The sequence below is a fragment of the Fundulus heteroclitus genome, chromosome 16 (genome assembly GCF_011125445.2).
Source record: "Fundulus heteroclitus isolate FHET01 chromosome 16, MU-UCD_Fhet_4.1, whole genome shotgun sequence".
Lineage (NCBI taxonomy): Eukaryota > Metazoa > Chordata > Actinopteri > Cyprinodontiformes > Fundulidae > Fundulus > Fundulus heteroclitus.
Genome location: NC_046376.1, coordinates 4,204,793 through 4,348,971, shown reverse-complemented (window position 1 = coordinate 4,348,971; position 144,179 = coordinate 4,204,793). Strand labels below are relative to the sequence as shown.

General features: G+C 40.7%; 1 protein-coding gene across 4 annotated transcripts; it reads right to left on the bottom strand.

Annotated features, from left to right (window-relative positions):
* Positions 1 to 31,309: 31,309 nt before the first annotated feature.
* LOC105938867 (protein shisa-6) lies at positions 31,310 to 141,149 on the bottom strand. Of its 4 annotated transcripts, XM_036148742.1 has the most exons (10): positions 141,046 to 141,149; positions 140,370 to 140,635; positions 139,731 to 140,247; positions 127,066 to 127,223; positions 116,047 to 116,142; positions 115,569 to 115,637; positions 53,764 to 53,826; positions 52,999 to 53,019; positions 48,576 to 48,728; positions 31,310 to 33,038 (listed from the first exon to the last, which is right to left on the bottom strand). In XM_036148742.1, the coding sequence occupies exons 3-10, from the start codon at positions 140,072 to 140,074 to the stop codon at positions 32,419 to 32,421; spliced, it is 1,524 nt and encodes a 507-aa protein (XP_036004635.1). In that variant the 5' UTR covers positions 140,075 to 140,247; positions 140,370 to 140,635; positions 141,046 to 141,149; the 3' UTR covers positions 31,310 to 32,418. The 4 variants fall into 4 exon arrangements, with proteins under 4 accessions (XP_036004635.1, XP_021163373.2, XP_021163376.2 ...); XM_021307698.2 differs by having other exon boundaries at positions 139,731 to 140,635; XM_021307701.2 differs by having other exon boundaries at positions 48,600 to 48,728; positions 139,731 to 140,635.
* Between the last annotated feature and the right edge of the window lie 3,030 nt (positions 141,150 to 144,179).

Below are 144,179 nucleotides of genomic sequence, written 5' to 3'. Positions count from 1 at the left end.
TGTCGGTGCTGAGCTGGAACTGAATGGGCTGCAATAATCTGTAGTTTGGTTGCTTTCGATGGTTTGTTTTGGTTCCCTGGGCATAAACTCCACCCGGGTTCTGATGTTCGTGGTCTCATCTTCTGTTGATTTAGCCGTAGAGCTGTCCTGGGGCTTCAGACTTCTTACATTTGTCTGGTTTTTTTGGAAATCTTGAGACTGAGATATCATTGTTAAATATTGCAAAGAGAATATTAATGCTGTTTGTGATTAAATCCGTCCTCATTCCCTTCTATCTGACAAGTCATTGTGATTCTACAATCACAACACTCTCAGTGACCTTTTATCATGTATTTGTTTTGAGTTTGATTTGATTTAAATATTCAACAGCTCCCAGATGAATATGGAACAAAAAGTAGAGTTTAGGAAAACATTTGTATTTCCAGACTTTATTCCCCATTCTGTTATCACAAAGTTGAAACCGTCCATCCATCCATCCATCCATCCATCCATCCATCCATCCATCCATCCATCCATCCATCCATCCATCCATCCATCCATCCATCCATCCATCCATCCATCCATCCATCCATCCATCCATTTCTGAAATACTCTGTCTGGCCAAAGAAAGGAAAGAAAAGAAAGTCTCCACCAAAAAAAAAAAAGTCACAACTTAATATTTCATTGGACCGCCTTTAATTTTGATTACGGCACAAATTCTCTATGGCATTGTTTCAATAAGCGTCTGCAATGTCACAACATTTATTTCAGTGTTGCATTCATTTTTCACTTAGATCTTGTTGCATTGATGATGGTAGAGTCTGCTCGCTGCACTAAGCTTCTCCTGCTCATCCCAAAGATTCGCTAGGCATGATGGGTAAATCACTTCACCTGCCTCTCTTCTTACCCTGATGTTCCCATCACTCTGGAACAGGATAAATCTGGACTATATGACCTTCTTCCATTGCTCCAGAGTCCAATCTTTAGGCTCCCTAGCAAGCTAAAACTGTTTTTCCCCAGTTGGCTTCACTGGTTAGTGGTTTTCTTAAAGCTACACAGCTGTTCAGCCCCAATCCCTTGAGTCTCCGTCACATTGTGCGTGTGGAAATGCTCTTACTTTCACTTTTAAACACAGTCCAGAGTTCTACTGTTGTTTTTCTTCTCTTTGATTTCCCCAAAGGTTTAAGTGATTGCCGATCACCATCATTCAGGATTTTACTACGGCCACATTTTTCCTCAAAGACGATGGGTCCCCCACTGTCCTTCCAGTTTTTAATAATGTGTCGGGCAGTTCTTACCCCAATTTTGGTCGTTTCTGCAATCTCCTTAGATGTTTTCTCTGCTTGATGGTTGCCAATTATGCGACCCTTCTGAAACAGACGAACATCTTTTCAAACTCCAACTCGCTACGGAGGCACAACACGGAGCTGCTTTTATTCTCCGACACGTCAGTTTCTCTAAATGAGGTCACAAAAACTTTTGGACCAATAGCAATATTGATTCGAACAAAAATGAGGGGGCCGCAACACTGACAATTTTAGACTCAAAAGCAGATTTTAAAGAAATATGCTGTAAATTGTCAAAAATAATCACAGGGATATGTAAACAGCACTATAAGACAACCAGTTTATTAGCAAAAAAAAATTAGATTTGGGGGTGAGTTAACCTTCAAGAGGACATTTAGCAGGATTTGCACCAGCACCCCCTGCTGCCTTTAGGGGGAAAAGTTCAGGGCAGTGATTCTTAAACTTGTACCGAGCATTACGAGCTCAAATAGAAAGAGTCTGTTTCATTACTGCTGTGTGCACGTTTCTGCACTTATTGGCTCATTGGGAGCATCCAGAGGGAATGTTGGAGAACTGGTACAGATTTGAAAACAATTATTTAATTGATTCTAAATTATTTCCATTCCACCAAGATTTTTTTTTTTTTGTAGGAAATGAGACAAGCGTAATCTCAAACGACAGTAAAATAGTGTAAAACAACTATTAATATAATAGAATATCTGATTTTATTTGTATCACACAAAAATGGCAAATCAAAATTATTTCTAAACCTCAGAATAATGCATAGAAATAAAACGATATTTATATTACAGCTATCAAACTATTCGTATAATTGCTCACCAACTTACCAGACTCCTTCCCATCTCCTCGATGAGCCGCTCCAGCGAGGAAAGATGTGGTAAAATTAAAAGATTACCTTAAACATAAATACAGGTAAATCATTTTAGGCTTAACTGGATGTTTGACTCCTGGAGTTCATAATGTGGATGATATCTTTCATTTGGGCTTGCAAAATAGGTTGCTGCACAAAAGAAGGAGACATGATGAAAATGTTGATGCAGCATTTAAAACCCCCAGATCCCCAGCAGATTGAGCATAATGTGGGTTGTATCAGAACAAGCCTGATCAGTGGAGGTCCCACTGCACAACTTCATTGTCCAGACAACAATGCACCAACAAATCCGAGCTGATTTGGCTGCAGGACAGAATCCTGCACACGATAATCTTACCCTGTTATTACAATCAATCTGCTGTTTCTTAACCTGCAGCAGGAACCTTTTGGAAGAGGCAGATATCCCAGTATTGAGCTTGTAAACCTTTAAATTGCTCTTGAATCCCTGAAGCTCTGCATTGTACTCTCAAACTATATAAGAATCAATCTTATTTTCTGCACAAATCTGTATCAGACAGTGAAATTGACACGCTGGTGTTGAACTGTACCTGATGCCGAATCTTTTCAGCCAACTTTTGCTGAGCTACGCCAGGACCTGTTCATAAATACAAACTAATTACATGAAAACTAAAGTCCATGGTTTGGCTTTATGCTTTAGAGTGCTGGGTGAAATTATCTGATTAGATGAACCCACAATGGGGAAAATGTTAATTAGGTTAGCAGTTAGCCTGGTTTTCACCTAGGAGAGATAAAAAAAAAAAACTGGTCTTCTCATTCAGCAAATTGTGAAGCCTCGTTTAATACCCGGTCTTTAAATTTTTTATGTCTTGTGACCCTGTTTTCATGTCCCAAATTTCAGCCATAATCACCCATTTTTAGCAGCAGCGCTTGTAACTCATCCAACGTCTACAATGAGGTTTTCACCAGCAGCTATATGTGTAATTTCTTGACGAAACAAGCTTTAAATTCCCTCTAACTGAGAATTAGATGCTCTGATTCCCCCCTTTTTTTTTTAAATACCTGGCCCAGAAATGCTGCGACGCTTGGACAATGTGATTTTCTGACTTTTCAGAGGGACTCCTGCAGAGAGGCTGGCTCTGATTCAGAGGAAAAGCCGTGCGCCTGTGGCTGAGTTGATACAGATGAGAGGATTAAGACGAGACTAAAGGCTCCGTTTAGCGAGGAGGTTTAATGAGCTAACGAGTTTGTTTGCTCACCAGATCTTACACATGCAAATACGCCAGCGTTGTTCCCCTTTCAGAGTCCAACAGGCACCTTGTCTGTGCAAATAAAGATGTTTCCTGCTGCTCCCATACGTGAGCAGGTCGGACGGGTTAACGCCGCACCGCTTAAACGCAAGGTGAGGCTTTTCTGCTGGAATTAAGGAAATCAGCAGGTTTAGAAATGAAGGTCATGCAGCGTCTATTAAATCTAGGACAGCTTCCCTCATGAGACACGCTGCTCCTCTGTCTCCTAATAAAAAACGCCGCTGCTTACAGCTGGACGGAGAAGAAACAGCATCGCTGAAACTGTTTTAACGACTGAACAAAGATCCTGACATCTATGCACAGGGATCTGACCCCGAGCCCCGGCAGCACTGGGGCTTTTCGTCATGGAAATACTTTTGTGAACTCGGTCCTGTTTGCCGCCGAGCAAGTCGCAGAGAGCGTAGCGTTTACGTTGCTTTTTGTTTTCTTGCTCGGTTGCCCACAAGCAAGCTCCTCTGAGAAGCTTGGGCTGAGCTGCCCAGATTATGTATCTGCCTGTGAGCGGTCAGCTGGAGCTCGAATGCAACTTTTCAGCGTGGAGGAAAATTCTCTCCCGTCAGATAAGGCGATAAAGGAAAACACCACAGAGATGTCTGGGCATGGAGCTCATCTGGGTCGATGTTTCGATCCAATAAATCCGTGTTAAGATTCACTTTAATAAAACAAAAATAAACTGGTTTTCAGTTCATAGTTGCCAAAGATGAGAATCTGTTCATGATCGTAGTGCAAAGGTAGTGGGCTAAATCAGTTCCCAGGGCATGCTTGACTAGCATACAGTAATTAAAGCTACTACGCACTGAACATGTTAATAAACTTATCATTAAATAGAAATGCAATGAGGCAGCTCACATTCACATCAGATTTTGGTAACAAGCCAAGCAATCAACACCAATTAGTCACTAAACATTCAAAGTTATGTGCAAGAACACAGGGAAGAAGGGTTGAAGAGAGTTTAACCCTCAAATCTCCCAGTTTCTGAGGGCCTCCTGTATCTATTCAGATCTTCAGCTCTTTCTATACATTTATATCTACATCTATACATCAAACAGATGAACGTTTGCTCTCATTGGACCAGCCTGTCATGGCGAACACCAATGACACCTGCAGGGAACGACCCCGGACGACAGACGGAGGTTTAAAGGATTTCTGTTTTTCTTGAAGTGACAAACTGAGCGTCTCTTCCAGGCTTGGGATGGAGTTCCAGGACGGCCCTGAGGAGGAGAAGTAAGTGATTATCTCAGGAAACTACGTTGTGATGAGTTCTTCGAGGATGAACGGAGGCTTACTTGACGGCAGAGAGGGCGAGGACCCACGGGAGGAGGCGACTAAATCCACAGGAGTTGGGTTTGGTAGGTTGGATGAGTGTAGAACAGGGTCCTGATGTTTATCTCCTAAGTCCAGGAGCAACTGAGGACGGGGCGGTGGAGAGGTGGATCATTGGAGGGCGGAAAGGCAGGCGAGTGATCCAGGAGATCCAGGAGGGAGCGACCAGAGGGAGGGGAAAGAGCGAGAACAGTCTGGCGTCTGTCTCAGGGAATAAACTCCCCTTTACGCTCCACCTGATCGGCCTGAATGAGCATCAGCTGCATGGACACATCTGCCAGTCAAACCCTGCAATCAGAGCAGAGTTTTGCACAGTTGAGTGTAATTAATGTTGTTATAGACAAACTGTACTGCTTATTTCAGGTCTTTCTGAAGCCCTCTCAGAGGGATCTTTGGTTCATGGACAACTCTTCTGATTATTCTTTGACTCCCTTGCCCCAAGATTTGCTAGAAGCTCCTGGTCATGAGTGGTTTCTGGCAAAATGTGGCCCTTTCCACCCAAAGAAGGAGCACAGCTGCACACAATGGAAAATCCAGAAGTGTAGAAATATATTTGTGTGTTTTGCAACAATAATACACAGGGAATTAATACACTGTCCTACAACCCGTGCAATAATCCTGATGTAGTGACTTCTGCTGCTATCAACACCTGAACATAAGTCAGTACACATGTATGTATGTATGAACAAATGTATACAATGTATATGCACATATATACGCGTAGGTACGTATGTATGTAGGCGCATAGATATATGTATATATTTAAGTATATAGATATGTTTATATATATATATATAGACCACTAAGAACGTAAATAAGACATCATATGCCCATTCCTATTTCCTTTTTTGTATTTTTTGGTATTCTTTTTGATCCATTGTATATATGAATATTCACTGTATATAACTGAATGCACCTTCCCTACTCTGCACCTTCTTGTATGAGCCGATGTGACGAGTGAATTTCTCCATTGTGAGATCAATAAAGACTATCTTATCTTATCTTATCTTAATAAGGTTAAAACTGAGCTCTCTGATTTTACCCGAGATGACCAGCTTCCTGTGTGATACCTTGGCAATGAGAAACTGTTGTTCCGGCCATCAATTAGGAGTAAACTAGTTGGTTTTTAACGTGCATCAATTGGAATCAGGATTGCTTCTCTAAATACTGACAGATTTGAGCTTTTTTCTCTATTTCTACACTTCCACTGAGAAAAACATAAAACCGTCCCCACTGTATGTGTGAAGATGGCGAGGATCTAAAGGCGCCACTTCTTTGTCTCTGCTGTGTTGCAGCTTGTTGCTTTGGGTGATTAAGTCGTGGATTTTAAAGTCAGCACCTCCACTGCGAACAGTTTTACTGTTTCTGGGACCTGGTGTGGTCCTCTGCTGCTGTGGCTCATACGCTTTAACGCTGGAGGCGTTCAGAGACGGAGTTCTGTTGTGACAAGTGATTACTTCAGCTACTGTCGTAACTTTTAAACCAGCCTAAAGCTCCTTCACTCAAACCAACACCAGCGGCTGCTTGACACTTTTTGACCAGTCTGTGTGATTTGATTGAATCTGACTTTGTAGAGAGCCTTGAGATGACACGTGTTGTGAATTAGCGCTATTTAAATAACATTTAATTGAACTGAAAAATTAACAGCAGCTCATGATCAGCAGAACGGATTAACGAACTGGGCAGCGCGTTACGGCTTTCTTTCCACAGCATTAACGTCAGTTGTTACTAGTACAGCTGCAGTTCTGGTACTATGACCCAACCCAAGGCTGAATTTATTGCACAAAACAGAGAAAATCTGTATATTTGCAGATTGTAACATGCTTTACCAACTACTGACTGTGCATCATATGCACACTTATGAACAGAGCTGTGGGCTTTTCACACTATTTCAAGTGGGATATAAGCCACTGCAGACCCTGGGTGACCCATTCAGAAACAGCTGAGTGAGCAGAGTCCAAACACATTGACCTAATTATGTCAATCATGATGTAATGTGTTTGACTGAGGTTAAGACCTGGAGCTAACAGGCTAAGCTCCCACTAGCATGTTGATGTGTTTTGGGTGTTTAACACCGATGAGACATTAATGTTTGTGTTTTCCACTAACTACACCAAAATATTGCATAAAAGTCCTTTTGAATTGAACTAAGAATGTTCGCTAGCAATAGCCGCTACTCGCCTCGTAAATAACTTGCTACTAACCCTAGTAAACGTAACTACGGCTTGTTTAAACATAATGCTTGCTTATTGTTTCTCTCTGCCATCGTCTGACAGTACGAGTGTTAGTACAGCATTAATGGGAACATTAATTTCAATTTAATGGTGTTTTGTGAGAGAAACTTATCAAGCTAACGGCCACGTCACCCAGATGTGCCCTGACACATCATTTACTGTCGGTCATTCGCCTACAGCGCCCTCTAGCTACTCTAGTTACCAATTTGAGTCCAGGAGAAATAATTACATTAATGAAAATCAATTGTCCTAAAAGGTCATTGATTTTTATTTAGCAAATCCTTCTTTAGGCGTCCAGGAGGCATCCTGACCAGAATCCACCTCACCTGGCTCCTCTCGAATGTGAAGGAGCAGCGGCTCTACTCCGAGTCCTCCCCGGATGACTGAGCTCCTCACCCTATCTCTAAGAGAGAGCCCAGACACACTACGGAGAAAACTCATTTCGGCCGCTTGTATCCGGGATCTCGTTCTTTCGGTCACGACCCAAAGCTCGTGACCATAGATGAGGGTAGGAACGTAGATCGACCGGTAAATCGAGAGCTTGGCCTTTTGGATCAGCTCTCTCTTCACCACAACGGATCGGTACAGCGCCCGCTTCACAGCAGACGCTACACCAATCCGCCTGTCCATCTCCCGCTCCATCTTCCCCTCATTCGTGAACAAGACCCCAAGATACTTGAACTCCTCCACTAGGGGCAGCACATCCTCCCCAACCCGGAGGAGGCACTCTACCCTTTTCCGGTTCAAGACCATGGTCTCAGATTTGGAGGCACTGATTTTCATCCTGGCCGCTTCGCACTCGGCTGCGAACCGCTCCAGTGAGAGCTGTAGATCACGCCCTGATGAAGCCAATAGGACCACGTCATCCGCGAATAGCAGAGAGGAGATTCTCGTTATTTCATCAAATAATGTTTTGTTTAACTCAGGATTTGCATTGTGAATGGGTTGAAACACACAATTTTTTTTTCTAAATTAGTAAAGCTAATTTAACTCCATTCCATGTTTTAAGTTGAACTGTGGTTCTTTAACTGAGATCTGCAGTGAACCAGGATTCACTGAATGTTTCTGATGATGGTGATCAACCATTTTATTTTGTCTTTTGTTTCTTTTGGGTGTACATAATTCCTTAGTTTCTTTTTATCTTTATTTTGCTTTGTAGTTTTAGTTAAGTTTCACTAGCCTAGTAGAGAGGATTTGTTGATTGAAATATAGTGTTATTTCAGATAAACAGCATTACATAGTGATGTTCTCAGGATGTTCATTTAATTTCTGTTAATAAATCATTTATTCTGTGGTGCAGAGTTTGCTGTTAAAAGATCGCCAGAGCTCGAATGATTCCTTTCAACTATTGTCCTGATATCAGCTGTTTGGGCTGATATTCACCGGACAATACCTAACAGACAGAGAGTTATTTATTAAACATTAAATAACTTAAAACATGGGTAATGGCACAACAATATACACAGAGTATTCACTTTGATTGTGCAAACTTTTATAGCTTTACTTTAGTAAATCCAGAGCGAAACATTAGACTAGAAATAAAATTTCTGTGAACTGCCTGTGAAGACTTAAGTTGTTTGCTGCTCTTAAACCAAAAGGTCTCTTAAATGTCGAGCTTGTGTTTTGGCAGCAAATAAACCGTGAACAGTTTTTTAAACCCCTGAGTGCTATCATTTGCTCACAGGCTGTGAAAGGTGTTCTCTCCTTATTGTTTGGTATATTTCTCTGCTGCCATTCCATCAAATGGACCCAGGCGTCGTTCTCGGTCTCTGGAGATGACCTGGCCTCTGATGAGCTGCGCTCTGATCTGCTCTGTGACCCGAACTGTCTGAAGTGTGGAGTATCTGCTCTGCTTCCTGACGTGGACCGCAGCCTGGGAGACAGAAATGAAGACGAAAAAAACCCCTCAAAGTGACTTTGCCTGTAAGACGCGGGGAGAAAGCATCAGTATGGAAGGAAGGCGGCGACAGAAGAGTGAGGATCCAGAGCGAGTGAATTTAGCAAACCTCTGGCATTGTTATCTTTGTAGCAGATGGAGAAGGAAGTGTACGTGCAGGCTTGTGATTAATGGAGGTTGGTGTTGGTAAGACAATGCAGGTGGGATATTAATTCATCAGTCTGGCAGGAAGCTCTGTCTGTAATTGGAGAAGGAGCAAAAAGCACGCAGCTGAAAGTTTGTTCAATGTCAGAAACAGCAAAGGAAAATACATTTAACACAGAATGATCTGCAGCTCGCCCTCAAACCCTTTCACATGACATACTTCTGGACTCTAAACCAGGGGTGTCAAACATACGGCCCGTGGGCTGGATCCGGCCCACCGAACAATTTAGTCCGGCCCTGTGGCTAAATGCATTATCATTATTAAAAAAAAAAATACATTTTTTTTCCCCCCAGTGTCCTGTGTGGCAATGTGGCAATAAGAATTGTTGTCTTAATGCCAAAAAGAGCTCATTAGATTTGACTTTCACAAGTGGAGTAGTACAGCTTTTGCCATAGTGCTCCGCTTGATTTATGAATGTGAATAGTTTTATTATGATTCATGCGGGGAATATCTCAAATGATATGGACAATACAATGGGGAAGTAGGAGAGGAAAGGAAGAACAAGAAGAAAAAAACAAAAGGTGAAGGAAAGAGGAGATAAAAGGAAGAGAATGATAAAACAATTATTGAAAAAAAACATGAACTTCGTTTAAATGAAAATATGCAGTTCCTATATTGCCCACGAGGGGCGCTGTGTTTTAATTAGCAGATTAAGCTTCAGGTGTGGAAAAAATTTAATCATTTCTTAATTTTTATCTGTTTGATGTATTTTGTCATGTAGGACAGTGTTTAAGTTCCAAAAAATGTGAATAAATGTTTTTCAACATTGTACAATCACTGTGATCAGTTCTTATGCATAATGCACAAGTAAATGTTTAACTGAGTAAAAGTATTGTTGAAATTGCAAAAACTTTTCTTAAAAACGCTGAGGTTATTCATAGTATATTGTGTAGAAGTAAAATTAATTTAATATAAAAATAATCAACAAGAAGTCCACATTTATTAGTTCTATTTAATCTTGCAATGAGTTTAAGTCGTGTGGCCCTCTTGAGATCAGATTAAGCTGAATGCGGCCCCTAAACCAAAATGAGTTTGACACCCCTGCTCTAAACCAAGGTTAGCCGCTCACTCTTATTATAGTGGTGGATCTAAAGATTTGGGTGTTTAATATCATTCTTTAGTTGAACTTTGTACATATTTTCATATCCATCTAGAGATTGAAAGTCCCAAACATAACCCAGAGATAGTGATTAGAGTGAGACTAGAGTTGCTAAAGTAAAGACTTCAGACTCGACTTGCGCCCAGAAGACTTTAGACTCTGAGATTCGAGTCTTAGAACCAGTTTTTATCTCGTGTGATGAAGCGAGCGGTCTGTGAGCGTCGGACTGCAGCTGCTGCTCATGTTTTACTGTGAAAAGGAAGGCATTGAAAACACAAACTGTCCCATTGAGGTTTCAGTTTTATTGTCAGCACTCTCAAAGAGCTCAGTCAGAAAGATACGGGATGAATTTTGGGACCTGCCGGATCTTTATGACCTTCATTGAAATGTGCTGATTACTACATTTGTGTCACAGAAACTTCACTGTCAGAATAAACAGAAGTGTCCAGATTTAACGTCATGTGTGGTGGCCATAAAAATAAATTAATTTAACAAAAAAAGAAAAGAAAACAGATTTGGAGAATCCAAAGAAATCTGGAAGTAAGTCAGGTGGGACACAGACTGACCTTTTCAAAGAATAAATTATAACATCAGGAACATTTGATCAATAAAATAACACAACATACAATCATGAAGTTAGTGCAGTAAAGAAAAAGGCTGTTTCTTGTAACAGCACACTTCTCTGATATTTGAGCAAGATTTCAGCAAAGCTTCCATAATTGTTGTGATCGCTGCTACGATGGATAATTATCATCATCACTTTCCAGACAGAGACCCCATTCCTGATGCTCAGCGGGCCCATTGCTTCTCTCTGTGTGTGAAACGGCCGAGGTGATGAGGTCTGAGTTCATTCATGATGCACGGCTGATCATCAGTGGTCCAGCAGTACTTTGCTAAGCTTCATTAGGAAATTGCTCTAATCACGCTGAAGTTTCAGGCTATTGCCTACAGGTAGCCACTCCATAATCATGCGCTGGCTGCAGATCAGAAGGACAGACAGAGCTAATTTTGAGGAACCTTGGAGAAGTTTGCAATTACAATTAAACTTTAAACAAGTTTAGAGCGATTTCAATGTCTACAAACCATTTTAGTATTTTTCACATGTTGCTACTGTTGTGGACGGATCTTGACAAATATTCTAACTGGTTAAACTATGAAAAAGAAAAATGAATAAATATTAAAAACAGCCCTTGTATTTGAAGAGCTTTTTATATGCAGCTGTATCACAAAAAATCAGAATCTCTGAAAAGTTACGTCATTTCAGTTTCATACAGCGATCATTTCTAGATTGATTAAATGTATAATTGTGGCTTAGCGCTTATATAAACCCAGGGTTAATGTCGTCAGAAAATTTTAATATTATAGAAGACCAGGAGAAGTATTTTCAGTACAGAGGTACTTTATGTTACATTATTTCTTATGGGAAAGACTTCTGACTTGACGGTTGGTTAAACCTCACAAAGTCATTTTTCTTACAGTCACAAATTTAAAATTGTATTATTTAAATTTGATCCAATGTTGTTGTTTTAGCTACAGCTGCAATTGTAGTATCATGAGCGCCTTGTTTTCCAATCAATACATGTTCATATAGAGTTACAACTTTCTTTATATTTTAAGATGACATTTGATACTATAAAATTAAATTAACTCTACTAATACATTTAAACCATCAACCATCTAATTGCTCTAAAACTAACTTAGAAAATCAAGCTTCTATTCTTTGCAATTAACTTGGTTAGGAGGAGGGATTGCTGCAAAATCACAGGCCCAATGCAACAGATTGTGCTACCTTAGATCAGTGATGTCCAAACTTTTTACCATGTGGAGTAAAAAATGTAATGATGAACATAAGACCAATAAAGTTAAAAACTTTTTATGTTCAAAACTCATTTTCTTTTCGCAAATTCTTCCTTTTTACCTCCAAAAATTATGAACAAAGTACAATATTCAAATAAAATAAATAAGTCTGATTTCTGTAGAAAAGGGAGCTGTAAATCTCTGTAGGTCTGAAACATAACATCTCCCAGGTTTGCCTTGTTTAAAAGAAAAAACAAACAGAAAATACCTTTCAAATAATGTTTTAAAAGCTCTTAAGCCTCAGCCAAACGTAGTTGTTTTTTCTACTAATAGTTATTTCAGGAAAAAAAATACAAACTATTTAAACAATCATTATGTTCCCCTCCGCCCCAAAATTTTACTTTTCTGTGGATTCCACACGTCTGTTTAAATGTAGTTTGTTGTTGCTGAAAAAAAAACCCTAATTACATTTAAACGTGTTATTTATTTTAAACACAAATTCAGGAAAACACATTGGAGACGAATTAAAAATCTTTTTTTCCTGTCGTCTTGGTCTGGATTTTTTATGTTTATATTTCGTTTGTCGCTCTTTCTTCAGAAATTCTGGCGAGCTGGGTTTACTAAATTATTGCACCAATCTCTGCCCTTGTGTAAAAGTCACTGGAGGTTTGTGCTCCTATTTACTATGAAATCGAATTAAAGGTGAGTTCTTTGTGTTTTTTCTTGCACTTTAGAAGACTTTAAATTGCCGTTGTCATCTTTCAAAGGCATCGCATCAGTGAAACCTTCCCTGCAACATTTATCTTTCAACTACCTCAACCTTCAACCTTTAGCTGGAAAACTATATTTAAGTAATTCTTGTATAAAAAAAAATCACTTTGAGTCGTCAAATGCTGCACTTTGGACACCGTGCATTAGATCGATAACCATTTACCAGTTGGCATCATAAACTTAAATACTCATAGCTAACACTTTTACTAGACTGTAATTATCAACTTATAGTATCAACCTGAAACTGATTTAGAATCAGTTTCAGGCTGATACTATAGAATTGTCAGGTAGGGCTGGACGATATAGAACAAAAACCGTATAGATAAAATAGAAATCATATTGATCGATATCGACAATTATCAACAAATTCAAAACATATTTTTTTAAGTGTAGCTCTGACCATTTTATGCTGTCGTTTAGCGACTTATTTTTATATATAGAACACACAAACACTTGAATTCAAACTCAACCCTTTATTCAACCAACATTTTACCAAAACTGCAAGTTTTTAAAAAAGAAAAAAAGAACATATGGTCTCTGAGCTCTTTGAAGGGGGCGGAGCTTAGTTCCTGGGTCTGCGTTGTGATTGGTTGGGAGGATGTAATGACTGTAATATTAATCTAAATGCCTAGAATGCAAAAAGAACGAAACCCTGTTATTCTATTGAACTTTTTACTGACTATTTTTTTCTACCTTCGATATACGTCTATCGATCATTATATATTGTTACTGAATTATCGTCCAACCCTATTTTGAGGTTAATGAACTGTTTGATTTCTGAATTTTACCCCGTTTGCCTTTTAAAGTGCCTTTAGGTAGCATTTGAAGTAAATCTGTGCAAATGATTGAACTGAATTCCATTTAACAATCATAAAAATCATCAAAAATGTGTAAAATGCTGAATTTTTTGTGTCTCCATTGTATCAACGTCTGAAGCAATAATTAGTATTCACGCCTCACACTGGTGCGTTATTCCTCCAGTGAAAGAAGACGCTGTGTGGAGCTTTCAGGTTGTCTCCATGTGGGCTTTTCTCCAGGTGCTCCTGTAATCTAAAGATGTGCCTTCAGATTAATTGGTGATGTTAAACCGGCCTCACAGCTGCCGTCAGCGTGCACGGTTGGCTCTCTTGCTGCGTGATCCCAGGAGGGTGACGGATCCAGGGTCTATCTCACCTGATGACAGCTGAGATAGGAGCGGCCTTAAGCAGGAGGAGACGTGATAAGAAAGCCGGAGGAATCGTGTGTCTCTCGTATACTTTAGGGAAAATATCAAGGTTTCTGTTTCCTCTCGCTGTTGTGTTTATTATCTTGTATTTTTGGTTCTCTTTCTGGCTGTTGAAAGTTTACTTGGGGCGATTTTGTCTCACTGTATGTGATCATTCCTTCTAATGAGATAACAAGATCATCATTTACTTACAGAGATAACCGATAATCTTTTGCAGAATGTGCCCAATTTTTTTTCTTTAATCTAAAAAAGGTTAAATAGAGAGTTCAAAGATTTCACTTGAACATTTGTCTGTTCCCAGTCATCAAGAGAGGAAGTAATTCTGTTTATGCAGTAAAAATGTTAAAGGCTTTAACTGTTTTCTGTTGGACGGCTCGCACACTTTGCCTGCGGGCTTCTTGCATTTTCGTGTGCGGAGGAAGGTTTATGCTCAGGAAACGTTCACGTTTGGAAAAAAAATCCCATTCAGATGTGTTTGGACTTAGAGGTCCATGTTTTACTACACAAAGATACCAGGGAGATAGAATCTGCTCCGAACTACCAGTTTTATCAACAAGGCCAAGAGCCGCCTGTGACACTTGACACTGCCTCTCTCCCTCCCCCGTTCAGGACCTACAAGCTACACCAACGTAGCATCTCCAGATCTTCTGTGTTACATTAATGCACAGTCTACCGTGTACATAGCTATATATATATATATATATATATATATATATATATATATATATATATATATATATATATATATATATATATATATATTTATATATGTCTGCACCATCAGCACCAAGTCAAATTCCTTGTAAGTGCAAACCTACTTGACAATAAACTTGATTCTGATAGAGATGCATGGATCAGATTGTTCTGGTTTTCTTTGAGGGCATTTATTTGATGACTTAAACACATAAAACTAAAAAAAGATATGCTGCGGGTCCTTTAATGACATAATTACAAAACGTCTGCACTTTTGCTTCAAAGCCCTGAACCTAATCTGATATTTGTTTGAATAAGATACAGAAGTGCATCATGGCAGGATTCTTAGTTTTGACGTGTTTGTTAAATCAGGTTTTTCAGTCAATGACCTGCTGATCACTGGTCTAAGTCAGGCAGGGCTATTGGCCTCGTCTGATCTTTTTCCTGATTGATTGTTAAATGTTTCTCCTTCAGACCTCTTCACAGAAGGGAATAGAAATATCATTTATTACTATTCAGTGGGAAATTCACGCATACCAGCAGAGAAGTGACAGACAAATGGAAGCATAAATCTAGCAAAAAAAGAGACTATTTTTATTGATTTTATTGGTATTTTCTATGTATTGTTATTCTTACTTATTCATTCATTTGTTTGTTTTTTAATATTGACTTATTTTTGTCTTTAATAAAAGGGATGTTATATACTAAGGGCAAATATTTTGCAAGAATTTGCAACTCAGTATGATTATCTAAAAAAGTCACTATATAAATTCTGAATTATTCCTTTAAAATAAAAAAAAAACAAACAAACGTTGCTGAAACCCATATAAACCCAGAATAAAAAAAAAAACAAATCACACATTTAAAATCTATAAGGAGATTTGTTTTTCTCTAAAATATGCACCAGTGTAGAAAATTTCCCACTTTAATATATCTTTTTTTCCCCTCCTGATTCAACAAATATCCATTCCACTGCTGAACGACTGGGCTGTTTTAACTGCAGCTCTGCCATTGACCGTCCTCATTTAAGCAAAGTTAAGGCAGTCTGTCTGAGCGATCAATAGCAGCCTCCTAAGAACCCCCCGTGTGTCTGTCTCTCTCTGTCTGTGTGTGTGCGGTGCAACGAGAGCAGCCTTCACCTATTAGCTGCAGCCATCATGCTGCTCCCATGGTGCTTCGGTCACCGGTGAATGCCACGGTGTTTACACAGCCTCCTTAAGCACCCTGCTCTATTAAGTCTCTGCATTTACTTGATGCTCACATCCATTCATTTCTCCCTGGAGGTGGGAGCTCTAGCAGTGAACCATATATTGCCCGAATTGTCCAATTTCTTCTCAGTTTGGATGCTGCTGGTGTAATTGCGGCTCAGATAATGGCTCCTGTTTACACCGGTGTGAATGGTCAGCAGTGGAAAGGAGCGGAGTACATAAATCATTTAAGCAATTCCTTTTTTTATTGCACCACAGCTAATTTCAGAGGTAACTACTGGCTATTTAACATTTGTCCTCCAACTGTTGGAACTTGTGCACATTCTGAATATGAACGTTGTGCTCAGAATAATAACATGATGGGCTGAATTTGGAGGGTGCAGGATAGAAGCCTGCAGCCTGCAGGAAATGCTCAATGAAAGTTTGACCAAACTGCATGAATTTAGAGACTGAACAAGAATGACAAGTCTGAAAAAGTTATGTAAGCTTTTAGAGATCAAATGCTTGAAATTGGAGAACAACAAGCAGGGAATGTTGAGCAAAGGTTTAATCACATTTATACACTGTAAACCAAACGCATGTCTGAGCACATGATATATTGAAGGAAAGGTACCGTATTTTCCGGACTATAAGTCGCTCCGGCCATAAAATGCATAATAAAGAAGGAAAAAACATATATAAGTCGCACTGGAGTATAAGTCGCATTTTTGGGGGAAATTTATTTGATAATATACAACATCAAGAACAGACATGTCATCATGAAAGGCAATTTTAAATAAAAATAGAACGGAGGCAACAACAGGCTGAATAATTGTACGGTTAGCTTACGCTACATGACACAACTGAGAACGTGCCTGGTATGTTAACATGACATATTAAAAGCTATTCCGATAACTATAGCAATAACAGTAAATAGTAAATAACATGCGAAGAAGTTAACCAAAGCGCCCGTGTCACTCCAAATAACTAAAATCCAGTGAAAGGTGTCACTTTCAAATAACTCTGTTAACTCCGGAGGTAGAAGATGTGGCACTTCCGCTTCTGCGTCGCTTACGTCTGATTCAACACAGGCCTAGAGCGCCCCCTTGCAGTTTGGTGTGCAAATAACAGGTGTAATGATATACCGGTAAAAATGTGTAATAATTTCACACATAAGTCTCTCCAGAGTATAAGTCGCACCCCCGGCCAAACTATGAAAAAAACTGCGACTTATAGTCCGGAAAATACGGTAATTGAAATGTTATTATAACTCCTAAAATATGATTATTTACCCAGTCAAATAATCAGTCAGCAAACCTGCAGATACTCTTCCTCTTTTTGCAGATCCTTCTTTGTCCTGGATCACCCTACAAGCTAGATGGAATCAGATTTTTTTTTTGGACAAAATAAAAATTCGGCCATATGAGCACTGCCGTTTCCCCATGCTGTGAATACCTCAATGTATGACTGATAGAAGCAGGCAGGGAAACGGGGGAGGGAGAGGGGAAATAAAAAAAAAAAGCGTCCGCCTTCACCGAGATGCAAGAGGAAAAATACCTTAAATAGACACCATGGCTTTGTGGTGTCCATTTGCAACTCAAATGTTGCAGCAGTGACCCAGTGACAACATTATCTGCCACTACTTTGTTCAGAAGCTTTACTCATCTCTGGACGGTGGATGGTTGAAACTAAAAGTTGAACATTTCCCATCAGTTGGGCCCCGTCCACACGGAAACAAGATTAGGTGTATCCACAAAGGTATTTTGTCGTTTAGTCTTTGTGTCCACACGGATCCGGAGTTTTGGGAAATCGTAAACAAGGATTTTTGAAAACGGGTCTTAGAGTGGATGCATTCCAGAATGCTGGTGTCGTGTTGCTGTGTGTACATGTAAGGCCACGTCTTTTCTGAAATGATAATGTGTTGTAGCTTTGCCTCTCTCCGTAACCCATAAGCACCTCACTCTCACAAATAACAACAAAGATGGCGCCACCCGGCGTTGCTTTCATACTAAGGCAAATATTGGCTTTGTTAAGGACGTTAGCAGCGCCCTCAAACCTTCCTAACGAGCTCGCTCTACACGCCGCGTCCCCTGCTAGCCAACGTTGCTGTATTTACTTCATGTGTTGCCTGAGCATGCTCTGTGTTTTATGCATGTTTCTGTGGCAGTGTCACAGCGCCACCAATGGGCCTGGCAGACCTACTACAGAGTTTTCAGTGGTGAAGTGTCCATTCATGTAGATGCACATTTTTTCTTAATCGTTTATATATATATATATAAAAAAAATTACCGTGTTTGTCTATGTGTGGATGGATCCTTAGTGTCAAGGAGCCTTAAGGCCCCTTGACACTAACCACACTTTTTGCATAATACCTTGACAGGAATAAAATAAATCAATCATTGGGAGTCAAGGGGGATTTTATATAAAGTAAATATGTTTGATAAAATTACAGCAGCCAGAGCACTATTCAGCTTGGAATAAAGATGAACATGAGAAAAAGAATATAAGTTCAGTTAATAGTTCTCTGTGCGTTCAGGGAAACTCAAGAAAAACAAATATAAAATAATAAAAAGGCGATGACACGGAAAAGTAAGGACACTGTGATTTCCACCACATTTGCTTCAGTATGCAGACACACACACACACACACACACACACACACACACACACACACACACACACACACACACACACACACACACACACACACACACACACACACACACACACATACACACTTCAGAATGGGAGAGCAGAAAAAGAAACACAAAGATTTGGAAAATGTGATAAGATGTGCTGCTCTACAAAATCTCTTTTTCCACCTCATGTTTGGATCAAAACAACAATAACAAGGTAGGAAACTCTGACAGCAGCATTAATAAAGCAAGTTCTAAACTCGGTTTAAATTGGTACATTTAAAGCCAAGAGGAAGGCAGTACAGACAAGTTAAAAACAAAAGGAGAGGCATTTACCATCAATATAAAGTCCCTGCATACACATACACATATATCTCTGTATAAAAGAGCCAGAACCGTGGTGTGTGAGCAAAAGCAGCCGTTTCTGCATTAAGTCACTATAATTTGCCTCAAAACGCCCTTAGGTTAAATATTTTATGAACTCCCAAACAGACGATTGTTTAATTACACCAAACTTAAATCAGCTTCATTATGCACAAATGGTATGATTAAATTCAAAGTTCTCTAAAAGCCTAACCACAACCATTCATTAAGAGGCATCTAATGAGTGTAATTTTATGTGACGCTCAGGTTATGGATGCAAGTTCATATTAATGGACTGTCAGACCCATTTGGAAAAAACAACAACAGTGAAACAGCCTTATTCTGCACAACATAGTTTTCAGTCTTTTAATGCTTTTTTTGCAGCTATTTTGTACTTTTATTCTGTTCTTTAATGCAAGTCTTACTTCAGATATGGTAGACAGTTTTAGCCATTTAAACTACAAAATTATAAACGATCAGTTACACCAAACAATCTTTGCCCTTTTTTAATCTGTTTTAAAAGAGTGTAAAAATAAGCACACTCTTTCCTCCATTCCAGAGACAACCCCCTCCATCATTCTTTGCAGGATCATGCACTGAAAATCTATTTTCTTCCATTTTCAGGTCATTCAATCCCATTGAATCCTGACCCGTGTAATTCCGACCATGTTAGTCTGTGCTTCTCCCTGATTTGCCTCTCTAGGCTCTTTGTTTGCAGCATCAGTCAGCTGAGTGAGCTGGCACCCTTTTGGTGCCCGCTTTTCTAATTGAGTCATGCTACTTGTAAGGTCAGCTGTAGTCTTTTGAAAGGCTGAACTCGGCCAGTCAACCCTGCTGGCAGAATTTAGGAAAATAAAGCCAAATAAGGTGTGTAAAAGCTTTGGCTTCATCCCGCAGGCCTGAAAGTTGTTTTCTCGCTCAGGTCAAAATGAAAAGGTCATTCTATCACAGACCTCAGGGCGTCTGATAAACACTGGCTGGAAAATTTTGTGACAAATATGGCTATTTCACAACTTTAGGGTGGTGTTTGGGCCGAATAAAAGATAAACGCCTTATCCCGTTTTCACTATTTCCACAATTGGCATGTTACAATCTCAAACCTGAATGCATTTACTTGGGAGTAAGCACAAAGTAGTCAATAACAATGAAGTGAAAGGCAAATAATTGTTTTTTTAAATGCTTTTCAAATAAAATCTGAAAAATGTGGCAAGCATGGAGGAGTGCACCGCGGCAGGTAGAAAACTGTCCACTGTTAGTTTGGTGGTGTATCTGTAAGTTATTAAAAAAACTTACACCTTGACTTCCTTACTGTCTTACAGTATTTGAGACAACAATGAGGATGATCTGATTATGGAACACCCATTTGCACATTTAGGGGGACTATAGTTACATTTTCACTGGGCATCCACAGTCTCTTCCATATATTTTATCCCCTTTCAATACTCTTAATTTTTGATTTGTTAACTTCTATAGAGCAGTTAGCTCTATAGATCCAATCCTCTGGGCATGGGCGTGTGTGTGACGGTCTGTGGGCTGTTTACCATGCTACTTTGTTGGGTCTCTGATGTAATCGATGCATTAGTGAGAGAACACGGCTAACTTCAATATTTATATCTTTCTTACCACAGAAGACATTACGCCTCTAAATTAAAGATGTTTTTCCTCTTCTGTACAACACTGGTGTCATTTCATTGCAGACAGAGACGACAGACTTCTGCAAAAATCCTGAATCTTATGCCTTGCTCCCTCAAGAAACCTTTTATTGATAAAGATTACTTAATAAATGAAAGACCTATATCTAATCGTAGCTAATCAAGTGTGTGGACATTTACAAAGTTATAACTTTTTTTAAAAAAAAGTTTTTAATTCAGGCTTCAGAGCTCATAGCACTGAAACAGCTCTGGTTAAGGTCACTAATGATATTCTCATGGCCTCAGACGATGGACTTGTGTCTGTACTTGTCCTGTTAGATCTCAGTGCTGCATTTGATACAGTTGATCCCAATATTCTCCTAGAAAAACTTGAGCATACTGTAGGGATTAAGGGAAAAGCATTAGGCTGGTTTAGATCTTATCTGTCTAACAGAGTCCATTTGTTCATGTCAATAATAATTCTTTTAGCTCCAGGATTATTTCAGGAGTACCACAGGGTTCAGTGCTTGGGCTATTTATCTTTTCTATATGCTTCCAATGGGTAAAATTATCAGACAGCATGGGATTAATTTCCACTGTTATGCTGATGACACTCAGCTATATTCATCCATAAATCCTGCTGAATTCTACCAGTTACATAGACTATATGTCAGGGTTCTGGTGGCGTCTGTGTAGCCTTTTATCCTCATCTCATGCTACATCGTTGATCTGCTGGAGCTTAAACAAAGCTGGTTTCTGGTCGTTCCATGCCCGAGTTTCAACATAAGCGGTACCTCTAGCCCTCTGCGAATCTTACCCTATGCTCACACTGTTTCCTCTGAATTCTCTTAAAGTTACCTCCTGAGAAGCTGCCACCCAGTGACACCCTCGGACACTGCTGGTCATACCTCTTCATGCTACAACTCTCTGGAAACAGCACTTTGAATCGTCTTAGTTCTGAGAAGTGCTTCATAAATAAACTTGCTTTGGAAACACAACCCCATCACCAGCACCATCACCGCTCCCTTCTCCATCGCATTGCTCAAAAGACCTGTTCACTCTCCAACACGCCATCTCAAGATTTCATATTGAAATGCAGCCTGCTGTTTAACCCTCTCCCCCAGCTCACTTTCCTCAGCTCATTCTTCATCATACCACAAGCAAGATCTAAGCAATAATCATATATCAGCACTCCCCTCACCCGCTGCACGGCATTTCCCAGAGTCGCTCCTTTCAACTCCTCCAAGATTAAATAAATCCTTTAAAGCTTTTATTGTCTCCTAAGAGTTCTTCTGCATGTGGCTCAAGAAGCTTTCACTAGCCATGACACTGCAGGCAATTATTGATGACATAAAAACCAGGATGAATTAAAAATGTCCACTTTTAAATTCAGACAAGACAGAAGTTATCATGTTTGGACCAATGTCTTTGAAAAAACCCTGCTTAGTCAATTACTAAATCTGAATGGGATAAAACTCCCCTTAGGTAGTAGGAAGTGTTACAGGTTAGATGTTGCCTAATGATGTTACTTCTTGCTGTGGCCGAAGGGCAATAAACAACCGGAACAAAGTTAATTATTACAATCTTTATTGTTACACAAATAAGAGGGTTCCAATTAACTTCATCCATTCATTGCTAATCCGAGAATATTCAATCCCAATTAAGACACCACTTCAGGTGGACAAACCCGCATAAACCACTACAAAATTCACTGCAAACTTAAGATGCTCTTGATTCACTGCAAGACAACCACATGCAATTCACACCCAACATCACACCAAACAGGATTGGGTTGCAAATATTTAAGATTAGCAGGAATGTAAGTATGCACGAAGTGACCCAGGGACAAACAAAAGATAAACAAACAAAACGAATAGAAGATTGTTAGTCCGCTCTCACAAGTCCTAAGAAGAGACAAACAATGTAAAATGGACAAAAGGCTAAAGAGGACAGCATACACCCCCCCACACACACATACAAAATCACCCTAACAGGACAACACTGCAAAAAGGGAACTCAAGGTAAGTAAAAAGTTCTTGAAATTTGTGCATTTATGCTTGATTTCAGCAGGTAAATTAGACTATTTGCCAATAAAATAAGATTTTTGCACTTAAAATAAGGACAACTCATCTCCATCATCTTATTTCAAGTGCAGGATATCTAATTATCTTATTTTATGGGTAAAAATACTCATTCCATTGGCAAATGGTCTCATTTAGCTGCTCAAATCAAGGAAAAATATTCTAATTTTAAGAAGATTCTATTTACCTTTAGTTCCCTTTTTGCAGTGAACAGTAAGTAGTGACAACCCTGTCAAAACAAAAATACAAAATTACTAAATACTTATTAAAACACTTTAATCAAGTTAGTCTTTACCAATTAAAACACTGCTTACCTGCGTCACATAAAACAGCAAATATAAAAGCCTACCTGCGGCGTTGAACAACCACACGCCCAGGTAACGCTACCACCACGGCCCACTGTCAGCAAACAGCCTGGATCCACCACACACCTGGTCCCAGACACAGGAAGTGAACACTTGGCTACCACCCTTCCAGCCTCTGTTTTATATGGGCTCAGGTTGTAGAGAGTGCAACACCTAATGGTGCCACCTGTTACTGAAGTAAAAAAAACCTTGGTGTTATTTTTGACCAGGACATGTCATCTAAATCCTAAATTAAACAGGTTTCTAGAATATTCTGCATTCACCTAGAGAATATTGCAAAATTAGAAATGGCCGGTCCAGGAGTGACGCTGAAAAACTAGCCCTCCATGTATTTGTTCCTTCAAGGCTGGACTATTGTAACTCATTACTATCAGGACGTGCATTTCTGTTTACTTGAGGATGTGGTAGATTATAAAAGACTGCCTGTTAAGATCCATGTGAGCTGCTGCAGAGAACTCTTTTGACCATTTTAACAGATTATTTTTTTGCCTGATTGTGTACCTGTTAGATGCAACACCCGTTGGTCTGCACCTTATCTCTGCCTCGAGCCTCCTCCTTAATCCAGCTGATAAGGGCCATTCTAACAGAGACCAAAACCAAAGATCTGTGTATAGATTTTAGGAAAAAGTCCAGTCCACCACTTTTAATCTTCATTAAAGGGCAACCACTGGAGCGTGGTCAGCGTTCTAACTACCTAGGGGGTTGTCATTGACAAGACGCTGACATTCAGTGAAGATTCTGATAAGGTCAGGAAAAAAAAAAACAACACATTAAAGATTGGATTCTTTCATAAATTAGAGGGGACATATCACATTTGAATCATTCAGCTGTGGACTGTATAAAGTGGAGCTGCAATGCTCTGATCTGAATTCCTCATTGATTTAGCTGGTTTGTTCTGAGGTGCATCTGAGAGCAACTCGTTTTGGTGCGGTTACTTTAAATGCAAATGAGGCACACGCCCCGTCGCCCTCCAGGTAACAGAGCATTCCACTCCACCCTGTTCAGCCATTTGGCAGTATGCTGGGGGATGGTATAATGAATTATGTGGGCTGATACACCCAACGTGCGAACATTTCCACGTATCGTCTTATAACTTTGGCATCCTTGGACTAACATCGCAGTGAAAAATAAAGATGGCGGATTTGTGAAAAGATGGAAGTCCATGACCGTGTTTAGCAGCAACACAGCAAATACTGTGATGTAATTGACAAAAAAACATAATAGAGAATAGAGAAAACTGAAAAGCTTGAAAAATTAGCCCCAAACTGAATATAAAGATATATACGCAGCTCCAGGAGTGACTATATTCAACTTTTCTGCACTCCTAGAGCCTCCAAGTGCACAGCAAAGATGTATTTAAGAGCTAGAAAAGTGGATTTTGCATGATTTGTCCTCTTTAACTCAATTTAGTGTGTGTAAAACCCTGATGACAGTTTTCGACCATACTATTGTAGAACCTTCCCTTAAATTTACTTTCATCACCTGGTTTGGCAGCCTATCAGTAGGAGACAAAAAACGGACATAAACAAATAGTAAAAGTGTCCAGAAAAACATTGTCACAACATGATGCTGCCACCACCGTGGTTCAAGGGGATGAGGATGTAAAGTGATGCATGCGTTTTCTTTCATGCATAGTTTTTAGCGTGTATGGCAAAAAGAAACAATGTGCAGCCGCTACTAGGGTCTCTTTTCCCATCATGTTTGTTGTGTCTTCCATGTTTATGGTTTATTGTGGATCCACATTAGCTACAGATTAATGCTGCTGCTATTCTTCCTGAGGTCCAAACCAAGGGAAGAATGGTAGCAACACAGGGAGATTTCCGTTGCGTTTAAAGAGATGAGAACAAACAAAGGCGTGTAGATGAAGCACAGACAAAATGTTTCAGATCAGTGTTTTAAAAATGTAAAAGTTAAAAGAACTTTGACTTTCTAGCCAATAAATCTCATGGGTAATTTCTCACGATAATTGATAATCATATAAATAATGTAATTCAGTGGTGGAATTAAAGGTATATAGCCACGGTATATGCTTAGAAAAATACCAAAAACCGTTTGATAATGATAAAATAAGGTTATTTACACCAAGTCTCCATCCTGAAAATGTTTTGATGGTCATTTTTGTGAATAAAAATGGCACCCGCACCGGGCGAGATTATTAGATATAAACAGACGTGGCGTCAGGTTTAGTGTCTGCTTCAGTGAACATCAACATTCAGACTGTATTCCCAGCGACAGTCCAGGCTTTTCCCTCTTGAAATAATTTTTTTTGCGAGTTTTTGTGTACTGGATCTTGGACTATTCTGCATTGTTTTGTTGGGAGATGCTAATAGCCGTTAGCCGCTTACTTAATGTAACCCCTGCTGCGCATGGCCAGTGACGTACTTCCATTAAAATCGTAAATAAACACGAAAGCCTTTATTTACTAACAAATTGAGCAAAAACAAAGCTTAAAAGACCAAAATAACAACTAATACTTCAGCCGGACGTGATATTCTTTTATAAAAACTTTGTATGCAACCACAGTGAGCTACTGAAATTTATAAATTTATAAATTTTTAAATAAATTTAAAAAGTCAAATAATGTGGTTATGCACCTTCTAACTATCTACTTAAATGTATTTGACCACATGTATCTTTTATTTAATAATTCACATATTGTTAAAAGCAAAACGACTAAACCAGGTCATGGGCGGTCATGCTAATCTAAATCATCTTTCTTTGGTGTTTTATTTTATTTATTTTTATGACTTGGTAGATAATCAGTAACCATGTCCTACACATGTGATCCTTACTGCAAGTTCTATCTTTTACTGCTTTAACATAATGCGTTCATGTAGTTGAGTTACTTCTACACCGTCCCATCAGCCTCTGCAGAAGCTTCTTAATGAGATTAATGACACGGCCCCCAGGTGTCACGTTGGAAACCACTGCCATACACCACTGCTCTTTACCTCTGCTCCAGTGTTGCGACCCATTTGGGGGATATTACGGCAAACAGAGCTCTCCTCTACGGTAATCAGACCCCTTCTTGGACAGAGAGATGCTTATTTTTTCTGCTCAGCGTCAAACACACAGTCATTTCAGAAGGTCACGGGTATCGACCTGCATTCATAACCATAATAACCGCCGAAGGAGATATGTGAGGGGAACAAAAGAACCAAACCGGGAATAAAAATAAAATTTGAGTTTTTCTCAAATCCAGGAGAATAAAGGTCACCGTTACCTTTCATTAAACAAAATGTAGAGCTCTTGTGTAAATAAACAGAGAAGATTTTCTTTTTCATAATGTTGATCACGTATAAATTAGACATGAATTGTCAGAAGTTTGCATTCATTCTGTAAAAACAAAAAAAGCATTTTCTCCCAAATTAAGATAAATAATGATCTTTGTCATAACCCTAGTGTAAATAATTTTAATGACCCTAACTTATCAAAAACAAAGAAAGTGTAGTCAGAAGAAATGAAGATTTTCATACAAGTCAACACTAAACACGAGAATACACAGTTTTTCCACGATAAATGAAACACACAAGTGAATAAGTGTGAATAACACATAAAATGATCTTTAATTATTCGGAAACAAAAAAAATCCACAAGAACAGTCATATGTTGCAGTTTTTAGTTAGTTGTAAATAACATTTATACTTTTTCCATTCATACCAAAACTATACTTTTTTTTATTATTAAAAATGACGATGAAACACAGAACAGTCCTTATTTTAATTCTACAGGACAAGAAAGCTTCCATGGCAGCAAAATAATCTCACAATCCTTAATAAGGAATTAATGGCTGCAGAATTATTCAGCATGAAAACAAAATATTGCACATATAGAAAAGGCTTTTGAGATGACATCATTAATAAAGAAGAAGCAGAAGTATCTGAGATTAGCTGCGCAAATTCAGTGAATATTTGCCTATGAGCGTACACCTTCCATCAATCACAGAGATCCAACGTTCTTTATTTTTCTTTCAAGCACGCCAAAGAAAGAAAGAAAGAAAGAAAGAAAGAAAGAAAGAAAGAAGCAATCGTGTGTACAAAGATTGTGATTTCAGAGAAAATGACTTATAGCTGACATCATCGAATGCAAACCTGACATAAAAGTAATGTGGCACATCAAGTTTAAGAAATACAATTGTTAAACTCAAGGTACATTTGGCCAACATTCAGAACCCCTATAAATGGTAAATCTCTTCATTGGTTTTTAAAAATTAAGCCGATAAAAAAACGGTTCTATAAACTATGAGCAACCCTTTAAATAATATGACCAGATGGATTGCTTTTCTGCCACTAAAATTACAAAGCTCAAACCACAAATAACATTGTATTCAAGTATATACAGAAAAAAAAGAAAAAGAATAGTATTTGTTTTTGATTTAGTGTCATCTGAAAGTTTCCTGCTGTTTTGGGAGTAGACACCGCAAAGGTTTGGAAATTTTGAGGTTTCATCAATTAAGGCGTTTTTGAGTCCCTAATTTTTGGATAAGCCAGCATCACAGCAATATACATTTGTTTAGGTAATAATGATACTGGACAAATTTGTGCATTCAGGATTAATTACTTTTACACAAACCGTCAAATCATGTAGGAGCAAAACATTTAACACACACACATTTACCTTAAAGCCAGACTCCAAGCCGAAGAGTTGGAATTTGACTTGATTGCGGAGCTTCCCTCACAAACATACGTATTTTAGCGATGTCCCAATCCAATCTGAATATCTGCTAAGGCTCTTTAAGGGTTCCAATCACAGTATATTCAGGTACCAGAGTCGCTTACAAAGCTCAGCTCCAGAAACCGGCTGTTGGTGCGTTCTTTGTGATTATGGCTCCAGCATCCCCACAATCCCATTTTGGGCGCACCGTTTGGCTGCTCTTGGGGTCCTGCTGAGACTTTGAGCCCCTTTCACACTTTATAATTACCTATATGCATCATGTGAACATTTACAGAGTAAATCCAACAGTGCCAGATTTCTAAAGAAGTCCTTTATTGTGTTTACACACAACTGGAACCGCATTGAAATGTTACAAGACAAATGATCAATGAGTCATTTCAAAACAGGGAGCAAACATGCTAATTCCAGCCTAGCACTAAACTGCACAACATAAAAAAACCCGCAGCAGCAGGACGGGGTTTTATTAAAAGGTCAAGGCTGTATGTGTTGAGTGATATTTATACTTGGAAAGGAAATACAGGGGTAGGCCTAAATGAGCTTTAGATAAAGTCTTTTCAGAACGCTATAGCACTTGTTTTAACTGCTTACCAGTGTTAGCTTGGTTAGACATCACTCATTTTTTTTGGATTTTTCATCAGTTTTCTTAGTTTCTTGTCTCTTCTGCAGAGGATGCCACTTTGGGAAAATCCAATTTGACTGATTTCATTCCCTCTTTACCTCTATCCCTTTCTTTGTTGAAACTAAGGTTAGAGGCATCCCAATTCTTCTGTTAATGTAAATTTTATGTTTATTTTCATTGTTGTCATTAAAGCTGGAGTCACACTATCAGGGCAAGTATGATGGCACCCCTAATAAGGTGTTACATGGGTCCAAATGTGAAGAAATGAAGGCTGAGAGTCATAAGAAGCAAAGCAAGTTTATGAGAAGAAGAGGAAGGCCTCAGTAGAAAGAAATTAGACCGGAGTGGATTTGGGAGATTTATTTCACGTGATCACCCCCCCTGAGGAGTGGAAGAGCAGGTAAGATGGTCTTGCTCAGTTATTCAAAAAGGGACTTGAGGAAACTTAAGAAAAAATTGTAGAGTCAACCTTTAAATCGGGCAGATAATTAGAAAGTAGGTCAAGCTGCCAGTTTCACTTTCAAGCATCCGGGATGCTGAGGTGAGTGATTCTCCAGCTGCGCGTACAGCGTAACAGTGTAACATTAGGTGCTGGGATTTTTTTTATTATTGCTTTAATATTTGAGTCATAATTATGTCTGCTCTGTAGGAGCGCCATACATGCGTAGTATACATGGCATATGAAACTTGAATTACAATTGAAAGAATCAACGGCAGCCTGGGTTGTCTGGAGAAAACTAATGATGCTTAAATGAAAGTAACGAGGCCTGCCTACACCACTTAAATTAAAGAAAGGTACACAATATTGTGATGGGAGAACAGGAATCAACTATGCATTGGCTGGTCTGAGAATTGCATGGTATGACAAACTTAAGCACAATTTTACAGTTTTTTGGCAATGACTTTGAAACATATTCACACATCTCTATAATTTTAAGTGGGTAGTGCTACTTTATATTTCAAAATAAGACCATCTGTGATTTTTGTGACTGTAAATATTCACAAACAGCTGAATATGCTTGCACTTAAACAATGAGACATGTTCTTTCAGACAGTTTACTGACAGTAGGTAGGGAGGGGCGGTTTTTCGGCGCTATCCAGCTGCAGAAAACTGGTTATTTCAACACTTTCTCTGAGTGAAAGGACCTTAGTAGTATGAATGGTATGAGAGAAGCTTTTGGTTTTGTAACCAGAACATTTAAAATCAGGACACACCTTCATATTGGGAACTGGTCCACGCTTATCAGCAACAGGTTATAACTTGTCAACTTTATGAAGAAGTAGTAGCTCCTTTGACTTTAACAGAAAGGCCACAGGAGTGCTCAGAATGATAGAGATGATGTAGCTAAGGAGACAGGACCTTTGACAATTACACTTGGGACTCTATAATTTAGACCACGTCTTGATAAGTTCTTTAGGCTTTGGAGCTGTGATAGAAAACAAAAGAATGTATGAAAATCTTTGCCCTCTACACTCCTGTTCATCAGCAGTTAGAAAATACTGTTTCGTAAATGTGTGAAGATAGTTATTAGATAATGGAAGAGTTAATGAGAAAACCGGACTTGTTTGGATTTTGTCGTATGTATGTTCAGCCCAGTCATCCAGTAGATAGTAGATAGTAACAGCCAACTCAGTCATGGGAGCGTCACGTCAGAGGATATGACAGCAGGAGCATTGTTTTGGCCTGCTGTTAAAGATTAATTTAGATTATGTCCTGTAAATGATGCAGGATGAAAGCGTGAATGCTAGTGTCAAAACTTTCCATAAGTTAGCTCACTTCAGCCCGTCAACTGGTGCAAGGAGGAAAATAGATGGTTAGGAGGGAACAACTCCTACCACCTACAGATTTTACTGTCTTTGTTGTCCTATTAAGAAGAACTAGTTGCTTGTTGATCAGTTCCACCTGCTCATGTGTCCAGTAATTTTGTTATAAAGACAGTAATAGGTATTCTTTTTATCCACCAATTGAAGACTGAGAGCTTAAGGAGCCATTGCATCTTTCATGTCTTTAGGTAAATTCTAAAAGATCTTTAACATAGTTAATAAATATTGTATATATGTTTCTGACAGTTAAGACTGAACATCCATAAAGAGTCTTGAATTTTTTCTTAAGCATGTACTGGACATGTTTTTAGACTAGTGTCTGGATGAGATGAGACCAGCAGCTCTAAACCAGAGGTCATGGAAACCAGGAAAAGTCAACTCCTCCCTCCAGGAGCAGACTTTTGTCTCTTTGATGGTTATGGTTTGGTAGATGGGGGAGATGGATAGAAAGGTTAGGGCCTTGTCTGCAGTTATGAGGGCACTACGGAGCCGGGTGGAGAAGCAAAGTTCTTGACTTACAGGCTGACGATCCACATAAGTATGTTCACCGGTGGTTAATGACCAAAAGAACAAAATCTGGAATACAAGGAGCTGAAAGAGGCTTCCTTCTCTGAGCAGCTGGGCTCAGCCTTAGAAAGCCAAATAGCTTTGGGGAGACGTCTGAGTAGAACTGCTCCACATCAAAAGGAGTCATCTGAGGTGATTCTAATAGGAGGTTCCCTGGAGGGTGACCCAGAACCTGCTGGAGTAGTTATATGTCCCTTCTGGCCCTGGAACAGCTGGGGATGTCTCAGAATTAGACCGAGAGTGCTGCTGGGGAGACGGATGGGGAGGTTTCCTCCTAGACCCTTTGATTCTGTGGCCTGATCTTGGATAAGTAGAGCACAAAAGATGAATGGATAGATGGACGTATTAATGAAATTAAGTATCTGTTGCTAAGGTATCATATTTATGAAGACAAAAGAGGAAAAAAGGTGCACATGAAACAGTAAAGCATTACCCCAAAACTGTGACATGAAACAACCCACGGACCGTTTTAACGTCCCTCTAACATCTGCTTCTAAAAAAGCTATGGTCCAGGTAACGAGTACAGTTGTACAAATTTACAAAACAGTAATAGAAACTACTCAACTAATGATTGTTTTTGCTTTCAAACCTCTTGGACTCAATTCACTTCACCCAATAAGAAACTTCCCTTGGCTTCTGGTTCTGCTGGTAAACCACATCAATAATACTGCACAAAGAAACCGAGACAACAAATCAAGACAAAGCACAATTGTTCATTTAAGAGCTTATGGCATTCTATACAATAAGGCATTGCTTTAATGAAAAAAACAAAAAACAAAAAAAACACTGGACAAACATTTCACAGTTTAATTAATTTTTGATTGGCAAGTGACATCTCGTCAATCAAGCATGACGTCGTTTTCGTACTGATTGTTTTCGTCAAACTCAACACTAGACGATAGTTCGGCCAATATAATCCACAACGCTGAGGGGCTGACCTGTAGAGATGAAGTGGCCAATTAACGACAGAGCAAAGAATCAGAATCAAGCAAATTCAAGCAGCCATTTCATACTGAGTCATTCTATGCCACAAGCACGGTTTGGAAAACATACAAACAAAAATCGTACTCCCAACGCACATATTAGATCCACATAATTTGCAGACATCGGTGGAAATAATACTAATCTGGGAATTTCTCCTTATCTAAAATAGAAATTATGAAACGAAAACGCCCAATAAATTCCACTCGGGGAAAAAAGTCCAGAGGGCCAAGTTTTATTGTATTATGCAGCTAAAATAGCCTATTTACAATCATCTATAGTATGCAACAAAAATAGCCTGTTTTCACTTATAATCTAAGCTGATATGTTCCGGCCATTTGTCAAAGAAGAAGAGAAAACTTAATCCAAAAAAAAAGGGAATTCATTAATTGTGCTTTTTAACCCACAAATCCCCTTCATTGTTGAAATGGGACAATTTTCAAGAGGCACCAACTGAAGTGCTTACATCAGATAATGAGTACCTCTAAAGCTATAACAAAGACTGAAAATACAAATAGTAAATATAGTTTATAAGTTTAGAAAGGTGATACGATTCCCTTCGAGTCCTGTATTCGGTTTAAAAAATATTTTCTTCACTCTGTCAGGCGTCCGACAAGAAGGATCTTTGTGTCAACGCGCAAAGCCCTTATGATGGTCTCAGAGAAAAAAAAAAAAAGTCCTACCAGGGTTTTCCCTAGTCGTCCAAATTCTGGATCATACACAAAGCTTGTGCTAAAAACAACAAGGAGAGTTTTAATGACGGATGCCGATGTCGTCCGTTCACGTTTGTGATGCATTTCAAGAGTGGTCCGACGCTGTGGTTAAACAGTTACCTCGTTCTTACTGGCAGTGCGGTACGTGTGGTGGTGGCCGGGAATGTACTGTAGGTGGTCCACCGTGTGTGTTCGTCGGGACGCAAACGCCTGCCTCTTAGACGTGGACGTGCCGGCGTGATGGTTGACCATCAGCGTGTTGTACGAGTCAGTGGAGGCACTGGGCTGGGAGTGCATCTTGGTCATCTTGTGGCGGTCCATGACCGGCGTGGTAGGCATTAGCATGTCGGCGTGAGACATCGCCCGTGCCATGGCCTTCTCCCGGAACTTATCGCGCCTCATCGCCGGAGACAACAACGGGTCCTGGGAGTGCAGGCGGTCCGCAGACAGCAGCTGCTCGTTTGAGAGATTGCGGCTGCTTCCGTACGCGGCGGCCGCCATGGCACTGTACGAGGACAAGCCGTAGTCTCCCCGCCGCGGCGTCCTGGGAGGAGACAGGACGTGGTCCTGTGACATGGCCCTCTGCACCCGTCGGGGGCGTTGCCGCTGCTGGTGCTGCTGGTGCTGGTGGGGTTCAGCATTCAGCTTCACCATGTGGGTTGGTCCCCGGCCCCCGAAGTCAGGGTGAAGGTGTTGTCTTGGGTAGTAATCATCCATGTCTTTGTCACCTGTGTGGAAACAGGAAAGGTTGTCAGAGAGACGCAGGAAGACTTGCTTTCGCTGCAGTTAATGAAAGTATATCTTTATCGTCACGGTGGTAGAAGATGTTGGAAATAACATTTTAGCTCCAAAAACTGGACTTTTATATTTAATGGAACAGAACCAAACACCTACAGTCTTGAACAAAATGTCTCTGTTTTTTATAATACTGCACATTAGAAAACTCAAAACAAGAAGCTCCTTTTAACCTGACGAGTTGATGTTAGGGGTGGGCGATACGGACTTAAAATCTTTTCGCGTTATATTGTGGTACTACTGTGATAAAGGTAAAATCAATGATAAAAGATTATTTATAGCTTCTTGCAGCTTTTTAGGTAAATGTGTGGCTGTGACTGCATATCTATTAGCCCAATAAATATAAATAATGTGCTTAAAAAGCATCTAACAGTGTAACATAATAATATAAAAACAAAATTTGAAATGTGTGTCATCAGGACACTAGTTATACAAACCAAACTGCTCAAAGTAACTGCATTTAATTATATTTTTTTAATTTATTGATATTTATGATGATCTCAGTGAAGAAAATAGCAAAAATGACAATAGTGGCTGCATAGTAAGGTTACAGTGAAGTCAAAGAGAAGAGCGTTTTTGGGGCTATGAAGACAGACAAGCCCCAGAAAAGCCAAACAGGCAGCCAACCACACTAATACAGAGGCTTGTTAACAGCATAAATGTCCTCTGAAGGTTGCCATGGGCAGTAATTGCTGGTGTTTCGTACGGAGGTGTTGGAAAAATAAGAGTCCCACTAAGCCATGCAGCGACCCAAAAGCCAAGCTCCGAGTCCAGTCTCGTCCCGCCTGCATGCGGTGCCGGTAACAAACCCAGAAAGCTTGGTTACATTAACTAACATGCAACCTTCCCCAAGACCCCTGCATGCGTATATAATGGAAGAAGACGTCACAAAGCAGCAGACACCGGAGTCTCTGTTTTGTAGAGCAATGGGAGCGGACAATATTAAGACGCCGTCATAACAACAACAAAAGGTAAGAAGAAAACAGCACAGCTATTAACAATGTTGTTTTGTGGAACCGTGGCTGCTACTGCTGTAGAGAAGTCTGTGTGGATGTGTGGTGAGAGCCAGGACAGTGACGTAATGTCATGGTTTGGATGTGTCTGGCTATGGTTTTGATTTAGATTAGTTTTTTTTCTTGTCATTTATGTTCTACAGGTATTGCCATATTCAGTTATTAGTTTTGCAGGTGGAGTTTTGCCACAAGGTTCACTTCTTCGTGTTTAGGATTTGTTAGATGCTTTTCCTTATTACTGTATTTCTTTACTTTTTGCCTTCTACTTAATTCTTGCATTCATTTGTACTTGGAGTGTTGTTTGTGTCCTTGTATGTCTGTTCAGCTCCATTCATGTTTATTTCAGTCTTTAACCATCTACCATAGCCCCAGCCAATTGAATCCACCTGCGCTGAGCTCATTATCCAGCATCTGTGACACCTGTTATCCTGCCTATTTTTACCTGCCCCCCCACAGCCAGTCCCCGGCAGATTTTCCAAAAGGCTTGTGTGAGCAGCCATGCAGCATTAGTGTTTGCATCGCCTGTTTTTTACTGGTTTGTCTGTTTTTTTTGCCTTGCGCTCGCTGAATACCTCACCGGTCTTCTGACTTCTGAACACGACCTTGGACTGCAATCCCACCACGATTCCTGCCCAGCCCTTTTTGTTCTTGTCTGCCTTCTCTTGCCTGTCATCTCATGATGCGAGCAGCCTGCTCCACTTTGGACATTTTCCTGACCTCATCTGATTTTCTCTAGTAGCTTTATTTTTTTTTTAATAATAAACTTTTAAAGCACAACTCCATGTCTGGCTTCAATATCGGGCTTTCTGATCTGCTGTTCTGGGACTTTTTTGATCACTGCTCTCTGGCCCTAATTCCTGCCTACAAGCCGCTCAACGGGAGGACAAAACCAACCACCGAAACAGTAAATATCTGGAATGAAGAAGCAACAGACATTAGCTACGTTTACATGGACAAAAATAATCGGAATAAAGGGCCGATCGGAATAAAAATGCATCACGTAAACAAGCCAATCAGAATGAAATTGTAATCCGAATGAGAGGGGTGGTTTATGCCGATTGATAATCTGATCAACGTGCAAATAAACGCTTGTCAGATCAAGTTATTCCAAATGTGGTAAACTGACCCAAGTGCGCATGTGAGCCTGATGTAAACGTCAGGAAGTAAAACTGTCGAGGCTCCTGATACAACCTTTCTGTTCGAAAAATAAATAAAAGAGCTCAAAATTGTCGCTTATTTTGTAACATTTCAACCGTAATTAACCGTAAATCCAGCCTGGGCGCTCAGAATACAAACTAACTCGGATAATACTGTTTTGTTTGCTATTTTTGTGGTTTAGCAAAGACAAAAGTACTTCTTCTTCTATGTTTTTTTTAGGGGAATTTGATAACCGCACACGTCAGAGTGGTTCTATTCTGAATAAAGCCAGGTGCTTATAGACGCACATTATGATCAAATTAATTGATTGTGAGCCCATATAAATGGTGCAATCTGATTATTTAATCTGAATACATTTTAATCCGATCGTAATATTTTGTGCATGTAAACACATAGCTATTGAGGTTTGTCTCAATTCTTCCAAAACAAATCTTTATGATCCTCAAGACTTTTGGGAAAATCTTCTGTGGACTGACAAGAAGAAAGTTGAACTTTTTGGAAGGTGTGGGCCCCATTACATCTTGCATAAAAATAACACCAGATTTCGGAAAAAGAACCTCATACCATCAGTAAAATCTGGTGGTGTTAGTGTGATGGTTTGGGGCTGTTTTGCTGCTGCAGGACCTTGAAGACTTGCTGTGATAAATGGACTCATGAATTCTGCTGTCTACTAAAAAAAACCCTGAAGGACAACATCTGCCCATCTTTTCGTGGCCGGATGTTCAAGCTGAAACAAACTTAGGTTCTGCAGCAGGATAATGATCCAAAACACACAAGTCCACATTTGAATGAAAAATGAAAACTTTAGAGTGGCCTAGTCAAAGTCCTGACTTGAATCCTATTGAGATGCTGTGGACCTTAAAAAGGCTGTTCGTGCTCAAAAACTCTCCAATGTGGCTGAATTTATAGAATTTGCAAAGATAAGTGAAATAACCTGACCCACAGCACTGGAAAAAACACTTATTGCAAGTTATCGCAAGGTTCTAAATGCAATTGTTGCTCCTAAGGGCGGCCCATCCTCTTATTAAGTTTAGGGGGCAATCACTTTTCCACACAGCACCATATAGGTTTGGATGTTTTCCCATAATTTAAAAACTGCATTTTGGGTTTACTTGTTTTGTCTTTGACAAATGTTTAAATTTGTTTGGTGTTTAGAAACACTTAAGTATGCCACACATGCACAAAAATAAGATATCAAGAAGGGGGCAAACACCTTTTCACACCACGGTATGAAAAGATAAGAGAGAAACTAATGGTTTCAACTTTGTTTAAGGTTTTTTTTTAATTGTTTGAATCGTCTCTCTAACAGATGGCAGGCTTTGGTGATATAGGTCACCTCCTCTGTGCCTCCTGTGCATTTCTAATGAAGGCAACCCAACTCTGACCTGTGGCGATGTGCACTGGCACCGTTCCCTGCAGAGCTGGTTCACATGTGATATTTTGGCTCAAAATGCCAACCAAACTCAACCAGAGGCACAAATTATACAGAGAACCACCAAAGCTTTGGCCAACGGCTCCAGCGATAGGTCAGAGGGAAGTTTTTGTTCCCAAAGCAGATTTAACATTCTGGCACTTACACAGGGAAGCAAAATATACACCATAAATTGTCTATTTTATAATAATCCACATTAATGAGGGCAAAGCAAAAACTATTCATACACGTGTCAGATTTAGATGATTGTGGTCGAGTAATTTTAATTTTCCTAATATGTTTCATCTGGCTGGAAATATTTTGACCATTTTTCCATTTTTTTTTTGGGCGCCGCCCAAATCCTGACTGGATTCAATAAGGGAATCTGTGGAGGGAGCTAAAGATTAGGGTGATGGTAAAGAGGTAGCCTGGCCAGTCAGACTGAATTACGCCTAGCGTCAATCAATCTCCATTCCTTCCAGACCGGACCAATCACAGAGCGGGAGGCGGGACTTCACTTTCAGCAGTAGAATTACCCATAATGCAGCAGCGCTTTTCTGCTGCCATAACAGTCAAGATACATATGGAGGTTTTTGTTGCTTTATGCCTTTGAAGAGTAAGAAATTCTCAGATTTTTTTAAAAAGTGTCAAAAAAATGTTCACTGGAGAGTTTGCTCAATGGCATGACGTGTTTCACGGCCTACAAATTGAAAAAAACAGAGCGCGTCACATCTGTAGTTATCCGACTGGTTCTAACCTGGTGACACTGACCCTGTTAGTCCCACCTTTTAAATCGGGCTCTACCGGCTCCCTACCAGACTGATCTTACGCTGTATACACGGCGGATCAGTCTGACTGGCCAGGCTAGCAAAGACTTGGCACTCATTAGGTAAAAATATTGGTCAAAATGCCTCTGGAATGATGTTGGTGAAGATTCTCAGTCATCCAAGTCATGATTAATCCAAGAAAAATTTAAAAAATAAAGCTGGACAGTTTCTCTATGGAAGTCCAGTTGTTTACTGGAAACATGCCCAAAGCTGGCCAGTGACTGTGAGAAGCTTTTATTTGCTGTAATTCCAAAAAAAAGAGGCTTTTTATCATTGACTATTGAATGGGGGATGACATATTTTCGGCATGCTGGTTTTTATTAAAATGTAAAAAAAAAAAAAAAGTTATTAGAAGAAGTTAGTAAAGAAGTTATTTTACATGGATGTCTTGTTATCTTCTAAAGGGATGTGTCTGTCATTTCCCATTAGAAAAAAGTCTTCTTGGTTGGACACAAATAACTTTAAACCTAAATCTGGCAGGGGGTTATTAATCATTTAGATTTGTGCATTATTTAGGACAGATAGTCTATGAATGCGCGCTACATTGAATTCACTTTCACTGTTTTCTGACTGTCTCTGAGGGCGAGTGGTGGCCGAGTGGTTGGAGCAGTGCGTTTCCAATCTGAGAACGCTGGTTCAAATCCCCACAGACTGCCACTATGGTTCCCTGAGCAGGACCCTTAACCCTGGGCCTTGTAAAGCTGCCCTCTGCTCCCTGAGGGACGGGTTACAATGCAGGAGACAAATTCTGTTGGTATGTTCGACTGCAATGACAAAAACTGGTTTGTTTCTAAAGAGGTGACCGCTGAGCTAGTTCAGGAAGATGACCTGAGCTGTGCTGCAGCTCCTCACATGATCGTTCTCACACTCTGGAGACTCCGTCATGACCTGGATTGTCTATTGAAGCTACAAGAAACTCTGCATTTCACGCGCTGCTCCTCGCCTGGCTGCTCCTGCAGCTCCTGCTGCTGCTGCCAGGTTTGCTTGGGTCTCTTCAGCCCCCTCCACCATCCGTTCATTTCCCCCCCAGGTCACAGATCCTCTCCTGACTTCCTGACATACCGAATACATATTTAGAGGGTAATGATGCACTCGTCCCACCATTTTACTAAACTATCTAATAAATATGCGTTTAAACGTTTTTATGCGAGTTGTCTTCCTGAACTGTCGTTTGATTAGGTCCTAATTGTAATAAGATAATTAAAGAAAATGTCTATGCTCATATCTAATCTGAGCCGCCATGAGAAAAGAAAATACTGCACTCAGAAAGGCGCCCAAACTCGAATCAGAGCAGCAAACACTAAATTGACACAAACAGCTAATTAAACTCCAGCACTTTACTAAATACACAGTATATTTATGTGTCGTCTGCTGATCTCAGAACACTGTAATCACGTAATGCACCAGCACTGATGAAGCCGGTTTGTTATAAAGGGACCTTTAGAGGTCTGGAGCAGGAGATTTGTAATTTAAATGTGTGCTTTTGAGTTTGAGGGGTGCAGCCGTACAATTTAAGTTCCTTTTTCTGTTTGGGAGGATTAAAAATACCTCCTGTATCCTGGTTGGTGTTTTAATCCCTTTCAGGGTGATTAAGGTGACATCACAGCTTTAAGGCAGCGTTTTGCAGTGAGCTCCATCTCTGCCTTGTTAGCCGCGAAGGATGAGAACAGAAAAGTTTCTCCCCCCCCCCCCTCCTCTCTTTCATACGCATGGTAATTTAAATCTGCTCATTTACACATTGCAAATAAGCCATACTAATTAAATCTAGTGTTCATTATCTTTCCAGATGGTTTTATTAAATAAGCAACTAATCATAATTATTTTGGGCACGTTTCAATGCCTGAAGTTGAAACACCTCTTTAAGTTGCATGACTTTAGTTATCCACACCTAATAAAACAGAATGGCGTCCAGATGACTTAAATCTAACCTTGTGGTGTGTGCAAACATTTGACCTTTCACCTCATCCAAGGCCTTTCAAAATGTCCTTTCTGGACGTCCTGGATTTGGCCATAATAACTTCCAATACCATTACGCTAACTTCATTAATCTTCAAAATAAGAATATTTTTATCATTGACCCCAGGATTGTTTAGAAGAAGCTGTTCGAACGCCTCGGCACTTTCAGGGTCTCTCATGTGGATAGTTTTATTTTTTTAAAACTCCAGAGGGACCAATAGGTGTGTGATAAAAGTTAAACTACAGTCAGCTAAACCACTATTTTAAATGTTGAACTCTTTTAGTCTTTCATTAGTGGTTATAGGGTAGAATTACATGAGCATTTGTGTTTTTAATCTATTCCTTGTTTCTTTTTACTTAAACTAAGGCCTGTTTCCTAATGACTTTATTAACTACCATTGATGCTTTAACTTTTCCTAATCAACATGTTATTTTAATTTGCTAAATCGCTCATAATCTGGAAAATATATGTGCTATCTCATTGTGTCTTTTAATTAGTGAGGATATCTCTTACAGGAAGGTAAAGAATCCATCCTTCAGACAGACTCAAAGACTTTTGACTGATTATGGTTCAGATTTATTTATTTACATTCATTTAGATTAATGTACCTTGCCAACACTACACTAAACTTTGGAAAACACACACCAGATTTGACACTTTTCAGAAAATGGAAGTGTTGTGACTGAAAAATGAAGTACACCCTTGTGACTTCCACAGGGTTTCAGAGGGAAAGTAGCTGCCAGGTCTAGCTAATTAAATGCACTGATAAACTATTCATCATCAGTGTGACCGCTTCAATCTGGGCAGAGTGATACAGCCATTTCTGAACTATTCAAAGCCCTTATTCAGCAGAAATTCAGATTATTCAAAAGTGGGAAACATTTAAGAGAGCTCTAACTCTTTCTGCAGGTGGATATCCAAGGGAATTTGCCTCCAGGTCACACTGACGACGCTCGGAGAAATTGCAAACAAACCCCAGGAGCTCCCTGTCAGACTCCAAAAGCAAAACTGTCCTTTACTCAGAGTAGAGATGGTTGGCCAGAAGGCACAGCGTCGTGTTTGGATGAAACTGAAACACATGATAGAGGCCTGGTGATTTGGGCTGAGCTGATTATGAACTCCTCTGTATAAAAAAAATGTCCTGAAGTCAAATTATGGGCCCATCTGTCTGGCTGCTAAAAGTTTGAATTGATTAATTAATTTTTTTTTCTCTTTTTATTTCGTAAAAACGGACAAAACACAGAGACAGAAGTAGTCATATTTAGCAATAGTTTCCAACAAGACTTAAACTCGGGTCTTGAAGGTGAAACCAGAAGGTTCTACGTGTTTGTTTCTTGCTTTGTAGTTTTAGTAATTTAAATAATATTATAATATTATTATATAAATAATAATATTAAATAATAAAAACAGTCTCACTTTGTCTTTGGTGGAAAAAAAATCTGATGTAATTTTTATTGGATTGAAACTAATGACTGCAGTGTGAAAGAGTGAAACAAAATTATTTCCATCATTCTCTATACCCTGGTGTTAACAACATTCAAGAAAAAAATTAAAACAGAATATATAATTGTATATGTTCTTTGTATGAATATTTATAGCTATAAATATTAGAGATTTTAGAGGTTTTTCTTGGGTTACAACTCAGATATTACAGGTTCGTGTTATTTTTTTCTTTGAATAATGTTCCCTTTGTCTTTTTTTTTACATCTTTGGTCAGGATTTTGTTAATTGCTTTCTTTATTAATAATTGTTTTAGGCTGAAATGATCTGGATGAAGATTACTGCTTCTTTCATGGTAGAGGCTCCTAGGTCACTCCCTTGCATTGTCTTTACAGATCTGACAGGCCTGCTCTGTTAACTTTGAAGCAAAGTTTGAATTAAATTAAACAATTTCAGAAAAGAAGCAACCTTTGCAAAGGAGATTTGCCCAGAAATCCTCCAAAATGATGTGAGAAATCAGACAGAAAACAGGTGCTTTAAGGTATTGCTGCTAAATGTGCCTGGAAGAGCTATTGCTTGCTTTTTCCACTCAGCGTTTCCATTCTGGCTCCTCCTTTGTTTAACAAATGATGACAACGTAGAGTCTTCTGTGTGTTTTTGTCGGCTTAATAATTTTACAACCTGGGAAGAATTTGACAATTTTTAATATGTTATGATATGAAAAACCTTTTTTTATGCCATAGCTGCAACCCCTTTGTAGTTTAGGCCAGTTCACATGTTACTTTCTGAACACACCTCAAACCAGATAAGAGCGAAGCCCTGAGTTAATAAGAGACAGAAAAGGCAAAAGCCCTGAAAGCAGATTTGGCTGCAGCCTGTTTTTCATTCAGACAAGCTGGAAGTGAAAGAAATGAATAAACAAAGACGTATTTAAATGACTTTCTGTCTCTCTGCATTCAGACCTTGAGTAGTGGTGCTTTGAAAACCTGTTCTACCTCAGATTCACGCTTGTGAAAGAATGCTTTTATAACAAAGAACAACAGATGCACCCTGATAAAGGAGCTCGGTAATGTTTCTGCTGAGAAGTGGTGTTGAACATTAAACGACTTCTTGGACTGAGGAGGGTTTTTATAAAAGATTTACAGTCAACAAATCTGTTTAATGTGTTAACAGCGCGAGCAAAAAAATGTGTTTCTACTGCGGTGCTTGCATAACTTCATGGATAAATTAGCAACTATATGGCAAACAGCAGCTCCCCTTCTCTGTTTTTAGAGTCTGATAAATTATGTGCATCTGAAAGCAGAGTGTTTAAGATAAAAGCTGAAGGCAGAGCAAAATGTGTGGCTGATTAAAGCCGCCGTCCTCTCAAGGAGAGTTAAAAGGTGAAGAAGACACAAAAAAATACTTTGAAACTTCCTTTCATTTGCTGTTGGTGTGCTTTTAACCAAAATCAATATTGCCCCCCCCCCCCAACCCCACCCCTTTCTGGTGTGGTAATCACCATAAGCTGCTGGCTTGCATGTGTGTGGAAGCTGATGCACTCCAAGACCAATAAAGCTACTTCATTGGACCCTAGTGCGTCAGTCAATAAATGCAAAAAAAAAAAAAAAACACGGGGAAAATGAATTCATGTTAGGAGGAAATGAAATGAGTTATCTTGCCTTTAAAGGGGACATCATGCATCCCTGGAGTTTTCACCATTGCTGCGACTATGTTGTAATTATCCCAACAACAGCACCTCCTGCTGCACTAAAATCCTTATTTTTGCAGACGAGTTACATAAGTTCTAATTGGTTTTGGTTCTCTTATAAGGCTTAAGTGCTGTACATGACAGAAGATCAACGAGCTACATGTGTAAACAGAGCTGGCTAAACAGTCCAGAACAAAAATCATAATATGGTACCTCTTTACATTGTTCTATAGTTTTATGCAGTGCATAGAAAATTATTTTGCCTTTACCTTCCCATTCAAGGATTTTAATGATTTGACTTTCTAAATTTTTTTTAAAGTATGTGTGTAAAAAGGAATAAAAATAAGTGAATTATAGTATCATTTATCTTTGAAAAGTGGAAAAAAGGCTGAAGCTACGAGCTTTAAAATATTTACATCAAGATAATCTGTTTTTGCACATTTGTATTAATTTTTTGGGCTTAGTGTATGAGCTCCAGGTTTTAAACCCATTTTTCTGCCATCTGCATGAATAATGTGGACATCCTGGGGAGTCCCAATGACTAAAGTCCACCGGGTAAATTACAGCATTTCTTCTTGGCAGGATGTTCTACGGGGCGCCTTTTAAAGAAACGACTCAGATTTTGTTTGTTCTGGTGAGAGATTATAAACAGTCAGTATCTGACCAGGAGGAAACATATTTCAAATAAACTCAGTTTGGATAAAAAATCTTGAAAAGGCCAATAGAGGTAGTAACAGGGTGAGAGATCTTAGTTCCTGTTTTATTTTGAAAGGTTTCCATGAACTCTGTGTATTTAGTTCATATTTCCTGTTGCTCCTGTTTCTGAATTTCATTGTCATCTTCTGGTTTGAATCTTGATTAATTCGTTTAGGTTGTGTCCTGTTTCGGCATTACACTCTTTTCTGGTTTCTGGGCCTTTGCCTCCCCGGCTCCCAACCTTTGAACCAATTTTTGTTCTCCCTATTCCCTGAGTTTTACCTTGGTTACCTTTGCATGTTCCCCTCACCGTTGATATTTATTCTGCCACATAGACTCATCTGTGTTCACTCCAGTAATCACCTTCTCTAGTCTTTAAGAGTCTCCGTTTCTGTCATTCTTTGCTGGATTCAACCGCTGCCCTCGTCCTGATTCCTGTTTGTGTTCCTAATGTCCTATAGGGCTTTTTCCCCCCATTAAAACCTTCACTCACATCCCTTTTCTCTTGTGGTAATTACGGTCATCAACAAAAATGACATGATCACAGACTATGTTGTGCTCAAGTCCTGTAAGATGCTCGAAGTCAGCCGCAACAGTAATGAGCAATGGTCCAGGCCAGATTTCAGTGTAATTAACTAAAAAAACTTCTAAGCATATGTGATCTGATTAAAAAAAAGTGAACTGCCATTTTAGCGTTTCTTTTTTTTTGTTACAATGATGAAAACTTACGTAGTCTTTGGTGAGGTTGTGATCAGCTTTTTGTGGGGCTGGACGATAATTCAATAACAATATATATCATCCATAGACGTTTATCGATGATAAAAGAAAAGGTCAGTAAAAGGTTCAATAGGACAGTTAACCTTCTTGCATTCTAGCCTATCATGTAGATTAATACTAGTCTCTACATCCTCCCAACCAATCACAACGCAGACCCAGGAACGCTCCGCCCCTTCAGAGATCAAAAAGCACGTTCTTTTTAAAAAACTTGCAGTCTTGGTAAAAACTTGGTTGAATATTGGGTCGAGTTTGAATTCACAGTTTGTGTGTTCTGTATCATAAAATTGCCAGAGCTGCACTTAAAATATACGTTTTGAATTTGTTGATAATTATCAATACCATTTCACATCATTTTTATTTTATCAGTATGCTTTTTTTCTATATAGACAAGCCCTAGCCATTAGGTTGACTGTCGTGTCCAAACATTTTTCTGTTTATGTGCGTGTAGATTGTAAGAATGATCCACTGCGGGAAAAATGACCTCCCCATTGCTTTGTAATAGAAAACATCAAATCTATCTATTTAAGTCTGCATTTATGCTGATGAGAACATGATAGTCATCAAAACAGTGACCTCACCAACAAGATCCCTATTTTAGGCTGGCATTAAAAATGGCAAAAAGGACAGTTTATCAGTGTAACTCGAGATTCTGTCAGACCAGTATTACAATTTGCATTGTTTTGTTTTGCCTGCTGCTAAATTGAGCAACAAATCTTTCTTCTGTTCTTAAATCTAAAGTCATTTAATCCAGTTTTGCTTTCGCTTCTCAAATGTGTTAACTTAGATTTGGTCTAGCTCAAAATACAGTTTACAGCAGTGCTGCTGACCAAACAGTCACGAAAGGGAAGCGTGCTAACTATTCAGACACAAAATGACTAAAACACACCGTATTACTGGGATCTATTGTAAAAAAGTGATTGGAAATAGAATAATTTGCAGCATAATGTCTGTGTCATGGTGCAGTTTTTGGCCAGCCTGTCTCCCCATGAACTTTCAAGCACTTTCCATTTCCCTTGCAGCCCAGTTCTCACTCCACCTTCTCATTAGTTCCACCTGCTGTACCTGATTAAGCCTGGACTCAGTACACCTGCCAACACCTCTACTTAAACCTGCCTCAGTCTGCTCTTCCCCGCCGGTCCGTCGTCAACCTTGCCACGCCTGTCCGCCAGTGATTTTTCCACGTCTGTCTGCCAGAGCTTCAACTCTCCCTCGTCTGCCAGTCAGAGATTTTTTCCACGTCTGCCTGACAGAATTTCCTACGTCTGCCGGCCAGAAGATTTTCCTACGTCTGCCTGCCAGAGGTTACTACGTCTGCACCTCCAAGATCTCTTTCTCCTGCACTGCTGGTCCTACTGCAGTCCCTGTGTCGTAAGAACTCTCTCTGCCATTCTCCTTCCTCAGTTACTACCCCAGCGCTCTAAGAACTCTCTCACCTGCTCAAGGGCTCCCTGTCTCTGCAGCACAGCAACCGCAGACCTCCAGCTCTCTCCAGTCCTCCAGCTCCTGCACTCATTATCCACCAGCTCCATTCTGGTAAAGACTCTGGTTCTCTTCTTCCACTAACCACCGTAACCTTCAATAACCTCTCTAAAACAAAGCTCCATGTGTGGTGTGTGTTCGGGTTCATCGTGACAAATCATCACAGTCTGCCCTTGTATTTGTATTTAAACACATAATTTAGCATTTGGTTTAGAGTATGTTAAATAATGCCTTTTGTAATGCCTCATTAGGCTATATGAGAGCTCTGTTAATTAACGAGGCGCCATTGCTGCTACTCTGTGCAACCATGTCTGCTCAGCTACATAAGTGATGCCCCTCAGAAGACTTGCAGCTTCAATAAAATTAAATCAACAGAAGAAAGACATGAAGCATTCACCGGTCAACCCACATCATAATAAAACTGCTAATCTCATGTCGAGGATAATGAACTGTGGTATTGCTATGACATTAAGGCGCCATTGCTTCGGCATATTAAGCAGGTTCTACTGAAAAAAAGGCTCTTAATATGTCATTAACAGACATTAGCAACATGTCATCGACTGCAGATGGGACTAAATTACAAGGCAATGATATGTAAGGCGGTGGATGAGTCGATGGGAACAAGCATGGAGGCTTCAAGCGTTTTGTCGTGCATTTCAAGAACTTCAACCCCATCCAAAGATGTGAAAAGGCGGGAGGACTACGCTCGTGATCAGACGTGCAAATACAGGTTCATCTCAGTAAATTAGAATATCATTTAAAAGCTAACTTGCTTCTGAAATTTAACTCAAAAAGTGAAACTCATGGGGCGTAGATTTATGTCAAACAATGATTTATTGCAATTGTTTGTATCTTTTAATATTGATGGTTATAGCTTAGAGGTTAGAGCTTAGAGTTATATGAAAGACCAATAAAAGGATTTTAATGGATTGGGTCAGGCCAGGTTGCTGGCCAGGGCAGTTCGGGTGACGCGGAGGTCAAAAACGCAGGTATTCTTATGTTTGGCAGTGTGGACCGTCCGGGCTGGAAAATGAAAGTAGCGTCTCCATGAAGCAGGCCAGCAGAGCGAATCATAAATGGCTCTAAAACCTCCGGGTAGACAATAAGACCTGGTGGACCAACAGCAGCAGGGTGGAAACCTCAAACAGATTAGATTCTTTTCCTCTGTGCTCTTCCACCAGAGGCTGAAATCTTGACTTGCAATTAAAACAAACTCTCTCCTTCCACTCAACTTTCCACCAATATCTCTGGATGCAGCACCTGATAAACAGCTGGGATATTTAGCAGTTATCGGACTATAAGGAGCACTTAGAATCCTTAGATCTTCTCAAAATGTTATGGTGCTCCTTATCTATGATCATCGTTGTGCTTACTGACTGATTTTATGTGGTACAATGTGCTCAGAAATCTGTTTAAATGTGTAAGTATGACTTTGGTTAGCAACAAAGCCGCTCCGCTCAATGGATATTAGGAGCATTACGGTACACTGTGTCACTAACTGATAGGACCCCTGAGCTGTCTACCAGACTGCCTGACTGTAATGTCTAAACTAGAAGTGCATTCATGTAAGGCAGCCTGGAGTACGTGCTAGCAACAATAAACCTAGTAAGTTAATTAAATATAAAAGTTACATTTATTTTTTAATGTTAGAAACAGGGCAGTGAAGGCCAGCTACTCTGTCCTCCACACAGAGACGGATAGAGAGATGTGGACGTGGAGGAGTGATATTACACATTTGGGAAGAATATTTAGTGCTCCTTATGATCTGACATATACGGTACTCTTTTTTGGCTGGCCCTTTTTGTGGAGGTCGTCAATGAATTTCTGCTGGACAGGTTTCAAGTCAGAGCTTAGAAGGCCACGACATGTAGGATAGTGTCAGCTTCAAACCTCCCTTTTTATTAGTGTATGTAATATTTAAATTATAAGAGAGACTAAATTTAAGTTTTAATTAATGGTAAGCTCTTTGTCGCAGGCTCCAGTGTCAGCTGGTTGTTGTTTGGAGATAAGACAGATTTTCAAATCCAACCCAGAAGTTTGTTTGGGGGAAAATGGATCTACCTGCGTTACCCACTGCATCCACTTCGCCTCCTAGCCTGTAGTTATTAGAACCTGAAACCATTTCATTTTAAAAAGTCAGCAAAACAAACGAGCGTGACTCAGTGCAATTATTCAAAATAAAACAAATTCTCCTTAAATGTCACAGAAGAATCCAGAACAATATTTAAAGCTACCGAAAACGGCAAAAAATAAATAAAACTACTATATGATCCTCAAAATCTTTTGGGAAATACATGGAGTGAACATTTACGTCTCTTATAAAACTAACAGCATCTCAGAGAAAGAACCTTATTACTGACAGAACAACATAGTGGTGGCACTTTGACGGTCTGGGGCTGCGTTGCTGCTTTAGGACCTGATGACTTGCCCTGATTAATGGAACGAATAATTCAACCCGTTACCAGAAAATCCTGAAGGAGAGTGAGTGGCTAATCGCCTGGAGACCTGAAGCACACTTGGGTTATTCTGCAGGACATTTATCCAAAAAACACCATCAAGTCCGACTCTGAATAGCTTTAAAGCTCTACAAAGCAGAAATCGGATTAATGGCAGCTGGTGGCACAACCAGCTTTTAGGTTTGAAGTCTGTTGTGTTTCTGCATAATTCTGGTTAGATCTGGTTGGTTTGGAGGTTTTATTTCCGCTTTTTAATAAATGAAATAATAGCTGTGAAGTGTTTTTGTTTTGCATCTACTCAGGTTATCTTTGTGCCAAAATTTGTTTAATGATCTGAAGAGAACTTTTTCACAGCATGGTATAAATGCAACTTTTTTATCGTATTCTATCTTGCAGAGATGCACCTGCACTTATCCTAAGGCAGGTCTCTGTGATGGACATGGAGGTGTTTGATCGGGCTGCATGCAGTGAACATGGACACCCTTTAATGCGCAGGGCGTGAGGGTGACGTCACCGGGCGTCACCGGGTTCAGACGGCGGCGGAGGACGAATGGAGGAGCACCTACTTAGTCTGTGAGGAGAGTATTTACTTAAGTCAGGCTTGAGGGGCAGCTCGTACGAAGGCTGCTGGTGGCTCAGGTTCTGGAAGGATCTGGAGAGGGACAGGTCGTAGGGCTCTGTGGCTGAGGTCAGGATGTTGTTCATCCGCTGGGGCCTATCTGCAGGGAACAAGGGAAGAAGTGGTGCACTGCGGTCAGTCACAAAAGGATGAGTTATACACCGAGTGTTTAGTGGAGGAGAGGAGGATCGGGAAGGAGGGCGATGCTGCAGGAAATGTTCCGGACCGGAGCTTATTCAGATGACTTTTTGGACCCTTAGCTGGAAAACAGCTCCTTTTATATTTGCTTAAACAGAAACCATGACTTTGAGTGTGCAAGGAACTGCTTTAAAACACAAAACTGTCCCTTTTTCAGACAGATTAGTCCCTTAAAAACAGCTGGCTTCTTTTCAGCGTGCTGTTCTAATGAACAATCATTTCATTTTGCCTTGCTAAATTAAGAAATAAAATAAAACTAAAACACAATCCATGGCATGTGTTAAATGGAATCAAGCTGCTGAACATTTGACTTTTTCTTTTATTAGTAGTGCCCAGCTCTTTAGTAACCAAAGCAGGAGACATTTATCTGCATTCCTCTGCTTTAATTTGCACATTTACATTTTTGTGCGGCTTGTTTGGGGGGGGGGGGGGTGCATTTGCTTACCAATAACAATAATCTGCCTAGAGAGCTCCAGCGAAATACGTACAACTGGCTGTAATTGGGCTCTAACCAGTTAAAGTCCCGGGGCCAGAGGCGTCACCAGCTGCTGCTGACAGGTGAAAATGGCCGCTCGGTTTTCTTGGATCTGAACAACAGCCAGGAGGCATTCGTGCAAAATTCAAACTCACGTCGCCAAGCGAGACGGCGGGCTTTCTGACTGCGGGGCAACAGGAAGTCACCAGGAATTACACGGCACCATCCTGACATCCTGTTGTAAAAATCTGCATTTCTGAAGTTCATATATATAATCCAACAAGCCTTTAACCTTTTTTTTAAGTTTCCGTCTTCTTGATGTCTAGCCTTCCTTTAATTCATGCCTATTTGCCTCCTTCAGCCATAACTTGTAAAGATGTTACAAACGATAAATTATTTAATTGTACAGAACCATTGGGGGAGGGGGGGGTTGAAGGACCTCCTGCGACTTCCTCAACCAAGAGCATCGCCAAATGAAGACCACGTCCACGGTTAGTCATGGATCTGCCAGTGTCCTGCTCTGTGGTCACCTTTTCTCAAAAGGAGCTTCCATTTTTTTATTTCTTGGTGGGCTAAATTTTTAGTTTTGTGTGAGAAAGCAGGAGATGGCGAGGGATTTCATTTTGCCTCAGGGCCGTGAGTTCAAGCACTCATAGAAATTAACAGAATAGAGAGAGCAGAAGAGGCGGACCTAAAAAGTTTTAGAATGGTTCAGAATGAGACCCGAACTAAATCTGACGTAAAGCCTGAGGGGCTTCATGAAGAAGACGATAAGAGATGTGCTCAGACAAAGAGCTGCCGAAACGCACACTTAGTTTAAGGGTGTGAAGACTTATACAATCAGATTCTTTTTGTTTTACATAATTTTCCCAGCTGGCAGACAGGTTTGTTTTTTAGTTGAATCGTGCAGGATGAATGTCTCATTATATGTGGAAAAAGAATGGAAATTAGAGCATAAACACTGTGGTTTGTTTGGCTATTACATCCATTTTGGTTTGGAGAGAAACTCCAAAATGTACATTTTCTCCTACATGAATATATTTTTTCCTGTAATAGCGTTCTAAACAAGCTACCAAATAGTTTCTCCTGAACAGAAACCTAGATTTGGGCATTTTCTATCTCCATTACAGCAATGTGGATCCAGTCAATCATGGATTTAGGATACATTCTTAACAGATCTTTTCTGTGGATCAAATCTGCCCTGGCTCATGAAGCAGCCAGCTTCCCTGTACGGTATCACATAAACTGTTCTCTTTGAAGTTTCCAGCTATTATCTAGTATCCATTATTATTTTACCTTCAGGAGGCCTTGATGCTCTCTGTATCCTCCAGAGTTTCCCTCACTTCGTCTTGCACATTATATATATATATATATATCTTAAATTCGTGCCTTTTTTCCCCTATTTTCTTTTCCTGATTTTTATGTGAAGAGAATAAATAAGTAGAAATAAACACGCAGCAGTTTGGAAACAAGTTGCTGTTTGAAGTGAACGTGTTCAGCCTTTAAGACTTCAAAGCAGAGCTGTTGCTTCTGAGTGATGAAGGAATCCAGTGGATTTAGCTCAGAAACGGGACTTTTAAGCCTCCCTGATCTCTCAGCTGGATTTTTTTTGGTGATGATCTTTTTAACGATAAAACGATTTATTGTATTTATTGTCTTTACCAGCTGATGCTGATGCAATACACTGCCACTGCAAAAAGGGACCTAAAAGTAAGTCAAATCTTCTTGAAATGAGTGCATTCTTCCTTGATTTGAGCAGCTAAATAAGATTATCTACCAATGGAATATTTTTGCACTTAAATTTGGAACAATTCATCTCCATCATAATTTTTAAGTGCATGCTATCTAATTAACTAATTCTAGGAGTAAAACCACTTATTCCATTGGCAAATAGTCTTATTTACCTGCTCAAATCAATGGAAAACTAATTTCAAGAAAATGTGACTTCCTTTTAGTTCCCCTTTTTGCAGTGAAAAACTGAGCTCTCACAGAACGTTCAGTTGTGGGCCTTAGTCCAGAAATTCATTAAGGTCCGAAGACATTTTGTTTGGTGTCTTTGCTACAAAAAACACCTTTGAACGTAGCCTGTGATAAATCTGGCCAATGCCTACGTTTAATTGTCTATTAAACTGTTTCCGTCTTTAATGTGACGGGTGTCCTGTTTAAATACCTGAACAACAAACCAGAAACTCAGTCAGGGAGAAAAAGAAAACAAACTAAACTTGTTCCATAAACGTGTTCATCCTTTAAACCTGTCATTTATTTGCGTCTTTTAGAGTTTGCCCCTACCACCAGTTATAGAGAATCTGACAAACTGTAACAAAGTCCGGCTGTCCTGGTAGGATTTTATGACATTAGCATCCTCTAGCTGAAGCAAAGTTTGTGTATTTTGGACCAATTAAGCCAAACTGGAACTTTTGGGAAACAACAGGGAAGTTTAAGGTCTGGGGTATACATCTAAGATAAAATTAAAAGAGCGCAGTGGACAACGTGATAAATATGAAGGACATCCAGTTAAATCCAGTTAAAAGATGCTCCAGTAACATTTCAGTTTAATGGTGCACAAACTTAAACAGTCACTTTTTGCACCATTTTAATATTTTATTTCCCCCCTCATCAGGCTTATCTGTTTCTCTGGTAAATTGTCTAGAAGGAATTTCACATTAAAGGTGGAAATATCTCTGAAATGATTTGGTCTGCCGTCCTCTTCCCTCCTGTCAGAACCGGCTGTCTAATAGTCCAATAACTCTGATCAATGCTTTGCTTTTCTGAAGTTGACCATGTGACTTTGACTGAAACTGGTTGTTAGATGTTGTAGCATCGCCACATCTGATGGATTCTTCCCTCACTGTAGTTTTGCCTGTGCAGATTCTCAGTTATCCGGGTCATCGCAACAGCAAGCAGGCTTAAATCGGAGGCAACCGGACTTTCCATCGGACCTAGAATGCGTCTCCATGTCCTCAAAAACAGCAGCGCTCCAACTGCAGGTTGCTGAAGTGTGAGCCACCAGAACCGACAGACTCCTGGAGAGGTGTGGAAACGTTTTCAGAAAGAACCGAACCGAAGTCCGGCTGCCTCCGATTCAAGCCTGTTTGCTGTCACTGTAGTTTTGATCCACTTTGAAGCCGCAGTAAAAAAAACCGCTCCAAAGCAGCCGGAGCAACAGTTTAGCTCTGAGCAGTTCAGTTCAGGAAATCATTTCTTGACACCATTAAAGCCCCCTGCACTAAGCGGAGCTCCTGCAGCTTCCGTATTTGGGACACGCAGTCACGGGTCAGGAGGGCCGCGGTGGGTGGGAAGGACAGGGATCCGATTTTAAAAACTAGGGCTGGGCCACTGCTGCAGCAGAGATGCACTGCGTTAAAGGACACATGGTGCAGAGGGGAGACGCTCAGAGGAGGAACGTGTGCGGTGGTGGAGGCTGTGGGGAAGAGAGAGCCGGCAGGGAGGAGTGAAACAGGCAAAAGAAAGAACAGATTTTGTGATTTGAGACTAAAGGTCATGTATTGAAATGCAGCAGCTTGACATTTTGAGACTGCAAAGAATACACAAGCACTCAAAGAAAAAAAAAACTGAAATGAGAACAAAAATGATCCCCAGTGTGCAGGAAAGTAATTTGAATTTCTACTGCTCATGACACACGCTGAACGAAAAGTGATTAAAATAAATACACATAAACACTATGTGTATCACTTACCGTATCCCATTTGTCTGTGGGCTAACAAATCCAAGTGAGAAAGAGAGGGCCATTAACAATAAATGCGTCAACAAAAGCTTCCAAACAAGAGGCTGCCCTTGGAAAATGGCAAGACTGTTGCTAAGGGTTAAACACAGGGTCCAAAAGAGCAAGATCTGAATTATGCATGGAGGCCATGAGCCTCGTCAGAAGCTAAACAGACTTCAAAAGTGCTGTTTGAAGAGTTTCATTTGGTTCTGCAAGCACTTTCCAAACCCATTTTCCCGGAGAAAAGCCGCCGTGTTTAAGTGGCAGACAAGCACATGCAGGACGTGCTCTGCAGCGCTCCGTTTGTGCAAATTCCCAACAACAATCTCTGGGCTCTAGCTTTCAAATCACCAGCAGCATCGCAAAACGTCCAGAAAGGGACGGTGGAAAATGCATCAGAATTTGCTCGTTAATCAATTTAATGGCGTTCCACTTCACCGTCGCCGAGATGCGGGACTAGTCAATATAGTTCCACGTTAAAAGATCCACTTTCACACAAAATCACATTCAGAGAGAGAGATTGGAAGCAGTAATTGGGTTTTAAGCGACGTGAGCAAAATGATTCATTGGTTATCACGCAGTTGTGAGAAAGACACTGCTGTCTATGAGATTAGAGGAAGTCTGATAAGGATATCATTTTGCTTTTTGTAAAAAACAGTCACACGTAGTAAAGCAGATTTCTGCACTGGCGTGGATTCAGGATCACCTGTGCGGGATCATTTTGCTGCGTCTACTCACCCAGTTTGGGCGTGAGCGCCGTCAGATCCAGGTGGCTGTGCTGGTAGTCATGGTGGTGGTTTCCTATTATTAGGAGAAAAGACGAGACAAATAAAGAGAAAAAACTCATCAAACATGGCAGACGGGAAGAAAATCTGGCGTTGTTGTTCCCTCTTCCCCAGTGTTTATTTATTCACAATGATAAAAACTGTCACTCAGAGCAGGAAAACTGCGTCTGTGCTCTCATCTTTCAGCTATAATTCATTTAGAGATTTACTCCCTGATGTTTTACTAAAAAAAAACACTGATATCTATGAGTTATGAACGAATCCCCAGAGAATCAGTATTACATATGATGCAGGTGAACCAAACATCCCTCAGATCCATATCAGCACCTTGGACAGGGACAGGGTCTTAAAATGCACCGGTTCCAACCATATGAGACACAAGTCAGCTTTAATGGCTGATAAGCCACCCATAATAAGGTGGAGGAATTGAAAATAAAGGGACAGGAAGTGTTTGAAGTCCCTTTTGAAGAGCTGTTTCACACATATTTATACTTCTGTGCTTTGATTCTGAAGTACATACCTGTTGAGACATTGCCGTGCTTTCTATAAAGGAGTGGAAAGAAACAATTTCAGCACATCCACGGCCCTAAAGGCCTAAACTGCAGATTCTGTTTACAATAATTACACCGCAGCTGGCAAGACACCCAACATTTTAATGGGTTCCTGCATGAATTTTCCCGACTGCACAGACAAATTCAGGCCTAAAGACAAACGGACGACGTTGCAAACTGGATAAATTTGATCTGTTGCCTCAGGTCAGGCGACCGTCGTTCTGGTGTTAATGTTCATCGTACAAGTTGAAATCACTTATAAAAGTAAACGCACCCGTTGATACTGATTACAAAGAGTCTCGTTAGCGGCGAGGTGAAGGGTGTGAATGACTGGACTGGACAATGTTGAGGGAGAACTCTCTTACATGACTGTTTAAGCCATAGCATGTTACCTTTCTTGTGTTAAAGTCCTTTCCTATCTATTGTCTATGCCTGCTTATCCAGGCATGGTAACAGGGGTGGGTGCTGGTGCCTATGTCCAGCAGCCATTGGGTGAGACGCTGGATACACCCTGAGCAGGTCACCTGTCCATCACAGGGCAACATAGAGATACAGGACGAGCAACCAGGCGCACACTCACACCTAAGGGCAATTTGGAAAGACCAGTAAAACTAAAAATGATGTTTTTAGACTGTAGGAAGAAGCCAGAGTATCCAGAGAGGACCCACGTATGCACACGGAGAACGTGCAGACTTCTTGCTGCAAGGCACCGGTGCCGTGCCGCCCTCGGTCTTATGTAAGACTCTAACTTTCTGAGAGAAGTCATTTTGGGCTTTCATTAGCTGTGAGCCATTATCATCAATATGAGCAGCAATAAACACTTAAACATGACTCAAGGGTGTCCGCCTGCATAGTATACGAGTTTCACTTTCTAAATTATATCGCTGAAATACATTAACTTTTTGATGATATTCTACCTTATTAAGATGCAACAGAAAAATCTGAAGCAAGACATCAGTCCCCCAGACGCTCGGCCCTGCGTGTGCAGCACATCAGCGGGAGTCAGGGTGAACGTGGTCCGTCATGGCGACAACTCATTTCAGAGGATCCGTCAGATTTTCCTTTACATACTGCAGGTTCTGTTGCTTCTTTAAACCCGAGCTTTGTTTTTTGTTTCAGGGACTGAAGTGACCAATGAGCCACGGCTGCTTTAAAAACGAAGCGTTTCCTCCTCTGGTCTCCACCGCTTTGGGGAAACGATTGATCATTGCCTGTTTAACCGGAACAGGGACGCAGCTTCGGCTCGCTGGGATTGTTGCTCCGAGTCATTTGCTTCTGCTGGAAAATCGGTATATTTGGTGCGACTGGCTAAAGACCAAGGTGTCGGAGCTGCATGGGGATTTCCATATTCTCTGGTGTGAAAACAACAGCTGGTCTTTCTGAACAACATACAGAGCATGTGATAGTTGTTTGCATTCATCTGTGTTCGATTCTCACCCGGTAAGAGCAGAAACGCAGCAGAAAGCGTGCTCTAGATGCCCCGGAGAGCTTTGCAGGAGCTCTTTAAAAAGCTTTGAAAGGGCGACAAGGGGGCCGAGGTCTGCTTTAGTTAAAGATCAGTGTTTGCATGTCACCGGGCTTATTTTCCTCTGGGTGCGTGTGACATTTCTGACAAATGTTGCTCAGATCCAGATGTAAATATGTTGCTAAAATGTGAACGCTTCTGAGATTAACGGGTTTTAAAGAGCCACACAGGATGAACAAACAAGGTTTTTGGTTTGTTCTCCCTGCAGATGAACGCCGTTCTCTAATTACAAATATTGGATCTTGGAGCCAATTACTGTTTTTGCAACAGCAAACAAGCTGGGAAAGCAAAACAGCTTTAGCTCCTTAAAATGAACCACAAAAGCAAAGCCAACATGTAAAAGGTTGTAAGGATTTCGGTTGTTTCGGGAAATCTCTGCTTTGATGGATCAGCTGTTCCGCTGTATGTTGCTTCTTTGTGATACCTGGCCAGTCAATAATGAGAAATAATCTAATCCTTGAGTTCAGCAGAAGGAAATTCAGATACTGGAGAGTGAACTCCATCAGATGGAGCAAACTTACACCAAACCTTCATTTGTGACTGAGAGTTTTTCTCAGCTCTGTTATGGTCAGTGGACGACAATGATATCTGAGAAAGGCTGCAGCAATATCCTTGAATGTGGGACAATGTCACCTTAAGTAGGCGGGAATGGCAGAATCCCAGGTCAGGAGTACTTACAGGAGATGAAAAATGAAATGAAACCAATTTGATGGCCATTTACAACCCCCGAGGAGCAAGTGAGGGAAAGGTGTCACATGCTGGTAAATGTTGGGCTGACACGCTGGCATGTGTTCAAATGGGGAAATCTCCCTGTAAGGTCCCGACAAAACAGCAATTATACTTTCATTGAGATGCATAAGAAAATATGTTTCTTTACTGCTTGGGATCTCTTTAAATGCTCCATACTTTATAAAGTTTGTTATTTGGAACATGTAGACCAGAAATGTTAGCTTTCACCAAGACACACATAAGACACAAGCAGAAGCCCCCCACCCCCCTCCCCTGAAACATTTGACATTTGCTCAAGTTATAACCTCAAAATCTGATGCATTTTACTGGGAGTTTATATAATAGACCAAAAATAAGTAGCAGATATTTGTAAGAGAAAAGGAAATTGATTTTGCGTGAGTAAAAATCTGGAGACTTTGGTGCACATTTGTATTCAGTGTCCTTTACTCTGACCCTCCTGCATAAAATCCAGTGCAAACAACAGTCTACTGGCTAATAAAGGGATTGCTATAAATGCAGCGGTTCTGCTTCTGCTGTCAGAGGATTATTGGAGGACATTGGAGAACAAACAGCTTCATGAAGACCACGGAAAACAGCAAACAGATCAGGGAGAAGGTTCTGGTCCAGTTTAAAGCAAGATCAGGTTCTACAACAATAACCCGATCTCTGAAAACCTCACAGAGCTCTGATCAATCCATGATCTGAACATGGAGAGAGGATGGACCACCTGCAGACCTTCCAGGACATGGACGTCCTCCTGTACTGACGGGCTGGAGCAGGAGAGCATTAATCAGAGTGTATGCATGTATCCTTTATTTAACCATTAAATAAACTCACTGAGATGAAACCCTCTTTTTCCAAGAGTGACCAGGTCAGGTCAGCCGCATTAAAACATACAACTCGTCCGAACTACAAAAACCGACACATAACGAAGAGGCATCTCTTAATCAAACATGAAGGCAGTTATAGAAGCCAAATGATCTGGCGTCTCTGTCCTTTAAAAAGATTTGAATTGTCCCAAAGGTAATAAGAGCTGACAGCTTTAAGAAGCACCCAAAAGGCCCCTTCCCCCCCAGCAGTGGAAGAAGGTGCTCTGGTCAAATGATACCAAACCTGGACTTTCTGGCCTACATGCAAACCACTGTGTGTGAACTAACACCACTAAATCTGTTTCCATGCAAGGCTCATGCAAATTTTGAGCGAACTTTTAAAATATCGCTAAAAAGAAAATGCACATCTGCTGGTTTATAACGAATTAACCGGGCCACGCACAGCATGATGTCGTCATACGTTGATGTTGACGGTAACATGCAGGAAGTAGCAGCTGCTAACCGGCACCGACCACAGATCAGTAGTGGAGCTTTAGTGAATTTTCAAATTTTTCTTTTCCACAGATGAGAAATGCTCGCGTCTCTTCGTTGGGCCAAACGAACTGGTTGTTGCCTCCAGACCTGTTTTCTAGCGTTGTTGGAATATCTGGGCACCAGAAACCGCTGATCAGTCATGTGTGGTAAGCGTTCGCTACGTCAGAACTGATTCAACAAACGTGTTACCATCTGCTCTTTAGTGCATTTACATTTTTCTAAAAAGTTAAAAACCACCTCAGTGTGGAACTTTTATAGAGGATCCCAGTATACCGATGACCCCGCCACACCCACTGAGCGCCTGTAACCCAAGCAAAAGCAATAAATTAAGTTAATATGTCATATTAGGTGCAGGAAAAGATCCCCGCTCCAACCACACCTTTAATCCCCCTGCAGTCTGCTTACACCTACCCCACTCCCCCATCACATGTTGCCACATCCCTCTAAATCCCACCGTCCCGCCCCATCTGACGAGTATCTAGTCACTCTGCAGGGAAAGTCCATTTCCTGAGACTGCATCATAAAGCTGAGCCTGTTCCTCCAGGCAAGTCCCCACCAGATGATCGATGTTCAGACCTAAACCAATCCTTCCTGCTGACCTCTTCCTCTATCGGCCTTCTTCCATCGGTACCATGTCAGCCTGGGAGGCACAGCTCTACCTGAATATCAGGGTTTTTCATCTTTAATTGTTTAAAATTGACTGAAAATGTGAGGTAGAGAACACTGGCTGTCCCTGATTGGGTACTGGGTTTCGTCGCTCGGCCGACTACCTAACAGGAATCAGAGCCGCCGTTTGTGAAAGCTCACAGCAGAAACAGAGTTTATGCCACTGGAAGAAAAAGTTTTGACGCCGCTCCATGGCGTCCCGCCCTCTGCTGCACTTCTCCAGAGCGTTTTGTCATGTGGCCCGCAGCTTTCTCTGGCTCTGTTTGAAAACTCTGAGTCTGACAAAGAAACCCGAAGACGGAGCGCCATGATCAATCCAACGATCAATCCAACGATCAATCAAATCAAGGAACTGGACTTTGGTTACGGCGCGGCGCTCACAGCATGCAGACAAAAGATATAAAGAACATGTTTTAAAAGGGTGATTGTGAGCTGAGAAAGTGAAATATACTTATTTTTTAGGGGTGAACACAAAACCAGGTGAATGGTGACGACCTTGTCCGCTATTTGGATCCGTCTCTCCTTACGAGCTGCACTTGTAGATGATTTGCTCATCCTGACAAACCTGACTGCTGGTGAATCGTTTCCCTAATTCTGCCAGTTGTGGCAGAGCAGATATGCACCAGCAGTAACCCAGTGAGTGTTAATGCATAATGCAGCCCCCCCCCCCCCCCTGCTGATAGTAAAGTGTGTCAGCAGCAATGTCACAAATGAAGTGCATGCTTCCAGGTTCCAGTCGGTGGACAGAGGGGGATCCCCACTGTGTCCCAGATCCATTTTAAACGCCTGGCCGCGGGGAAGCTGACGGACAGATGCTGTCATTCTGCTGCCGCAGTCTAAGGTATGACGGTGGGACCCATCACTTCATTTCGGAAAATCTCCCTTTGGAGCTTCTCTATTGATGACCAGTAGTGAGAAAGGCGGCAGAGTCAGAGTTGAACATTTTCAGTTAGGAGCTGACATTTTGACGCTTTGGAAAATTTAACTTTTCTGATTCAGGCTTCATTTTTTATTATTATTTTTTTTACCTCCTACAGATGTCTCAGAGCCGAACACAAACCTCCATGGTGACGGGGAGGGAAATGTTTACGGTGGAGAGAAGAAAGCAGAGAGATCAGGAGCTCACCGCCACGTACAGCGAGGCAACGAGGCCCTAATCATGTCTGGGACTTCATCATCATCACATGACCAAGAGTTCAGCGTGAGATCACACAGGAAGCAGTGAAACACCATCCAGGCCATAACTTTGTCAACTTTGCTGAAAATGTTTCACAGTTGTACAAAGAAACAGTGTTCTGGGCCGGCAGAACGCAGAAAAAGGCCAGATAAATGCCAGGTGCAACTAAAAGCACAAAACTAAAGCAGCATTTTAATTCAAAACCAGGTCCCATTAATGTCAAAGTGGTAAATCTGTCCGTCCTCTGTATTCTGTATTCCGCACGGTCCGGGCGTGAAGGCCAGACATTCCAGCTCATCAGATGTTAACCCAAAATGTTTCCAGAAGGTTTTAAAAAGTATTTCAGATATAATCTGTAAGCAGACAAGTGTGGTCAGCTTTTGCACCAGCAAGGAACGACATTTACATCATAATGAAAGACTCAGAGTTGTTTTTGTTTAAGGTCATCTCAATGAGATTTAGGACTAGACTTTCTTTAGGATGCTAATTTTTTTATCGTTTCTTCCAGACGTTGTTCTGGTTTTTTCTAAGACCTCATGGAGGAATAATTCATGCAAACTGGAAACTTGGTTTAGGTTAACCACTCCTGGAAATATTCACCACTGCTGCATGTTTTCTATGTTTGTGGATTATTTCTCTCACTGTGGTTTGCTTGTATCTCAATATAAGGCTTTACACTGCAAAAACAGACTAAACTTAACTAAAAATAAGTTAAAACTTTCTTGAAATGAGTGTATTTGTACTTTATTTGAGTAGGTAAATAAGACCATCTGCCAATGGCATAAGATTTTTTCACTTAAAATAGGAACAACTCATCTCCATCAATTTATTAGACATAGATTAGATATACTCCATTAAGTGCTGGATGTCTAATTATCTTATTTTAGGGGTAAAATGACTCTTTCCCTTGGCAGATAATCTTATATTTACCTGCTCAAATCAAGGACAAATTCACTCATTTCAAGAAATCTTTTACATAAAAGATGTCAGTGACATTTTGTCTTACTCAGTTCAAATTTAAAAAATACTTTATTAATCCCAAAGGGAATTTAATATGTGTTCTTTAATTGCAATAGGTCGGTACATGTCTAACACGTTCCATCTTGTTTACATCTTGACCAGGACCTGAATAATGCTGGTCAATCACGCTGGTAATGTTGGTAGAATCCAGTTAAAAACCTTGACATTTGCGGTGCACAAAGGTTCAATAACTCCATAGGTATATATTGTGTATCAGATCACGCTGACATTAAAGAAAATAATCCTGTTGTGGCGTTGCTGGATCAACTTAAAAAGCACATATGAAATGCATGCTTGCAGATTTACATTTCTGTACATCTTTGAAACATGATCCTGCACAAATAAACCGACGTAACATGTGCCGTCTCCTTTTATGAACAGAAACCTCGCACGTTTTATTAAAAACAGAGAAGACCAAAGCTTTAATGAATCCTTTTGCTAATTCTATTGGCTTCTCTCCCTGCTATCACTGCTTCAGTGGAATAACCAAAGCTTCTTAATGCCAAATTTCTGGGTATTTAAAAAAAAAAACTAATTTCTCAGTTGCATTTTCCCCTTTGTGCACTGAGCTTGATTATGACGCTCCTCTCTGCATATTAAATCGCTCCTCTTCTGTCTAACAGTAAACAACTTCTAAGTGAGAAACACAAACAGAACTGTTAGTCTCTGACTTTTTGTGCGGTTGTTGCTGCTGACAAATTAGTTCATTTTCCACCTCACAAACTCCAGATGTGGAGGAGACTCCGCCGTGTTCGTTTCAATGCTGGAAGAGCAACAGTTTGACATTAGCACATTTCCAGAGACGTGTCACAGAAACCGAGGATCTGCACATTCCCTCCGAGCCTTACCGGTGAGCCGACACGGTCTCCTCCTCCGACGTCGCCGCAGGAAGCTTCAGGGAGTCAGCGATTTACTAACAAGGATAAGCACAGATTTATCTGATGTCTTCTTCGATATGTCAGAAGTAACATCACACAAAGCTGCCGTTATCCTTGCCGTGGAATATTGGACCCTGTGGATGGGCAGGCCGGGAGACAGAAAGGGAAGCTGAAGAGTTAGCAGCTGAGGGTAGGGAGGATGTGGAGGTCCCCAGCAGAAAGAAACCTGCTCGATTAATGCGGTGGACCCCGATCAGAATGGGACATTTATACATTTTATATTCTAATAAGTGAGATGTGCTCATTTTTACACCTAATTTATGTATGCATAATGACAGGCGAACATCAGTAAAATAAAATATCACAAAAAGTACATTTATTTGTGTAACAAATTCATAATTTATCACTAATGAGATCATTTTATTTTGATCATTTTGGCTTCCAGCTAATGAAAAGTTTGCTTTCTCAAGTTTGAATTGTAAATAAGAACAATGAAAAATGTTATGCTTTGGCTTACACAGGACCGCTGACTTGAGAGTTTTCCAATAGACACTTGGCAGAACAAATAATAATAATAATAATAATAATAATAATAATAATAATAATAATAATACATTGTATTTAAAAGGCGCCTTTCTGGACACTAAAGGTCACCGTACAAAAAGATAAAAACCCAATGTCAAAGAACAGTCAGAAAAAAAAAGGTTTGGTAGATAAGGGTGCAGAATAACCTGGATAATAGCCGCCCTGAGAGGATTCTGAGGCAAAGTCCATGCAAGAGTTTCCATGGACTGCAAGTGTACCCAGACCAAGCCACTCATGAACCAGAGACAATCTAAGAAGCGTTTTACCTGGACTGAGGAGAACTAGGACAGTCAGTCATGAGTTGTGGAGATGTGTTCTGCTGATTTTGGTTGACCGGGTTTTATCAAGTCCAAAGTCAGAGCGGCCAACTACAAAGAAACGTTTCAGCACCAACCTCACACGGTCAAGCTTTATGCAGATGCTGGTTCCTTTCCGGCCAACCTCGGCACCTTCCCTCACTTCCAAGGTATCAAGGTACCCAGTTGGTAATTAGAACGCATTACATTTCTTTAATTCAGTTATTTTGAAATGTCTACAATCTGTTAAAGTTGACATCATCAATGATTAATGGTTGTTAGTTAATGAAGCGTCACTATAGAATCCTAAACACCCCCAATGGGCTTAAGAGTTTAACTTGAAAATGATTCATGGCTGCGTGTGAAAGAGAAACATCAGATTGATCTATATTCACTGTGAGAAAGAAAGATAGAATGAAAGAAAGAAAGAAAGAAAGAAAGCCATTTTATCTTATTTTAGATTTACATTTCATGTTGGTAGGCTGTTGAGAACCTTTTTCCACTTGCTACGTCGGCATGGTTGGGAAATAGATCTTTATGTGTTTGTAGGTTATTGTGGGGAACCTGTACTCTAAGTTTTTACTTTGCCTGGGTGCAGTTAGGTGCTAATAACGTGTAAAATGCTGAAACACATTTTTTATTATGACTCAGTTACCCAATCGGATATTTGCCAAATTTGCTTCAGATGGTAATAATTACCCTCGGCCGACATGTTTTCATTTTGTGTTTCCATCAAAAAATAACAAAAATAAAAATTGCTCTGGAGAAATGTCTTTGATTATTGTTCCCCAGACAATGAAACAGAATTTCTTACTTTGATGACCACGGTACCACTGTGCTTGATTGGGCAATAAACTGGTCAGACCAGAACCTGGTAGAGAATCTATGGAGTATCATCAGGAGGAAGATGAGAGACACCAGAACCAACGATGCAGACGACATGAAGGCTGCTATCGAAACAACCTGGACTTCCTGAGCACCTCAGCAGAACCACAGGCTGATCTCCTCCATGCCACGCTGCATTGATGCAGTAGTTTATACAAAAAGAGCTTCCACCAAGCACTGAGTGCACATACTGTCCTGTACATGGACACACTTTTCAGTAGAACCACATTTCTTTCTTAAAAATGTCTTTCTGAGAAGCTGAACTTTGGGTTTTCATTAGCTGTAAACCAAAATCATCTAAATATCAGGGGAAAAATGCTAGAAATACATACCTGTACTTAATGCATCTGTTTCTCCATTTGGGCAGAATCATATAAATAATTTTAAAATTAATGTATTTCACTTTTAGCTCCAGCTGTATTGAGACAGCATTACGGTTTTCAGGGCTCTGTAGCTCACTTAATATATCAAACGATTACATTTTGCCCAGATTTTCCTGGTTTGATTCTTTTTTTCAGTGCCCCGAAGAAAAAAACCATTTGCCCCCCCCTAGTAACTATGTTCTAGAAATGCTACTGGACTAGCTTGAGTGGATTTTTTAGTTTATATTTGCACAAAAATACACTTTAATGTCATGATAAATGTTTACAAATGCATTATTTAGCTATAATGAATGAACGCAGCTATAATATACAACACAGCTAACATTTCCACGTAAACGTCATCTAATCTGAACCCACACATCCTGCGTCAGCTTACAAAATTAATAACTTTTAAATGCATTTGTGAAACCTTCAAAGACAAGTAGACTATTAAGTGGCCTTTTCGTTCCCCCTTTGCATACCATAATATTACCCGCTTGAACAGGTAGTAGGAGATTATCCCTCCGTTGGTGCTCTTGCTGAAATCCAGCTTTAATCAAACTTGAGGTCAAACCTTTTATCCAATAAGGCTCAGAGCAGAAGCCGAAACCGTGCCGATCAGGAGCAATTAAATAAAGGCACACTAATTGTTCTTGGGGCATCTTCTTTTGTTTGGTGTGAAGAAAACGCAGCCGAGTATTCTAAAACGAATTACCCCGTAAGTTATTTTCTATAATTACGCTCCATGTTTTCCCATAATTACGCTGGCTGCTTGGCATATAGCAACAGTAGATAAGCGGGGCGATGGAGCGATTAAATGGAGGAGAAAAGGCGGGCTTTGTCAAGACACCACAAACTGGAAAATTGCAACTGAGATCTTTTAATGACTTTGTAATTATGAGTCAAGCTCTGCTGCTTGGTGGCATTTAACGGAGGGCGCTCAGAATGCTAATACTTATTATTTACGTCCAATAGTGGCAATTTTACTTTAGGTGCAGCTCAGCACAGGTCATACGACTTAAAGATTTGTTTTGTCTGTTGATTATTGATTATGAACAGGACGTCCACCCTGAACTAATCACCGTAGAGCAGTTTGTTTTTAAAGTCAGTAATGTGCAAAATTACCCGGAATAATAGGAGTTGTCCTTCTTTGTAGAGGGTCAACAGTGCCACAACTAATGAATAAATAAAACAACAGCTTATTACTAAAATGAGGCCGCCATTGTTCAGAAACAAAGAGAAGTAGACGAGTCATTTACTACACGTTTAATAAATTTTTCATCTTTAAAATATTCAGTTAATGAATACAAGTTCAGTTTCACTGAGTATTTTAGGGCTCTGTTGCAACCTTCACAGTAAGTGGGCGGGGCTAACAGGAGCTCCGGTCGAGCTGATTGGAGGAAAAGCAACTCACCACAGAGAGGTTTGACTTGAGCTCATGTGATATATTTAAGACAGATTTAAAAATAAACAGTTTTACATGTGATGGCTTCAAATTTGACATGTTCTTTCAATTAGCTTCCTGCTAATTAGAAGGAGAATCTTGTAGTCGATACAATATTTTCATGAGGTTGTTTAAAGACAGGAGTTCTGTGTTCTGTGGAGAAGGTTCTAGTGATGATCCGATGACCATTTAATGATTCATCTATTTGCAGGATTATAAAACCTTTTGCCCTCCGTATTATTTCTGTTACTTTTCTTTCAGTGGTGTTTTGTTAACTCTCTAAAAGACCAGATTGTGTGTCCAGATAACTCTCCATCCTCCTCCGGATAAAAAAACATGTTGACTGTCCTGGCATTGCACATCATTTTCCCAGTAGTGTCCCCCAAGGCAGCGGATCTTAGTTTCTGCTGTATTGATTAGGGATTGTATGTCACAGCTCCTGGATGCCTGACATGTTTCTGGGGCTTTTTTTTGTTTTTTTACAGTCAAGAGAAATCAGTCTGTTGTTTTCCTCTCTTAGGGTGACCTTGTGACATCCAACTGGAATAAAAACACCAGGCAGGAGAACAAAGGGGGATTTATAAATGAGTGTAAAGGTAGCAGGAAACAAGAACACCCAAAAAATACTTTGTCAGTACAATGTGTTTTCTTTTTAGTTTTTTAGACATTTAAATTTAAAAAATTACCTGAATTGTTACTGATACGAAAAGTACCAAAAAAAATAAACAAACTACTTTTTTCCTTTTAAAATACTCAAAATGAGTCACTGTTGGAAAGCTTCAGATCAGTTTTTTTTAACCCAATATTAATGAAATTAAGCTTGGATAATAGTCTATTTTGACAAAGCTCTTTTTATATAAAAAAAATCTGTTTTGAAGCTGGTGAAAGTGTTGCTCATATTTTCTGTAAAGTACATGAGGCTGGTTTTTACTGATTACCTTTAACTATGATCTAGAACCGGCTGTTACAGACGTTTATCTACAGTATTGAAACAACTTACCGTATTTTTCGGACTATATGGCACACTTAAAATCCCTAAATTTCCTCAAAAATGAATGGTGCGCCTTATCTGTGATCACCGTTGTTCTTATTGACTGATTTATGTGGTACAATGCGCTTAAAAAGTGTAAATATGACTTTGGTTAGCAACAAAGCCGCTCCGCTCAGTGGATATTAGGAGCATTACGGTACCTGAGGACCCCTGAGCTGTCTACCAGACTGCCTGACTGTAATGTCTAAACTAGAAGTGCATTCATGTAAGGCAGCCTGAGGTACGCGCTAGCAACAATAAACCTAGTAAGTTAATTAAATATAAAAATTACGTTTATTTTGGCCTTATGTTAGAAACAGGGCTGTGTAGTCCAGCTACTCTGTCCTCCCCACAGAGACGGATAAAGAGCCTGGATGTGGAGGAGTGATATTACACACCTGGGAAGAATATTTAGTGCTCCTTATAATCTGGGGTGCTTTATGGTCCGAACAATACGCTAATTATTAAAAATTTAATTTTATGGTTTGAAATCCTTCATAGACTGAAATCTTCTTGAGTCAGACCTGCAGGAACGTTTCTACAATCAAAACGGCTGTTAAAGATTCAATATAGATGTTTACTGCTGAATCCACAATTTCTAGCTTTACTTTATGATGATTGTACATATATTACCAAATATAAAAAATGTAATAAAAAAGTGTTCATGAGAGGCGACTTAATACATTAGTTCATTATAATTCTTTATGTAAGTTTTGTCAGTTCACTGCTCGGGAACATCCGGATGTGTGCTAACGTGATGCCAAAATGAAGAGATTTAGAAAAACAACCGTTGCTGCTCATCAACCTGGGAAGGTTTATAAAACCGTTTCCCAACTGTTTGAGCAGCATCATTCAGTGAGCGGTGACAAAGATTATTAATGAGTAGAAAATATTTAACAGTAAGATTAGGCTGTGCAGTACGCAGAGAAACAACAGCAACAACAAAAACCCAGGAGCCGACAAGTATTGCTCCTTGGCCGGCAATATGGCAGCATGACTGACGTTTGCATATTTAGCTCTGAAACAATGTCATCTAGACTAAAAAGACCAACGTAGAGATTGTTGGTAACGGTGTGTTGCATCCTTTAAGAACCACACTAAAGTTTAAGGGAAGCTGAGAGAAGTGATTATTGCTGCTTGTCATTTTGGGAAGGGCTTTACGGGGCATTTTCAAACAAACAATTTGAACTCTTTATTCTACGGCTAGCAAGATTATTTACAAATGGGAAACAAGAAAAAACAAAAAAAACAACAACAATCATGGCTTGTTTCCACATATCTCCATCATATTCTCATTAGACTGGGAGCTGCACCAGTTCTTTTGCTGAAATTCTGTCTTTTCTCTGGACGCTTTGGGTTGCAAATGGCGGTTCTTGTTCAGCGGCTCCCTTCTTGTTTCATTCACACAACTTGCACTTCACAGAATCAAAGCAACAAGAGCCTCTTTCTCCGCGGGCCGCGTGAGCGACGTGTGATGATTACAACAGATAATTACATCTATTCACATATAAATGTGATTGATACCCGTCCTACAGAGCTAAGCTTCCCCGCGCGGCTGCCGGAGTCGCTCGCCTCTGATCTTGTTATGATCCATCCATAATATTTGGATGCTCGTTCTGAAGTTACCTAATTAAATGATCATTTGCAACAAGTAAACAATTGTGGATGATGATGGTAATTAACAGCGGCTGAACGCCGTGAGGCACTACGTGTTGAGAGACACTACAACTGCATCTAACAGTATTTATCAGAAGTTCTTGTGATTAATTCGACTTCATAGGGAGTTAGATCTGTTCTTCCCTCCCCCCGGTGGCAGACTCAGAACGACTGCCGCACCACATGCTAAGAGGCCGCAGGCTTAATTGATTAGGTGCTGTCATCCAGAATATCGACCGGCCTCATAAGAATCTCAAATGAACACTTGAGTGATAATGTCAGCACTCGTTAAAATTTTAGCGCTGTGGGACTTTTCGAAATGTCAAGACAAGCCCGAGGGGTTTTAAAGCAAGGGGACCTTTCTTAAATAGATGCCACGAAACCCATTTTCATAACAACTGGGAAAAGGTCTTGATTGTGCATTCATAATTCAAACATATAATCAAACTTTTGTCCCTTTCCCCACTGTGCTCTCTAATATCTACGGGCCCTGCCTGCAGCCCCTGGGTGGAGGTGCTGATAAAATGTGTTTATCCTTTGCAGCCTTGTGGCAAACATGCCCTGTAGTCAGGTCCTCGTACACAGTCAGACTTTTTATTAAAACCATGACTTAAAGCCCACAGAGCTCCAGGATGGAAGACGAGTCCTATTCACACCCTTGAAATGTTTCATTATTTTTGTCCCGTCGGCACCGCAAACATCAATTTGTTGAGATTTATTTGTGAAATACCAACACACCCTGCTGCATAATTTGTACAGATGAAGGTTTTTTTCTTCAAATGAAAAATCCTTTCCTCACTCATTTAATCAGCTCCCTTTACTCTGACACCCTAAAACTAAATCTAGTGCAACCAATCTCCATCAGAAGTCGCCTATTTAGCGGATAGTCCACCGGGGAGTCATTTCGTCTCAGTATGAATGCACCAGCTCTGTTTCTGGCCTCGGGGATTGCTGGAGAACATTAGAGAACAACCAGCATCATGAAGACCAAGGAAGCCATCAGACGGGTCAGGGAGGAAGTTTAAAGCACACAACATGGCCGTCCACCTGAACCAAGAGGCCGAATAAATCTCTGGGGATCCAAAACTCCAGCAGGAGAATCTGTTGACAGGACAACTATAAGAGGTGGCTTCTAAATATTTGGCCTTTATTAAAGAGTGGCAAGAAATTAGCCACAATAGGCCCGTTTACACTACACTTTTTTAACCGAGCCGAGACCAGTCTGAGCTTGGATCAGTTAACCAAGCCGAGACGACCGTTTACACACCACACTATCCCGGTTCCTTGGTTCCCTCGCCTCCTAGTGACGATCTGCGGTACTGCTGCTCTCTGGGATTGAAGGCGGGACCGAGCAAATCAAAATGGCGGCGCCCGTAACATTCAGGAAGTTATGGTTGGACAGAGTCGGCTTTTGGGACGTGGATAAGACAAACGAACCTCTAATAAGGATTTACAGACGCAGGAAACAACGACAGACACTAAGGTTCATCACACTGCTAAGCAGAATCATCTCTGGAAACCGTGTGGCACGGTAAGGAAGCTAGTATTATTATGAATGTCTGAAATTTCTCTGAATGGAGTGTGAATCGGGACGTGCAGCCAGACTACCGGAAAAACCGCGGACATTCAGCTGACTGTAAGGAGATGACGCGGTCTGCTCATGCGCTCTTTATCAGAAAACCGGGCCAGAAGAAAAAAAACAGGCCGAGACCTGCTCAGGAACTGGTCTGCAGTTAGCGCGGTCCGGTTCTGCTGACCATTTACACACGAGAGTTATCTCGGTTACCAAGCTCGGACTGGTCTCGGCTCGGTTAAAAAAGTGTAGTGTAAACGGGCCTAATAATTCCTGCTTGCAGTTTGCCCCCACAAGGATGCATGGTGGTGGCAGCATAATGCTGCGGGGAAATATGAGTGACATCCAGTGCCAATCTTTACCATTTAAATAACTTTACTGTATGGAAATTTGTTAATTGTGACCTTTGAAGAAGTGCTAAATATTCATGGTCATTACATGTAGTAGTCGGTGAACCCTAACCATGAGGATGCATAATTGATTTTAAGTGATCTTCTGGCCTTTAATTGGCTGAATCACATTTCACCAGTTTTACTTTTGATCCATGGCTACGTTATGGAGATAAGTAATGGGAATAAAGGGCAGATCAGAATAAAAATGCGTCATGTAAACAAGCCAATCGGAATATTGTGATTGGATTAAGCTCAATCTGAATAAAACTGTATTCTGAATGAGAGGGGTGGTTTATGCCGATTGATAATCTGATCAACGTGCAAATAAACGCTTGTCAGGATCAAGTTATTCTGAATGTGGCAAACTGACCTGACTGCGCATGTGAGCCTGACGTTAACGTGACGTATTTCTACGTTGCTGAGTGGCGGAAATACGTAGGGAAGCAAAACTGTCTATGCTCCCAATACAACCTTTCTGTTTGAAACATTAAAAGAGCTAAAATTTTTTATTTATTTAGTAACCTTTCAACTGTAGCTAGAAGCTGCCGCAAGTCCAGCCTGGGCACTCGGAAGAGATATTCATGTAATACTGCTTTGTTTAGTATTTTTTTTGTTTAGCATAGACGGAAGTTCTTCTTCTGTGTTTTTTTAAGGGAAATGTGATAACTAATGTCAGAGTGGTTCTATTCTGAATAAAGCCAGGTGCATAAACACGCACATTATGATCAGATTAGTTTATTGTGTGCCCATATAAATGGTAAAATCCGATTATTTTTTGTTTTTCAGTCCGAATACATTTCAATCCGATCGTGAAATATTGTGCTAAACAGCAACTGAGGGGCAGAGTATCTCGCCCGTGATATAAGAGAACTAAACACAAATGACTTAGAAGCCCATTTTAGAGGCTCAGAAGCTACTAATTCAGCAGGTCTTCTGATTCCAGCATCAGTGTGAAATCTCCATATTACCTCATTGTACTCCCCCGGTCTTTAATGCAAAGTTGTCAAAGTTGCAGGATATTTATTCCACTCTGCATGTGCATTAAGCATGCTTTAAAAGTTTAGCTTGTTAAGATAAGTAAACTGTGATTTTTATGCTAAAAATAAAATACACCCTCTTCTAATCCTTGGTTTTTATGTGTCAGGACATTAAATACAACTTTTCCAGGGTCTATAATTATTTAAATCTAACTTCAAGTGAACAAAAACACACATTGTTTAGTAAGTGAAGGTAAAGCTGAAATTAAAAAAGCTCTGCGTGGAAGAACAAAGCACACCCTCGCTGCTGCTCTGGGATTTAAGAGGTAAGCTGCTGTAAATCGTAGCCTTGGATCGTTGATCACTGTGAACAGTTTGCTGCTCTGGCACAATCAGGTGTGCGTTAACTCAATGCCAAGGTGGAAAGACATCAAATAGGGCCTTAGCGAAGCAACTTTTGCAATCCATCAATCATGGAGGGGTTAGGAGATGACTTCCATTTGAAGTCCATTATTAAGCAGTTAATAAGATTATTCACAAGTGGAAACATTTTAGACAGTTACTAAACCTCCAGTTGACATCTTCAACACCTTTGCCCTAAATTCAGACAAAATCCTCCAAAAAACACAAAAGGTTCAGGTGAGAATACATCAGTGGTGTGCAAAGCGTGGTCCAGGGGCTAGATAATTAATGATAAATCTGTTTTTAGTTGGTGTGTTAAACTTAGCAAAATACAAGTGTTCTCAAAAAGTAACCCAGCCCCTTTTTTATTCCTTAAAAAAGACTAAATTAGTCCAAAAGAATTTGAAAACTGTTTTTCTTTTCAAAAGGCAAACAACAATGATTTGTTTTTTCCTTTTCTTATTTATAAAATATTGCATGATAAGTTTATTGTTGAATTCATTTAATTTTTGGTGCGTTTTCTGGCTCACGAGTACTTTTGACTCGACTTTTGGCACATTCAATCCAAATAACAGAGCGTGCAACAATAGTGTTGCGTCTTCTTTCAATGCTTGCTTAACAGGAAAGGTGACTGCACACTCTGAATATTAACCTAGCAGACTTTTCAGCTAATGAAAGCAGTGCAAGGCTTTTACTACAGTACAAGTCCTTCCATAAAACCCATGTGAGTCGGATCATGAAGGTAAACATAAGGAAATAAACAAATGTCAGCCTACAGTGACGGTCATTTACGAGGCAGCTTAATTGACTCACTTCTCAGGGAGGTCTTTTTATTCTCTCTGCGTGTGCTCAGTGGTTGGTTGTCAGCCCCTTTTTGCTGAAAACATCCCCCACAGTTCAGCCTGCAGGACTGACTGCTAATTCTGCCTGAGCAGAGGAAGCCCTCTCATCCGCCGCCTTGTAATGTTTGACCTGAGACAGGTGGGCGTTGAAGACCGCTCAGACCCACCGCTCCGGCGAAGAACCAAGGTGAGAGGAAGGTGAAATTTGAGAGCTGGAAAGATTCATTCTGAGGCTGCAAGTGTCAACATGCCTTGGGAACATCGCCGAATACTAAAGAAAAGAGTCCAGTGACAAAATCTGAAGGGATGAGATAAGATGAGTTTGAAAGAAAACAATAAGGAGCGGCTGAGGGCCCGGGGAAGAAAGGGAGGACTGACAGAATGAATGCGGACGAGACGTTGAAGTGATTGTCAGGCTTTGTATCAGATCTTTTGAAGGGCCGTCTGGAGCGTTGAAATAGACGGGTCAGAGACGAGCCAAGGCAAGAATAGGTTGTCTGCCATAACACACACAACACACACACACATGAATGAATCCCGCAATACTAAACAAAGAGAAGGGAAAAACACTTCCCTCCCGTTGCTGCGTGACATTTTCTGAGTGTTGGTCCATCAAAGAGGTCAAGATGACGAGAGGAAAACAAAAATCAGACCGTCTCTCCGAGGATTTAATCGCAGCTTATCCAAGACCAAGACTAAAACAAAAGATCACCTCAACAATTGTTTCAACGTCTGCATTAATTCAGCTTAGAAGACTGAAGATTGAAAGTGAATCAAAAGCTGCAACAACAAATTATTAGTTTGAGCATTTGCACATTTTTAGAGCCAGGTTATTGCAGCTTTTATTTTATTTTTTAGATTATTTCCTCTGGTAATCATACATTAGTTACATTCTGTAGGGAAAAACCTGCCATTTCAACTTTTAAGAGATGCTGTTGGTTCCTACCTTGATTTTTTTCTCTCCTCGCAAAAAAGAAAATGGTCAAAAGAAAGCCTGAAGCATTCAGACGGCGAGGTGAAGGTCGTTAGAAATGGGTAGTAAGTTGTAAATACATGTTGGAAGGTTGAAAAAAAAGAGTTGAAAGGTGAAAAAAGATTAATTTTGTACATTTCTTCGAAGTGTCTGTAAATCCCTACTTTACACGTGTTAAAGCACCAACTTACAGCCACGTTTCCTGTGTCACTGAACCCAAAGAAGCAAAGAATCTGGCCACAAAGGACCCAAACCGGGGAAATCTAATTGAAAGGTTCTTTTGCAAACAGAGTGTGGCATTCAGGATCTTCATGAGATTTGGTTCAATGCTACCATGTGAGAGGAAGGCCGGTAAAATAGTAATTAATGTCTAAGTAAATCACCGGCTGAGCAAAACGTTTTAGCAAAAATGGACTAAAGGTGTGGATTCATTTCTCACAGAATGTGAAGACCAGAAACAGGAAGAATAATAAGAAACAACCTTGATTTAAACAAGAAATAAAGCTAAAATAGTGCAGAACGAGTAAATCAATTACAATATAGACCTAAATAACTGTAACCCCGGAAACAAACCAGGAGAATTTTTTAACCGCCTTTATAGAAGGAATCTCTGTCATTTTAATATTACATCGTAATAACCGTGTAAAGGAACATTTTAGATGGGCATAAATGTTAGAAAATAAAGCATAAAAATCAAGACCTGTGATGTCTATGAACTATGTGGTCGGCTATTATGATGTAGCCCTGCTTTGTTTATTTCGTGTGTAGTGAAATGAAGATTGTAAACTTTTTGCTTATCCTAATTTTTTACTTAGCCATACCTTATTATAGCTTAATGTTCTCCCAAATGGTTAGATAGTTTATAGATAAACTAATAAGGTTGAGCGGCACTGCCGTTGGAGTTACCTCAAGCATTCAGCATTCTGAGGTGAGTGGAACTTCATCAGGACAGACAGAGCTTCTGCATAGCATAACTTGATATTAAGCAACATTATTTTGGGATCATTGCTTAACTATAATATACATTTAGCAGGGCCACCCATGTGTAGTATATCTGCTGTCTTTGAGTTGTGTATCTGACAATACTTTTCAGCAATCTCTGAGATTTTGGCTTATCTAGAAATCACATTATGAATGCTACACTATTAGAAGTGTAGAAGGGAGATGCATTATTTACTTATCCTGAAAGGAAAGGCAGACATGCAATGACATGATGGAGGCATTGAAGTACCTTGCGTGATGTTATTGGCTGCTGCTCCGTTTTATAATCACAGAGAATAAATTATTTTTTGACAAATCACACAAAAACCTTTCGATAACTTTGTTCTTCATTTACTGTCTGCTTTAATAGCGGGTTCTAAAGTGGATGAGGTGACATCTCTCTGGAACTTTTGTTTATGGAATATGAGACAAATACTGAGCTATTTGAGAAAAAAAGGTGGTTTGGAGGAGTCAAGGTGGGTTTTCCAAACCTAAGAATGCTGTAACAGTGAAGCACGGTGGTGGCTGCATCATGCTATGGGTCCAGAGCTAATAATTGTACAAACTGGATGTGAGCAGTAAAGGTTTTTCAGTTTCACCTCAAATCAGCAGGTGGAGACATCTTGGTGTCCAACGGGACAAGAACATTGAGCAGGACAATTTATAAATGGACACAGAAAGCCAACATTGGGCTTCTAAAAAGGCTTTTCCAAAGCCACAGTCTCTTGTCTTGTAGAATATTTGTAGACAATACCTAGAATACCTAGAAAGCAGTGGGCCAGCTTCAACAGATGTTTTATTTTTACATTATTTCATTTAATACTGTTTTTCTAAATCCCAGTTTTCTGTCTAGAAAAGAAGTTATGCTACAATCTGAAGAAATCTTCAAATATTTCTATCCACAACAAATCAGCCATTTTTGAGCACAGGAAGCTTTTCACTCGAGGACATCAGAGAACCTGCTGTTTAAAGAAACCAAAAATCTGTTTCACAGACAGCCGGTATATTTCTTTTATCTGGTTTAAAACCTTGAACAACAGTAAAACACATAGGCTTTAAAAAAAAAAAAAAAAGAACAACCTAAAACGGACTAAACTTGTTTTAGTGCAAATCAGACACTTGTGGGCTTCACACCGTCACAGAATCCCAAACAGGACATAAACTACAGTCTTCAGAGCGTTCCTCTACAGCCAGAGGAAACAGAGCATCTCTCCTTTAAGGAGAGGTAAATGACGTTCCTGTTAACTCGAATCCTCGCCGTGAAGCTTTCTTCCGTCTGTGCTCCTGGAGGACGTCTTGATCTTTCTGCTCTCTTTTCTCTCCAACTAAAACAATCTCCTTTCTAATTAGACCCGAGACATATAGACGCAGGACCTCTCACGTGAAGGATTTTTCACTCCAGCGTAAGACATAATGATTTTTAATCTTAACAGAGGGCTCCACCACAGCATGAGATGAGAGCGTTCTGTGTTTAAAGCAAGCGCAGGCCCATGGTTAATACACTGTGACCATCACACAGACAGCATTTTATAAATTACTAAAACAGAAACAAGGGAAATGGCGCTTTGAGGACCTGACGGATGAAAAACTAAATTAAAAGTGAGCCAAAGGCAGCGGAGAGAGAGGGAAAAGCTGGGGAATATGAGGTTATGGGGGAGTTAAAAAACACACAGCGTCCTCGCTCTTCCCACAAGACGGAGTGATGCTTTAACAAGCCCTCAGAGTGGCTCCTTCTTCCCCCCCACCTCCCTCTGTTTCTGTTCATTCGGGGTGCCAGACACATCTGTCTGCGCGTTCGCAAAGGTTATGACTGGGTGGAGATGAAATCCTGGTGGGCATTGCATGACTGGAATTCATTTGATTCAGGTGTCTGTCTCTGTTGCTCCCGACACTGGAACATAATAACAAAACAAGCACTTTGTGAAGATTGCCACGACAGGCTGAAGGCAGCGGCAAATGTGTTCTTTTGTCTTTTAACCAGACAACGGATGCATCAAACTTATATCAGCGGCGTCTGATTGTAATGAAGCCCTGACTTAACGTTTGCAGCTGCTGATGGCGTGGGGGCATTTTAAATCTTTGTTTTTGTCAGCTTTTTGCAGGATTTCTGAATAATTTCCTGTGCACATTCGTTGCAGGGCGTGCATCCTGATAAATTGGGATCAGGTTCACGTTACTGTAAATCAGAATTTGACATTTGCATGTGCTTTGATACTGGAGAGGTCCTTACACATACAGGGTACTTAAAGCATCAACTTTTTTTGTAACGCCGTTTATAAATTAGTTACTAACTTTCTGCCTTCTGGGAAGCAAAAATATATGACGTAAAATAGAAACATCATAATCTACACCATTTGTATGGTGAAAGTATGGTTGCATACTTTCACCATACAAATATGGTCAAAGTATGCAAAGAGCATACATTTCTACATTTCACTTTAATATCTGGAGATTATCACTTGTCTTTTCATAATTTGGGCTCCTGAGCCAAAGATTAGGAAACAATACTACAAGAAATCTGAAATGTGTGTCAGGCCATTAAAATGGCTCTGACTGCTGCTGAAATCCAAAAAGCACAGTTGACTTAGTTAACCTCAAAAAACAAATAACTAATTAAATAAAATTGTTCCAGCCTGATTAAAGTTTTTCTCATTTTGTCATGTTACAGCTACAGATTTCAACAAACATTTAGTGGGATTATATTTGACAGACCTAACAAGTCGTACATAATTTTGAAGAATATATGGTTTTAGACATTTTTTTTTTAATAAATGAAGTGTGCCGTGCATTTGTATTTCCAGCAATACTTCAGGACATCTGAACTGTGGGTCAAGCCATGAATATTTGGAAGAACCGATTTTTTTGTGAGCCAAGAAGAAATGTAAATGGCTGGCAACTTGTGGAGCTTCTTTAGGTAAAATGCTCTGATGCTGCATCACAGACCTACAGAAGATCTGCAGCGTCTTGTTGCAAGCCCTGAAGGACTTAAGCTTCCCCAGGAAGTCCGGTCTGCTCTGCTCCTTCATGCAGACAGCTTCACAGTTGCATCTCCACTCCAGGTAAACACTGAACTATTTATACTCCTCCACCATCTCCACCTCTTCTCCCCAGGATGGTAATAGTGTTGGACCTATTCCCGTTTCTCCTGAACTCTACAACCATCTCCTTTGTTTTATTGTATTTAATGTTTGTGGCTGGAACGTGACAAAATGTTGAAAAGTTCTAACAGTATTAAAGCTGCCCTGTATTCTTTCTGCACATTTTTCCTGATGGGATCAGTCTTTTGGCTACAAACGTACCAGGATTGCTTGCTGGTTCACAGACATCCCAGAAATATTGGTTTTCATGCATAAACGTGGCAAATAGGTAAACTGAATCCCCATTTTGGATGATTCTGATTGGATGAGAGTGAACTGGAAATGTTTTCTCTCCAGCTGATTGCCTTTAAGGTTCAGTCCAGTTTCTTTAATGCTGTTGCTCTGCAGCCCAACAGCACCTTTAATCTGATCCCAGAAACAAAGCAGCGAGCGTGTTTCTTCTCACAGTTGAAGGTGCTGATTTCAATTTAATCACAATCAGAAACGTTGATTAGGAGTTCGGGAACATAATGGGCCTCCATTATGTTCTAGCTGGTACCTCTTTCTCTTGACGGGGATCAAAAGCCATTATCCCACCCACCTCCCCCCTCTCAGCAGATTAAAACAATCCAGCATAAACATTGCACGTTCCAATCTAATTTCCAGTGAGAGTCTGATGAATGAAGCTCGACTGGAGATCATCATCTGACAGAAGCCGGTGCGAGGAGAGGAGCAGAGGTTGTTACACGGCCGTGCCGACGGAAACACAAATAACAGAACGCAGGGGGAAAGACGATCTCAAATGATACGCTGCTAATTAAATTTATCCAAAAGCCATTAAAACGACTGCGCTGCTGTTTGAGCGAGGCCACATTGTGATTGCATCCGTTTAAATCACCTCGGATGATAAAAGCGGCGCAGAGCGGAAACAGACAGAGCCACTGCTGGGTCACATCATTATATCAGCATATCACTCATTTCCTGCAGAACCAACTCATGCTCTCTTTCACAGTACAAGCCTTAAAAGCCAAATCTTCACTTCTTCACTCGTTTTTTTCTTTTTTTTTTAAATGCATGTTTAGCAGTGATCCAGATAGTCGAGCCGTAGACGAGGACGGATTTATAATTTATGGAGCTGCTCCTGATGATACTCCAGTTTCTTATGCAGAATCTGATGCATTCATTGGGTGTTGGAGCAGAATGTGGGGCACCATGCTGGCCCAAACATCCACGGCGTGCTTCACTTTTCCTTATTCTTTAATGCTTTGTTGTTTTTTTCCCCCTTTGGTTCAGTCCTAAAACAAAATGGATCTCTTTCAAAGATTTATTGTCATCCAAACCAATAAAAAAAAAAAAAGATTGTGCCGTCGTCACAAATGATGCGTTGTGAACTAAGAGTCATGTTTTGATGAATTATTTGCACAGTGATAATGACGAGGCTCTCATTCAGCTGCGCTGATGCAGAAGGTTCAAACAAAGACTCTCCGGTTTAACAGATTTAGCATACGGAGGTATTACAGAGTTTATTTATGAATAACAAGCACTCTTCCTTCATGCACCCATTTTCCATCCAAAAAAAAACAAAGTTTTAGCATCTGTCCAATCTACAAAGTCCTCACAAATTGTGCTGCAATGCAAAAGTGCAGCGACTTCACGTGTCCACATTTAATTGCAACACTGCGTGCCAAATTAGGGAGGGAAAAAAAAATCCACTCATAATCAAATAATTATAGCAAAGTTACAAAAACCTTTTGAAAAAGATGACAGGAATTTGAAAGAAGGTGTGACTCATGTTTTTCTTTTTGCAGTTTTTATTAGGGCCTCTATTCTTCATCTGTCATGACCATAGACTGTGGTATTTAGGAAGCGGGTTTTAAGTGCAACATTGCAGATAATAACAAACCTTAGTGGATTAAGAACATTTAAGTCAATATTTTTTAGATCCATCTACCTTCTATTTCCATTTATCCATGCAGGGTGGCGGCTCATTAGAAAAGACCTGTCCAGGTACACCCTGGACAGCTCGCCAGTCAACAGAGAGACTCACATTTATACATATTGGGTTCCCGGAGAGAACCCACACATGGAGAACATGCAGAAAGACCCAGACCAGGATTCAAACCCAGAACCTTTTTACTGCAAGGCAACAGTGCTATCAGTTGTGCCACTGTTCAACTCTTTATTTTAAAAAGTCTTACAAAAATATTCCAAATAGCATTTACATTTCAGTATTGATTATGTGGAGAATTTAGAGAGTCTCGGAATCAGAATTGGTGTAATTTGGCCGTCATTCTAATCAAGAAATATGACTTTAAATGTGATCGAGGAACAGTAGAGTCCACCAAGGAGACAGATAGGTGATAAATAGAAAAATCTCCATTTATCTAACTGCGATCTGTTCTATTTAATTGCCAACCAAGATGTAAGGAAAGCCGGGAGAAACTGAACAATGTTTACGTCTGATGCAGCGACACCTAGTGGCTCAATTAGGAAAATGCAGCAACTGATCACTATAAACCAATCAGGATGCAAATCAGGATACCGGCACATTTTTCAAATGTAAACGGCTCAATCTATTTCACGTTGAAACCAGTTATTTGATTGGTGGAAATGTCACACAGCAGAACTTAAACATGGCTAATTTGATCTTAACCCACAAACAACTCAACAGAAAAAATACGTATTTACAAAAATAGAGCAGGAAACTATATTTTGCATAACCTTTCGAATAATATGGACATAGATGTGATTAGGTAATGTTATGCGAACCATCTTCTCCTTATTAAACCCAGGCGATTGTCTTCCTTCAGAAGATGAATGACCTACTTGTAGAGTCTTTAATTAAAGAACAACAACAAGTTTGACCGCAACATGTTGGACTAAATTCACCTTCACAATGGTGCAGCTAGCTCTCGATTTTCTTCCTGAGGCCTGACACTTGAGCTCTGAGAAGAAAACAGCTGAACTTGAGAAGGAGATAAGGGCAAATGAACCCGTGTGGGAAGTCTTAAAATACCCCTTTAACTAGGCCAGCGCTCAGGGCTCAGGGTGTTGCACGCCACACGGAGAACCTGTCCACACAAGCGGGGACACAAGTTACATAAAGCAACACGAGGCACTGCAGGGTCCTGGAAACTGGAGCCTCTGATAAAGAAAACTCCTGCTGAGAGGCTCTGAGTGATCAGGTGTGGATTCGTCATCTCTCACCTGCTCCAAGACGACCCAGATGACTAGGTGGTACAGCACAAAGCGCGGGGATTAACTCCTGAGCTCCGACTCTGAATTTCAGCTCCGCCAGCAGAAGCGACTTGGCCAACCGGGTTGTTAAAACAACGGAACGGAGCGGGGTGGTTAAAGATTCATGGGCTATATATTCAGAGCCCTCCGTTTCACCGATGAGGGCTACGGTGAGGGATTAGGGGAGCCTTGCATATTGTTAAAAGTAAATTGGTGTCTTTCAAATCTTGCGGCAGCCTATCCTGCACATATAATGAAATCCAGTAATGAACTGGCCTTATACAGGGAGGGGGGGGGGGGGCACACTGTTGGCAGTAAAGTGTACTATGCAGACCACATTTGTCACCATTACAGTCAATATTTGGTGGCTGCCACAAGATAAATGTTACCCCAGGGAGCAGTGAAAGAAGCTTGTTCTAATCTAACGTGAGTCATGGTAGTCTCCGTGGCTCCTGTTGGCCCAGGTAATGGTCTGCTTTATACAATGCAGCACAAGCGTCCCCGTTACCTCCCCTTGATGCCTCTCTGCGTATATAACGCCATAAAGAAGAAAAAAAAACACGAGCATTATGGTCTAACAAAAGAGCTGTAGCGTTCAAGCGATGCGTTGCATTAAGACGGGCCCAATAAGGTTGACCCAAATAGCTCCCTTCGCATTTGTACGGCTTGTCTCTGGTGACCCAGCTTAACGGGAAATCGATTTATCTATCCGGAGACGTTGAATGCAGTAGCTTTGTTCTGTAACTGGACCGCTCCAGAACTGCATTAAAACAAATGACGGTGTTGTTTCTGGTCACCGAGGTCTCAGAATCTTAAATCGCTTTCATTTCTTGTGTGTTTGACATTCGGTAGATTTGTGCAGAGCCCTCAAACACGAATAACGTTGTATTTCAATGGTATTCTATGTGGCAGGCCAACACAAAGCGCTGCATAGTTGGCAGACGGAAGGAAATTACGCTGAATTTTGAAGACGTGGTCAGATTTTTCACTCATACCCAAAAATAAAATCTATTTGACTTTGCAGTTTGCCTAAAACATAATCAGTCACTCTGTCTGTCTAGTTTAATTTGAGCATGATGTTCCTGGCCTCAGAGGTCCTTTAAAGAACATGGTAAACAACATGAAGACCAAGGAACCCAGCACACGGGACAGGGAGAAAGTTCTGGTTAAATGTTGAGCTTTGACCATCTCCAGGAGCTCTGATCAACCCATCATCTGAACATAGAGAGAGGATGGACCAACTGCAGACCTACCAGGACATGGAGGTCCACCTAGACTGACAGGCTGGACCAGGAGAGCGTTAATGAGAGAGGCAGCCAAGGAGACAATGGCAACACTGGAGGAGCTGTGATCCATTGCTCAGGTGGAGCAACAGGACAGCGATCACTCTACAAAAAGACAGCAACTCCTCAACATACAGCCACATCTACAGTGGACTGGGGTAGATCAAACCATACACATCAGTTGGAACGGCCTAGTCAAAGTTCAGACAAATAACGTTAAAGATCGGTGGCAAAATAGATGTTCGCACACAGTAGCTCTACATGTAAATCACGCTGAACTTAGTGGTTGTATCTTGACAAAACCTTCTCCAGTCGTGGCTTGGAACACCTTTTGCAAACCATCACAATGATACATCAGGAAGGATGGATACACTTCATGTAAAGTGCACCAAAACACTGTTTATGAAGTGAAAAACAAAAGGTAAATGGGACACACATAGTGGTCTCTTCCTGTTCCACATATTCCATTTTGACTTTTTAATATGAAATCTGAAATCTTTCGCTCATAAAGATGAACCGGAGGTTCTTCGGTGTAATCTGGCCTCAGCTTTGCCTCGTAGCTGCAGGCCAGCCGTTAGAGATGTGGGACCGATCCACATAGTTTTCAGATATCCACAGACTAATTGATGCAGATGTGTTGAACTTGATATTAAATCCTTTCAAAGCATGAAAGGCTATGAAACATTAATCAACAAATGAGAGTTTTTGGGGGGTTGGATTGATTAATTGATTAATTAAACCTCTGATCTCTCAGTAAAGATCATTGCCATCACCGTAAGACCACTTTGTGTCCTACAATAATTAACACATCAGACTCCCCCCAACAAATCACAGAAGTAGTCTAAAAAGGAGAGTTTTCTCAACATTTTATTATTTTTTTTTAACAACTCCTGGAGGAATCAAGCATTTTTTGGGCATCAAAGCAATCCGGTGAAAATCCTCTTTACATCCAGGGTAGTGCAGCTCTGAGGAACCACTAACCGCTACTTTTGCATGGCAATTTTCAGCTGTCCCAGTTTGGCAGTATGGAAACCAATAGAGGCAAAAAATAAAAACAAAAAACGGGGCCAGCAACAAACTCTGCTCCAGCACAGACTGTAGTTTTCTGCATGGCCTCAGAAAGCTCCAGCGTGTTTTTATCTGTAGTTTAGGCTCTTATTATCTCCGGGTTAAAACAGATCTGGCATCTTTATAGAGATAAACTCTCCAGATATTGATTCGTTTTAGGACTTCAATTTAAACTGATATTCATTTTATATAGCTTCATGAATACAGAGTAATGCATATTTCAAGCATTTATTTATTTTAATGTTGATTATTATGGCCTACAGCTAAAGAAAAGCCAAAATTAATTAATTCATCCATCCACCTAACGTCTGAACCCGGTTGTCCGTACAGCCGCTGGTGCCTCTTGCTACCGGTCATCGGTCGGCAGTTCATCACAGGTCAGTCCCTAACGTCCGTTTAGACAGACCAATTAATTTAACATTTATGTTTTTTCACTGCCGTAGTGAAAAAGAAACCGGAGTGGCCAAAGAGAAACAACGAATGCACGGAGAGAAGCTACAAACACCAGGAAGACAGATCCCAGGTCAGGATGGGAAACCGGGACCTTCTAGCTGGAAGGTAACAATGTTCACAGTACTGTGAAAATTCAATTTCCTAAAAATTTTGAATATCAGACGAATAAATACAAGACGAGCAGGACCTGGTACTGGCCGGTCCACTGACCTGAACCTCACAGATTAGGCAGGGATCCATGGAAAAGAGGCGGTACTGTCCATTACACACACACACACTTTCATTAAAACCACCTTTCTGTATATAACAGACGTTGTCATCTGTTTTATGTAACATGCTAATGTTCTGGGTTTGCTTTGAGGCAGAATTGTCAGAGGACATAAATACTTTGTATGTAATACATCTCCGTATGCGAATCTCTGAATGCATTTAGTGAAATGAGTTAAACGTTTTCATGAAGTTCTCATTTACAGAGATGCTCTCGTTTGCCTGGAACCAGACTTACAGCTTCGTTGGGGTAAGCATATCTGCCAAGAGGTAATTATTTTTTTTTTTTTATCCAAATAAATACAGGAATTTCAAGCAGACTCCCCTCTGAGGTTGTTTCCTTACTTTTTTTCCTCCTCTCCAGTAAATCCAGCCACAAACCACCTAAAACCATCTGACCAGAACATGTTTACTTTCTCCAGCAGCATGAAAGGAGCTGTTCCCACCTCCCCACCTTTGTTCAGAGGCTTTTTTGATTTATTTTTCAGCTTCAGACACATCTGAAACATGGACTGCTTTCAGCTGAAACCTGACACAGAGAATGCCTCGGGGCGCGCTCAGCATCTCTCGGACATTAGGATTCATGCACAGCGTGATGCCCACGTCCGTATTGCCCCCCTCCCCCCCCCCCTGCGTGTGCATCACGCTTAACCTCCTCCTCCAGCTCTGCAACAAATGCCGCGCTGCCATGCTTATCAGCCAGACCAGCTTGTCAGTGTTTCCCATGAATTGCAAAAAGCATCAAAAAGTTTTAAATGTACTTTTCTCAACCATGTTGCAAAGTTTTTTTTTTATTTTAGTTTTTTCCCCCACAAAGTTTAAGGATTAGTTGGACGGATGTTCATGCAAGTGTGACAATGAGATGTGATAAACTGAACGTTTTAATTTCTTCAAAAGTCAAGTTTTTAAATGATTATCTTCTTAAATATTCTGATCTAAAGTCAAAGTACCAAAAGGAGTGAGCTCACCTAATTTTATCAGTTTTTCACAAGGCAAAATAAGCGTTAAATATTAGCAAATGTGTCTGGGTTTTTATTTTTTATCAGATGGATCTGCAGTCTGATTCGGATTGGTTTATTTACATCTGGTTCTTTGTTTCTCTCTGTGGACTCATACCTCGAACTTTTAAAATAGAAACGTTCAAAGAATGTTTATCTCATTCGCATATTTTTTTAATTTTTGTTGTCAGGTGAGTGAAAAAAGCTGAATTGCTTCAAATCATCCCAGAGTCTAAACAGAGTCATTGATGAAGTGATTAAGAATACCTGCCTGATTGCAATTTAAAATAAATCAGGAATTAGCCAATCACGTTGCAGCAAATCGAGGCTTTTAGGCATCTAGACATGATGATCTCTGAGGTTTACAGAGAGTTGTTCTTAAAAAAAAAAAAGACAAAAACAAGTGAGCAACAGTGGTGCCAATAAAAGCACCACGATGATGTCAGAAGAGAAAGAACTGCGTCAAGATGAGTGACAGGCAACAATAGACAAAAATAGTTGGGTTAGAATTTGGTAAACAACATTAAAGCGTGGATTCATCCTTCCTGTATAGTTTAGACTATTTTCTTGACTCGCTTTAGGCCCTTTAATAACAATTATAGAATATTTTAAAACCACCACCTACCTAGTTTTTTAAATTTGTACTAAACCTTTATTTTACCAGGTACCCTGCCTTTCAAGAGAGTCCGGCAGCAGGTGATAAATAATTTTGATGGGGGCGCTGTAGAGGTCAGAGATTACTCCACAACAATAAACTCTGCTTAAAAATAAATCCGCCCACAGTCACCAGACTGCTGCTGGTCGGTCTTGTCTAAATCCACTTATCTGCTTTTCTCCCTCCAGCAATATTCTTGTGAAATTGTTATTTTGTCGCCGTTCTGTCCTTTCTGGTCGCTGTTGTCACACGACTCTTCGTTTACATCATGTCTGAGCGACATTCGCACGTCTAAGCTCCACAGCCTGTGAGTTTGATGGACATATATGATGAGTCGATCTGATTGGATGAAGAATGACACAGGAAGAGCTGATTGGCTAGAGGCAAAGAGAGCTGCGGCCCGAGGGGAATCTGAAGTGATCCATTAGAGACCGGCGTGACGTAACATGGAAGTCAAAAGTTTAAAAACCATACATACACATTCATCTGGCCGGCATCCCTTCTATATAAAAACATTCATTCAGACTTTAAATAAAGCCAAAATGCAGTGCAAATAAAAAAAAGCAAAACACATTTTAAGAGTGAAAAGATGTGGTAATTGATTTTTTTTTTGTAATTTAACTTTACTGTGTCTATAGTTATTTCCTGATATTTTGATCAGAGGGCCGCACCCTAGCGCCCCCTACTGACAAGCCGCCTCTGAGCGGCAGCACAGTTAATTTACATAGCTGAGCGCAAATACCCCGATAAGCATCAATGGAGTATAAATTACATTTATAGAATAAAACAACAACAAAAAAAACATGCACATACACTGAAACTAAGCCTCTAGCTCCCCAGTATCAGTTTAAAAGCTCTGAAAGAGTTTTAATTTCTAGTTATTCCGGAACATGTACCCTGCAAAAGGCACCAAAACAACTACATCCTTTTAAAGGATCATGTTTGTCTGTAAGAGCACAGCTTGTTAATTTTGTGATGGCTACGTCCAACAGGATTATGCAATAATTCACAACACCCAAAAAATAACTAGTTCACCGTACCCTAGTCACTAGTCACAGATCCCGACAAATCACCTCTGGGATGCAGTGGACCAGGAGGTTCTTATCGACGACGTTCAGGGGATAAATCTACAGCATCTGCGTGAAATTATCATCCCGACAAGGATGAAAATCTCTGAGGAATGCGTGATAACTTGTTGAATTTATGTTACAAAGAGTCCAACCCAGTGAAATAAATAAATGTGTTTTAATGTAATGTATAAAATTCAATTCAAAGTGATATTTTATTGATATACTGAATACATGTGAAATTTACAAGGTTATATATATTTATTCACACATATTTTAGATGTACAAGTTTGTTGCTATTCAATTAAATCCTAATTTACCAAGAGATCTGGCCAGAAAATGATGTTAAAGTGAACCGCATTCAGCGAATATGTTGCTAAAATGACAGCCACAACAAATTAGGTGGATTGAGTCACCTTTATGAAGCTCCAGTTCTATTTCCCCTCAGATAAATTATTTAGAGGGATTTAAAGTTCATGTTTCAGTCACACAATTATTTTATATCCAAGTCTTCGTTCTTTCTGGTTTAAGGGGAAAAAATGCTTTTTAACTGGAGGAAAAGTAGGTAGGAAGATAGTCTGGAGACATCCTTACATAAAGGAGCTACTATCTGAGCTAGAATAATATAGTTTATTTTCTGAGAGAAAATTCTGGCCTTTTAATGTTTAGTTTTAATGATGCAATAAGTTCTGCTTCCGTCCTTAAATGCTCAGCCGCTCCAACGAGATCTCGGCACAACATCCTGTAACCCTAAGTTCCTGCTTTACCTCTTAATGTTGGATTTTTCCAAACAGATTGGTATTTCAGCTCTTGATCTTAATTGATTTTCCTGAAAGCTTTCGGGTTAGATTACAGAATCCGACAGAAAGCGCTCGAAAAACCGACGAGCGAAAGGTCGGAGGAGGGTTTGGGCGAAGCAGTGGGAAAAAAATACACCGGTTATTAATTCTGTCTGAACTTGACAGTGTTGGTATCAAAGCAGAAAGTAGGCCAGCCAAAGATCACGTAATCTCCTGAAATTAACAGCGTCAGTGCAAAGGGCAGCAAAGCAGAAACACACCTCCCTGCTTCTCCTCCGTAATGGGGTCAAGTGTTAAATATGCCACCTCTCACAGCGCATTTCTGATGGCTCGCCGGTCCGTCCTGTGCTGCCTCTCTCTCCTTGTTATTCCTCCTAATTGCCAGGACAATAACTGCAAACGCGTCACAGTTTGAAAGTGTCCACCACACCGGGACATGAAAGGCATCAGCAAACAATGATAACTAACACTGCCGTAGCAAAAAGCTTCAATCTGACTATAAAAGGGAAGAAAAGACTCCAACATCCTAAATGTTGGTTTGTAAAACCCCAAAAAGTTTCATTTGTTCTTCAGTTTTACTTTAATTTAGTTTTGGGACATGGAGGTGATTGTTCACCAGTTCTATGCTCATATCTTCCTCTCAAGGCAAATCCTTTGAAATCCAATAAAAAAAATAAAAAAAATCACATGTTTTATTAATAACCTCCTCTGACAGCTTAATTTATCGCATTATTTTTTTTTAAAGAAGTGTTTTATGTTTTTGACCAAAAAGAGAAGTGTGCAAAAAATATTTATTGGAGGGTTTGATTAAAAAATGATGCGTTTAAGATGCACATCCAGAGGCAGGAAGGGAATCTAGTTTGAATCTTTTAAGAGGCTGATGTGCGCCAGCGAGGCAGAGCGGGGATGTAAAACAACTGATCTCTGTGCAAATGAGGCGTGATGTATTCACTTTAATTAGATGTTCCTGAGCACTTCATCAAGATGAAGAAGGAAAATGTGTCAAGAGTGAATCCAGATGCTAGATGACGGCCGTGCTTCTTTGTCTCAGGGTGGTTTTCTATGGAAGATGCTGGTTGAATTTATGAATTTCATTTTGTTTTAATACACTCAGGTGTTTCTTGGAGCTATAGTTGGTAATCCTGTTCAAAATCACTTTATTGTGTTATACTGGGTAAAATCGTCCTTCCATCCTGAAAGTAGTAAATACATTATGTATTCACAAAAAGGAGGTTAGATAATCATTCTCTGGGAGCTGCAGGCCTGTAAAAACTCTAACCAATCCTCACCGTTCACACCAAAGGGCAGTGATTGGTTAAAGTTTTTTTCCTGTTCTCACCCCCTATGTCCCTGAAGTTTCAGGAGTATCACCTCATCTATTGGTTGTTCCACACGCCAATTATTCTGATGCGCTCACGTAATGCCAGTCTGTGCTCGTTCCTTCTAAATTTCCGCTTGCTTGCTGCACATGCGCACTTCTAGTGTTTATGTATCTGGTTAGCTTAGCGGTTAGCAATTCATAGTAGCTCCGGTTCTCTCACCGTAGACTTTGAGCAAGGCTGAGAGTCACAAGAGGCAAATCCTGTTCATGTTTAAGAGAAGAAGAGGACGGCCTCAGTAGAAATAAATAAGATCAGAGTGGATTTGGGAGATTTTTAAGACGTCATCCCTGTTATCATGGTCACCTTTAATCCAGTCTGGGAGTTCTGGTGGGTGGCCCTCTCTTGGCAGGTTTGTTGGGGTACCAGGTGCTTTCTGTTTAAAGATTATGGATTGGCTGGTGGAACATCAAAAATCTGTTTTTCTTTTATAACCCCACCCTGACTTGTACTTCTCAACCTTAAGGACAAAGGACACTCCTTTGAGGACCAAAATGTTCACATTTTGGACAAAGAAGACAGATGGTTTGAAAGGGGTGTGAAGGAAACCATCTACGTTAAAAGAGAAAAACCAACCTTAAACAGAGGAGAAGGGCTTAGGTTCCAAATCTCAAAAACGTACAATACAGCAATAGGATTAATTCCAGCCAATCATCACCTCAATTCTCACCCTCATATGGGTGATCAATACATTGTTCCTTTAAGCCAAGCCAATAACAACCCTAACGGCTCCTCGTTACAGAGGGGTGGATCAGTTTCGGTTCAATCTGCTGGCTTAATGGCTTTAACGACCACCCATTACTAAGGGGTGGACCTGTTTCGGTTGAATTTGCATGTTATCTTTATACTACTTTGCCTTTGTTTGGCAGTAGTATAAAGCTTGGTACTGCACATTACTCCAGACTTTTTGAATTGAGAAAGCTTCCTGGAGAGGAAGCGAAACGTCTTCAATCTACAGAAAACAAGTCCAGTTGCTTTGTTTTTTAATTTTTTTGGTACTTCTCAACAACTTTGTCCCTGACTTGTCTGGAGAGCTCCTTGGTCTTCATGGTGAGATTCCTCTTGTTTAGTGGTGCCGCCAGCCTCTGGGGCCTTTCAGAAAAGTTGTGTCTATGCTGACAGATCATGTGAGACTTCGATTACACACAAGTGGACTTAATTTAGCAAATTATGGGACTTTTAAAGATAATTGCTTGCAACAGAACTTTTTAGGGGCTTCATAGCAAAGGAGGTGGAATACTGTACTGTGCAACAGCAAATGCAGTTAATGGTGAGTAATAACGGCGTAAAATTACAAAATAATTACCACAGGAGTAACTGAACTTTGTCAATACCAGTTTTTGTTTTTAACAGTCGTATCAACATTGAGTGTAGGGACAGTCTCTACATTACGCCTATTGATTCTTTTTGTGTTTTTGACCCAGGAATTTTACTCAGTTAAAGCTTTATGTACAATCTTCTTTTTGACAATTCTAAGAAAAACTAATGTTTATCAGCAGTGAAAGAATATTTTAAGCACTTCAGTCTGGATTTAGATCATACCAACAAGGAGAAGTATAGATATTAATGGAGTAGTGTCTATACTTTAGAAATCCACCCTGAATCAATCAAAATCAATCACAATGTTATTTTAGACTCGAAGCTGAGCTACTTTAAATTATATCTATGGACAGAATATTCTTAGTTAATGTTGTGGTCTTCCTCATGCCTCCATTGATAATTATGGAGTCCCTCAGGGTTCGTGATTGGACCCAAAACCTTTCACTTTAGTAAAGCCTCAACAGATCATACTACACTATATTTATCGTATACATTTGATGGGCAAACAAATGTGATAATAAGCATGTCCAAAAGTGTCACATGGATGTTTGTGGATTGCTTTGTAATGAATCCACATTTTTGTCCTGCTTAGATTTTGTCTTTTTACTAAATGGCTCTTTGTATTCTCTATGACGTAGTTCTACATAAATAAACTTAATAAAACCAACTAGATAAGCATGTTCACCAGTAGTGACATAAATCTAGAGGTAATTTAGATGGTTTGCATGCAACATAAGCCATCAGTGAACTTTAACTCCAGGAGATCCAGTGCTTAGTGTTTGCCTTTGTTGAATTTTGCTTTAGAAATACCAAAGTGTTCAGAGCAAAGTTCCCACTGGCAAGTACAAGTTAGACATTAGATCTTTGTTTTCTTTAGAAAACAGTCACTAATAACGAGAATCTCTCCTCGTCAAGCCTGAAGAGAATTCAAAATCCGAGGTTAATGAGAAGCCACGGTCTTCATCTGCATTCACAAAGTTGAGCCGCGGCAGAAACAGCAGGTGGAGCTTGTATTATCAAGCATCGCACAAACAAAAGCGTCTCTCAAGCCAACAAGGAAGGTGTCAGAGAGGAAACACCATCTGTGCGCAGCAGTCGGGCTGACGGGACAACTGCACCGCTCAGAAAGATCAAGATTACATTTAAATTCTGTAACCACAGCAACAACAGAGAAACAGCAGAGGAAGATCTCAAACAAACACTTTTTTGTCTATCTTTTCCCAGGAAGATGTGGTCGTCTTTTCTTTTCTGCTGCCGAAAAACTGAGAAGCACACTTTAAATTCTAGGATTTTAAGTATTAGGACATAATAAAACTCATCTAGGTTCTAAAAAGGATTTACATCTCATCTCAAGTGTACAAAAACACATGTTCAACAATTATTATGCTTTATTAAAGCGTATTAAAGGCAAAATGGAAAAGCATGTGAAATTGTTTTCTTTTCTTTTCTTTACAGCTTCTGCAGAATCTAGGGAGATAGAAGTAGCCAGAAGCTGCTAATCAAATGAATTTGACGACATGATCGTCAGGACCTCCTTGATAAAAACTTGTTTTGCCGCTCTGGGACTTAAATGAGTGCGTCAACACAATACAAAGATAAAAAGGCAAAAGTTGTTGCTGTGCAACCCTCTGGGAAAAGGTTACGAAACCTTTTCAAATGTTTTGAAGTCCATCATTCTACCCTGAAAAATATATATAGAAAAAAAGAAAACACTGCCAATTTTCCCCCAAAGCTGAAAACGCAATACTCAGACACACTCAGAGAAACTTAAGCTTGCAAAGATGCATTTCAATGGAAAACAAGACTTTTGGAAAAATGTCCTAATTTTTTTAAACATGGTGGTGGTAGGCTAATGATTTAAATCTTTTTTAGGTTTGGGGCACCTTGAATTAATTTAGTAAATCATCAAATCCTCTGTATATCAAAGTATTCTAGAGATTTTTAATCCCCCAGTGGGTCACAACAGATGGCTGCAAATACTGGTTCTGGTGCCGCTCGAAGAGTTCTTCTTGCTTAAGGGAAGTGGTTTGTCTCCACTGTCGCCCCATGCTTGCTCAGGAGGGATTGCTGCAATGTCATTGGCTCAGAGCACCTGGCTTTGCCCCTTAGGTACAAAACCTTTAACCAACTGGCATTACATGATTCGCTGCCCTGGCATCTTCTGCACTTAATCAGGACTGAATCTGACAGAATAACTGGAGCGTATTGGCATGAATCAGACCTGTAACCGGACACAACCTGGATTATTTGTCTCCTAACCCGCCTTCAGGTGACATTTGTGTTCTGGAGTTCAATAAAAAGACTGAATTGAACTAAACAGAATTACTCAAAATGTGTTTTAAACATGTCGAATTTTAAACAAAGGTTTTTTCACAAAAGGTTTTCAATTTCATTTGTGCAGAAAATATGCATAATTTAATGAAAAAAGGCTTTGAAGATTGTTTTAAGATAAGGCTCTTATGTTTGAGTCAAAGGTCTCGTTTAATATCCAGTGATGACCAGAATTGCTTTTTGCAGAAATGTAAAAACTCCCTGCAGAGATTTTCATACTTATGTTTGATATTCATTCTGTTCACAATTACACAATAAATGAGCCAGTCTATTTACCACAATTATCATTACAAACCGAAAATTCCTCACAAGGTGTCAAATAGCTCATAGATTTCCTGACCTTTTGTGCCAAACTCTAAACGAACAAGCAGTCTGAGTCGTGCCTCCTCCAAAGATTAATTCAAACCCACCATCCAATTTTCTCCAAAAAAAAGAACAACAACAAGTAGATTTTCCTTCAACAGATCATGCACTTTTGCTCTGAAATCACTACATCTACAGAAACACCATGAATATAAAGTGTAGATTAAACAACCACACACACCTGAGGTCTGTTTTTTTTCTGGAAAAAGGTCACATTTCTTTCTCCGTGTGGCCCGTGTTGTCTAAAGGTTGTGGGTGACAGGTTTCCCATGTAGGACAACAGGAGGGCTTGGAATAAGAGTGTTTTTGTGTATCCTGCTGCCAGTGATGGGCTGATAGCTGAGCTGGTGTTGCTTGAAAGTTCACGCCTGGAACGACTCCGACCGCTTTCAATCTTACACGGCGTCTGGTTCCTCCATCACAGCCACTCAGCCTCTAAACATTTGCTGTTTTTCCACTGCAGACCGACTGAAGGATAAACTACAAACGATAACAAAATGCACTCCTCCCAACATAAAGCTGATGCCTGTGGTAACGAGGTCGTTATTATGCACATCACAGATATCGGGAAGGAATGAGCTTAAAAGCTTACACATTTAATTGATTAAGGCGAGCGGGCCGACATGGATCTTTGCAACAAAGACGGCTCCTTATTTTATTTGAAGGTCGTGATATTTGAACGACGTGTCCGACTTGTTCTAATTAAACAGAACAATACTCGGGCATGCTTAGGTTCCTAAATGCGAAGCAGCCTCCTCAGAGGTAGTTTGTCACAGCGATTATAAAAGGTTTTCCTGTAATTCAGGGTTTGATGCAGGAGTTTTATTTTTGAGTGTTTCTGTGCTGATCCTATTACAAGCTTGTCAACTACCAAATGCCCTCACATCGTGCATACTGTACCATCTTGGGGATGGTACAGTATAGTTTTTAACTGTCAAGCTATCTGCAATAAAAAAAATGACCGGGGGTCTCCTCACATGACTCCATGTAGACGTTATTTGTTTTATGACATGTGAATCCTTGTGTGTGTCTTAAGTGAAATCAAATTATTTTTAGGTGGCCGTTCATATTACAAACATCTTTAATGACTCCATGGCAGCTGATTATTGTCTGAAAATTAGAAAAATAAAATACAAATCGGTCAACTTTAAAGAGATAAAATCCAAACAATTGTATTTTTCTCACATTATCAGTTATAAACCTTTATAAAAAACTCAATAATGCAATAATGATAATTAATGATGGCTTGAAACAGAAGACAGAGTCTAACCGATGGCTTTGAGTATAGCAGAGATAGAAAATGAGTTTGGAGGCTTAAGAAACAAATTAGATTAGGAGTTGTGCTGCACTTCAACTGGACGCTTTGACCAACGGGTTCCTTGTGCCGCCTTGTCTCCACCTGAGCAGCAGCAGCTGAGTGTGGGAAGCCGTGTGGTGCAATGTGACCTGGATGAAACTTGGAGGATTCTTCTGATGTGGAGCAGCACAGATTGCATTGTATCCACAGGGCTGAGTATCTCTGTGCTGCAAAACTTCAGGGACCCAAAGAGCTTAAAGAGCCGGCCTATTCTGTCACATCCTGAGAGCCTCGGGCCCGTTTGACTCGGTCTCCAGCCAGAAATAAAAGGGAAAGTTAGAGAAACAGACCTCATGTTCTCTTTGCATCAATTAAATCAAAACTCAGGAGCACTCCTACATAAGAGCCTGAACCAAGATGCTGTTTGACCTGCATATTCATGCTTTAAATGACTCACAACAAGCTAACCTCCTGCTGTTTAATTACCAAGATTTGTTAATCTTGATCGTTTAAAAAAACATCACTATAAATTAGTAATTTTTCCTCCTTGACTGCAGTTGCAAACCAGGTTAAATGAGATTAATTACCTGCGTCCGTTCTTGTCCTTTTTAGTGCACGCACCAGCCTAAGGCTAATGGCTAGAGCTGCCGGGAGAGCAGTAATAAAACCTATAAAATAACGCTGCAGTTGTCATTACATTACACGAGTGAGCGGTAAAAAAAGGGGTTTTGTTGATTAATTTGGGCAGAGATTTGAATCTAAAGATCTTAATTTTTGGTGCAGCCATATATTTGTGTGCACCCTGTAAAGGAAAACGAAGCCAAGCTGCCAAAAGTCCAGCTTTTATAGAGGTGTTCACACTTGCTAATGATGAATGAGTCAAATGCATTTGATTATCTGGCTGCTGCTAACGTGTTCTAATCCGAGGAAAACAGAAAGGCTTGTTTTTCCTTCACAGGACAACACCCATCCATTTTCTTTGTGGGTGGCTGGGATGCTGGTTGTTATCGGCGGAGGTCATCGGGCGAGAAGTGCGGTCCGTCCCGGACAGGTCTGGTCCTGGGTAACAAAGCGACAACCGGGATAAATAAAGCGTGCAATTAAGGGCACCTTCAAGTGGCCAATTAACCTATCTTGATTGTTTACGGGCTGTAGGAGGAAATCAGAGAGCACAACTTCTGTGCAGAAAAGACGATGGGATTCAGGGCGGGTAAAAGTGCCGACAACTGCACCGTTTTGCACCCCGCTGTTTACCTAAACCTGCAAGAAAACACAGACTGCACTATAGGAGCAATCTCAAGGACATAAGGACACATTGTGGACATAATCATCCAAATGGACAGAATGGTGATCTTAATTTAAGGTGAACATCGCATTGAGTCACTCACACTAGCCGGCCACTATATTAGGAATGGCTACTCCATTTATTCTTTACGGCACAGATGCAATGAGCTGTCGGGATAAATGATCAGGGGTTAAACTCCATATTGACACAATAAACAAATAAATACATAAATAAATAAAAAGAACAATCTTCTTGAGCTAAAACAAAATATCCAGTTTTCTTCTATTCTGCTTCTGGTCCAGAAATTCCTCTATTTCTTTTTGTTTCTTTGTATTTCAGACAGTGGATTATGGATTGAATGAGTGTTTCGTGTTGAAATGCAAACCGCTGAAGAGTGAGTCAGTCTAAACGCATCTTGTTTAAAAAAATTCCAACTTTGGACCATCTGTTTCTGGTCCAAACATCCCTGAATCGTAATCAACTCCCAGATAAACTGTAAGTAGGTGGGAGATGAATCATCCATAAAACTGCAGTGCAGCTTTAATGATTGTTTGCTTTTGTTTTGCTTGTAAAGAAGTTTGGCCGACTTGGAGCTCTGTCTCCAACCTGCCTCATTGCGTCGTGGTTGCATCTGCTCATTAATGAACACCAGCAACTGGAGCGCGACCGAGAAGCACCATTATTTATGTAAACTGGCCCGGGATGTTGGCAAACTCCAGCTCAGTCTCTGGCCGGAAAATCTGTCCTCAACACGCCCTGATTATCATCAGCTTGACATCTCGGATCTGTGAACCGATCCAATTGCTCTCCAGAATAATGCCTCTAACAAGAGCCAACAGCGTGACAGCACGTCTCACGCAATCAGCCGCAATGTCACACGAGTCAAGTGAAGCTCAGCCGCGTCCGGAGACATCTTGTCGAGGAAACTGACCGCAGATCCGGTCGGCGCCTTCGGGCTCCGTTGTTCCTTTGTCACGGCCAAATGTAGGCACGCATGCACACTCGCCTCCTCGGGCCGGATGCTGCTTCCTACCCTCCGGATCACAAGTTCAATTAATTTCACAGTTGGCAGCACCCGCAGTCATTTCACCGGGGCCTGTTGTCTGGAAGTGGAGAGAAATGGGAAGAATACGACGCACCCGGAGCTGCGACCGCTCGGCTGCTCCTCCTCTCCATTCCCTCCTCTCACGAAGGCTTCAGTAGCTCGGAGCCACATCCGATCTGATAGGGCCGCGGCTATGCAGCATATTAAAACTCACATCATGGCGATACGGCGAGATCAGACTGATGCATGCATCTTTAGTGCGGTGCGAAGACGCCTCTCCTCCACCTCCTTCAGCTGAAATGTTGGAGTTTAGCAGGAAGTGGGGGCCATTAAGGAGCTAATTCCCCCTCTGCAGATCTGTTACAGAAATGAGATGTAATCTCAGACGGACGTGATTCGAACACCAGCCAAAGTTAAGTTCAGGTCAACATTCTGGTGGAAACATTTTCATCAGACAGAATTTCAAACGGCTCGTCGTTCAGTATCAGCGGATTTTACGGTCTGATGTGTTTTTGTGAAAGCAGCTTCTTCAGGCGCCTGATTTCTATCATCCCTGCATTCTGCAGTCTCCGGCTCGGTATAAAGAAATTATGAGACAACGTGGGGCTACGTCTAATTTTATATGCAAATGTGCAGGACTTTAAAATAGAAGGGAGGATTTTTGGTGTGTCAGTACACATGTATTTATGTATGTACAAATGTATGCACGAATGTATATGCACATATATACGTGTAGGTACGTAAGTATGTAGGCGTATAGATATATGTATGTATATAAGTATATATATATATATGTTTATATATAGACCACTATGAATGTAAATAAGACATCATATGCCCATTCCTATTTCTTTTTGTATTTTTTGGTATTCTTTTTGATCCATTGTATATATGAAGATTCACTGTATATAACTGAATGCACCTTCCCTACTCTGCACCTTCTTGTATGAGCCGATGTGACGAGTGAATTTCTCCATTGGGAGATCAATAAAGACTATCTTATCTTATCTGGTTCACTGAAGAAGACAAAAATCTGTCGCTAGTACTAAATGCTAATCTCTTAGAATAAACAGCTACTTTTTTTAAATTCCAGGATGTTATATATCTGGACATTGCAAAAATGATTCTAATGATCTAAATCTAACCTGAAGTCAGGGTCTAAATATTAACCCTGAAGTTTTTTTTAATATGGTTACTTGGAAAGTTGCATCCACTAAATCTCATTCTCTACTGTATTGGTGAATCTTTCCCTAAAATCATAGACAAAAATCATTGTTTGTACACTAATATGATGCACAGTGGTGCAGATGGTAGCACTGCTGCCTTACAGCAAGAGAGTCCTGGGTTCAAATCCTGGTCTGGGGACTTTCTGCATGTGCATGTTCTCCCTGTGCATCTGTGGGTTCTCCCACAGTCAAAACATGACTGTTAGGTAAATTGATCTCTCTAAATTGTCCGTAGGTGTGTCTGTGCATAGTTGTTGGTCCTGCATGTCTCTATGTTGTCCAGGCTGGACCCGGCTTCCCAGATAAGTGGGTTTGTGTGATGGATGGTCTGTATAAGAAACTAATCATAAACAAAATTAACAATATAGTTCAGTTCAGCAGTCCAGTTCTGCTCACCCTCCGTTTGCACTTGGCGATGTGTTATAATTCATAAGTTCTAATGTCAAAAAGACATTTTGTCGAGAGGGATGCATTAATATGAACAATCAAGAGTCTTGAAATATGATACCTTAATGACATTTTGGTGAGAACTTTCACACATAACACACAGACACAACATCACATATTGATTCCAACAGAAATCAGGACTTATTTCTTGAAAAGTCAGAGTTTACCTTGACTTTATGCAAAAGAAACACAATTTTCATGCTTAGTTACAGATATTGTCATTTTTAGATCTATATAAATACACCTGTGAATAAACAGGAAGAGTAATGGAGTAAATGAGGTTCTAGATGCAGCTCACTGGTGGATTGTGGGTATTTAGAACAGGCTTGGGGACGCCACATGTGTTCCTTTAAGGCTACTGGTGCCTGCGGGCCCCATGGTGGTGACCACTGGTTTAAACAATGTTGCCACAATAGGGACAAAGTGTCAAAAACAGTTTCCAAAGTCAGATAAAAAAACCCACATATGCTCAAACTGCTGGCCTTCCTCTTGAGATCGGCTTTTTTTTTTTTCAAGGGTGACCTGGTTTCACTTCTGCGTGGCGTACGCTCACAGCCGGTTAGAGACAAAATGCAGATACGAGCTCCCGACTCCTGCTGTCTATCCAGCCGTCCATTTTCCATACCGCTTATCCCATTCAGTGTTACTGGAGCCTGACGGTGAAGGCGCAGGAGAACGCCCTGGACACCCCCGCGGTGTAAGAACTTTCCGGCTCACTGGCACAAATCTGAGCACAAGTATGTCACAGAAATCCTCAAAGAAACGCAGGAAAGGCTCCGTTTTCTTCGGCGTGAGGCAGCAGAGCTCCAGTCTTCTAAATTTACCCAAACCATCTGACGCCCATCGCGCCCTGCCAACTTTACGCACAACCAGAGCAACGCTTGCTGGTGCTGCGCGGAGCCATGCTGCATTGCCGCCGCCCAGCTGGCCTCGCCTCTAATGAGCGCTCAGAAATGTGCTCGCACAGGTTGCTGCAACGTCCCCGATGGACGGCCGGCGGCAGAAAATCCCGGTCTCTCGACTTCACCGCTACCCGTTCCTTAATGTCTGCTCAGTTGAGCAGGCCAGCGCGCTTTTCCAGGACAACACACACGGGACGGATCTAGTCACAGAGCCCCTCCTTCGGCCTTCATCCCTTACTTACTCACACTAGCTCTGCAGAAAGCCTGCAGCCACAGATCATTATGTCACAGCTTACTGCCCTCCAGAAGCTGACTTTATCATCGGGGATTCTTTTCCCTTTATAAAGCTCCAGTGAATGACGTTCGGCGAGTGTAGGATGCGAGTGATTGCTAGTCCGCCCATGGGGTCACAGGAAATCTGTGGGCGGCTCAGCTTCTCCCATTCACGGTAAACACTCCGAGGCGCTGACTAATGAAGCATTTAGAGGAGACCCCACCTGTGTCGTCAAGTCGCGGTTGTAATTTCTGAAGCCATTCTGCATACAATTATCTTCCATTTGTGCCTGCAGCGAAGGCTCTCGCCGCTGCTCGCAATTTGACACTCGAGCCGCAGCCGTGCTGGGTGGAGAGGCCGGCGGGCGAGCGGGGGGGGGGCTTCATGCAGGGGGAAGAGACCAAATCAGGTCCATATATAAGATGATGCGGATTTGTTTACGCATAAGAAATTCTGATGAGGCTTATTGTTCTTTTACCAGGACCTTTATTTTACTGGAATCAGCTGTTATTGTGGATTTTGAGCTCAGAGAAAGATGCTGCAGCCCACAGAAGTGATAATTTGTGATTGTCAAGTGAAAACAAGCATTTTAAACTCAACTATAAGACTTTCTCTTTATCAGAAAGCCCAGCTGATTGTGTTCTCTTACATTAAAAAAAGTCTCAATTAGTAATTAAGATTAATTTAAGATGAAGGTTTATTCTTCAAATAAAATGTCCAAATTTATTTGTTTAAATTTTTACTTTTAACCTAGTTGTTCCTTGAGCTTATAAGATTGTATGATTGTTCACGTATACTGTCTTATACTTTGGGACATTTTGCATACAATTTCCACATTTAATTTAAAATCACTTTTGTTCTTCAAAGTCATTGAAAAGAAAACAAAAAAGAAGTTTTTAGCCTTCTTAATTTTTCACACATTTTGTTTCGTTGTAAACATACAGTTTATTTTTACTGGGACAGTAAATAATAATGAATCAGAAGGAAAATGTATTATGGTTTTCAACATTTTTTATGGAAAACACTGTTGGGCATGAGCCATTATTAACTGTGGTTATAAAAAAGTGATGGTTTTGTTGCTGAAAACAAAAATCTATCCACAGATAAACAACCCGAAAATCTAGAAGATTTTTTATTTTATTTTAATTTTTTTTATGGGCAAACCTGCAAGAAACTTTCTATGCTTCTGTTTGTACCTTTTAATCGCGGATATTTTTTCCACCGGACTAAGACAAATGTTTTTGTTTAATTCAAATATTTGGTTTTTAGTGTATTGTTTAGCAGGTAAAAATAAAGTTAATAAAACAGATTGTGGTATCCTAATTATTTTGTCCCCTTGATTACTTTAAACTTGACATTTTTGCCCCCAAGGCAGTGAAATAATGGATTTTATAAATGAAACAGCCTAGAAAACGTACCAACTCATCCGATCCAAATAAGGGAATGGTAGACTTGTGTTTGTGGTCAAAACAGGGTGTGATCTTTTTATTTAGACTGGATTTCTGCATGTTTACAAGTTAATGTCTGTTTAAAGGCTGTTCAGAGACAAATGCTGAAAGCTTCCTAAAATCCATGAAGCTGATGCAAATGGACTGATTTCATATCATGTGTATAGAAAGCTGAGATGTGAGTCATCTCCCTGCCTGTGTGGACGGCCGGATTGATTAAAATATCATCCCCATCACATTATGAGAGACAGACTTTCGGTCTGCTTGTAGTCAGTTTTGTATCAAATGTACGTCTTCAGACAAGAGGTCCAGATTTGAGAAAATATCTTTAAATAGCGGGGAGGAGCTGTCATGTTATGAACGAGCAACAGTTTGGGATATCAAAGACGGTTTGGTTGTTTGGTTCCAGCTGGTGACCCAATGGGTCGGTCCAGCTCCTCGTTAACGAGGTTTAAACTAATGACTTCAGGTTCATATTTCATCACCTAAACCTTCTTAACCAAGTTCACACCAACAACATGAGCGAGTTCTATTTCATTTATTATACTTTCCTTTAAATAAAGTTTAAAACACATCTGTAGGTCATGAAGGCATTCAATAATCAGCATATTGATTGTGTCATCGCTTAGAAAAATGGAAGAAAGTTGTTAATTGTTTTAATGTATAATTATTTTTTATTAAATGGATGGATCATGCAAGACGTGCTTTTAAATTTAAATTGTTTTTTAACACTAAAGTGTCTTTGTAAGGACCAGACTATGTTCATACCGTCCATCAGCAGTGTCCTATAGGGAATAAAAGGAGACTTCTCCGCTCCTCGCTGGGGTCAGAGGATTTGCAAGATTTGAGGAAACTACATCCAGAATTTTTAGCAGAATAGGAAAGAGTTTTATTTTGGAAAAGCTGTTGGTAAGGTAAAGCAAAGACATTTATTTGTTCTCAAAATGGCTGGAAGTCATTGAGCACAGAGGCATCTGGATGGGTCACATTATGAGGCTACAACCAATAGAGGAGAGATCAGAAGTTAGCACGCAGCTTCAGCTAGGGAACCACTGACCAGGCCTGAAACCCGGGTGTAGTGATGGACTCAGACCTGAACCTCCATCTAAAGACAATTACAAAGTGGACCTTCTATCACCTGAAGAACATTTCCAGGATTAAAGGACTAATGTCTCATCAACCTTAATCATCTTCATTTCTCAACCAGGATGTCAGTAACATTCCCTATAAACAATCTCTCCTCTCCAACAATGTCTTAGTCACGTTTTTTTCTCCTTTAAAACCTAGAGGTACGGTCCAGAACTACTTCAGTTCAGAGTGTAGACTCGTGTTTACTTCCTGGTTCCTGAGCCAATCATATCAGAGTTCCCAGGGTTCCCAACACAGAGCGAAGCATTTGGTATTTTATCTTGGTAAAAGAGCAGCAGCCTGCAGACATGGAAGCCGGTAAGAGAAGCGGACCAGAACCAGAACAGAATACAACAGCTTATACCTGTCCTGTGTGAGTAAAACTTCTGTGGAGTTTCACAGCAGAAGGACCAGTGAAGAAACATTTGTTGACAGTGACAGGCTGTTGTTCCGCTTTGAAACACTAGGTGTCTTTATCACTTATTGTTCCTTTAAAACAATGCAGTCCTTCATGGGAGAACATGTGCAACCCAGTCAGGTCGGCTTCCTGAATGTTTCTTTTTTTTCAGCTGTCTCCACTTTTACATCCTCCATGATCGCTGCGTTCCGTTCACGTCTGACCGACGGAGCAGCTCCGTTTTTATGTTAATTAATGAGAACTGTTCCACATTCGCTGTGACTACTCTGAATTAGTGTTGCGCCGATGCCATTTTTTGGCCCTGATACCGATACCTGGCTGTGCAGTATTGGCCGATACCGATACCATCTGTTTGAAATTGATGTGTGTGTATATATGTGAAGAACTGCATACTACTTAGGGTAGTAGAACTTTTTATTGCCTACCTGGAATGGGTGAAAATAGTTGAATAAACTTTTGGCTCTCCAAGGCCAAAATAATGCAACATTTGTGAAATTATAACATGTATAATAGTAGTGCAACAGTAAGACAGTAAAATTACATTATTAATTGAATAATCTCTTTTAAACCCTGAGTTTTGGCTCTCAAAGGCCAAAATAGTGCAACTTTCATGAACTTATATAACATGTATAATACTATTAGGGAGAGAGAAGGCTGCGTTCAAGTGACATACAAACATCAAAATGGTATCGGTGCCTATTTGTTGGTACTCACCGATACCGATACCACCATTTTAGTGCTGGATTGGGGCCCTGTCCGATACTGGTACCGGTATCGGTGCAACACTACTCTGAACGTCACACATGCTCTCCTTGGGCTCCCAGACGGAGTAACAGCGGATGTAGTAGCTTTGCTTTTCACGGACTCACGGAGGCGGTCTGGAAGATTGGACACGTACAGGAGCAGAGGATGTGGAAATTCAGGGTTCCGGGTTGTTCATGAGACTAAAGTCCTTGACCTCAAGTCAAAGTCAGATCTAGAATTTACTTGCCAACCTTTTGCCCTGTTCAGCATCGTTAGTGAGAATTAGTTCTCAATCGTCTGATCTGGTAAAAACAAAAAGGGTAAAAATAAAATCCTTCAGAGTACAAATCCATATCAAGTCTCACATCTAGTCCAGGTCCTAGACTCCAGTTACCGTCTCTGTTGCCAGACGGAGTTGTTCTGGTTTGAATCAGATCCCTCTACTTCATCAAAGAAGACTAGTTTTCAAACAAATAAATACAAATATGCTGCAGGGCCTCAGGCTTGCCTGAATCCAGCATCATGGCTTCTTCTCCTCATACCAATACAAGCTGTCCTCTTTAGGGCTGTGCAGACCGAGGCGTTTCCATGTCCAGCTCTGCCTATTCCTTTGCCTCCACTGACTGGAGGCATCGACATATTGAGATATGAGAGGTATTGACAGGTGGAGCGCAGATAAAGCCAATCTGCTCCCTGAAAGGATTTAACACTTCATATTGTGCTTTCTCATGGCTCTCCCATTCAATTCTCCACTTTGTTATGCCGCTAACAGCATTTCATGGTGCTGCAGCCCGCGGCCTTCACAGAGGAGGACCTGAAAGTGGAGCTTGACTCATCCGTGACTTCGCTTTCTGAGCCGCAGCTGGGCAGGTAAACTAATGAGTCTGAAACTTGGCATACGGTTCATTAGTGCATACAATGAAAATACATTTATGGTTCAAGTTCTACAATATTCTTTCAATAAAGATGCTGGTTTAACCTTTAACAGCCACTTGAGCTCTATGATGCCTTTTTTTTGGGACGGTTGGATTCTTTTATTGTCCAGAATTTCTTGAACAACATCCTAATTTGTGTCATCAGTACATTAAAACTGAAAAGTGTGGTGTGCATTTATATTCTGCCCTAATGACTGAAGTCTTTTATCTTTAATTACAGCGCCAAGACTTTCAGGGTAGGTCTCAGTCAGCTACATCTAGAGACGAAAGCTTTTCGCTCGCTTAATAAATTGGTAAAATAAAAACCTAACTACAAAAAAACAAAAACAAACAAATGTTAAACTGGAATTAAAATCTACGTTCCCACTGCAGGTCGTAATGCTCAATTCCAGTTTTTTTGTTGTTGAGTAATCCCATTACTTTTAAAATTCTGACTCCAGTGTGAACTCTTTGCGGCTCCGAACTGACCCGTGTTATACCATTGCAATGTGACGAACTACAACTCCCAGCATGCAATACAGTTTGGACAACAACTTCCTGCATCTCCGCAGCTCGGATTGCGCCTGAGGTTGTGCCGGCCCCCAGCTACTTCCTAAGGCTATAACCCAGTCACTTTTTCCCTCTGCATTGTTAATAGGGAGGTCTGGACCCTAAAACTCGACCCTAGTGCAGAAAACTGGGAAATTGCATTTCTTCAAGGGGATCGATAAAGCAGGGGGTGTTTTTGCTTCCGCCAAAAAAAAAAAAAAAACGCCTGGACAAACCGGTTTCAGCTACGGACACTTGCACGTGTCGACTGCAGCTACAGCCAACCATCGGGAAGAAACTAAAAGTAAAGAGAGCTCTCTTTCGTTTTTACACTTAAAACTTAAAAACGGTGGCTAGTGAGTTAGTTTATTGTCTCGGCTAAAGCCATCTTGTGCAGGTCAGGGAGTGGCCTGGGGTAGCCATCGTTAGCCGGCCGCTATTGCCAGAACTGTTTTAAGCTAGCTGTTGTACGAGCTAACTGTTGCTAGTGGTGAGCTCATTTGCCTGAAGCGTCCGCCATTTCTGCTCAGGCCCAGTGTGGGCCTCCATTACACTACCTTAAAGTTATTAGCCAAAACCCATTTCAGCGCTGTTACATCACAAATGCTGCTTTTTGATGTTGATTGTTCAATGTTTAGTTAAGCAGGACTCAATCAAGTGGGAAGTCAATTACAGACTGCTACCTCTACAATGAATCAATTTTACTGATCTTTATTTTCTATTTCTTGTGTTTCTATTTAGTAGTTAGTGTGTTCAAGTGGTGTTATTAAACAGAATAATTGCTGTAACAGGGAATTATTGGTTTAATTCATTTTAACTAGCTAACCGTGGTCGTCTGTGATTATTTTTAATTTAGTGATCGAATGGTCTCTAAGAGCATTGAATCATCTCTCTTTGGAGTTAACAACTGAATACACTTAGACATTTTGATTTGCTTGTGGTTAATGACTAATGACTACTGATTAATAATTAATAACTCCAATTGCAGTTGTAATTTAAGGTTATTAACGTTCACTGGGGCAAGCGTAACTCAGTTCTACAACTGTTTAGACACCCATCTCCCAGGTTAAATAAGGTTGATATTTTTTAATTAATAAACCAATTGCTACTGATAATCATTAAAGGCTGATAGCCTTTGATCACAACCATTTAAAACAGTTTTCCTTGTAGCTACCCTTTCATATTAATTATAATATCCAATTATAATTGTTAATTACAATCATTAAATAAGGTAAAATTTTACAGCACCAACATGAGCAAAATAACTATATTAATAACTTCACGCTTTGGTGCAGCAAACATGGAAAAAACTGGTTTTATGGATTAAAGTGTCCAACAGAAGCCATTAATCGTGTCAGCGGTTGCTGAGGGGGAAATAAAAAGAAAGTGACACTCCGTTGGCTAAGCAGAGGTCCGTTTGGCTGCGGAGATGCAGCCAGGACTTCACAGAGGCCGAGGTCATTCAGGACTTTATGAAGGCGAGGGCAACTTTTAGTAATATCAGCGCCTCTCATCTCGACTCCAAAGGCAGGACACTCGTCACAATCATTTTTATCGCTTTGCAGTGCGAGCAGATTACGGAGCGCTGCCCCCCTGACCCAATGGATTGTGATGAGTCAAAACCTCTCCGGCATTGCAAAGTCCTCAGTGTGCAGGACACTACACAAATCCGCACGCTCATGCGTTACATCCATCATTTAAAAGGCTATACGAGCTGTCTTGAGATGTTTTCCGCTGAGCAGCGCTGTGGCAGGCAGCAGCTGGAGCTGAAAGCTAACCGCTATCAGCTCCAGCTGCTGCTGGCGCACAGTTGTGACACGTGTCGATTCAAAGTGACGTCAAAAACGCCTTAAATCCACTTTGGTGGTTCTCACTGGAGTCACAATAAAACAGATCAGGTATGAATCGGATTTAGGACTCCATATGGAAGTGGATCGATTGTGACTTGAAAATACCAGATTTGGGTCAGATCTGAGCGTCCCCACTGGTTCTGAAACGCCCCAACTGGTTCTTGGGCCACGGTTGCCTGCAGTGGAAACGAGGTCTAATAATTTAAGGTTTGAAACTGAAGTAGGAAGGAATAAAATGACATTACATTGGGTAAGAAATACTGTAACACACTGGTGAAGGACTAAATTATGCTCAGAACCTTTAAGCGCTGCAGTTGGTAGGAATGTTGCCTTGAAACAAGAAGGTCCAGGGTTTGAACCCTGGAGTGTGCATGTTCTCCCCGTTCATATGTGGGTTCTCTCTGGGTACTCTGGCTTCCTTCTACAGCCCAAAAACATGTTCAGTTATTCTGTCTTTATTTATGGTGTGTCCTGAAGGACACTGAGTAGTTTAATAAGCTTTCATGATAAAAAATGTTGGATTCCCTGGACCAGTGTAAAAAAAAAAAAACACGATTTAAAAAAAAAGGTTATTTTGTTATATGTTCTTCAAAAAAGATCCCTGCTTTCAGATTCATCCATGGTGACAAACCCTGAGTCCCCAATGAAAAATAGCCATTTTTACCCAGCATCATTATCTTTGGCGAAGCAGAGAAGAGGTGAAGCACAGCGGCTGGTTGGTGAAAGTTTTAATGATCTACAGTTTCAGGGAGCTCCAGTAAAACTGTAGCAGATGCAAACTTGTCTTACTAAATGTAGAGGGTAAACCGGTAAAGATGCAAGAGTCCAACGATTCGCTGATGTTTCAGTAATAATGGGCCTTAGTTTGCATCCACATACATCATTTGCATACTCAAAGCAAAACTAGTTTTCCATACTGATAAGTTAAAGTTATGTGTGATGCTGCAAAGGGAATTTCAAGGTAAAAGACTAAAGAGCATGAGCTGCTAATTTATCATTCTGAGGAAAGTTTATCTTCCATCAAACCTGTTCAGACTGTCTTTCACCTCATCTTATTTTACACCAACACAGAACGGTGCATGTCTGTAGAGTGGAAGGAAAATTAAACATGATTTAAATAATTTTTTTTCACAAATACATAACTGGGAACTGTGGTGTGTATTTCTAAGTCCAACTGAGTAAATTCCTTGTAGAACCACCTGCAGCTGCAGACACAGATGTCAGTATTTTAGGGCGGTGCATATGTTGAAACTGAAGATTTTCCCCAATTTTTTTGTTGTTGTTGCAAATTAGTCTGAAGTCTTTCTGCTGTCTGCAACAACTTTTCTTCTATGGTTTCGCTCAATGCAGCTCCATCCATCTTCCCATCAACTCCACCCGGCTTTGTCCAAAAGTTCAGCTTTGTCTGACTGGACCAGATCTCTCATCATGGTTTGTGCTGAATTACAAACTAGATTTTTTTTTAACCTTTTTTTTCCCCCAACTATGCCGTTCTTCTTGCCCCTCCAGATTAGTAGTGTGCTCGTCTATAAACTGCCCGGTCCACAGATGCTCCCACCTGGGCTGTAGATCTCTGCAGCTCCCCCAGAGTTACCCCGGTCCTCTTGGCTGAGTATTGTTCTTCTCGCCAGTTTAGGTGGACGTCCAAGTCTTGGTGGGTCTTGGTTGTGATATACGGTTTTTATTTTTAGATGACCTGTCTGTCTGCTGTGGTCCTCCGCCTACATCATGCTGTTTGTTCTCTAATGTTCTCTAATTAACCCTGAAAGGCTAGAAACAGAACAGCTAGATTCACATATAGATGAAATTACACTCAGTGTACTAGGTGCTCTAGATTTTATTCAGGCGTATGAGAGTAAAGGGGTTCTGAACACACGTGGATGTCAAAACTTTCACATTTTAATCTGAAAAAGAAAATGATATTGAAGTTTGTGGTTGTAACATGACAGAAACGTTAACTAGGGTAAGATGAAGGTTTTTGCAAAGCCCTGCAGGCTCTGGAACGCTTCGTATCTTGCCGAATGATAGCTCCTCTCACAGCATCGAACGGAGAACTGAAGGATTTTACTGTCAGCTAACTTTTTTTTTTTTTTTTTTTGAGAAGTAAGTGACGATAACAGTCATCTACGGCTCCATGGAAAGCAATTTTAGCACTTGCACATCTGAAGATTGCGTAATTCTTCACACTCATATTTACCCTCAGCGTTTGTTCTGTCAAGCACGTTGGAAACAGTTTTGGTCGGTAAACAAATTTGCCTCGCTCTAACCCCCTTTTTTTGTTCACTTTTCTTTCAACTTTTCACATTGATTAAGCTGTATGTTTTAAGGATTAAATTCTGATTGGATGCAGCTTAACGCAACAAAAGAGCCGCTTTGAACCCCCCCCAAAAAAAGAGCAAACGTTGAAAGGGAAACCGAGTAAACTGTGGCTAGGATGCAAAACTGGTGAATAAATGTTGATGTATAAAGGTTTAAGTATCAGAGTTTAAGATTTCTCATATTATGGAGCTTCTAATACTGGTTGTGTGAGTTTGAAAGTACAAAAGTATTTGCTGAAAGCGACATGAATGAATGGCTGAATATAAATGGACTGTATGCGTTTCCAGTTTGAGATAAGAGTGTTTAATATGGGGAGATAACACGAGCTGACCTTCGCTACAGTGAACTCTTCAGAGGAGATTTCTGTAAACAAACATGCCCTACATAATGCATGAGGAGACGCCGGATGAGACGGAGTGTTAAGAGGCTATCTCTGTGTGCGTGTCAGGATGCAATGAGTGAATTTCAATTATCAGACTTGCCTGTGTGATTGGAAGACTTGTGGGATTCTCAGGGTGTGAGCTTCGTGTAACCGGCCTAATCAGGTTCATTAGCCCGCTATTTAACGGACAGAGGAGATGAGGAGACGAATCAGTTCACATTGTGCATTTGGCGGTTCCGTCTCCCCGCTGGTATGAATCAAGCTCATTGAGAAAGAGGCGGAAATTGCCACTTTGGCAAATACCGCGCTGACTTAAAATGACCTGATAAAGGCCAATCACGGCGTTAATGGGGCCTGAAAACTGCGGTTTACATAGACTCACAGATCAGGAAGGTCACATGCGAGGTTAAATCTCATCGTTGGAGTTTGGAAATCTGAAAGTTTTAGGTTAATTTAATCAAACAGCGAAAAACATTGTAGAACTTTGAACGTGCATTCTGCTACGTTGTGGAATGTTGTGCATGTTTAACTGGACAAGCCTAGATTTAATCATTTCCAGTTTTATTGGACCATTGCAATGTCTCTGAGTCTTCTGTTTTTTAGCCATTCTGTTAGAAATTTGCTGCCATGTTTGTAGATAAATCAGCCGTTAACGAAACCTTTTTTTTTTTTTTCCATGTCGTGCAACCTGCGTTTGCTCCTCTGGTTTTCTCGGATGGCAAGTCCTGTGCTGCTGATTCAGAATAGCCACAGGGTGTCAACAGCTCTGTGTTTGAAATCGGTTTTTGAATTTTCTGAGTGGAATAGAATTTCTTTTCATCATTTTGGCTCCTTTTGAACACATTTTGACTCATGTGTCCTCTTTATTTCCTTTTGGGCAGAGTGTATTTTATTAAGAGTGCTTTCTAAGTCTTTCTTGCTCACATCTGGTCATTTTGCATCTCTGTGCGGTGCCTTTGAGGCTCTCTTTTAACATTTCATGCAAGAAAAATGAGAGAATCAGATTAAAATTGGAAAAATTATCCTAGATCATGAGTCTGAAACAAAAGGATGTTAAATAATTTGATGAAAATGAATCAATACACAGAGTGTTTTATCCGAAGTCACAGAGAAAGTGAAAAACTGATGCGGTAGGCCGGCTGAATTTACTGAAATGTCAATTTTAGATGGTACTCAGGACGGTTTTGGGCTTGTATGGCCCCCACAGGATGGTATGCATGCCTGACGACGTCGGGGCTCCTTCTCAGATGACGGATGGTGTCCTGAGGAACCACTTCCAGATCCTGACCAGCACTGAGCTCCTGAACAGCCTGAGGTGCAACCTGGTGACGTCTGACAGACCTAAACATGATGATGTCCCGCAGAGGTTCTGTTGGATTTAGGTCAGGGCAGTGTGGACGTCACATTATCATATCGTTACATCAGCAAAGGCTCCAACATTGGGTCTGAGGATTTCACCCCAGTACCCAGTGGCAGTCAGGGTGCCATTGTTTATCAGGCTGAACGATGTTACAGGCAGGATAACGTTCACCACAGCTTCTCCAGAACCGATCATGTCTGTCCCATGAGCTCAGAGAGAACCTGCTTTCGTCTGTGGAAAGAACAGGGTGCTGGTGCAGAACCGGCCTTTCCCCATGTTCTCTGGCAAATGCCAGTTGGGCTCCATGGTGTCAGGAAGTGACCCCAGGCCCTACTAGAGGACACCGGGCACTTGGGCCAACATGAAGTCTGTTTCTGATGGTTTGGGTCGGAGACATTAACACCAGTGGGCCGCTGGAAGTCACTTTGTAAGGCTCTGGTGGCGCTCATCCTGGTCCTCCTTCCACAGTGGAGCAGATCCTGGTTCTGCTGATGGGTTAAGGACCTCAGACGGCCTGGTCCAGCTCTCCTAGAGTCGCTGCCTGTCACCTGGAATCTCCTCCATGCCGTTGAGATCGTGCTGGGAGACGCAGCAAGCCGTTTGGCAATGTGGCGTATTGACGTATTGTTATCCTGGTGGAGTTGGACTGCCTGTGCAAACTCTGCAGGCTCCAGGTATCGCCTCATGGTACCAGTAGAGACTGTGACTGGTCAAATGCTAAACTAATGAAAAGCAGTCAAAAAAAGCTCAAGGAGGGAAAAATGTCCGTGCCCTCCACCTGCAGAACCATTCCTGTTTCTGGGGTCATCTCATTGTTGCCGACACTGATTAACAACGCCCTCTACCACTAAACTGACCAGATCAATAATCTACAGACTTGACTGACTTGATACTCTGATTAAACATTGTTAACTTAATTTTTTTTTGATCAGTGCATTTTAGATTTTTTTGGTTTTGTGTGTCTGTGACTCCAGGCCTGTGTCCAGTCATGCAGCTAAATTAACAAGTTTTTTCCCCATCACATGTTGCAGAAACAACAAAAACTTGGGGGATTTTAACACTCACCTAGAAGTGTGACCATTGACTGGAATCAATCAGTGAACCACAGAAAAAAAATATATATTTGTGCTTAATCATGGCTAAGTAAAGATGATTTGCTAACACTATCCTGTGCACACACTCTGTCTGCACCGATGAACATTAACTCACCTCAGTATGCTGTATGCCTGAAGTTGCTAACACTGCAACTTCTGGCATACAGCATCCTATTTCTGCACACGGGTGCTCTTTGCACAGAGCATCAGGCTTTTATCTGTTGATTATTGAGTTGATCATAACACATCCTGACCTGATGCATTAGAACACTGAATTCTTCCACCTTTATCGTAAAATTCACAAAGTATACACAAATGGGGGCGCATCAAAGGGGCACTTGAAGTAAAACAAAAGGTGTCTCATTTCTTGATATTTAAAGCAACGTAAAATCTGGTTTTAGATATGACGACAAACAGGATGACAGCAGCGTACTGATGTTCAGATTCTCAAAGCTTTTTCTCTATTTCTGGACTGATTTGGTATTTCAGTGATTCGGCTTTGCACAGAGCTACAAACAGGGGGACATTGCTCTGAGTTTTGTTTCAGTAAACTGTGATTTTCTTTCTGCAAATATGGTTTCATATAGTAAAAATAAAATGTCCTGTCAGATATTTGTTGCATGGTGGAACAGTTGTTGGCACTGTTGCCTTGCGGCGTGAAGGTCTTGGGTTGGAATCTGGGCCTGGGGTTTATCTGCGGCGAGTTTTCACGCTCTCCCAGTGACAGACTTTCAGAGAGTCCAGGGCGTACCCCTGCCTCCTGCTCCACGACCACCCGGCGACGGCTCCGTGACCCCGCCACCCTGCCCGCATAAGCGGGGACAGACAATAAATGGATGAGCAGATGGTTGGAATTAACACAAAAGTTGTGGAAAATACTGATGCACAAACTGCAAAAAGCGCATGAAAAAGAGAATTTTAATGTCCAAATTCGACGAATTGAGAGAAATGTGGTCCTTTTTTTTCTTTTTCACATAAAGTCAGAATGTATCAGTGAGTTTTAAGGCAGCTGCAGTTTCTAGATCAAAACAAAGGGCGTAACTCACCTCTGTTAGACTGCACCGATGTGAAGGTGGAGCCGATGACTTCACATGGCATGATTCAATCGATCCGTGATCTTCAGAGTTTAAAGTTACAGTCTCCTCGAGTTCACGTGGCAAACAGAAGCCGGAGAACCAAAAACATTCAGTATTGGAGGTAAACAGGGGCAAGCGATACCTTCTTGGCACACTTTCACACCCCTCCATTTGCACTCATGTTCTGCTGCACACGGACAGACACCGCGGCCTGGAGGGATTACAGCGCGGGGCGGTGTGGGAGCGCGGCAGCACGGCTCCCCGGTACGACGACAAGGTCACCTTAAGTGGATTGGGGGACTGTGTGAGCGTAAGGGGCGGCTGAGTGGCCATTTCCCCCAGAGGAAAACAGGGAACAAGTCATGAAAAAGTAATTAAGCAGGATGCACATCGCTGGATGCCACAAGCGGTGGGAAAGATGAAAAAGCCCCGAGGCCGAGCAAACTATTTGTTCACAGGACTCCGGAGAGACGTTCTCCAAACAGCGGGATTGCTGAACCTCAAATGTTTTTGTTTTAGCCAAAATCTCAGCATTATAACTGCTAAAGGTGACGTTTTGGACATTTCTACAGAGAATCTTAGGTTTTTAGGCTCTCTGAAGAAACTTTTAGTAAATTAGCAAAACTTAAATGGAGTTGATTTGCCTTGAGGTGCAGCGGCTGACTCAAATGGACTAAAATGATGGATTCTTCTGGGACGCTCATAAATGGACACTTTTTCCGATTAAGGTGGACTTGATTTAGAAACAGCAATCAAACAAAAATGTCACCTTTGGCCATTAAAACTATTTCCCCCATTTATCTTTTATTTTTTATAGGCAACTTATACCCTATAATTAAATAGTAAAAAGGAAAACCTTTCAAATGATAAAAAATTATCCTTTTTAAAAAAATACTCCTCCCCTTTAGGGTTCATGTTCAGTTTTGATGAATAGTTCTTCTCTGGCATTTGTTGTAAAAACTCCCTGCTGGAAGCTAAAATGCTCTGAAGAGTTAAGAAAGACGCTGCTGTCTTTCTTAATTTGGATATTATGTGACAGAGCAACACAAAGTAGCCTGTAACTGTGAGGTAGAAGAAAAAAGAAAGGGAAATGTTTGCTCTTTGCTCTCGTTCTGGGCGAAATACCTCGAGGTCGGTCAGATGAATAAAGGACATCTGTGATCATCAATTTTCAGAAATTAGGCTCATGCACAAAACACTTTAAGGCGGGACGAAGACGCCTTGTTTTTGCCAGTGAAAGAACCGATGCAGTGAGGAGGAGAAGTCGCCACCGCCTCCTTTACCTCTGACTTAGCCCGGCAACAAGTGACTTTTAAATGGCGGGGAGCCTGCTCTGAGGGTCCCCAGCCCGCAGCAGGATTTAAAAGTTATTATTTCTGACGAGGAGAGTAAGAAAACAAAGTATTTCATTTGAATCTGAGCCATTTGCTCTGGTAACAAAATCAATGCAGGAACAGTATGAGGACAGATTTCATGCATATTACTGAAGTCAATGCCGCTCTGCGCCTCCTGTCATCAGACATCGCCGGCATCGTTTTTAAAAGCTCCCAGCTGTGCATCACCGGCTCCTTCTGTGATCTATGAACGACCAGAGGCAGCTCAGAGGTGGCAGGAACCTTTTTCTGAAAGAAGCTTTTGTCTTTGAACCTCAATCAAAGTTAAGTTTGGGTTTGAACTCATGAATATGCTTTGATCTAAAGCCATCCATAGCAGTTCTGCTTGTAAGTGTAGCTTCTAGCAGCATTTCCTCTAGGATTGTCCTGTTTGTAGCTTTATCTCTGTCACTGCTATAGAAATGCATCCCCCCAGCATGATGCTGCCACCACCATGTCTACCAAAATAGATGGTATCATGTGCAGAGTTGAAGGAGTGTGCATGTGGCCTGTCCTATAAGCTCCTTCCTTAAACGGTTCGCTGTGTTCCCAACATGGCAAACTGTAAAATGTACTTCCTGTGAATTTTCAGCTGCCTTAATGAATACAACAATTCTTCCAATGCATTGCAGATTGGGATTGGAACCTGAGAAGATTTGGAAGAGTTTAAAGGGGGATACTGTACACATATTACTTAATTAGCACTTGTTCTTAATATGCATTTTCACATCATTAATTGATCTTTAAGCATCGGGAAAGAATTAACCAAACGTGAGTAGTAACCAGTTACATTTACTTCAGTAATGTTGTGACAGAAAGTACTCATAGGAGTAGATTTACTGTATTGAGAAACGTGTAACAAAATAAAAAAGACCAGACACAGACCAACACAGTTTATGTAAAAGCGAGGCTCCTTCTTTTTGCACCAGCTTCATTGTTCCAATGCTGAGCACCTGCCCCGTAAGATCAAGTGGAAAAGAAATACTTTACTCCATTTATATGTATGCTACTTATTTGTCCCTGCTGCATTCCCACAGCATGATGCTGCCGCCACCATGTTCCACCATGTTCCACCATGACATGCAGGGCGTTCCCCTCTGAGCGGGGCAACTTGCTCTATCCCCTACATGTGATGTGCCAAACAACTTATTATGACCTCCCATTCACCTTTTTCTTCTTGCCACTCGCAATAGAGTGTTAGACAAGTGGAGAGTGCTAATCTAATCTTTTATTTGTACTTGTTTTGGATCTTAACTCGTTTTAATTTATCACAAAAAAAAATCAAAACGAAAAACATGGAGGCCTTTTTTAATAGTTAAAGCGGTATGACCGGATTTATGAACCCTAACGACCGACGGGGCGCCACAGCCTCTGAATGCCTGTAGAGCAGATGTGGCGAGCGGGACGCCGTCCTCTGTGACGCCGCGCACATCTGTCAGTCTGCTTCCTCCTGCCAGGAGGTGTTTGAGCGAGGTCAGGCAGGCTGCCAGCGGCTCCATGTTAAACCGAGACATGAGCGACAGAAGATGGTGACAAGACCTCCGCTTTGAAGAGACGGCTTCTGTAATCAGGGTGCTAGTATGTGTCAGCTGAGAGGGACAGGAAGTGGGGAGACAGCTACAGCCAGAACGGGCCGATTGCCTCATAAAGTGTCTGGATTATACTAAATTATTTGTTTTTAAAAAAAAAAAAGAAAACTTTAACATACCAGCTGTGCACCGTTTGCTCCCGGTTTTCTTAAAATGAGTTTGCATACTTTTTTTGCACACAGCTAAACACAACTGCCCGCCCTCGCAGGATTAAAGCAGTGCCGTTAATGGTGGACATCCTCCCCTGTCCTCATTAATCCTTCCAAACAGACTCGTGCATTCATTCAGACCCGCAGCCAAGCCAACGGCAGTGGAAACATTTTGGGCCGCTGACCGTGGCACCAGACTGATGCGCCTGTGTGTGTGAACCGCGGATGAGTCCTGTCATCAGGTGCCAGGAGTAAGCAGGTTTGAAATGTTTGGGCGACATACCGTAGGAGATGGGGATGTCCAGGTCGCCCTGCCAGGACATCTGCCCCGATTCGTCTATGGACTGTTGAGCTGTTGAAACGCAAAACAGGCATTAGTCCCGACCTAACACAACTTCTGAGAGATTCATATTAAAGAGGACCATAACAGGGAAATCTACAACTGTGCCTTGCTGCCTTTCACACTGTCTGCCCACGAAGTGTGGACGTGTTACTTTGTCTTTAGAAGTATGTGTAAGAACTTTGCAAGATGTCACTTCAAGCCACGATGGACTCTAACGTCCAAGTTTCACTTATCGAAAACAAAAGTCACATTCTTTCTATTTTTTTTTTCCCTTTTGTTCCTGACGCCACAGTGCTGTGAAATGTCATTTGGCAGAAAAGAGGATGACAGCATGCCACCGTGGCCGTGCGACTGCAGTCATCATTTTTCTGAACTTGGAGCTGAGAAGTAAAAACACACACAGAAGAGGATGGGCTACCTTTCAAGTGGCCACGTCCGAGTGTGACAAACCCAGAGGAGATGAAGTTGTGCATGTCTTGTCCACCGCTGCGCATGTTTTCCTTCCCGTAATGTCCTGGTGAGATACACAGGGCACTAAATTAACATTTATTCTGTTTAAATCTCAAGCCAATATGAGTATTTTTAAATAGTATTTCCTGATCATTCACATATCACACATGTATATATCCTATATGTATATTTGATATTTATTCACATTTATTTTACCTGAAGGCAGTAAGATTAACAACACTGATTTACAGTGTTGAGAAATTACATTCACTGTTATGAGTTTTTTTTCCTCGACATTTAATTTTACAACATACGGAAGTATCAAAAGGATAAATGATACAAACATAGCTGGAAAAACACAAAGCAACTGACTCCTAGCAAAAAGCAAAGGATGATATACTGATATATGTTTTCTGTGCAGATAAACCGAAGTCTAAGGTGTGATCTGCAGACCTCACACAGTGTTGTAACCACATACTGTATGTTGCTTCATAAAAATGACATTTATTTTTGTCAAAACATTAAGAAATGAAGCAAAGTAGTAAAACATGTCCTGCCACACTTGTGAATTATGTTTATTGTTTATTATGCATCCTAACTTTGTGTAGCGTGTTTATTGGAAATGATGTTAATAAATGAATATTGTTCTAGTGCATTTGGTCAAGCTGTGTGATTATTGTTATTTTAAAAACTTTATTTGTACAGGTGGACTCATTGAGACACGAGTTCTAAAAATACAAGAGAGACCTGTTACTACTGCCCTGATGACGTCTCATTTTTTTTTAACGCTTGACTGCCTGACCATCTCAGGCTGAAAGTTCAGTTCTCTATGCATTGAATGAGTGTCAACAACTAGTCAGCTAGGTAGCAACTGAATCAATCAGAAAATAGGGCCAGCTCCACTAACATGTCAGCCACCTCAAGTATTCAAAATCCTGAAGTGAGTGAAATCTTCATCAGTGCAGAGAGAGAGTCTGCATGAAGTAGCATGACATAATGTTATATGGTGCAATATTATCAAAATACCTCACCGGTCCATCACAGGGCAACACAGGACAAACAACTATTCAGTACACACTCACACCTAAGGGTAATTTGGGGAGACCAATTAACCTAACAGTACTTTTGGACTGCGGGAGGAAGCCGGAGTACCCGGAAAGAGCCCACACATTCCCAGGGAGAACATGCAAACTCTGTGCCAAAAGATTTGAATCCCAGGACCTTCTTACTGCAAGATAATGTGCAGATAAGTGATGTGGTAAAAGTGTTTCCTGACATTATAATCATGCACAAACCAGATGTGCAGTAGTACGATGAGTTTATAACATTGTGTCATAATTAAAAGGTGGACAAACTGTGTCAGCAGAGCCTGGCAACCTAATTGGATGCACAATGTTTTCTTGCAAGGGCTTTAGAAAAGAAACAGAGGCACAATTTCTGGTTTGCTCCAGTTGTGCTTGTGACAAAAGTGTGTAGTCCTTGTGTAATAGTCCTGAAAAAAAAATTACTTTTCTTACCTTAATTGCATACAAATAGTGAAAAGCTAAATGGAGGTTCGAATTAGCAAACGGGTTAAATGACTCAAAGCCTCTGGTTCACTTATAGATACAGCATCAAATGGGTGACAGTGCCTTGGTAAAGCTGAAGAGTGAACTGAAGACTTAGATAATCATGTTATGATTGTGGTTATAGACGATGGATGGGTGGATAATGTTATGTTAAGCTTTGGTATGTTGGGGTGAGATGATTCTCAGGTTTTATCACATCAGGTGAATCCATCTTTTTAAGATATAGATTTTCTTACATTTCCAAAAGCTGGTGTCTTAAATTAAACAAAATCTTCCTCAATGGATACTTAGAAATAATCCTTTCCATTTTAAGAAAAAGCCAGAGATTATAAGAATGCTAAACAGGGCTAAAGTGGCATAACAGATGAAATTCACTCCTAGATGGGAATATTGGATCGTCAATATTTATTACCCAAGGATGGCAGAAATGCAATCAGCATATTTCAGAGCTGTCATATTCCCTTTTCTCACAGCTTTTTGCTCACACAGGGTGACATTTTGTAATCGTTCATTGATTTCTTATTTTTTTGTAAGAATACTAGTTGGTAAAAGCGGTATACACATTGCTACACCTCTTTTTCGACTTTCCTTGTGTGTGAATGTCTGAATTGCAATTTTCACTATTGCACCATACTTCTGAAAAAGGGGCTGTAACTGAAAGGCCAGCGTGAACACAAAGACAAGACAAGGCGCCGGCTTGTACAATAGCTGCGCTCAATTGAGCTGTCGATCACAAAGCTAGACTTGTAAGGAAATTAAAGAATGCAGCATCCAGCAGACTAAAAGAGGACAAAAAATAAATAAAATGTGAGGGGAAGGTCCATCAAATCACCTTTCCTCTTTCCAGGTTGTTCTCCGTTCCACCTGCTTTGTATTAACTAGTCAACAGTTAAATGCCTCCATCTCCATGGAAGCGCTGCAGAGTCAATAACATCACTCAGACCTCTGGGCCCGGGGAAGCTAAGATCGAACAGCAATCCAAATTATCATAATGAGAAGAAACACCTGGGGACCATTAAGCCTGGATTTCATCACACCACAGTTTTACACCACAGCCGTGCGGCGCCTCTGTTTATTTTCTTTTTTAATAAAACCCAGAGCATGATTAAAAAATTATTACTGTCGTGACCATAACTTTTAATTTAGAAATAATCATAGAAAAACCATTAAAAGCATAATTTTGATCATTTACAGCTTAAAGAACTCATGTTTCATAACGGATGTATCCCCAGTGGATTAGACCATGGAGATAAAACCCTGTTGCCAGAGATACTGACTGCTGTATAGATTGTTCCCAGGCGGAAACATGAACGTATAGCTGGAAGGGGATCATCATAACGATCTTATCCACACTGCATAAAGAAAAGAAGCAGATCACTGCAAGCATGGGGCTTTTTCACACTTATGGTCAATTTACTTTGGTCCAGATCTGTTGTTGAGTTTGTTGGCATGTAACTTTTTCTGGTGGTTCGGTTATTATTATTTTTTTCATAAAGAGAAATGCTCCAAGCGAAGTCCCTACAAACCATGAGAGAACATTCGGTCTGTTTATTGGTCAGATGCGTTTAGGGTGGGAACAAATGTAAATGCAGGAAGCAGATTCTGTGTTCCCATGCTTGCTGAAAACATGAAGAATGTAATCATCTTGTTAGTACACTGCCTGGCCAAAAAAAGGTCACACACGCTAATATTTCATTGGACCGCCTTTACTTTTGATTACGGCACGCATTCACTGTGGGATTGTTTTGATGAGCTTCTGCTATGTCACAACATTTATTTCCACTCAGTGTTGCATTTATTTTTCACTAAGATCTTGTTGCATTGATGATGGTAGAGTCTGCCCGCTGCACTAAGCTTCTCCTGCTCATCCCAAAGATTCTCAGTGGGGTTTAGGTCTGGACTCTGTGGCTGATCCATGTGTGAAAATGATGTCTCGTGCTTCCTGAAACACTCTTTCACAATTCAAGCCTGGTGAATCCTGACATTGTCATCTTAGAATATGCCCGTTCCATCAGGGAAGATGGAATAACCTGATCATTCAGTATATTCAGTAGTCAGCTGACCTCATTCTTTAAGCTCATACTGTTGCTGAACCAGACCTGACCAGCTGCATCAACCCCAGATCATAGCACTGCCCCCACAGGCTGGTAGAACAGGCGCTAGGCATGATGGGTAAATCACTTCACCTGCCTCTCTTCTTACCCTGGTGTTCCCGTCACTCTGGAACAGGATAAATCTGGACTATATGACCTTCTTCCATTGCTCCAGAGTCCAATCTTTAGGCTCCCCAGCAAACTGAAACCTTTTTTTCCCAGTTAGCTTCACTGGTTAGTGGTTTTCTTAAAGCTACACAGCTGTTCAGCACCAATCCCTTGAGTTTCCGTCACATTGTGCGTGTGGAAATGCTCTTACTTTCACTATTAAACTTCGCTTTGATTTCACCAAACGTTTAAGTACGACGGAGTATTAGGGCCACACATGAAGAGAAAAAATATTTTTGCCATGACGAGATTAAACTCGACATGTCGACTTTAAAGTCGCCATGTCGACATTAAACTCAACATTTCGAGAATAAAGTTGAAATGTCATGGCGACTTTAATCTCGACGTGTCGACTTTAAAGTCGCCCTGTCGACATTAAACTCGCCATTTCGAGAATAAAGTTGATATATCGTGGCGACTTTAATCTCGACATTCCAAAGTTTGGAGAAAAGAGCAACCGCGCAGCTGCAGTCTTTGTGTTTTAATTAAGTGTGAAGGTAGTCTTTGCCGTGCTGCAACTGTATAATCATCACTGGAAGCGGTGGCCTACCAATAACGTAACGTCTTTCCCTAGTGGTGCTTACCCGGGTTCGCAATTCTGAATTTGAGATTCTCGAAATGTTGAGTTTAATGTCGACATGTCGAGGTTAATCTCGTCATGGCAAAAAAAAAAAATTCCCTTCATGTGTGGCCCTAATACTCCGTCGTATTTAAGTGATCACCATCATTCAAGATTTTTTTCCAGCCATGTTTTTCCTCAAAGACGGTGGATCCCCCACTATCCTTCCAGTTTTTAATAATGCGTCGGACAGTTCTTAACCCAATTTTGGTCGTTTCTGGAATCTCCTTAGATGTTTTCTCTGCTTGATGGATGCCGATGATGTGACCCTTCTGAAACAGACGGACATCTTCTCCATGACTGCGGGATATGTCGTTCAACATGGTTGTTTAAGAAATGAGAAGCAACTCATTGCACCAGTTGGGCTTAAATAACTTATTGCCAGCTGAAACGTAATCACCCACACAGTGATTATCCAATGGAAAGCTCGTACCTATTTGATTAAAATCTGATTGGAATTAATTTAATAAAATAGGCTAAATACAGTTTAATATCTTTTCTTAAAATTATCATATTGTGTTGGGCAGGATTAGTATTTTTGGTTATGTTATTTATTTTTATTTATTTTTTTGGCCCAGAGTGCTTTCGCTTTAACAATTTTGCCAAAATAGCCAAAACGTTTGGCCATCACTGGTATAAAAGATGAAAAAAGATGTCAGAAAGTGGAAGAAAAATATGCAGAAAAGACCTAAAAATTCAGCTTTGGCTGTTTTCCATCCAACCAAAGTGGAGATTATTACTTCTGAACATGGATATGTAGAGACGATGTTTTGAATTTTATATAGTAAAGATCCCAGGGAAAGACTGGATTGTGTTCCATAACAGTAACTAAAAACCACTAATATTCATCTGGCTGCAATAATAGAAGCTCTCAGAAAGAGACAGACACAAAATGTCTCCAATTCCATTCTAACAGGCGAAATGAGTCACTTTGGTCTTACAGTTTGAACACTTGATCCCAGTGTTGCTCCACAGAAACCAATAAGAGCTCAGCTGCTGCGAGAGTCCTGCAGGGAGGATTACATTCACTGTCTGCAATGTGTGGAAGACATTTGTCACCTTATTTCACAGCAACATCGAAATTGCAGGAGACAAAATGAGAGAACAGACTAGGACTCGGGGAAATTGAAGTGATAATGTTCACTCTGGGAACGTTAAGGGGAAGCGCCCTGCTATCCACAGCACAAGACCAATTTCATCAGCATCAGGCAGGACACAGAAGTTGATTCACATTATGTGCGACATGAGGGCTACATGTCAGCAGGTGAGGGTCTCAAGCTGTTATTGTTTGACTTTTGCTTTAAAGTGCCTCAAAATGAACCTTTTCGTGTTAAAATACTGTTAGTTAAAGGTCATTTATTGTGTCAGGAGAAGAACAACAACACTGAAGAAGGGAAATAGCTCAATGTAGTTTCTGGGGGTGTATTTAGTATATTGATTTGTTTAAAAGGACAAAAACTAAGACATAAGACTAAAATTATCAGACATGCAAAACTGACTGTTTAAAGAAGAATGGGTATAAGTAAAAACTTGTTATTCCTTACCCCTTTTTGATTAAATCACTTACCTTAAATAATTTAAATCCTAAATAAAACAAACAATGCCAGTTTCAATAATAAACAGCAAAAAATTGTAATAATAATAATAATAATAACCAACGTTTCAATCCCACCAGACAGAAATGTACAGGATGGGAACCTCACTGCAACCTGTCCCCTGCTGTGCATTTCCCCAAAACATCCTTTTATTTTAAATTGCTTTTTTAAAAATTCATATTCTGTCTTTGATTCAAGCTTTGATCACTCGAACTAGTCCATAGATTCACCCTGCAAACTAAAATCCACAAGCTATTTTTAGTCTTATGAACACACTTTTTCATAATTACTCTTTAACCCCCAACTCTTTTAGTAAATGTTTTTTGAATGTTGTCTTGAAGAGAATCTTTTCTTATCCTGAACATAATTATCGATGCTTTAGGTTTGATCCATCTGAATGCAGCAAATGTCTGGATTTCTCCAAAACTGCAACATTTGATATTTTCCTTTTCACGTGTCTTACTTTAGGGTTTTGTCAGATTTTGTGGTCTGCAGTGATATAAACGTCTTTCCATATACTTGTTCTACTTTGATGTTATCAATAGAAATCTGTATTTCTGTCCCCCCTTGTGAGTCTAAATTTCCGAATGTCATAAATATGCTTTTATTCAAATTTAAATACCTTGTCGGTTTAATTTACCACCAATTTAATTAAATTTTTTGATTATGTTTCTTAAAAAAAATTCCATTTACAGCATCTGAGACCCACAAGATCCTAAACCAGAGCGTTTGTGTTTGAATAGGCTGAAATAAAGTGAAATATTTGTTTATAAGATTGTTGTGAAAATGAGTGATTGTGAGTCACGTCTTGCCGTTAACACCCCAGATTCAAAGACGCTCGTCACTTCAGTGTGACGTCCTGCTGTTGGTTAAACAATAGCAGGATAATGGCATGCTAATTTTAACATCTTAGTAACTTTTTCCATGACTCTTTCAATACTAATTTTTTTTTACGGTCATATTTATGTGTTTCGGGCTGTATTAGGTGTTCTTTAATGAGTGCTGTTGTCAAACGTACTCTGGTATATCCTAATGTACCCTACCCAGGCTGTAGTTGGTGGACTAGGTGACCAGTAGGATGAGGATTAATTCACTAAAGAAAACAAAGACGACACCGTGCTGCAGCAATAAGAACTCATCATGCATTTTCTGATGATCCCAACCGTCTTTTTTTACCAATATTGCCCAACCCCAGCAGGGTTGGGCTCAGTCTTTTCTGTGATGTTCCCCTTATCGGGGAGCTAGGTGCTTATATCATTCTACTAATAAAGATCTGTGCTGCAATAAAAGGTTAATCGGTTGTAGGTTGGGTCATGCCCCACCTCTTGTAAAATTCAGCAATTAATTGTCGTTTATCGCTTGATGTTCTCTGTTGATCTAGTTTGACTTCAAATTAGTGTTAAGTACATGTTTTCGGCTATGAATCTTTTCTACTAAATCAATTTCAGTGATAAATTGCTGCTAGTGTTTTTTTCCCCCCATAATTCCCTTCAGCTCTGACTCTAGCAGACAGCTCATGGAGATCATTAACTAATGGAAATGTTCAAGTCCCATGTTACAAACATCCATTTTTTTTTTTTTTTAGTTTATTTTGTTTATCCATATAAAGCCTTATACACTGGATTCTGGAGTCTGCCGCTCCAAGCTAAGACATGCAAATGAGTTTTATTTTCCTCCTGAACTTTCAAGTAGCATGTCTGCAGTTTTCTTGACGTTTACCTTTTGGAATAAAAGGGAAACATTTCTGTGTTATATTTTAAACGTACTGGACACAAGCTGGACTATAAACTCTAAATGAAATGCCCTGATAGGTGCTTTTATTTTTCTAAGCTTTGTTTCACACAAGGAAATTGTGAGAAAATGCAATTGTGTGTGTAAATACAGTATATTGTGAAGCAAAAGTAGTGAAATATATTTGGAATATTGTTATAGTTTTAATTTTGCTCTTCCAACTAATGAAGCGTTGCCTGTAAGCTGCAGTCAGGGGTTAGAAATGCTGGTCAGAGAAAACCGTCCACAAACACCCTGAAAATAATTTATTCCAGGGCGTTCACAGGCCAGACGGGACAGGTAGTCCCTCCACTGGGTTCTGGTCTGGGGTCTCTTTCAGACCATGATCCAGACTTCATGATCAAAGGTGGGGGTCAGAACATAGACAGACAGGTATTTCAAGAGCTTTGTTTTTGGGCTCAGCTCTTTCTTCACCACAACAAACTGGAGCAGCGCCTTCATTACAGCCAAAGAAGCCCCGGTCCATCTTTCCATCTCGCTCCATCCTACCATCACTGGTGAACAGACCAACATACTGAAGCTCCTCCGGCTGAGGCAGAGACTGACAAACTAACCTAGAGGGGAAATCCACCCTTAACTTAATGATCTCTGCTCTATGATCCTCCACAGGAATCAAGATTTGAGGAGAATTAACACAGAGAATTGCAGCGTAGTCATGATAAATTACTTACACCCCAATCATTCCTCCTCTCTCTTGGTGAACCCCAAGGCTCCGTGTTTGAACCCTGTTTATTGGCTGTTTATTTATCTGTGTGGATAACACTCACCTACAGCTGGCTACTACCCCCCTCCCCTCCCCTTTCCTCCTATGTCCCACTACGACTCCCTTCAGGAAATCACATCCTGGTTCTCCCAAAATCTTCTCCAACTCAACAAACTTGAAAAATCCTGCTGATCCTGCCTCTCAAAGACGCACATCTCCTGTACTTCTGTCAACACCCTCTCAGTCCGTGACTCTGCACTCTTTTGTTTAACGAACAAATGCGTCCACAGATTGCAACTGGATAAAATTATTTCTACAACCTTCTCTTCCAGGTGTATTATTCCTGCTAAGTATCCCATCACTTACATTCACTAATAACCCAGCCAATCCTATTAGGTTCCTTCACACAAGCATACCCACTCCTCCTCCTTGACTCACCCACCCATTTATTTTGCCCCATACAGGATTAACCCTCCACCTCTTGAGCTCTTTGCCTCAGGACATGAAGTAATGTGATTTTCTCAGCTCCTTCAAGTCACCTTTTCACACCAACTTCCAATGTCTTCTGCTTGTCTGACATTGGGCTGCAGAGATAACAAGTCCAGAGGGAAAACTCAGAAACCCAAAAAAAAAGGCTTTATAGTCCCTCCGCTGTGTTCAGCCTGTGGCCCTGGGTCCACAGGGAGGGGCCCTGGAGGCATCCTAATCAGAAGACCGATCCACCTCAGCTGATCCTTTGAACGCTCCTCTGAGCTCTTCCCGATGACAGAGCACCTCACACAAGGAGTGGATTTAGGCCTCTAGTAACCAGGGTCTCGTTCTTTCGTGTCCAAATGTCATGACGTCGGTAAGAGTGAGAATGCAGAGAGAACTGTAACTCAGTAACTCAGTAACTCAGCTTTTCCTTCACCCAAACAGACTGGAGCAGCAGCAGCATCCCAAAACATGAGGTCCCAGTCTGCCTCTCCATCCCCCCCTCCATCCTACCTTCACTTGAGAACAAGACCCCGAGATACCTTCTCCTGAGGCAGAGAATGACCCCCAACCTACGGGGAACAATCTACAGTTTTTCCACTTCAGAACTGGTGTTAGGGCTTAGAGCCGCTTCACTCCTGGCTCTGTGCAGCTCCGTGGCATTCTGAATATTATTGCCTGAAGACACGAGGAATATCACATTAGACAGGCTTATTCCTTTAAATGCTGGGACTGGAACGACCTCATTACTCCACTCTGTCACTGGGTTGTTGATATGGGGATTCTTCTGTTTTACGCTGTATTGGTTTATTTTATTGTGGGGACATTAAGTGTTCTGAAAGACGCCTATAAATGAAATGCATGTCATTATAATAGTTTCTATAAACATGTATTGTTTGAAGATGAGAGGTAGGTCTAGCGGTTAGGGAGCCAGGCGTTGCCATCTTGGAGACTTCAAAGGTTGCCAGTTTGAAACTCGTTCTGTCTCTCAGGGCCCCTGATTAAGACCCGTGACCACAGATTGGTCCCCGTGGTCCACCCAGGGTCGGCAGCACACCGCTCCCTAAGGGATGGGTTTACCGCAGAGACAAGTTTCCCGTCTGTGGCACTAGAAAGGGAACCTCTATTTCTTAAATGCTATATTTTTGAGGTTAGAATATAAAAGTACAGTGCATCTTATTATTCATCAGCTGTCACTGTTTATGAGGTGTGTCAGTAATTCCCTAGTGAGACAGTGTCGCTACACAAAGGGCAGAGAACGAGGCTTTCAGAGAAATCTTGAAATATCGATATCAGGTCAGAGAGTGAGACCTCTGTTTCTAAGATGGACGTGTGTGAGCGCAGTGTAGCGACTGTAACCCAAACTGTTTTATTCTCAGCAAGTAAGACAGTGATGCTAGTGAGCTATCCTCTGTTTTTGCTCCAGTTTACCCAGTTTAGTTCAGTGTAACCAGTAAAATAATTTATTTTTCAGCAGAAACACAGAGAAATCATGGCCGGTCTGGCTATGATTTCATCAAATCAATGCTGGAAGGAGATGCTGGTGAGGACAATAATGAGAAGGAGTCTGGGACACAACACTAGCAAGTGAGCTGATCCCTGGAGCGGGGATCTGGAATCCCATCGGGGAAAAAGTAGGAGAAAAGGCTAAAACAACTCTGGATTAAAAGCTTACGTTGGCCATTGGAGATAAAAGCCGGTATATCAATTTTAAACCAATGCTGAGTGGTCTCATGGGACTGAAATGGAGAACTCAGAATGGGACTGAGGGAAATGCATCTATGTAAGTGGGAAGAGATGCTGCAAATCAAAGCATGTAAAGATCTTGCAGCAAAAGATCAACATAAAATAAGATTTTATATCTATCTTATTTGAAAGCTTGACATTAGCCAGTTACCTGGCCTTCCAAAACCAGATGTTCTTGTATTTTGAATCATTAATTTGTGTAGATCTCTCTGCAGGGCAGAGTTACCTACCGTGGTTCGATGTCTTTGCGTGAACTGGTGTGTAGTGATTCTTTGAGGTCCTGACAGGGGTCTCGTCTTTGGGAGAACCATCAATCGCAGCAATGTTCTCATGTTCAAACTGTGATGCTGAAACCGGTCCTTGTTGCCTCAGAATGTCCGCCAGAGCCCTGGAAGGAAGTCCCAAAAGTTTCAATCAGAAATGAAATGTCACTGTTAAACAGACCCCCCCCTAGTTTGCATTCCAGCTTGACTCTGAGGTCTGAAGGCATAGCATAAAGGAAATACTAAAGACAACCACAATTTCAGGGGAATTGGGATTTCGGTGAAGTAGTACACAAGACAATTATTTGCTTTGGACTCATCCGCAAGTCCAATTTATAAAGCGCGACGTGAGGAAAATAACACCCAGATTTCCGAAGCAACAGTGACAGGTACTGCATCTTCTTAAAGGAAATAAAAGGCTCCTTTAACTGTGTCAATGTCAGCCTAATGCAAACACACAGTCCACTTTTCCATAACTTGGTGACTTTGGGAGATATGCGGCATATTAATAGCATTTCCCTTCCAGGGCGAGCACACTTTCGCTGTTTCCTTTTTGCAGATGGAGACGACCTGATTTTGCCTCGTCCCAGCTGACTGCCTCATCGTGTGGAGCAGGAGCCGCTATCACTATACATCTCGGTAAAGAATGGCAACAAATTACAGAGCTGGAAAACCCAGACTTTTTATTAATGATGAGCCACTTGGAAGCTGTTTGGTCTTTGGTAGAAAATATCCCCTGCAGTACATTTTCTCATGTTAAAACTAATGTTGAGAACTCATCTCCCATCTCCTTAAATCCTTTGACTAAAGGTAAATAGGCACAGAACAAAGTTAACACTTTTAAAGCAAGAAAAACAAGGTATAAAACTTCTTTCCACTGTTGCTCCAACTACTGTATTTTGCGGAATATAAGTCACACTTTTTTTCATAATTTGGCCGATCCTGTGATTTAGTATCCAAGAGAGTTATATATCAATTTTAAATGGTACACGAATCAAGAAGTAAACATTACTGTCTGTAGCTGCCAGAGGGCGCTATAGGCTTGTGAAAACTATATGCTGCTCCTGTACCACTTAAAAATTCCTTAAAACATTAACTTATAGACAACAAAGACTGAACGCATGTTTGTATGTTTCATTGTTTCAGACTGAATTCACGCAGCAGAGCGTTACGTGGTTTAGCTCGAAGGTCTCAGACCGCGACCGAACCTTATTAAGCTGTCTGTGAAGCTAATAACGGTTAGCGCTAGCTTACAGGTCTTTTCTCTGGGCGGTTTGCTATTTCGCTGATACACGTGAGTTTTATGTTGCTCTAAAACATCCATGTCATACTGTTAGCTTAGCACGTAGCACTGTTCTGCTAACGGTCTAATTTAAGCGTTATTTTGGTATCTTATGCATAAGGGCGTAACGGGCCGTTTTGCGCTGCCAAGAACCGCTGGAGCTGCTAACTTGTTATGCTAATTTACCCCATTCAATCTTCCAGGTATTTTCCATGTTATTCAGCCAGTTATGGATGCAGCTGTGCGACTTATTTATGTTTCTTTACTCTTTATAACACATTTTCTTTTTTACTGATTTGACTTATGTTCTGACTTTTGACAACTTTAAGTTCAGTGAATACCCCTCCGTGATATCTGAATGAGGTTGAGGTCTGGCCTTTGACTAGGCCTTTGCAGCACCTTGATTATTATTAATTTTGGCCATTGTATTGTAGATTTGCTGCTGTGTTTCAGATCATTGTCCGGTTGGTGACCCAGTTTGGGTCAAACATCAGCTGTCACACAGATGGCCTCACAGCTGACTGTAGGATCATTTGGTAAACAGAGGAGCTCATGGTCAACATGCAAATCAAGCACAAATCACCAGCTTCACCAAAGTGCTTCAGAGTTGGAATGAGGCATTTGTGGTGATATAAACTGCTGGTTCCTTTAAATTAAAAGCAGCTTTGTAAGACAAAAAGAGAAAAAAAATGAGACAAAAACTGTAAAAAATTGTAATGAAGAACAACTTCTCCATGTTGGCTTCTTTAGTTTATTAAATGATGATTATATAGAGGGTCTTATGTGTTTTTAACCCTTGAGATTAAATTTAAGTAATTTTTGAACAGACTAAAGATCAGATCACAGTTATGCCCTGAAATTTAATACCCTAGAAATGAAATGGTGTACATACTTTTTACCATGACTCCACTTTTCTCCTTATTTTGAGCTACCTGACTGTCCTGCATTAATATTATCTGTATTTGACTTAATGAGGTGTGGAAGGACCTTGGAGCGCTGAATGATATGAGGGAGCTGATATGTTCAGTAACGTGACTCGCATACACTTAAACATATCTCACACAACACACGACTCAGGTAAACATTATCCTTTACTGGCAGGGAAGCAGCTGAAAAAAAACATTTAATTTCAAAACTCACATCAAAAAATACATTAAGAATAATTCTTGTTTTTTTTACTTTTGAATATTCTGAGTTAATTTTGTACTTTTGATTTATGCATTCTTAAAAGGGCTTCTCAGTAAAAGGGTCAAAATGAGAACTTGGATTATGTTGCATTTTTTGTTGCAAAAATTCTGTATATCGACTTTCAATAAATGGTGTCAATAAATGCACAAATTCTAGACCAGACCAGTAGACCTAAAATATTATCTTATCCTGTTCTTGTGGTGTTTAACCATTTAATTTTTGATGGAGAGGTGTGTTACAGGTGAAATGCTTCTACGTGAATCTTCAGGAATACTTAATCAGACCTGAGATCACATCAAGTCTGTTAACTAAGTTGAAAAGGCTTGTTTGATGACATATATAACTTTACGCGCATTAACATGACTCTGAGATGAAAGGAAGGATGTATTAACTGATTTTTTTGCACAGACCATTCTAATGTGTGACAGACCAACACAAAAGTAGAATATCATTTTCAAACAGATGCAGAATGATGTATGGTTTTCTAAACTCTTCTAAAAATCTGAAAAGCGTGACATGCTTTTGTATTTTGTCCCTCTTGCTACAGGAAGATGAACCTCGGCCCCATTCTGTCTTTTGCGGCCTCTAACAGGTAATCTTCTAGGATTGTCCTGTTTTTAGTGTCAGGGTTTGTGTTTTGGGATTTGGACCAAAGCACAGTCGACCTCAAAAGCGGCATGAGGATAAGAAAAAAAAACAAAACACTTACAGCATGACACAAGGAGCGCAGGACACGGACAGAGTGACGAGGGGAAAGAAAACAGAGGCATGGCAACAGACATGGTCATGAGAAAGCAAACAGAAGACTTCAGCGAGGAGCAAAGAGAACCAGTGAGCTTACAGCAGGTGAAACAGGTGAGTGGTGTGGGGGTGATTAGCAGGCACAGGTGGGCTGAATGAGCTTGATTGTTGGAAAGCATGAACGCTCATGGAAACAGGGACACAGAGGGAAGGAGACTAATGAACACAAAGAAACCATCAGTCAGTGAGAAAAGGTAAACAGAGATGTAGCAAATGATACTAAACTAAGAAATGTACTAAAAAGCATGAACTGATACAGCAAGACCCAAGATGACTGACATAAATAAACAGCAAGTAGGAAAACACAAAAGGAAATCAAATGGGGACATTTAGCCCCTCTGTGGTGCGTTCAGGGTGATGTGCAGCGTTGTATTCCCCATGCATCTCCCCACACACACATTGTGTTTGGCATGGAGTAAAAGTTTGGTAATCTTTGTAATCTCCTGCACAGTTTGTTTCCACCCATTTGCACAAAAAAAGAAAAGAAAAAAAAAATCACAATAATATACATTAAAGTTTGATTTTTTAACGTGAAGAAATGTGGAAAAAACTCCATTCACGTGAATACCCTTCAAGCTTCTATGCATCTCTATGAAGTTATCCACATTTTTCTTATTACTTTTCATTTTAAATGTGATTTTTCTGAAGTGTTGCTCCTGTGGGTATTTCAGCCGAAGCAAACCGTCCCGGAGGAAACTGTTGAACTTGGCAGTTCTCGTTGACCTGAGGTCAGACTCTCTCTCTCTGGTGGTTCCTTTTCACTTTTTAAATTCAAAAATATTTTTCCTACTGCACAACATTTATTTTAAAACCATTCTGGAGACAATTAAATAGAACAATAAAAGACGGGACTAATTAGTAAATCCAAGCCTGAAATAGATGAGCACCACGCTAACAAGAGTCTAAAAACTTGAGCAACATTTTCCCTTGTTTGAATACAGTTTGCTGCTATGAGATTCTCAGTAGTTGCGTCTCCATTACAAATATATGCAAAACGTTGTTGTTGTTCTGCTAATTTAGAGAAAACACATTTTGCAACTGTGGAGTTTCCATTAAATACGAAATGAAATAAAAATCATACGTTAATACTTTTATTGACGCGATTATCTCATCCATAAGAGAGAGGTATTTGAAACTAATGTTATCTTTTCCACCGCCGCCACATTTGCCGAGCTTGCTATTCTCCGCCAGGTATTTATGTTTCAGAGTTTTACATTTTGCAGAAAACTTTTAGTGAAAAATAGGAGTATTTTCGAAATTGCAGTGTTTCCATTAAACACATTTATTTTCATAATTTCAATTTGCGCAATTTGTTGGTTAACGGAAACGCGATAACAGTGACACACGTTAAAAAGCTTGACAAACAGTATCACTGCATACCTCATTATTTATGTTAAAACTGTAAGCTAAAAAAAGATAAAATAAGATGTAATTGTGTGGCACTCCTTTAGTTTCCACACAATGACTGTGGTTTTGTTCCCGAAAAAACAGGAAACCATTATTTTGTTGAAGCCAAGAGAAAGTGTAGAGCTTTTCTTGCAGCCTGCTAACCAGCAGTGCACAGGAGGAGGTGTATGAAGGAGGAGCTTGATGCTACAATATGCTTCATACAGCAGCAGAATACGCTATTCTCTCTGCACTTTCTCTGACTCCCAATTAAAATCACTGTGTTGGTGGTTATACCAAGGTACCAGCAACCAGCCCACGGCTGCTGCAGAATCTAACTTTTAGGGAAGAAGATCTATAAGATTTATTCATTTTTAAACACTCAAGATTTATGGTCAGTCTTTAACAATTTATATCTGATTCACTCGGCTGCCTTCAGCCTCGGAGCTAAAAAGAGACCTGGAGCTTCAAAGAATAAAACCAAAACCAGTTTGGTTGCTTCTCTGAGATTTGATTCAAACAAGAAAATAATTTATAAATGACTCGTATTCATTTTCAGCAGACTGGTGGAGCCTCGTTCGTGACCATTTTTTGTGCAGCAATTAGGGAACAAAAGCCCCCTCCCCACCACCTGCCAGGCATAAATTGCATCTCGGTTTGCTCTGCAGAAGGTGATCAATACGACCCAGTACGAATCGGAGGCTCGCTCACATTTCTTGCGTTTTTGGTGAAGGTCACGGAGCAAACAAAGGTCTGCCAGCAGCTCAGTATTCCTCTCACAGCCCTTCATCAGTCACAGAGGTGGGAGTCTAAATGGCTTTAGCAAAGCGCCGGAAATTAACAGAGACGCTCGCAGTTTTTAACAGCAGACCCTTGACAAATATAAAGCTAATCTGTTGTTCCGGCTCCTCTGCTGAACGTCCGACGCCAGCATCTGAGGTCTTTCCCCAACATCTTTACCATTAAACGTGCAACTTAATATAAAGAAAGGAAATTATCCTGAGCAACAAGCCAGCAGGTAGCCTCCACCATGTAGCAGAAGGGCCGCACACTGCAAAAAAAAAAAAGAACTAAAAGTAAATACATTTTCTTGAAATGAGTGTCCTTGATTTGAGCAGCAAGTTTAAATGATCTGCCAATGGAATATAATTTTTGCATTTAGAAATAGGAACAACGCATCTCCATCATCTTATTTTAGGTGCAGAATATCTAATTATCTTTTTTAGAGTTCAAAATACTCACTCCATTGGCAGATAATCTTATTTACCTGCTCAAATTAAGGGAAAATACACCCATTTCAAGAAATAGTTACTTCATTTTAGGTCACTAAATGAAGTCAATTGAAGAGTGGCAAGCGTTCTATAAGAGATCTATGTATGTGTTTATCATATTTTCCTATTTATTCTATTAGCTTTTAAAAAATTTTCTTGCTTTTTTTTATCTTTTTGTGGACCACGAGTCTATTGAATAAAGCAATCAATCAATCAATCAATCAATCAATCAATCAATCAATCAATCAATCAATCAATTATCCTCAATATTATTCAATAAAAGCAGATAAACTTTACATTTCTCCTCATTAAGGCAAAAAGAAAGCTACAGCCTTACGACATCTTTTGTTTATCTTGTTTAAAGCCTCATGAGTCCATCTAAAATCCATTCCTAAAGCTCGCGATGAATCCAAAGCCGAGCCACAAAAGGAATCCCCCAAACTTAGTTATCAGTGCTTGAATTAAGACATTTTCTGGCTGTGTTTTTCTAAGAGAGGGCTGAGTAATCCCCTTGACATTTGGAGAACAGCAGGCAGCCAGTTTCATGACCGCAGCGTAACAATGTTTGATTGTTCTTAAATCATCAAGTCTACTTCTGGACCCAGGCGGAGAACGTCGCGTCACCCCCCCCCCCCCCCCTTCATTCGAAACACGGCGGAGAAAGAATGAGATGACGCTAATGGCTCATGAATAAAAGTCAGATGTTCATGACTAACACTTACACCGCCCGCACAATTATTGGCACCCCTGGTACATAAGCTCCAACTTTTGATTTGCATTTACTCAACAATAGGGGGAACCTCCCATATTTAAAACATCTGCTGAACAAAATGAAGGTTTTCTACCAAACAGGACAACTTAGTGTTGTAATATTTCCAAAGGTTTGCAGCATAGAGAGCGATGCCCTCTGCGTTTTCTGCTCCGGGGAAATGGCCATCGTGTTCACTGAACCCCTTTCTCTGTTGATTTGGCCGGATGTTCTGGATCATTACGCTCCTCAAAGGCCCATTTTCAGTTTTCAGGCAGAGGGAATCAGATTTATTCAGTTACAATGTCCTCATGTTATCACTCAAAATGACCTGGAATCTTAAAGAGTTCATGATGCACTCTAACAGGGTTCCCAGGGCCTTCTGAGGAAGATTCGGTCCACAGCATCATGGCTCCATCACCGTACGTAACCGTGGACATAAGGTACTGGTCCACAAATTCATGCTTGTTTCGATCCAGACCCACAGAGGATTTCTCGTCTTTTTGCTGTTCGGATAAGGTCGACTGCTGCCGTTAAGTTCTGGGTAGAGGTTAGCAAACTCCACATTTTAATCTGTGACAGTAGGACAGAAAAGCCGTTGTCCTGGCAAACCTCCCAAACCACCGTTTGCCAGACTTGGTAATGTCGCTGCAGCATTTCTCTAACAACGAGCTTTAGGAAAAAGATTCCTCTCCTGCTATATGTTTCAACCTCTCCAGGTTTTTAAACACATTGTTTGGGGAATAGTTAGGGATAAATTTGTTAAACGTTTTTGATACACATTTTGAAATGACAAGTGTGATTTTATAAAAGATTTTTAGCTTTAGCTTATACACATGTATTTATTTTAAGTGCTTTTTACACGTCTTTACCATGAATGCCAATAATTATGGAGGGCTTGTAGTTTTAATGCTTTTTTCTGATCTCTGTGGTGATTCTAGCATGATATAACCTAATTAAAGTCCCTTTTATTTCCATTTAGGCCAACTCTTCATACCCATTTCAGAAAAAAAACACCTTGTTAAACAAGCCACAGACAGCAATGCAATGATAGCACAAACCAAAACCCCACACCTAAAACTAATCCTGGTTTTAAATCCAGTTAGATCTGCAGTTTGGTGTAGAAGTCTGATTGGAGCCGAGTCACAAGATGTTAAAAAAAAGTTTCTAGTTCATGGATTAGTGAGTTTAGGGTGGGCGATATAAAAAAAAAAATATTTGATGCGTCATTCTTGTCTCCATGTGCCATGTCTGAAATGACAATAGTGGAACTATTTAGGTATGAATTTCCATGGCAACTCTAATTCAATGATAGTTCAGTTTTTCTTAGTGGCCCTGAATGCATCACTTCCACTACCATGTGGATTGTGGATAGTATTTAGCAGGTGAGGTGACGAAGCTATCAGAAATGTTAAACTAGTCGACTGGCGACATGCTTGAAAGTGGAAGAGATCTGTACCAAGAATGGAGATAGGGAGGAGATGTTAAACAATTAGGATTTTTACAACCTAGTCTTGTTTTTCAGTGAGACTGGGTTGGATTTTTAGTCCGAAGTCATCCTGGTCGCTTACAAAACTGCTCTGCTTTCATGGAAGCTAAGGTCAAAGCCAGTCTTTGAGTTCCCTGTATCAGTTATACTGGCTAAATATTTATTATATGTTGAAGTTCCTGATCACATTGTACAATATTTATTTTAGGACTAAGAGGTACAGCTCTCTTCATGATGTGTTTTTCCTATTTCAGCTTCCCCTCATTGGCTTCCTGTTAAATCAAGAATAGAATTTAAAATTCTCCTTCTAACGTATAAATCCCTTAATAATCAAGCTCCATCATATATCAGAGCTCTGATTACCCCGCATGTTCCTAACAGAGCACTTCGCTCTCAGACTGCAGGTCTGCTGGTGGTTCCTAGAGTCTCTAAAAGTAGAATGGGAGGCAGATCCTTTAGCTATCAGGCTCCTCTCCTGTGGAACCAGCTCCCAGTTTTGGTCCGTGAGGCAGACACCCCGTCTACTTTTAAGACTAATCTTAAAACTTTCCTTTGTGACAAAGCTTCTAGTCAGAGTGGCTCATGTTACCCTGAGCTACCTCTATAGTTTTACTGCTATAGGCTTAGGCTGCTGGAGGACATCAGGGTCTATTTCTCTCCCTCTGCTGAGTTCTCCTACTGCTCTCCAATCTGCATTGTTTGTTGTTATTTCAGCTTTTAACTTTTTGTTCTCTGTCATTTTTCTCTTCATAGAAGGTACACCTGGTCTGGCGTTCTGTTAGCTGTGACATCATCAGGGGAGGCAGATCATCCTCTATTACCATCTAACATAGAAAGTACTCCTGGGTCAATGTGAGCTTCTGAGCTTTCTGTGTCTCTGCTCTGTCTTCTCTAAGCCCCAGTGGGTGGAGGCAGATGAGCGTTCACACTGAGTCTGGTTCTGGTTCTGCTGGAGGTTCTCCTCCCTGTTAAAGGGGAGTTTTCCTCTCCACTGTCGCTTCATGCATGCTCAGTATGAGGGATTGCTGCAAAGCCATCAGCAATGCAGACGACTGTCCACTGTGGCTCTACGCTCTTTCAGGAGGAGTGAATGCTGCTTGGAGAGACTTGATGCAACCTGCTGGGTTTCCTTAGAGAGGAAACTTTCTCACCAACCTGGAGGATCTGATGGAGTCTGACTTTGGAAAGAGCCTTGAGATGACGTGTTGTGAATTGATGCTACATAAATAAAACTGAATTGAATAGAATTAAAATTAATGCCTCCTCTCTTAATCGTGATCTAAAGTGTCAGTGGTTGGCTTAAATAAATTATATATTATTGTGTCAGTTGCTTTGATTTAGTGCTTTTCAGTTTGGCAGCAGTTCTTTTTTGTTTTTTTGTTTTTTACAGATTTCATTTCATCTACCTGATATCAATTTTAGGGGCCACATCGCCCAGCCCTACTATCAGACATGCTGCATCAGAGGCTGAACTACCGAGCCATGTTTCTGGCCGTTAAGTTCCTCAGATACAATGTAATCTTGATCCCTCATAGTTACACAAAGATAAGCTGAAGGCTTCTGGCGAATGGAAACTTTAACCAAGACCCACTCCAGGGACCGTATCGATTGGTGCCTTATGCTCTGCCGTAGAAACATTGCACTGGGAGATTATGGAGGAGTGCATCATCTCGGGATCAAGATGCATTTCATGAATTTATGCACCAAAGGAAACATTGCTATGAATGTCACATGGCCTTTGTGTAATATATAAGGAGTTAGCATTTTAGTTGGATTCAAGGGGAAATAATCAGCTTCAGCTAAAGATTAAACCTGTCTTAGATGTGCAAATCTTTGACAAACTGGATCTGCGACCTGGATCAGAAAATTAAATTCTAATATTTTATTCTGGCACCTGAGAAAAAACTCAATTTATTCATTGTTTAGTTTCAGTTTCTAAACACCAAGCTGTGTTTTATAATAAACCTGTTGGTCTGCATTTTAACAATGAGAATTTTTTTTTCATATCAGTACCCGTTTAAATTAGACTGAATTATCTTTGATCATATTTAGAAGTTTGTCATAGTTTTAGGACAAACTGAAGGACATTTTACAGTTGCTTGATGTGTTGTATGAGCAGCCCACCATCACATTCACAGCAAACACATGAAACTTGATGAACTCTGAATTATTAAAATGTACAACAGATGCATGATTCTTTATGAGACTCACATTTAAATTGACACAATGACACCACAACCTTTCACAAGACACTAAGATTTGATGCAATATCTGCATCGTCTTCAACTCAAATACATCTAAGTTTGTTGGGCTGCGTTCAGCTTCGTCTCTGAACATTATTCAAACAGATTCTAGCAAATTATTGGTACCAATAATGATTTTGTCCATCTGCTTTTAAAGCAAAAAAAGGTGAATTGGTTAAAAGAGTGTATAGTGCTACTAGTCCACCTGCCAAGAGCTGACATGAAAGGCAACAGAATATCAGGGAGTTTTAATGAAAATGTCTGTCATATGAAAATTACATGACACAGAGGCCTATTTTCCTCATAGCCAACCACACGGCACAGTGGGGAGGAACAATATCTACAAGGATGAGCAGGTGACAACCTTAAATAGGGAATACTGCCATAGGCACCAATGATATGACAAGCAGTTGCTGAGGATGCCTACCAGGAAAAAGGCTTTTTTTGTCCTACTATCACAAGCGTAAAGGTGTGGAAACTCTTCTGGGACTATGACTGGAGCTAAATGCTTAGGTCAGAAGACTGAGCCTCATAGCAATTAACCCTTCAGGTGGGGCTGACATAAAACAAAGGATGAATATGTGGACAAGCATCTCATGTCCTCTGTTAAGCACGACAGAGAATCTGTCAGGTTTGACTTAGTTTTTCCTCCAAATGCGATGAAAACCTTTTGAGCGTACATTGCATCAGGAACTCTATGAAATGTCCCAGCATTTAATTAAAATCTGGTGGCCTCTGTCTAATACCTGAAAATAAACGATCCATGGTTCTTTCACTGGGATAATGACTCATATCCCCAGAGCGCTATCAGTCCAAAGACCCTATGAGCTGAGGAGACATGACCAGAAGAGAGGAACCAGGTATCTGAAACATTTGGAGCAGGCGTCTCAGACTTCGGTCCTCAGCAGGCTGATGCGCTGCAACTTTTCTCTGCATCGCACTAAAACCCAAACAGCTGGATTATTTCCTCAGCATGTAGTCACCTTCCACGGAGTCCTGCTAATGAGCCAATCATTTGATTCCAGTCTTTTCAAGCAGAGACACGTCTAAAGGTCATATTTGTAACTTGTCGAAATAATATGTAATATTATTCTCAATCTATTTCCTAACATAGGTGCCTCCCTGGGTGCCGTTAAGTATGGAAAAGGCTGTGCAGATAGAGGCATATGGTATGTACAGCATGCAGCAGCCAATCCAGAACCTTGTCCTCCAATCAGCTCGCTGGGTTCCGAGCTATTCATGAAATCAAATGTACAGACGGCTCATGGTCCAGGTCTTTAGAATACTGCTGTGCAACTTTCAAGATCTCATCAAAATAACTTGGCAATGAAGGAAATATCATTGGAAGGACCAAACGCGTGTCTAAAAGGTTTGATTTAGGATGAAAACTGGCGGTGATAAAAAGCTTTTCCTTGTCATCGTTCACATCATCAGCACAGACCAAACACTAGCACAGAAATGTGAGCCGACCCGTGGTGGAAAAAAAATGTCCATCCTTACCTTTAAACAGGCGAGTAAGACATATTTGAAAGGGGTTTTAACAAAATGAAGTGGTTATGGTGTGGGTGCATCTTTCACAACAAACTGTAGAAGGGAGTTATTTAACTTAACTCTGATTTTGCCTGCAAAAATATAAAAGGAAAAAAAAAAACTATAACTTTGTAACCACCCACCTTGGTGCATTTTATTTGGATTTTAAATGATCAAATAACCCAAAAAAAAAAGAAGATGTTTTTGGAATGTTTTACAAGAAAAAGTCTGGCGCCCATCTGTGATCAACACTCATTGTTCATGTAAATCTAAATAGACCCCAGTACAACCAGTAAGTTGTAGAAGTCACCTGTTAATGGTAATAAACAGCACCGTGGGACACAGCAGACAACCCTGGTTCCGTTTAAAGCAGATAGGTTCTAAACCAGCATCCCAATCTCTGAACAGCTGAGCAAACAAGCAAGAGAACGAGCTCTGAAATGAACTTTGCAGCTATTTGTGGTGGAAACGAAACACTGCAAGTCTCCATGAACACAGCATCAACACGGTGAAACGAGGGTGATGGCAGGATCGTGATGTTTTCACCCCGACAAATGCATGCCACACTTTTCAGATATTTATTTGTTTTTTTTAAAAAAAGGACTAATAAAAAAAAAAACGTGTGGTTAAAAATAATGTATTTCTTTTGTGTTGATGTATCACACAGAACACTTTAAACTTTGTGCAGTCCTACCTGTGCACATTCATCTCCTGAGGGGGTTTCGTGGCTTTATCATAGGCAACTTTAGCAGAGATCCCAATGGCGATGATGAGCGCGATCACCCCGCAGGTGATGTACACCGTGGTGTTGGTCTGGTCCAGCGCGGGGTCGTATGTGTCTCCGGTGGGCACCGGCGAGGGGGAAGGCGTTTTGATCCAGTCCGGGGTGTTGTAGTTGGTGCAGCCCTTCTGCTCCAGCCGCTTGCCGCGGTCCGCGCAGCAGAAGCGCAGGAAGCAGCTGCCGCAGCAGAAGCGGTGGTCCGTGTTGTTGCAGGCGAACTCCTTGTCGTACTGGCCGCTCACGTCGTAGTAGCCCATGCAGGTGTCGTGCTGAGCCACGGAGGGAGCTTGGACCTGCGTGATTTTCCGCGGGATGGCGGCGGGGAGCGCGGTGGTGCTGGCGTTCACCTCCTTCGCCTTTGGGTTCCTCCTCGGCGGGGTTTTGCTCCTCTTGTTGGCGTTGGCGGCGGCGCACAGGACATTTAGCGGGTCTAAGTAAATCAAAAGAAGCAGGAGTTGCTTTATCCCCATCATTTGAGGACGAGCTGGTGTTGGCTCGTTGACCTCCACTCTCTTCTTGTTTCTTCTGAATGTTCACTCTTCCACTTCTTACCGAGTGAAGCGTCTTGCGCTCTTCTTCTCCTCAGGTGCACTCGTCTGTGCCAAGCTCACACTCGCGGACCCTGAGCGGCTGATTTCTCCCTCACTGGACATCTTCCGACACTTTGGCGGTCCGCCACACGGCTCGTTTTCAGATAGACGCTGAATTCTGGAAACTTTCTGTCATAGGAAACTCTGCTTGAAAAGAGCGAAATTTCTCCGACGTCCCTTGGACGAATCTGTCTGTACTTGTCCGAATCTGTAGACGCCCGAGTTACACTGTGGAGAGATAAGAGGTTGGTCGTTTAAAAAGTTGCTTAAAGGGAATATTAAAGAGAAAAATAACTGTAAAACGAAACTCAGAAGACTTTCCAGCACCATGGAGAGCGCCCGGGTCCCCAGGCTGTTTGGATCGCAGCATAAATCTGCGGATTTCATGACAACTTCCCCTAAAAATTGTCATTTATCTGTTTCACTTATCTATTTCATAAACCAGATAAACTGCATTTAGTTCATGGAAATTAGATCTGCGTGTCCTTCATTTTACGCACAAACCCCCGGTTGGAAACAGTTCTCATCACTGCGACTTTCTTTAAAAAAAAAAAAAAAAACCTTAACCAAAGTGCTTTCTCTAATAAAACTGACTATAACAAGGAGAAAGATGAGAAAAGAAGAAGATGAAGACTTACAAGCTTTGGAGTGGCCGGTAAGCGCCGCGCCGTCTCAGCTACTGAATCAAAGCGCCTTCGTAAGAGGAGAGCAAAGACCTCTCTCCTTTCTCTCCGGCCCGCCTCCTCCTCCTCCTCTCTCTCTCTCCCTCTCTTTCTCTCTTTCTCTCTCTTTGGTCAGCCCTCCACCCTCCCATCCCGCGTCACCGGTGCAGGTACCCCCGTTAACAACCCAGTACCCCCACCCACCCACCCATCCCAACCTCCACCTCCGCGGTTCTTCGGCCGCTTCTCTGCGGGTTTCGCTCGGTACCTCGCGGAGGTGGAGAAAACAGGAAAATAACTGTGTTTTAGAAAAGTGTTTTGGAAGAGAGGAGGCGTTCATATTGGTGTGCGCACACAGCTTTGTGTGTGTTTGTGTATGTCTGGGAATTATAAATCAATACTTTTTCCAAGTGAAGGGGGGAGCGGGTCGTGAAAAGGCATTTGGTTGCTGCTGAAGTTTAGGAACCATGTCTCTGAGTCTGATCCGCGGTTTTAAGGTGACGCAATCAGAAGAAGCTGCAGGACCGGGGATGCTTTTGCCAGGCACTGTGGCTGGATGTTGAGTGTTACACAACTTTTAAATGCATGTGTTGCAGTAGGATGCTTCTTCCCTTTGTGGCCACAGAACGCTATCTGCTGTTTTCAGAGATATGAGTAAGCTAGAAAATGCTAATTCCTCACCAGGCTGCAGTGATTATGTGATGGAGCAAATGTCAAGACAAGGCGAGGTGTTTCATTGGCTTAAATCCACACCAGCAAATTAAACTCAAAACAAAGTTTCCATAAAAAGCTGTTCCTGCGCTTTGAACCTTGTTGTTGCTAATAATTCAGAAAATTACATTTTTTTTTATCTTTTCTTACTACAGCTAAAGGCAACGCCCTTCCTGGTGTGTTACTTACACAATTTTTGAGGCTTTGCACTAATTTCTAAATTTTGTATTGTTCAGTCTAAGAACAAATCAAACATTCACTCTTTCTTTTATGTCAGCTCGAGTGAGCTGACATAAAAGAACCGATATTTTTAACCGATATTCTCTTGATCAGCTCAGACCTGGGATCTGCAGCTGAAAATACAGAAAAAAAAATCGTTTTCACCCCCCTGTTCATTAAACACATCAAAACTGAAGACTTTCACACTTTTAGACTGTAAACAATATTATTAAACAATATGTTCTTCGATGCAAAAGTTGCAAGTGCCCCGTAACTGCTCCTATTTTCAGTTTTAAGAAGTGTTTGGACTGGCATATGTGGTTTTTGCTCCTCTGTTTGATTCAGTCCCAGAAATTAATTAGAATCAGAAAAAAAATAGTATAACAGGAGCTGTCTAGCCTGTTTTACCTTCTTAAAAATGTCCTCAACTTGTCCAAGATCAGCAGGTGGCAACACAACACTCTCCAGCTCTTTCTGGGAGATCCCATGTCGGCTGCTTCCCAGCCCAGGAGAGATAAATAGTAGTTCAGTGTGTTCTTGGTCTACCTTTAGGTTTCCTACATGAGGAATGTACCCGGGGAACCTTTGAATGGAGGTATCCAGAAAATGTTCTGATTAGAGCCCTGAATAACAGACTCCCTTAGTTTGGAGAAGCAGTGATCCTCATGCATGATGTAGATTCTCAACCTATCACCAAGGAGTTCAGCTACCAGCTAAGCTTAGTTGCTTGTATTTGGAGTTTTTTCTCACAATTCACGTCTCTAAACCGTAGGTGAGGGTTGTAATGTGGCTGGACCGGTAAATCAGGAGTTTCACTGTTTGATTCAGCTCATTCACACCACAACAGAGCAAAGATGCGCTCCTTTATTTTCCAAAAAGGCTTAAGATTTGGAAGAGCTGGCTTTCTTCCCAGCTTTGAACCTCTTCAACGTTCAGTAAAGGTTTTGGCTTGAAGATTACAGCATCTGCAAAAAGCAAAGATAAGACCCCGAGGTTTCCCAACACAATGTCCTCCTGTAACTTTATATCAGATGTTTATTACGTCAGAATGATGTAAGTAGGTATCGGTGCTATGCCTTTAAGCTCAGCTGACTATCATGTATTTTTTTTTTAGAAATGTATGTTTTAATGTAGTTTGTAGTTTAAAAACCCTGCTGTATATTACATAGATGCCCTACTTTATGCCTTAGCGGTGAATATCGGAGAGCCGTTGGTTGTGGCTGAAGGTTAAGCGAGTTAATAAATGGTCGTTTTTGTTCCATTTCTGCTGGAGGTTTAATGATATCCACAAATATGTTTTAATCTGGTAAAAACCTGCTGCACCAGATGGCTCAAACGACCACATTAAAACACCCAGACAGGTCATTTTGACAGAGAAAGGAAGTGGTTTTAAATTGACTTTCAAATAGTTTGCAGTCATTGTTCTGGAGTCGGCGGCCTCGCTCACTCCGTTATTATCCGACGTGTCAAAGCTCATCCATCCGTTGTGCCGACTGAAGCCGCTGCAGAGATTTATTTGTTTTAGCCGGGCCTGAGCGCTGTTTGAGCAAGTTGAAAGCTGTCGGACCAAGGTCTGCAGTTATTACTTCCCAGAGCAGAGGTTTTACTTTGACTCAGCCGATGAACTGAGGAAATATTTAATTAGATCTTCAAAATCTAATGTGTCCAACTTAAAGCTTTCGTAAAGATCCTTCAGCGAGTAGAAGTTGCTTTTAACTCCTGCCTGGTGTCGTGTGAAGGTAAGAGGTTCAGAGTGTGTGTTTTTTTTTTCTGAGCAAATTTAAATCAAGTGTCCTTCATTAAATCTGTTTGAAGGAAAGTTTTCCCAACATGAGAAATAATTTTAACACAAAGTCATGTTGTAAAATCCTTAAAGAAATGGAACAATTACATAAGAGCGCATTATCTGTGTGCAAAGACCAGAAATGATCAATAGTTAAAACCTCATAGCGAGCTCCGTACCACTAGCACCAGTTTCCTACTAAAGTATTCACGGTCCTTAAACATTTTCACACGTTGTTGCATTACAAACACAAACTTTAATGCATTTCATTCAGATTTTATCTGATTGACCGACACAAAATAGTATTAAACTGTGAGGTGGGAGAAAAATTATGTTTTCTCAACATTTTGGGGCGCGTCTCATCCAGCTCTGCACATCCAGGAACTGAAATCTGCGC

Coding starts and splice junctions, on each gene's coding strand:
- LOC105938867 (XM_021307698.2), bottom strand. CDS start 140,290: ATGATGGGGATAAAGCAACTCCTGCTTCTTTTGATTTACTTAGACCCG. Junction 115,638..116,046: donor CGGACGTGGCCACTTGAAAG/GTAGCCCATCCT, acceptor GCGTTTCAACAG/CTCAACAGTCCATAGACGAA. Junction 53,020..53,763: donor GGCGCTCACGCCCAAACTGG/GTGAGTAGACGC, acceptor TGGATTTGTTAG/CCCACAGACAAATGGGATAC.